General features: G+C 41.8%; 18 protein-coding genes and 1 pseudogene across 21 annotated transcripts; 7 read left to right on the top strand and 12 right to left on the bottom strand.

Moving 5' to 3' along the window:
• Nucleotides 1–8,880: 8,880 nt before the first annotated feature.
• LOC102715453 (ATP-dependent RNA helicase DEAH13) lies at nucleotides 8,881–14,843 on the bottom strand. Of its 2 annotated transcripts, none has more exons than XM_006647796.2 (12): nucleotides 14,775–14,843; nucleotides 14,616–14,688; nucleotides 14,480–14,548; nucleotides 14,347–14,396; nucleotides 14,216–14,276; nucleotides 13,761–14,129; nucleotides 13,402–13,614; nucleotides 13,059–13,289; nucleotides 12,521–12,634; nucleotides 11,237–12,439; nucleotides 9,636–11,136; nucleotides 8,881–9,356 (listed from the first exon to the last, which is right to left on the bottom strand). In XM_006647796.2, the coding sequence occupies exons 2-11, from the start codon at nucleotides 14,679–14,681 to the stop codon at nucleotides 9,694–9,696; spliced, it is 3,819 nt and encodes a 1,272-aa protein (XP_006647859.1). In that variant the 5' UTR covers nucleotides 14,682–14,688; nucleotides 14,775–14,843; the 3' UTR covers nucleotides 8,881–9,356; nucleotides 9,636–9,693. The 2 variants fall into 2 exon arrangements, with proteins under 2 accessions (XP_006647859.1, XP_015689549.1); XM_015834063.1 differs by having other exon boundaries at nucleotides 14,782–14,837.
• Nucleotides 14,844–15,166: 323 nt separating this feature from the next.
• LOC102715090 (nicastrin) lies at nucleotides 15,167–21,039 on the top strand. Of its 3 annotated transcripts, XR_423191.3 has the most exons (17): nucleotides 15,171–15,293; nucleotides 15,801–15,914; nucleotides 16,033–16,150; nucleotides 16,274–16,350; nucleotides 16,426–16,502; nucleotides 16,614–16,691; nucleotides 16,781–16,852; nucleotides 16,955–17,028; nucleotides 17,199–17,331; nucleotides 17,412–17,483; nucleotides 17,754–17,873; nucleotides 18,177–18,248; nucleotides 18,695–18,835; nucleotides 19,021–19,105; nucleotides 19,183–19,621; nucleotides 19,945–20,425; nucleotides 20,512–21,039. XR_423191.3 is itself a non-coding variant. In XM_006647795.3 (16 exons), exons 1-16 carry the CDS (start codon nucleotides 15,215–15,217, stop codon nucleotides 20,207–20,209), a joined length of 2,016 nt encoding a protein of 671 aa, XP_006647858.2. In that variant the 5' UTR covers nucleotides 15,167–15,214; the 3' UTR covers nucleotides 20,210–21,039. The 3 variants fall into 3 exon arrangements, 2 of the variants coding, with proteins under 2 accessions (XP_006647858.2, XP_015689580.2); XM_006647795.3 differs by having other exon boundaries at nucleotides 15,167–15,293; nucleotides 19,945–21,039; XM_015834094.2 differs by having other exon boundaries at nucleotides 15,174–15,293; nucleotides 15,804–15,914; nucleotides 19,945–21,039.
• Nucleotides 21,040–23,173: 2,134 nt separating this feature from the next.
• Nucleotides 23,174–26,768, top strand: LOC102714808 (dihydropyrimidine dehydrogenase (NADP(+)), chloroplastic). Its single transcript, XM_006647794.3, has 7 exons — nucleotides 23,174–23,510; nucleotides 24,259–24,522; nucleotides 24,603–24,773; nucleotides 24,976–25,088; nucleotides 25,168–25,351; nucleotides 25,581–25,690; nucleotides 26,482–26,768. Exons 1-7 carry the CDS (start codon nucleotides 23,256–23,258, stop codon nucleotides 26,636–26,638), a joined length of 1,254 nt encoding a protein of 417 aa, XP_006647857.1. The 5' UTR covers nucleotides 23,174–23,255; the 3' UTR covers nucleotides 26,639–26,768.
• A 1,296-nt stretch (nucleotides 26,769–28,064) lies between these two features.
• LOC102722840 (MACPF domain-containing protein At1g14780) lies at nucleotides 28,065–35,144 on the top strand. Its single transcript, XM_040520788.1, has 9 exons — nucleotides 28,065–28,138; nucleotides 28,253–28,657; nucleotides 30,741–30,982; nucleotides 32,508–32,706; nucleotides 32,970–33,053; nucleotides 33,181–33,364; nucleotides 33,468–33,637; nucleotides 33,734–33,798; nucleotides 34,336–35,144. Exons 2-9 carry the CDS (start codon nucleotides 28,355–28,357, stop codon nucleotides 34,982–34,984), a joined length of 1,896 nt encoding a protein of 631 aa, XP_040376722.1. The 5' UTR covers nucleotides 28,065–28,138; nucleotides 28,253–28,354; the 3' UTR covers nucleotides 34,985–35,144.
• Nucleotides 35,145–35,355: 211 nt separating this feature from the next.
• On the bottom strand, nucleotides 35,356–42,772 carry LOC102714535 (probable RNA-dependent RNA polymerase 1). Its single transcript, XM_006647793.3, has 5 exons — nucleotides 42,750–42,772; nucleotides 41,333–41,880; nucleotides 38,585–40,422; nucleotides 38,029–38,179; nucleotides 35,356–36,248 (listed from the first exon to the last, which is right to left on the bottom strand). Exons 2-5 carry the CDS (start codon nucleotides 41,864–41,866, stop codon nucleotides 35,430–35,432), a joined length of 3,342 nt encoding a protein of 1,113 aa, XP_006647856.1. The 5' UTR covers nucleotides 41,867–41,880; nucleotides 42,750–42,772; the 3' UTR covers nucleotides 35,356–35,429.
• A 4,850-nt stretch (nucleotides 42,773–47,622) lies between these two features.
• Nucleotides 47,623–53,027, bottom strand: LOC102714263 (microtubule-associated protein 70-2). Its single transcript, XM_006647792.3, has 11 exons — nucleotides 52,501–53,027; nucleotides 52,313–52,398; nucleotides 50,801–50,866; nucleotides 50,552–50,722; nucleotides 50,179–50,349; nucleotides 49,926–50,081; nucleotides 49,686–49,832; nucleotides 49,518–49,589; nucleotides 48,903–49,430; nucleotides 48,629–48,816; nucleotides 47,623–48,157 (listed from the first exon to the last, which is right to left on the bottom strand). Exons 1-11 carry the CDS (start codon nucleotides 52,670–52,672, stop codon nucleotides 48,118–48,120), a joined length of 1,797 nt encoding a protein of 598 aa, XP_006647855.2. The 5' UTR covers nucleotides 52,673–53,027; the 3' UTR covers nucleotides 47,623–48,117.
• A 14,216-nt stretch (nucleotides 53,028–67,243) lies between these two features.
• LOC102722559 (E3 ubiquitin protein ligase RIE1-like) lies at nucleotides 67,244–69,698 on the top strand. The gene is made up of 5 exons (XM_006648962.3): nucleotides 67,244–67,764; nucleotides 67,906–68,025; nucleotides 68,460–68,592; nucleotides 68,686–68,844; nucleotides 69,163–69,698. The coding sequence occupies exons 1-5, from the start codon at nucleotides 67,244–67,246 to the stop codon at nucleotides 69,322–69,324; spliced, it is 1,095 nt and encodes a 364-aa protein (XP_006649025.2). The 3' UTR covers nucleotides 69,325–69,698.
• A 2,059-nt stretch (nucleotides 69,699–71,757) lies between these two features.
• On the bottom strand, nucleotides 71,758–74,309 carry LOC102713985 (pentatricopeptide repeat-containing protein At2g13600-like). Its single transcript, XM_006647791.3, has one exon. The coding sequence runs from the start codon at nucleotides 74,294–74,296 to the stop codon at nucleotides 72,359–72,361; it is 1,938 nt and encodes a 645-aa protein (XP_006647854.2). The 5' UTR covers nucleotides 74,297–74,309; the 3' UTR covers nucleotides 71,758–72,358.
• Nucleotides 74,310–74,835: 526 nt separating this feature from the next.
• LOC102722280 (ankyrin repeat-containing protein At2g01680) lies at nucleotides 74,836–77,901 on the bottom strand. Its single transcript, XM_006648961.2, has 3 exons — nucleotides 77,422–77,901; nucleotides 76,568–76,977; nucleotides 74,836–75,949 (listed from the first exon to the last, which is right to left on the bottom strand). Exons 1-3 carry the CDS (start codon nucleotides 77,705–77,707, stop codon nucleotides 75,068–75,070), a joined length of 1,578 nt encoding a protein of 525 aa, XP_006649024.2. The 5' UTR covers nucleotides 77,708–77,901; the 3' UTR covers nucleotides 74,836–75,067.
• An 8,757-nt stretch (nucleotides 77,902–86,658) lies between these two features.
• On the top strand, nucleotides 86,659–90,428 carry LOC102713713 (glutamine synthetase cytosolic isozyme 1-1). Its single transcript, XM_015833848.2, has 11 exons — nucleotides 86,659–86,883; nucleotides 87,620–87,659; nucleotides 87,851–87,954; nucleotides 88,058–88,106; nucleotides 88,589–88,695; nucleotides 88,817–88,904; nucleotides 88,990–89,118; nucleotides 89,207–89,281; nucleotides 89,367–89,458; nucleotides 89,547–89,706; nucleotides 89,866–90,428. The coding sequence occupies exons 1-11, from the start codon at nucleotides 86,810–86,812 to the stop codon at nucleotides 90,016–90,018; spliced, it is 1,071 nt and encodes a 356-aa protein (XP_015689334.1). The 5' UTR covers nucleotides 86,659–86,809; the 3' UTR covers nucleotides 90,019–90,428.
• Nucleotides 90,429–92,336: 1,908 nt separating this feature from the next.
• On the bottom strand, nucleotides 92,337–96,794 carry LOC102721995 (mitochondrial metalloendopeptidase OMA1). The gene is made up of 3 exons (XM_006648960.3): nucleotides 95,767–96,794; nucleotides 95,523–95,674; nucleotides 92,337–92,892 (listed from the first exon to the last, which is right to left on the bottom strand). The coding sequence occupies exons 1-3, from the start codon at nucleotides 96,715–96,717 to the stop codon at nucleotides 92,643–92,645; spliced, it is 1,353 nt and encodes a 450-aa protein (XP_006649023.2). The 5' UTR covers nucleotides 96,718–96,794; the 3' UTR covers nucleotides 92,337–92,642.
• Nucleotides 96,795–101,768: 4,974 nt separating this feature from the next.
• LOC102713443 lies at nucleotides 101,769–102,601 on the bottom strand. The gene has a single exon (XM_006647789.3). The coding sequence runs from the start codon at nucleotides 102,451–102,453 to the stop codon at nucleotides 102,055–102,057; it is 399 nt and encodes a 132-aa protein (XP_006647852.1). The 5' UTR covers nucleotides 102,454–102,601; the 3' UTR covers nucleotides 101,769–102,054.
• A 2,299-nt stretch (nucleotides 102,602–104,900) lies between these two features.
• On the bottom strand, nucleotides 104,901–106,101 carry LOC102721715 (plasmodesmata-located protein 6-like). Its single transcript, XM_040521275.1, has one exon. The coding sequence runs from the start codon at nucleotides 106,070–106,072 to the stop codon at nucleotides 105,239–105,241; it is 834 nt and encodes a 277-aa protein (XP_040377209.1). The 5' UTR covers nucleotides 106,073–106,101; the 3' UTR covers nucleotides 104,901–105,238.
• Nucleotides 106,102–107,797: 1,696 nt separating this feature from the next.
• On the bottom strand, nucleotides 107,798–110,034 carry LOC102721431 (probable peroxygenase 5). Its single transcript, XM_015833931.2, has 6 exons — nucleotides 109,812–110,034; nucleotides 109,556–109,696; nucleotides 109,345–109,430; nucleotides 108,642–108,736; nucleotides 108,361–108,486; nucleotides 107,798–108,249 (listed from the first exon to the last, which is right to left on the bottom strand). Exons 1-6 carry the CDS (start codon nucleotides 109,885–109,887, stop codon nucleotides 108,102–108,104), a joined length of 672 nt encoding a protein of 223 aa, XP_015689417.2. The 5' UTR covers nucleotides 109,888–110,034; the 3' UTR covers nucleotides 107,798–108,101.
• An 804-nt stretch (nucleotides 110,035–110,838) lies between these two features.
• Nucleotides 110,839–112,472, bottom strand: LOC102721145 (annotated as a pseudogene).
• Nucleotides 112,473–116,278: 3,806 nt separating this feature from the next.
• Nucleotides 116,279–117,565, bottom strand: LOC102713164 (nudix hydrolase 21, chloroplastic). The gene is made up of 2 exons (XM_006647788.3): nucleotides 117,044–117,565; nucleotides 116,279–116,906 (listed from the first exon to the last, which is right to left on the bottom strand). Exons 1-2 carry the CDS (start codon nucleotides 117,413–117,415, stop codon nucleotides 116,802–116,804), a joined length of 477 nt encoding a protein of 158 aa, XP_006647851.1. The 5' UTR covers nucleotides 117,416–117,565; the 3' UTR covers nucleotides 116,279–116,801.
• Nucleotides 117,566–129,882: 12,317 nt separating this feature from the next.
• LOC102720861 lies at nucleotides 129,883–130,622 on the top strand. The gene has a single exon (XM_006648958.3). It carries the CDS (start codon nucleotides 129,974–129,976, stop codon nucleotides 130,226–130,228), a length of 255 nt encoding a protein of 84 aa, XP_006649021.2. The 5' UTR covers nucleotides 129,883–129,973; the 3' UTR covers nucleotides 130,229–130,622.
• Nucleotides 130,623–131,246: 624 nt separating this feature from the next.
• On the bottom strand, nucleotides 131,247–133,864 carry LOC102712886 (actin-histidine N-methyltransferase). The gene is made up of 5 exons (XM_040521264.1): nucleotides 133,374–133,864; nucleotides 132,689–132,855; nucleotides 132,334–132,606; nucleotides 131,840–132,103; nucleotides 131,247–131,709 (listed from the first exon to the last, which is right to left on the bottom strand). The coding sequence occupies exons 1-5, from the start codon at nucleotides 133,759–133,761 to the stop codon at nucleotides 131,341–131,343; spliced, it is 1,461 nt and encodes a 486-aa protein (XP_040377198.1). The 5' UTR covers nucleotides 133,762–133,864; the 3' UTR covers nucleotides 131,247–131,340.
• Nucleotides 133,865–136,137: 2,273 nt separating this feature from the next.
• Nucleotides 136,138–137,107, top strand: LOC102720585 (probable calcium-binding protein CML20). The gene has a single exon (XM_040521373.1). It carries the CDS (start codon nucleotides 136,183–136,185, stop codon nucleotides 136,717–136,719), a length of 537 nt encoding a protein of 178 aa, XP_040377307.1. The 5' UTR covers nucleotides 136,138–136,182; the 3' UTR covers nucleotides 136,720–137,107.
• The last annotated feature ends 1,550 nt before the right edge of the window (nucleotides 137,108–138,657 follow it).

Raw genomic sequence — 138,657 nt, 5'->3', positions numbered from 1 at the left:
GAGTGACTAGCCATGTCGTGTAACTAATATATGGACCCACACATTATTTTTATTTTTTAATTTATGCTTTTAATGCTATGTAAGTGCCATCTCAGCGCCACATGGTGCAAAGATAGTGTCAAAACAACCACATAGCCTTCCCTAAGACAAAATCACTCTTAATATTGTCCTAGGACCCGATTAAAGTCAACTTGTTATAACTGGACAATTATGTTCCAAGCGCACGTTGGAACTTGGTGGATGAGGCGTGACCGAACTAGACCATGAAGTATTGGCCTACATGAAGGTTTCTTTGTGCATAATGACTATGGCCCCGAATGTGTCGACCCATTTTTAGCCCAAGTTGGAACTTAGAGGCGCCAAGCTGTCATCTTGTTGGCTCATCTTTAGACTGTGCCTTTACCTAAAATGGTTTTGCTATAAGTCACTACTGTTTTTTATTTAAAATTATGCGAATGTAACTATATTATGATTACAGTATAATTAGTAAATAATTACAATCTAACTAGCTCGTAATTTTATTATAACTAGCACTAAGCTATGGGATTTTTCTTTACTTACATGAGACTTACACATTAATTATATACTAATTACATTTATAACTACATGTTACTAAAATTTTAATTACACTATAATTATATTATAATTAGATTTGTGTAATTTTAATAAAAAATCACTTGGGTGATATATAGGCACTCCCTTTCTAAAAGAAAATCTTTATCTAGTGCCTATTGGCCTATTGTGGATGTATTCAGCCTATGACATATTATCAAATAAAAAATAACTTATGAGTTAAAAATTTTACATGTACATTATTACCGTTTAAAGTTTAGCTTATAAGATGCATTCTTCCCGTGACCGTGAGAGCCAGTATGGCCAGGCCATGTTCACCCTGTTAGAATTTTCTTGCATGGTTCGTCTTACTTAAGTTTGATCAAATTAACAATAAAATATAGTAATGGTAAACACTTATGCTATTACAAAATTAATAAAACTAATATAATGCTGTTGATGTTGCTTAGATTTTTCTGTAAACTGATCAAACTTATAGAAATTTGATTGGAGACAAACTTAAAACATCTTATAATAGGACTATGAGAAAAGGAGTAGTAATGTAGTATAAATCAAATGGTAATGAAGTCACTGGTGTCTGGCAATGTGCTGATACATTTTCTTTTCCATGAGAAATCAACATCGGGCTGGACTAGGCCAGGATTTAGTATATTCTGAACTTGAGAAGTGAGATTTTCAGCCGCTAATATTGCTTTACATTCCTATAAGCTGCGTCAGTGCGGCTACCGCACACGCGCATGTCAACTTCTTTTTTACTCAGTACATAATTAAAAATTTTGATTATAATTAATCAACAAATTGAGTTGAAAGTTTTGAATTCTAGTTGCGAGTTCTAAATGTAGGGTTGAAAAATTCAACATAATTCGAAGTTTGAAGATTTTAGTTGAAATCGAAAGTTTCAAATTATTGATAGAAAGTTTACTGCAATTGTTCAAAATGTGATTTGAAAGTTTTGAAAATTTGATTTGAAAGTTTCAAATGAAAGTTAAGAATTTTAAATTTGGAATCGGAAATTTGAAATTAGGCCTTTTTTAGTTCCCAATTTTTTTCCAAAAACATCACATCAAATCTTTGGACATCTAAATAAAGCATTAAACATAGATAAACCAAAAAACTAATTGCACAGTTACGGAAGAAATCTTAAGACGAATCTTTTGAGCCTAATTAGAAAGTGATTAGTCATAAGTGCTACAGTAACTAACATGTGCTAATGACGGATTAATTAGGCTCAAAAAATTCGTCTAGTGGTTTTCAGCCGGAATCTGAAATTTGTTTTATAATTAGACTACGTTTAATACTTCAAATATGTATTCGAAAACTTATGCGATGTTTTTGCAAAAATTTTTTGCAAACTAATCACCACCTTAGAGTTAAAAATTTTGATTTAGAGTTGAACGTTTATATTTGTAATTGAAAGTTTGGGTTCACGTACGTGGGGCCAAGCTCAGACTCGAAAACTGCATGCCACGGGCGCGCTCTAACTAACGATAGGGGCTATGTCTCAGGTTGAAATTGTTTAAACATGATCACAGATAATGTACTATCTTTTTTTTATAAATAGCACTGTTAACTTTTTTATATATTTTTTATCATTCTTCTTATTAAAAAATATAACTATAATTTTTCTCGCTAAAATGTTCTAATTATTAACGTTATTGTAAACAAAACCTATATTTTTTTAATATATTTTGCATAATTATTTAAGAAACGAATGGTCAAACATACACGTAAACGCTACCTATGTTATTTATTAAAATCTGAATGAAATAACTTTTAAAACCATATATATTGGTGATTTCTTGACGTTTTGGTTGATATGTAATGCTACGAATAAAATTTCTTTTTATTGTCCTAAAATTATGTAGGACAGAAGAGGGATACTTCACTTATACTTATAAATTAAAATTTTGAATTGATTATATGATTTTTTTATCATAACTTATTTTCAGACTTTTAGATCACTAACAACGTGTATATAAAATATTTATTTACAAATTATCCTTTTATTTGTAAATATGCTGTCTCTTTTTTATTAGAAAACCAAAAGAGGGCCTTTTAATGTATTATAGATACGGGTCCACTTGACAGGGCAACACAGTCCGTTCTAACATGAAAGCGACGCGACGCGCGTCACGCGCTCGCCCCGCCCCGCCCCGCCGGCGACTGCCCTGTCGCAGACGCAGGGTCGCCGAGCAAGCGTTGATCCGCTCAAACCTCCGGCGAGGCGAGGCCAGGAAAAGCAAAGCCGGCGACGTTTTCAAACGCGGCGCCAAGCGAAGGGGGAGTGAGGACCGGACGGACGCCCCCGGCCCCGGCCCCGGCCCCGGCCCCGACCCGATGCGATGCACGCGCCGTGGCCACCACCACCACCTGGTTACGTACAGCGAGCCGGTCCACCGATCCCGAGGCGCTCCCAAGGCCACCACCAACCCCGTCGCGCGGTCTACTGCCACCACCACGACCCGGTCGCCTCCTCCGCGCCGTTTAAATACGCAGCTCACTGCCCCGCACGCTTCATCCACCGATCTCTCTGTCTCTCGATTCCAAGCAACACCACCAGGTCCACCACCACCACCAGCAGCAGCAGCTAAGATCGCCTACACAAAAGAAACCACCGGAGTTCTCCAGCGGCGCCCCGTCGATCAAGAATTCAAGACTCGAGGAGGCATCGGCCGCATCCCTGCGACGAATCACTACCGGCGGCAACCGGCGTTCGGCGAGAAGAAGAGAGAGTGACGACAATGTCGGGGTGGTTCGACGGCAAGGCTCGCGGCGCTGCAACGCCGGCGAAGACGGCGGCGGTGTCGCAGTCGCACCCCCGCTACGTGCCCAAGAGGGGCGTCGTGCTGAAGAGCGTGCTGGGCTCGTTCCTCTGCTGCTTCCGCTCCGCCAAGACCCGGCCTTTGCCGCGGTCAGGCTCGCCGGCCTACCGGTGAAACCCAAGCCCGCCGGTGCCGGTGCCGGAGCCTTGGTTTTCCCGCGACATGGAGCTTCACATCACACGAGCATACCGCGAGTACTTGTTCTTGTGATTGTTACCTTGCCTTCTTGGCAGGCCGTGATTTCTCTGTGTTCCTGAAGGCCTTCTCGCATTTTCTGAAACCTGAAGTCAGCTTCAGGTGCTCTGTTCTACTCCTATTAAAATGTGGAGAATGAAAAGATGCAAACGATGAGCTGTGCGTTTCGAATTGAATTATGGTTCAGTTCTGCCTTTCTGAATAGCCGTAGAAGCAGTCAGCTATGTAGAATTGTTTGCGACTTTAATAAAACAGAAAAGGACTAACATAGGAGTATAGGACAAAAACAAATTATGGGGGAAAAGTCAGCAGTCTTGGTCAGCTTTTAGACTTGACTTTTCCATACTTTGTTTAGTTCTTGCTCTGTTGCAAACTTGCAATGGTTGGTTGGTGGTCGGATACTCGGATCTGCAACTGCAGGCAGTGGCTTCAACTAAATTGATTAGTAGTACTACCCTTGTTTTTTTTCCCCTGAAAAGGAATCATTAGTATTTGGTACAATAGCCAAACTGTGTACAGTGTTGCATCATAAAGGAACTTGATTACTTCTGGTCAACATATCTGAACATTGACCAAGGTCCGCATCTACTCGACTTGTCATTAACGTTCCTAAATTTTTTTTCCAAAAACATCACATCGTATTTTTGACATCTAAATAAATCATTAAACATAGATGAACCAAAAAACTAATTGCACAGTTATGTAAGAAATCTTGAGACGAATCTTTTGAGCCTAATTAGTCCATGATTAGCCATAAGTGCTACAGTAACCAACATGTGCTAATGACGGATTAATTAGGCTCAAAAGATTCGTCTCGCGGTTTCTAGGCTAGCCGTAAAATTCGTTTTTTCATTCGTGTCCAAAAACCTCTTCCGACATCCGGTCAAACATTTAACATGACACTTCTTCCAAAATTTTCTCAATCTAAACACCGTCTTAACATCAATTTCATCTTACTGTACACATGAGAAAATTCTCGATTACGAAGAAGAATAGTGCTGTCGTGTTCATTTTTTAGGGTGATTGTATAAAACTTTTATATATATATTCTTATCGATTTAAAAGCCAATGCTGAAAAATATACTTTAGTAAAACCTCAAAATTAACTTTAAATTTAAAATTAAAAAATTAAATTTTTTTATTCGTAAGCATAAGCTAAAAAATAGGGGTGGAGTAGAAGCGAAAATTTTGGCTTTCAAAGTCTAATAGAATCTTGTTTCCTGGGTAAGAGCATCCCTAACAGCTCACCTATCTCATCCTCTATCCTGAAAATAAGGATGAAGACTACAAATTAAGCTCTAACATAACGGCTATCATATCATCTATTTTTAGATGTCATCCATATTTGGAGAGAGAACCTTTATATTTAAATGATCTCTCTCCATCCTCCAAAGAGATATAGAGGATGTCATATAGATGAGCAGGTAGAGTACAAAGAGATATGAAGGACGAAACTGTTTTAGATGATCATCCAAATAAAGATATGAATGACTAAATTTTGATAAGCTGTTGGGATGCTCTAAGCCAGCCTATATATAAGTAAGTAGGGCTGAAGACAATTTCAGCCTCATCCTTTTCCTTTTGCATATGTTTATTAGCCAAAATTTAAAATTTCAATTCTAAGTTGATTTTGGGATTTTTTCCATCGCAATTTATTTTCTAACCAATGCTTTTAGATCTGTATGAACATGTATATAAAAGTTTTATTTTCAAATTACTGCTCATGTGCAAATATGCCACCCCTTTGTTCGTTAGTTTTTCAATCTTCTTCCTTCTATGCTTAGAGTAACTGGAAATGGCCTCCTTGATCAATAAGAAAGCGCGTTCCATTCCTTTTACTCAGACAAGTGATTTTGATGGATATCATCAGAATTTGAAGAATATTCGTCAAACATCCGAATGTAAAGCATGCCATTTCAATCTTATGAACGAGGGAGTGTGACTGTTGTATCACATTTAAAGCTTGTTCTGAGTACTTATGCTGTACTGTAAGAGCTATTACCGTGTATACTCAATTACTCATATGAAAGTTCATCCAAACCGGTGGTATTTGACCACCTAATTAACTTGTCTCTGAACAAATTTATCAAATTCAAATATCTGTTCAATGAGCTTTTCTGGAGTACTCCATCTTACCTCTAGAGAGGCACGAATCATCATCAAATCTCAGCCGTCGATTTCTTTATGATTTATTATCGCAATAGGAAATAGTACCTTTTTGCAAAAAAAATATTTATCAAACAAGGAAAGTAGGTATCGTCCTTCCTAAATCCTAACTTAACATGCAAGCATTGCATGGTTGCATTAACCAACGTTTGAGACCTTTCAAACTTTAAAAATTCAAAAAAAATAATATTACAAACATATGTATAATCCACAAAAATATTTTTGAAATGAATGTAATTCTAAGTCATAGATTATTGCCATGTGAAAGTATTGAGAGCAAATATACTAAAAATGTACAATTTATTTGATTCATTTCCCATAAGAATTTGGAAGTGAAAAAATAGGAACAAAATTCAAACTATTTATAATTTTACTGAATCTTTTATGCGTGAACAAAATTGAAAAAGGAAATTTAAATTATCTTAAAGTTTTCGTTACAAACTGAAAGCAACATGAGAAATAACATATGATTATACTGGCAGTTAAAATTTTGGCTAAAATTTAAATATGTTTAGTATATTTATTCAATGTATCAATTGTGATTTTTTGTACATGCAAGGAAAACATTGATTCTTTCCTTATTTCGTTGTGGTAATTAATAATAACAATAATTATTTGTAGTATATGACGTCCTACCTCTCAAGAGGTGAGAGGAATATAAATCAATGTGTCATGGACTCGTAATGTCTTGGTGTACTGTAAAAAGTCCCTGCTCAGTACATTCTGCAACACTTTCTTACCATCCTTGTCTTCTAGGTTGTGTTAGTTTGTTTGGTCGTTAACCGGTACGTAAAATGTAACAATTTTCTATAGATTTTCTTTTGCAAAAACAAATCATTTAATAGGTTAGGAGAGATAATATAGGCTGTGAAGTGGGGGGGGGGGGGGGGGGGGGGGGGCAAAGAACGGGGCCTCGGTCGATTCAGAACGAAGAAAACCTGCGACTGAGATGAACATGGACAATAACTGATTTTGCCTGCATAAGACAGGATTCGCCAGCTCGAGTTTTGTGAGAGAAATAGAAGTCAAGGTCAGGTTTTCAGACTGACCTAGTGGTTGTCCCGGGTCTGCAATTATTCAGGATTAGTTGGCTCGATCAGAGCCATTCATTTTTTTCTTCGGAGCATTGACCCTGACCCGAAGTCAACCTACCAAATGTTTCCTCACCCTGGTCACTGCCCTCAACTTCAGTATACTATACTGGACATACAATTACTAGTACTAGCACTACATTTCACACACTGAAAAAAATGTTTTGATAACTTAAATCCTAGAGAACACGAGTGGAATAGAATCTTTTTTCCTCCCTTTTTTTATGACCTCCTGAGCATCCCATTCCAGAATTCCAGTGATGTTTTTGCCCTCGTCCTTACATTCTTATCTTTTTCACTTTTTCTTACATTTATAAGAAAAAATCTTAATTTTTAATCTTAATTTTATAATTAATTTTAGGAGTTTTTTAATCGTAGTTTATTTTTTATCTGTTGCTTTTAGATCAGTTAAAAACACATATATAAAAAAGTTATATTCAAAAAATATTTTTCGTTTACAAATATGATACAGGACTTTCTCAGATAAAAAGCCAAACATCCTCAGATTCTCAGTGTTATTCTTTCCCTCCTGCCGTCTGCACCATCATTTCCATGCAAAATCTGCTCGGTGGCAGCACTCATTGCCGTTTGCCGATGGCAAAACGAACAGAAAGGCATCACCTGGCAAAAGACCAGCCGCCCTTCTCATGCCAGCTAGAAGCTCGCTACCAATCAAGCTGGTCCTTGCCCGACCGTGTTTGCGGCGAGCTCAGGCACTATATTCCGTTCACCGACTCCCACAACACTGCTCATGCAGATGTGAGATGCCCGGCCCCTCTCTCAATCCACCAAGACGAAGCAAAAAAAGGCGATGGATTTTGATGGTGCGTGCAGCAGCAAGGGCGGCGTCTTTTAACCCGCAAACCGGAGGCCGGGGCGCGCGGGGCCCCGTGCGGGTGCGGCGGCGACACATGGCCGCCGGCCACTCGTCGTTCCTTGCAAACGGAAGCCACCCCACGAAAAGTTCAGATAATCAGACGCTTCCACCTCCACGTACTGGGCTTCTCATCAGCTCGCTTACGCTCTGACGCGCCGTCGCTGTCTCGCGCCACTTCCGCTCCAGTTCCCGCCCTCTTCCCCATCCTTTCCTTGGCTCTCCCCTATGTGGAGTGGGAGGGAGTGGCTAGTATAAAAGGCAGTTCGAGGTTGGCATGTCCGTTTGTACGCTATACCAAATCTGATATCAGCTCAGCCTCACCTGTACCTATGGGAGGCGGCGGCGGCGCGTGGGCTGGCGGCGGCGGGATGCAGGAGCCGCCTCGGCCGGGAGTCCACCCTCGCTACATCCCGAAGAGGGGCTCGGTGCTGAAGGGGATCGTTCGCCGCATGCTTGGACTCTTCGTCTTCTTCCTCCCGCAGGGCGGAGGCGGAGGCGGAGCAGCGGTGAACGACGGCGGCGGCGGCGGGGGGCGCGTGCGCCCGGTGGGTGATGGCGCCAAGCAGGGGAAGTAGGTGGGGATTCGCGCACGATGTCGATCGTTGGATCGGGTTATTGCGGTTCTTCTTTTTATCTGGACCGTCCGTTAGATAATACCACGGTGATTTAAATAAAACGGTTACTCCACTACGGAGTAAGTATGCTTTCCCTCGTATGATTGCAGGGATTCATGTTACAGTCTTTACAGATTTGCCGCATGTGCACGATCTTTTTTTTTTGGATCAACATGTGTACGATATTCCAGTTGTTTTTTTGTTTTTGCATTTTTCACTGTTTGTTCTTGCAGATGAATTTTACAGGCGTCTATGAACAGACAATCGTTTCTAGTTCATCAACTCAAGTTATAATATCATTCTCCGTCTGTTTTGTATTACATGATGTTTTAACCTATTTTAAGTGGAACTTGTTTAACGTTAACCAAGTTTTGAAAAATGAATATTACAATGTTTTCAACATAAATTAAATATTCTATAAAAACATAGTAATGTTGTATTTAATGAAACAAATTTGCTATCATAGATGTTGCTGTATTTTTTTCTATAAATTCGGTCAATTTAACTTTAGAAAAAAACAAAATGTCATATAATATAAATAAAACGGAGTGAATTTCATTAACATCCTCACAGTAGCTTACAAAAATACAAGTAGAACAGTTGCACTGTGGTTACTAGCATCCATATCTGCAACTGCATGCTCCTCAAAAAAATAATTTTTTGTTGAAAATTGCTACGCGTACAACTCAACTGCATGCTCCTCAGAGGAACATTTTTTTGTTCATATGGTGAGGATATGAACAATTACACTGTAAAAGGAGGATTGCATAAGAGATAAACTACCCAGCCAACGAATGGCACAATATCCTTCCATTGCCCTATCTATCAAAGATTGCATGCTATCTCCGTTTCTTTGTTTCCGTGACTAAAATATTAGTGGTCAGTTCCATGGCTGCAATAGCCAATGGCATGCCCGCACTGCACATCAACAGGCGGAACTTGGCAAGCCATTATCTATTTCTCAGGCTTCCAGGATTTGGGCACTGCAGTTCTCAGCTTATAATTGGCCCTGTGGATGCTGCAGTGGAGAAAACAAGATCAGAACATTTTTCAGCACAGGCCACACGTGACTAAGAAAAATAATACTGGCAGCTCCCAAGAATACTACAACATGGCGATGAAACGAATGAATTTCCAGTTTACATCAACATCTGCACGAGCCAACCTTTGATATAACTATACTGTGTCACACCAAATTATACACTATGAGCTATTTTAACCTTACTGAATATCCCTTTATATGCCTATATCAATACAGAAGTTCCGCAATGTCAGCTGAGTCATTTGCAAAAGTTACCTGTCAAAGATGTCTCCACCAGTAAGAAGTTTCTGTCAAGCAATAGCGCTGTAATCTGCTAGAATTGATTAGCTTTAACTTTCTTGTACCTCTTTGGAAAAAGTTCATCGCCCTCAAGAACAACTTCTTGATGCATTTGTTCCCATATTGCTCCAAACTGGCCATGAAATTTATCCTGAAACCACGCTTTGATCTCAGGATAAAGAAAATCTGGATTAACTTTCCACTTATCTCTTAGTGCTGTCCGGCTATCTATTAACTTTGAACCTATCTTCATCCTGTTAAGAAGATCCCCAACTCTTCTTTGGCTAACAGGTCCCAGGAGAACAGATGGTGACAGTGCCAGGAACTTCTGAATGACCTTAAGACATGGCAAGACATCTCCTTTAAGCAAAGCACATGCAAATACCTGCAATCGACTGGTGTCATCTTTTATAGGTAGACTATGCAACGGAAGCTGCCAATTATGTCGAGAAAAGATGGGGCTAACGTAACAGTAGACTTGATCCTTTTGAGGATCGTAATAAGGTTTTGGATCTTCCAATGGTGCAGAGAAGGTACAAAGAGAACTAGCATATTTCAAAATCCATCCTGGCTTGACACCGGTTACACCATGCATGTATGATCTCTTTGTATGAACTAGTTCCGAGTAAACTACAAATTCTGGTGCGATTTGGGCAACATAAGATGATCGGTGTAGATATACTGTATCATTGAGAGCACAAGACTGATAATGAACAGCCCGAACCTTTCTATCATCTTTAGATGATCCAGAAAAGGCACGAATCCTCTTTGCAACCCTATCAGCCCACCCAGCACATATTCCTTGTCCTAGAAGCTCCTCTTCATTCAATTGCATTGGTTTTTTATCAGACTCATACCTCCAGGCCTCTTCTACATCTTCAAAACCCCCAAGTTTCCAAGAAAATTCTTCACAAGATTTGCTATGGTGAAATATTAATCGAAGAAGTTGCTTCCTCAATTTTGACATTTCTTCCATTGTTTTGAGATGAAGTGAGTTGACTCTGCAAAATTCCACTGGGCTTTCTGACAATTCAAACAACTGCAAGGCACGGGAAATGGTTAAAGCATCACTGCTAGGATTGGAAAATTTTGCATGGGCCTCTCTAACCATTGCTTTGAGCTTCTTCTGTCTCTTCCTTTCCTGTTGATCCTTATCTTCGGATTCAGGGTTATCTTTTGATTCACCACTAAATTCATTCTGCATGAGAAAAGGATTTGTAAAACTCAAAGCAGATGCAGCAGCTGCTGCATATCCCAATATGAAATTAGATCTGGAAAAGCCTTGCTGACTTTTCAAAATTTTAATTATGGTCAGAAGAAGGCGAGAATGTCGTGGGCTCATGGGGTATTGTGCCATAGCCCTCCCCATTGGTGTAAGTGTGCCCTTGCTATCAAGCGCTTCCAATACTTCCAAGCAACGCTCAGCTTCAACCAAACTTTCCTTGTCAGGAGGTGTAGGGAAAGGAAAGTTTGCCACCTGTAATTATCATGAATTACATAAAAACGGAGAAAAGAAAGATCAATAATTCAAAAGAACATATAGTCTGATAATGATGAGTAATCTACAAACACATTACCTTATTAATATCCATAAACTTGAGCATAAGCACAACACCATCGACTGGAATTTTCTTAATCTCAGGCTCAGAGAACTCAGGAAATAATTCATCTTTACCATATGCTGCAGCCGAGTAGAGACGATAACAGTGCCCAGGCCCTGTTCTTCCAGCTCTCCCAGAACGCTGGGATGCAGATGCCTTGCTTATCCACTGGATTTCATAAGTTGCCATCCCAGTAGCATGGTTGTAGTTCTTAACTTTTTGTTTCCCAGTATCAACTACATATTTTATGCCAGGAATTGTTAAAGAGGTTTCTGCAACATTTGTTGCAACAACAACTAATCTTTCACCGTCAGGAATATCCTGAAACACTCGAAGCTGCTGTGAAGCTGGTAACATTGCATAAAGTGGTAACACACGAAGTTTACCAAGTGAAACAGGCCTAGGTTCTGTGCATTTACTAAAAGGAGCATGAATTGACTCTTCTAAAATTGCAGAATCACTTGGTATATCGATGCTTTCTGGTTCTCCTGACACTCTTGATATAGCCTTAAATGATGCCTTCAATACAGATGAACCCTCAGCACCTTTCAAAAATGCTAATACTGGCCCATCCTCTTCTGTGGTCTCATAAGAAACAGAATCATCATCCTCACTGTCGGTATCCATCTCAGGTTCCATTTCAATATCAGAAGAATCTACACTTGGCCCAGCATTACTCTCATCTTCATCGTATGAGCAAAACATGTCATCTTGGTGATCAGACTCATCTATATCAATATCATATGCTTCACTGATCTCCCTCTCGTCTACTTCTGGGCTCAAACCATTCCCATCTCCCTCAACATTTTCAGTCTTCTTGTCAGTTTGCTGCTTGGATGCTCTTTGCAATTTCTTACACAAGTAATCGACTTCTCGTTGCCCAGTAACAAACACAAGAATTCCACCTGGTGGAAGTCTCTTGTGGATGGACATAACCTTTTTATAAGCTTGCCCTAAATAATCGTCATGTGTACTCTTTGAGAAGTGAACTGTTACTGGGAATTGCCGTACAGGTACCTTTATAGCTGGTGGGATCACATCAAACAATCTTCTGTTTGAAATAAAGTCCTTCAATTGCAAGGTAGCACTCATTAGCACCACTTTCAACTGACTAATCTTTTCTTCTGGATCAATGCTCAAACCACAATGTATTTTTTCCTGTTGCTCTATGTACAAAGACTGCCAATGTGCATAAATGTTAAGAATGGTTAATTTCTTTTCTTTCATTCAAATGAAAACAATGAAAAGTCAAGTTTCAACCTTGCGGATCTTTATAATTCTGGATAGCATCCCAATAAGTATATCTGTGTTCAAGCTCCTTTCATGCGCCTCATCCAAGATGATTACAGAATAGCGCTTCAGCAGAAAGTCACTCTGCATAGGATTAGTAAACCATGTGTTTAGCAGGACTGATTTGTGTCTAAAACAACTTCAAATTAAAAGGACAATAAATACAGATATTTCAGGACGATCAATCAAGTATGCAATTATGAAAGACAATTGATTGAGTGCTTATAGAAAAATATGGATGGAGATTAATCAAGTGATCAAACTGAAGCTGATAGGAAATTAAACCTTATTAGGGCAGTTATTCTGTACAGGGAACAAGGGAGACTTGCGGCATCGGTAATTATGAACTTGAATGTTTTCCCTTAGGTGCCTTTTCTAATCATGTTTAACTGTTTATCATTTTTTTTCACAAGTTATCATGGTAACTAATAAATCGAGTGAAGAAAAAAATGTCTCTTGAATAAATAGATAAGATAGAAGTAGCCGAGACAAGTAATCAGATAACAACCTGGACCTCTCGAAGCAAAATGCCGTCCGTCATAAACTTGATCGAGCATTTACTTCCTACCATTTTATCATGCCTAACCTGAAAACCGACCTCCTTTCCTAGCTTAAGACCTAGCTCATAGGACACCCTCCTAGCTGTGGCAAGTACAGCTACACGTCGTGGTTGAGTGATACCAATTATTCCTTTTCTGTCAGCCCGATTACTTGTGCCAAAGCCAGCTTCATACAAGAACTGCAGATAGCAAGAAGCATAATGATCAATGAATACAACTATACAAGCAGATGGTAACTGAAGCACTCAGTTTGAAATGTTTAAGAAGCATCACGTTTGTGTACGCACGTACCTGTGGAACTTGAGTAGTTTTACCACAGCCTGTTTCTCCACATAAAATTACCACAGAATTTTCATAGATAGCTTCCATCATTTCCTGCTCCATCATTATTATTGGGAGATCCCTCCTTGTTTTCTCAACGTCATGTGGCCTTGACACAGGTACAACAATTGGAGGATTGAAGCACTCTTGTACAATACACTCTTCATGTCCTGGCTCTTTATCCTAACAAAAACATGATTACAATAACTCTGAAATGAGTCAACAATAGCTTCTGACTGCAATACCGCTTAAGGAAAATATTCTATAAAAATCATCTGGAAATTGATGAGCAGGTGAAAATAAACATAGTACAGTTGTAGACGAATCACCTGCACATCTATCTCTTTACCAGAATAACTTGGAATAGATGATTGAATTATCTGATTTGCCAACATGTTCGGAACATCATCAGCAACTTCAGTTTTTGGTTCTTGATTGCTCAGTCCAACATCCGTAATCAGTTTGCATTTCACAGGATTCGTTGCATCACTATTTATGTCATTTTTACACTGCCTGAGAGTATCCTCACTTTTTGCTGAATCAACAAACTTCTGCGGGGAAATTTCCTCTGAGGACTCACTGTTTTCAGGAACTATTTTATCGCCGTCTTTCTTGAATAGAGAGAGTTCTTCAGGGACATCGAAACCAGCCTTGGAGAACTGCACGGCACGCCTACGTCTTTCTTTCAAAGTCTCAGCCTGCAGGAGAATAGAAGTCTATGAAAGCCTTATCTTGTACATTGAGGAAAGAAAAAATCTGAGAATTATGGATATATCTACTATACTTGTCCAATACTCCCCGAAGCATGCAGCAGAGAATATGCATCATCTGAAATCTTGTGCTTCCTGTCGTGCAGGAACACCATCAGAATATATATCAGCCGGGACAGAATAAGTGGCGACTAAAATAACATACCGTAAAATCTCAATGCTTTTAGCTTGCAGCAGCTTCTTTTGCTTTTCCTCCTGGAAAATAATGACACCCGCATTGGTATAAACAACACTAGGTCCAATGATCAACAAAAGGAATGCCAGGGAAGGAGGCGCACCTCCAATTTCTGCAACTTTTTTAGCTTAGTCTTACTCATTTTCGGGTCTTCCTTGATTTTCTTACCATCCTGGCAATTCAGGTCAAATAAGCCATACATCACACCCTACCAGTAGGCGCAAATAAAACAGCAGTACCTTGGCTTTCCCTTGAGCCTTGTTCTTCCTCTTGCACGGCAAAATCAACGCATTGCTGTCCTCCATGCTCGAACTACACAGGAATCAAAGCAGAAAACCTCACAACAGATGCAGACAAGGGACATCCGAACCCGGGAGACCGGGAAATTCACCACTCACCATGTACCTGTACTCGCCGACGTCGAGTTGCCGAGGAATCAACCCGGCGATGCTGGAGCTCGTGGAGAGGTCAGACACTTCCCCTCCCTCCCCCCCTCCTCGAGGGCCGACTCGCCGGAGCCAACCGGCGTGCCGGAGGAGAGAGAAGCCGGGGTGCGCCGCCGCCGCCGCCGAGCCAGCCGCAATCAACTGGGTGATGGAAGCGATGCAAGAGCGGCAATGGACGGCGGCGATGAACCGAATCAAAGAGTTGCGGAGTTGGAGTCAGTTGGGGATCCCGTTTGGGCCGGGCTTATTTGTGACGGATCGTGGGCCGAATAGGAAGGCCCACAAAAGCCCACGACGTTTTCGTCATTTCCCCACTCGTTCGTTCTTCTCCCGACTACCGGAACAGGCGACGACTACTGCCTCCTCCACTCGTCCAGATCGCCGCCGCCGCCATGGGGGGCGGTTCCGTGGCGTCCCTCATCTTGGCCATCGCCTGCGTCTTCCAAGCCTTCTTCCCTCCCGTAGCCTCCGGTGAGTTGGTCCTCGATCGACCATCGCGCAATCTATCGCATCGTTTTCTCTGGTGGAGGGGGAAAAAAAAACCACGGAATCGAGATGGTTTCATGCTTCGTTGGATGCTTTCTTTTATGCGATGAGTTTCTAGGGTGAACTTTGTAGGGGCTAGGTCTCAGCGTGGCGTTGTGGTGAATTATGTAGTGGACTGCTAAACCTAGTTAGCTCTAAAGCTCTGGGAGAAACACCTCCTTTGCTGTGCTGATGGTGATAGGCCTCTAGTTGTGCTCGTGGAGTTTGCTAGTATCTCATTCTAGGAAGTTGTGCGGTTGCTAGAAAGGTATTGTGATGTCTTGTGTAAGTGCGTGCGAGTTCAGTTAGAATTATGGGATCATGATGCTATTAACTGTCTTGCAAAACGGGGGCACAGTTTTGCAAAACAAAGTGAAGATATCCCAATTTATGACTGCTGTATAACAGTGATGTACAATGACTGAAGGACCCTCTTGCTTTTCTGTTTTTAAGGAGATGCTGCAACATTGGAGTCAGTTCCAGATCTTGTGAAGGCAATGTACATAAACGTTGAAAGCTTCCCTTGTGTGAGGCTGTTGAATCACTCTGGTCAAATCGGTTGTTCTAGTGAGTCTCTGGTTTACTCTTATTTTGTATGCTTAAATTAAGATGGCTGTCATTTTTAGCCAATTCTGCCTTGTTGAGAGTAGATGGTTACTGGGGTCTATCATTATTATGTAATCAGATCCTGGGCATGACAAGATTATTGCACCGATTGTGAGATTGAGAAACAGAAATGATCAGTTGGTTCAGCCATCGGCGGTTCTTCTTCCCTTAGATCAGATGACAGATTTCTTTCTGAGGTATAATTGCTCAGATAGTCAAAATCTCAACATTGATGTTACATGTGGATGTCTTTCAAAGCTCTGTTACCCTTGAGGTGCTAAGAGATGAGAATGTTTGCTACATTGTTCATTCTTGTGCAGGGTATCCAATGATCCAGAACTTTATCATAAGATAGCTGGCGTACTAGTTGAGGCAAATGGCGCGGATAGCGTGCTAGGTCTGTTGATTTTGTTTTGTATCTATTCTATTGCCTCTTGAACCCAAGAATAATGTATTGTTTCTGCCTTTGTAGAGTTTTCACCAGATAGAAAATTTCCACAACAAGCTTTTGCACCGTACTCAAATCTCAGCCACCATTGGAATCCCGCGGTAAGTTATGGTGTTGATTCAAGTGGTACCACCCTATCGAGAGACAAACATGTTCAGGTGATCACATGCATGCATTGAATATGACTGTTACCCTGACATTTTCTTTTTTAGGGATCAGGTATTATGTGGAACAAATATGATTTTCCTGTGTTTCTTCTCTCAGAGGAGAGCACACAGACTCTGCAAAAGGTAATCTGTATTTCTAATAGTTTGCAATTCTTCTTACGAACTCCAGCTACACAATTCAATGGCTCTAAAAAGAGATTAATCAATAACAGCTTGCTGACAAGAATGAGAAGACTCCCAATGGATATCTAGCAAATGTTGCAGAATTCGACCTTGTTATGCAGGTTTTGTTTTTTATCTCTGTGTTTTTTGCACATCTTTATCTGTAATGGAATTATGTCTTTGATCAAATGGATTATGTTTCTCGTAATTGACATGAACTTTAGACAACAAAAGCTGGAACACATGATTCAGAGTCTTGCCTAAGAGAGCAGTCATGTTTGCCTTTAGGAGGACAGAGGTGACCACTTCTTTTCTTGTGTAGGCATTTTGCTCTTCTGTTTTGGAAAGTTATGGATATATTTAAGTTCCAGGATGTGTTGTGGTAGTTACTGCCTTGCCAACCGAGTGTTATTGTCTTGTGTTAACTAGTTTTTGTTTCAACTTTTGATTCTCATGTTTGAAGGGCAGTGTATGGACATCGTTGCCACCAATCAGCAATTCATCTAAAAAGCATCAGAAACCAATAATAATGGTAACTGCATCCCAAGACTCTGGATCATTCTTTCGGGACCGTAGTCTTGGTGCTGATTCTCCCATATCTGTAAGTTCCTACTAATTTGTGAGTATGCTAATTGCATCTTACATTTTTGTATTATAAAATAATTATGGAGTAATGCACAGGGATTGATTGCCTTGCTCACTGCTGTTGATGCTCTCTCTCACCTTCATGATATGAGTAATCTTAAGAAACAGGTATCTTATTACTAACAGAGATTCTTCTGTGAGTTGTGCGCATGTTACTGCATTGTGTTATTTTACATCTGTTAGAGCAGTGTTGCAGGTTTCTCTTGCTACTTTGTGTTTCTTTTGTACAACGTGATACTCATTTGGAACTTGCAGCCCTTGACATATCAATCAATGTCCTTCAATATGGATATTCATATCTGGTTTAGCTTAGATTTGTAGCGATTGATTCCTAAATTGACATGTTCTTATTCTCACATCATACCACATGCAATGCAGCTTGTTTTTGCTGTTTTCAATGGTGAAGCCTGGGGTTATCTTGGTAGCCGGAAATTCTTACAGGAATTAGATCAAGGAGCTGATTCTGTTAATGGCATTAGCAGCTTATTGATTGACCAGGTGAGTGCTTGATAAGATGACTCTGGCAATTGCAGCACCAAGTTATTTGCGAATGCTTTCAAGCATATAGAAGTTATCCTTGGATATGCCTTGCTTCAGGGTATTGTACTTCTGCAATTTTTTAGGCCGTGAACTTAAAGAATTTAAACCTGTGAAATTTCCCATATAGCCCTGAGTCTTCAAGTGATACATACTACACAGTTCCATAACGTAATTATATGATTATTTAGGCAAGTATCTGTTTTGCATAATTCCATAACTTCATTATATGATATTTTAGCAAGTGCTTTGGACATGATTCAGGTATTGGAGATTGGTTCCGTTGGCAAGGCTGTAAGTCAGGGATATCCACTATTTTATGCTCATGCTGCAGGGGTAAGTACTCTTTTATCTGTGGTTATTTCCAAAGCTTGTTCTTGGCGACTGCAATTGTGCATTATTCGAAATGATTTTTGTCGGTTCCTGTTAGTGTGATAATGGTAGGTACCCCAGTCGCTATAGACTTTTTAGTTATTGAAGATTGGTAAACAGATTGTTAATTTAGGTAGGGAAGACGTGGCCTGGGGACATCCATATGTACAGTCTAGGTTTTAGTGTTGCATTTAGAATATTCTTTTTTTTGGCCAAATATCTCAGCGAACTATTATGTATCATGACTTAATACGACAATAATTTCTTGTGAAGAGATGTATAATATTTGTTTTTTTTAATTCTTGAGTAAAGCATATTGGGAATCCAAAAAATTGCTGTACATTGGAAAGTAAAACACAACACTGTATACATTTTCCTGTAATAGTCATATTTACCTTCTGCTTTTACAGAATTCGCCAATTTCAAAGAAAATGATAGATGTGCTCCAAAGTGCCAGTGAATCACTTGGTTCTGATAATGTTCAAGTAAAACCAGCAGCTTCATCAAATCCTGGTGTCCCACCATCTTCATTAATGTCGTTCATAGGAAAGGTAAAAAAACACTTGTTTTTAATCAAATATCTATAAACATAACCATTTGCTTGATAGTACTGTGCTCAATATGCAATGCATTATTAAGTAATTTCATCCTTTTTGCATTATAAGCATTGACATTTCCAAAAGTATTTCTCTTTGAAGTCTGAGTGCAATGTCCTGTTCACCCATCAATAATGCAGAATGCATCAACGTCTGGACTTGTCTTGGAGGATTTTGATTCCCAATTTTCCAATAGATTTTATCACAGCACTTTGGATGGCCCTGGTAAGTTCACCATGCAGATATCTGATTATTTATTTTGTAAAAAATCTGAATTAAACCCATAATCCATTCTTTTGCAGCAAACATCAATTCTTCATCAATAGCAGCTGCTGCTGCTTTGATTGCGAGATCATTATACATTCTTGCTAGCGCAGACTTGCCCATTGATCTCATCACACTGAACTCTATTAGAGTGAATGTTTCAATGGTCGAAGAATTGATTGAATGTCTACTGAAATGTGATCCTGGTCTTTCTTGCGGAATTGTGAAGAGCTTCATTTCTCCAAGCAACTCATGTCCAAGTCATTATGTTGGTGTTTTTCAGGATTTGCCTGCTGGCACACAGTTTCCTTCATATGCAGATGATATCTCTCGGTTTATATGGAACTTCTTGGCAGACAGAACTTCTAGTTTGGCAAGTAACAGTAGCTCTTGTACTGGACAGTGCCGTGATGAAGGTGAAATATGTGTAGGGGCAGAAGTGGAGGGTGGAGGCAGATGCGTTGTATCTACAACTAGGTATCTTCTTTTCTTTGACTCACACTCCCCTTTTAGAACAGGGAAATCAAATCCCTACTGTGTGTTACTTATTTGGGTTTAAAAATGTTTACTAAATAGTATATAAGCGTATGCTGGAGCATCCACAGATAGTTTTTGTATAGAAAGAAATAAATTTCCTGACACCAAATGTATTTTTGACTCCACTCTTTTTGTGTTGATTAACTAACTTGTACTGGATTTTGTTATCATGCTTATATTTTTGTGGTGATAAGCTGCTCTTGTACTCTTTATTTCTATTTGGAGATTTACTGATTGCTTTCATAACTTTCTTGACTACGTAGGTATGTTCCTGCTTATTCAACACGGCTGAAGTTTGAAGACAATATATGGCACGTTCTCCCCGTAAACTCTTCTGACCCTCTTAGTGCTGCTGACCCTGTGTGGACTGAAAGCTTCTGGAATACAATTGGCCTCAGGGTATATGCGGTGCAAACTACAGCTTACGACTGGCTTGTCCTTCTGATCGGGATCATTATCACTGGAGCATCCTACCTTGCGGTGATCGTTGGCAGATCATACATTTCAAAGATCATAAAGCGGGACTGAACATTATCCATTTCTTCCACTATTTCTGAGACCTGGGGCCATCAGAACCCACCACCAAAGCCAACTCTGCAAGTTGCTCTGGGAATTTTGAGAGTTGGAACAGAACTAATTGTCTAACCCCATGAATCTTAGCTGCGATGTGTAGAGGATTCGTAAAACTTCAGAAGTCATGTGGAGCCTTCCAGCTAAAAAGAGGCGTGATCCTACATGATAATAGTACATGACACCGACCTACAGGCTGTTGTGATTTGTACTGATGTTCCTGGATCTGCTTCGCTGATTTGCTTCTCATTGGTACGTAGGTAGATGGATGGATGCTGCTGGGAGGAATGGAGGATGTATGCTGCCGACAAGTGCTGCTTATACACGTCTCTCCATTACAGATTTCCTACTGTGTTGGGACCAGTAGAGTATTGTTGGTTTACGAAACCTTATCTCGGAAGGATAAATCAAGTCAAGAGCTATCCCTATACTACACCGACGCTCAAATTCACCATGTGCAACAACATGCTGTTTGTTCATACACTCCAATTAGATCCTCTATTTTATATGCGTTCGCCTAGAGATTGGTGGTTTCCTTTTTTTTTCTGCGCATGCGCTCGAGTTTAGTGTAATTAGTACATTAATTTGTAAATCGCTTGTTTTGGTGAACAAAATTATTTAGTGCGTGCAGACGAAAGCCAAAAGAACTACTAATTTCACTAAATTAAACGTTGGTATGGATCTCAAGATAATGTCATACCTATGTACACTCGAACAAATATAGATCAAGTTATTTTATGTACTATACACACTCGAACAAATATAGATCAAGTTATTTTATGTACTATATAGAGTATGAAATAAATATAAAATAAATGCAAGGTACAGACGAAGGTGATTTGCACATATGACCTTTCACATCATAATATATGCATGTGATATTCTAATCAACTCTAGCTTATCATGATTAACGCAATATGTTGTTTTGGAGCATGATTTTGCCACAATATATAGGGGTTGATTGTTATGGCGTTTCACAGGAAAAAATTCAAACAGTATATTTGCAAATAGAAAATAATTTATGAATAAAAATTTTATATATATATTCTTATCGATCAAAAACCAAGGTTAGAAAATAAACTTTGATAAAAAAAAATTCTAAAATCAACTTTAAATTTAATGTTAAAAATATAAATTTTACTTTATAAACATAGTTTTAGACCTTTACTTGTAATAAATAAGTTTGTGCATCATAACGAGTGCCTGAGTGGTATGAGTGACGTACTCCGTTAAACTGTACCCACTAAAGTTTGTACTGCTTACTCTTTGCCCTTTTTAGATCCTACATGATCTCACCCTAGGTATTAGTGACTGAATGGTTAAATCATCAGGTTAATACTAGTAGTAGTAAGTTCTTTGGACAAATCAAGGTGTCCCAGCCTCCGAGAGGGATGAACCAACGTCAACTTACGAATAAAAAAGAAAAGAAGGGACGGATCGGCGATTCCGCCATGTGCGACAGGTCGGGACAACGGAACCATCGGCGATCGGGCGTGACGTGTTCGCCGCAAAAACTAATAACTCTAAAATCATGGTGCTGATCCCGGCGTGACGTATTTGGCAGCTAAAAGAATTCCGCGATCAGGATTAGGAGTACCAAACGACAATTAGCTACCGTGGAGAATCTCTGTGCACTGTTTGCAAGTGTTAACGTCGTTTCTCCTTAGCACGCCAAGCTTTCCGGTTCCTGCTAAAATTTGACAACCTTCCTGGACAACAGGTACCAGCGATTACCCCCAGGTACACGGCACTGTATAAAACTACTCTCTAGTATGTTTATTTTCTGAAATTAAATTTGTCACAAAACAATAATTGTTCCATCGATCGTCCCATATTTAAATCTCTATCATTTTTTCAGAACCTGTCTCTCATTTCTGACCTCCTTATTTAATGAATGATATCTAAGTAATTTCTTCTCATAACTAATTTATCTCTGCTGGGATAGAAATACACTGCATTTGAATGGAGGGATGTCCCACCGCGAGACTGCTCGTCTTTGGCACATCCCTTCTTCAAATACTTTTTTCTTATAAACAATTTATTTTATCTATAATCCAATTATATTATTATATTTGTTATAGTTAAATCTTTACACATATGATCTATCTATTACCCTTGAAATTCTCACGTGAATCGGAGAAACAAATAAACAGACGGATCATATGGATCCAGATGACAGTTGAATAGATTGATTAACACAGTTATATATAAAATACAATTATATCTATAAAAAAATATAAGTTAATAGTTGTATATATACTTCAAAAGTAATAAAATCTAAACGTTATATTGAAATCCAAACTTTATAGAAGTCAAGAGTTATATATAAAATCCAAATATATTTCTACATATCCTACATACGGTGGCATTTATATGGAAATATTTTTTTGTTATATATTAAAATTAACTTGCACGACAATGCTTTAGTTCTCACACAAATATACTACTCATATGCTTTAATTTTGGGACGAAGGAGTTATAGTTTATTTTGATAAGCTTATTTTGAAACGGAGTAAGTAGATGTTTCAATCATTGAATTTGATGTTCACGTCATGCTCCAATGCATATTAACGATAGTCTGAAACAACTTGCGTGTTTGTTTGCATGATTGTTCTCGATAATGTAGGGTGACAGCTAGGATAATTGACTTCTGACAGCCAACTTTCTTACGATGCTTGCTTTCAGATTTAGATGCCTTATAGTAAAAATTTATGATTTTATTTTAAGAAATCTAATCCAATTAGATATAACATTTGGAACTCTTTTTTTTTAAATGGAGTTGACACTTTTGTTCTGAAGTTAGACGGAGTGTTGGAACGCTACCATCCAATCGATAATCACATTTTACGAACAGATAATCTCGTGACTAATTCAATAACTCAAAATGACCGCTATAAAAGGCGGCGTGCCTTTCATCCTCATCCGTGATACCACCGAAGATTCTTATCGATTGAAAAAGAAAAAAAAAATCGGAGAAAAGGATAGAGAGGGAAAGCAACCAGCAATGGAGTCGCTGACTCTCCGGGCATCGCCGTCGACGGCCGCGCCGCTGTGTGGCGTCCCCGGACGGCGGCACGCGGCGGTGTCCGTCCGCGCCTCCGCCGGCTCCTCCGGCGCCGGCGAGCCGGACCTGTCCGTGCGCGTGAACGGGCTGAAGATGCCCAACCCGTTCGTGATCGGGTCGGGGCCCCCCGGGACCAACTACACCGTCATGAAGCGCGCCTTCGACGAGGGATGGGGCGGTGTCATCGCCAAAACCGTAATCCTTTCGACCCTCGCAAGCAATCATCCTGGATGGATGGATGGTTCATGAATCTGTAGCTGTCGTATTTCTGCTCTGAATTTCCGTCGACATAGCGCAAGGATCTCTGTGCTGTAGCTCGTAGATTTAGAGTGATGAGGATAGAGTTCGTTTTGCTTATCAACGCGGGCGCCTTTTGGCCGTATGATTCCGATCTGGGTTGGGTGTGGAGTGGGGGCCAATTCAAGCTAGTACTTGAAAATGGTAGCGCCTAAGATGATGTCGGGAAAGGTGGCGGTGTGTGTTTGCTATTCTGGTAGAGACAAAAAAATCGAATCATGAAGCCGTGGATATCTGCTGATTACGTTAGATTTGCTGGTGGATCGTGCCTAGACGAGAATTGTGATAGATTAATGGGTGCCGAGATGAGAATTCGGATAGGATTTTTTTTTCGCATGTTCTAGGAGAATTCGACCTAGTATGTACTTGCGTTCATTCGGAGTGACTACTGACAGACGCTTGTTTGAACATGAGATGGCCTAATTTTTGTGAGCTGAGCATTGCGTCCTCAGTTTTAAACATGAGAAATGGGCTTTAATTTCGCTTTTCCCAGTCTGCATTAGCCATTTGCAATCATCACTTTTGCCTTTTCACATACGCATTGCTTGTTCCACTCTGCATAGTGCCTTTGCAGTCATCACTTTCAACTATTGCTTCCAACAGTTGAATCATCAAGTATGTCACTAATTGTTGGTATGAATGGTAGGTATCCTTGGATGCTGGAAAAGTTATCAACGTAACGCCTCGCTATGCCCGGCTTAGGGCAGATCCTAATGGATCTACTAAGAGTCCTATCATTGGATGGGAGAATATTGAACTTATCAGTGATCGGCCTCTGGAAACCATGCTGAATGAATTCAAGCAACTGAAGAAAGAGTATCCTGACAGGATACTCATTGGCTCAATAATGGAGGAGTACAACAAATCTGCATGGCATGAGCTCATTGAACGTGTTGAAGAGAGCGGAGTGGTAACCTTCCCTATGTGTATTTTGGTGCATTCTTGGTCAAAATTATCATGTTGGAGTGTTAAATGATCTGTTTTTATCAGGATGCTCTTGAGATTAATTTCTCATGCCCACATGGCATGCCAGAGCGAAAAATGGGTGCTGCCGTGGGGCAAGACTGTGCCTTGTTAGAGGAGGTCTGTGGCTGGATAAATGAGAAGGCTACAGTGCCTGTTTGGGCAAAGATGACTCCTAACATTACAGACATTACGCAGGTTAGTTAAACATATACATCTTCGCAGCACCTAGTGATGTCCTAAATTAGTTTTTACCCACCTAGTTTTCACATTGTTTTGGACATCTCTCAAAGCCCTAGCATCACCATCCATGGGACTCTTATTTTAATGTTTAAACATTAGAATGCCAAGAACTAGTTCCCCTTACGGTTCAGCATTTTCATTTCTTACCATTGTGCAGCCTGCAAGAATTTCTCTCAAGTCAGGATGTGAAGGAGTTTCTGCTATTAACACAATCATGAGTGTGATGGGAATTAACCTCAAAACTTTGCGACCAGAACCTTGTGTGGAGGGGTTAGATTCAATTCCCCGATTTTTTTCGAGCATGTTTATTTACTGTTCCCAATTTGAAAAACCCCATTTGGTTACACAGTTATTCCACACATGGAGGCTATTCTGCGCGAGCCGTGCACCCTATAGCACTTGCAAAAGTCATGAAGATAGCAAAGATGATGAAAGAAGAATTTGCTGATGGACAGTCACTCTCTGCTATTGGAGGTGTTGAGACTGGCAATGATGCTGCTGAGTTTATTCTACTTGGTGCAGATACAGTACAGGTGAGCTTTAACATAACACAAACCAGCATGTTTCTAATCTGGCAGCGTATGTGGCTCTACCCTTAACCATGTAGTAGTGAGATCATAATGTGTTCTGCTTTCATTGAGTTGATGCTGAATTATATTCTGGATTTTTTTTTCAGGAAACATTCTTGCAATTAGTTGGTTAGTTCCATGCTTATCTTGAAAAGCATAAAACCGAGACTTGACTAATGGGTATTTATTGCAGGTTTGCACAGGTGTGATGATGCATGGTTATGGCCTTGTAAAGAAGCTTTGTGCAGAGTTGCAGGATTTTATGAGACAGCATAACTTTTCATCCATTGAAGATTTCCGGGGGTATGTTGTCACCACTTCCCTTATTCTGACTCCTGTTGATTTGGTGTTGCAAAGCATCGGAGAAACAGGATCGACACAGATGCTCCCTATCTATCGTAATCTTTTGGTCGGCTGTGTTGCCTGACCCAGCCAAAAAAAGAAGCATTGGAGAAATTACCTTAATTTTGAGTACTGTCCTACGTTATTCTGTCTACTAATCACCGTATTGGTACTAAGCATAACAAATGAGCTTAACAAGAACAAAGAATCATTAACATGAAACTTCCCGTCTAAAAAAGACACGCTCAGGAGGGTTGCATGTCTTCGTGCAATTTTATTTTCCACATGTTACCAAGTAGAAGGAATGATTATCAAAGAGAAACACTCCCTTGTTAAAAACATATATTATGGAGTGGGGTGAAGCCGGTTAGGTAATAATTGAAGGCAGACTTACAAGTTGTTAGCCGTGGTCATTATTATTGGCTTGAACCTTTATGACATGTATAGGCAACCCCTCCAATGGACCCTGCCTTGCACGCCAGACCCTACTCTATGTGAATGGTGTAGATTAAAGTCTTGTGTGCCTTGTGATGATTAATTCTTTGTCACTTTGACCTTGTTTTACTCATTCTCATGGAAGCTTCTCAGGTATTGTTAGTTCAGTACTTTACCCACTTGTGTAAAACACTAGGGCCACCTCTTTTCAAGTTGTCGAAAAGCATACTGTTGTTCTCTATTGAACCAAATGTGTTTTTTTTTTCTTTTGGTCACAAATTACCACTAACCTTGCTCTTCTCGTCATGTCATTCCAGGGCCTCTCTTCCGTATTTCACCACGCACACCGATTTGGTACATCGGCAACAAGAGGCCATCAAGCAGAGGAAGGCCATTAGGAAGGGCCTGGAATCAGACAAGGACTGGACCGGTGATGGATTCGTCAAGGAAACAGAAAGCATGGTGTCCAACTGATTCTACTCTGAACTCACACCACCCCTTCCATCATACTTCCAACTTGTGATTAAACAGGGACCATTTCAACCCAAAACAGCAGAAACTTTTGCATCATCTTATTCAAATAAAAGCATACAAATTACTTCCATTATGCTGGCCTGTGTTTGTCCATTGGCGTACCAAGCATGCAATCCTAATCTCTGCACTGAGTCATAGACGTTGGGTCCTGAATCTAGACCGGGTCAGGTGTTCAGAGGTCGTTTTCAGCACTCGATGGTTTGTAGCAAACATGTCGTGATCACATAATGTGCCATGTGAACATAATTCAGGATCACTGAGCTTTGGGATTTCTGGACTTGAACTTGTAAAGCCTCGAGACTTCAAGTTCCTGCTGGAGCGTGTGCATAAGCAAAGCGAGGGAATGATGGCATCAGCATCTAGTCAGATTCAGCCGTACATGTCTTTATCCTATCCCTCCACACCTACCGTTTTGTCTCTGAGATGCATGCTACGATTATCCGGGGTACACACTGACCAGACATCCTGGGATGGAAAGGAACTTAAGCTTACCATTATAACTGCATTTTGGTCTGTCTGACAGAGTGACAGGGGAAGTTCAGAAGCCAAATGAACCTGAATCCAGTATAAGTTATCCACTATTCAATTATTCCAGAACATGATTTCTTTTTATTACATCAAAGACGCATGCGCACACCCCACACCTAGATGTGGTAATGGGTTCAGCTGTTTTTTCATACAAAAATTTAATGGTACGGATTTAAAATGCAGTGAGCTAAAAATTTATAGACTTTTTATTTAAAAACTTTTAAGGATAAAGTAGGGTTGTGAAAGGGCCGAGAGACTTGGTTCATTACCACACCACTACGCACACTACTCACACATAGACACAATTTCTCTGACGTAAAGACAAGATAGACGTTGTCGCTGACATATTGGTTCCAACCATCTATGGGCCCATGTATTAGCCCCGGTCCGTTCAACTTTTACGTTAGAGGATCTCGTTCCCTTACACATGCAAACATCTACGAAAACTTCCTCCTAAAACACGCTTAAAAAGACAAACACAATGATCGCCAACCTTATAATCAGATTCATACCGAAATTGCACATCTCTAACGTTGATTACAACCGGACAGGCTATCATTTTCGCACATGACATCTATAACCCACCGAGTTCACACATTAGGGCAACATGATTCTGGGATCCCCCAAATTACCTCACAGGGACCCAAAGTAAAACAAAGAAAGACTTCTGTTTTCTGGAAAAGCCCAGAGCAAAAAACAACAATGTACAAGTCAACCACTGAAACTTAGTTTCGCTTCCCACTGCCACCGCCACTCCGTTGAGTCCGTTCCCATATGCCCCTTTCTCCCTGCATATATACTCCACAACTACTCGCCGGTGAAGTCGCCATTCAAACATCAAGAACCAGCCTTCTTGTCTCAACTTAAAAAATATATATAGAGAATTATTCTCGCTTGAATTCTGATTGATAGGTACTCTTCTCATCTTAGTTTCACACCAGGAAACAAATAAAAAATCCTTGACAATATCCTTATTATATCTATCTAGCCTCTGCCTAACACCAACATGCTCCATTGCTCCTTCAGTTTCTTGGACATGCAGCTGCAATGGCGGCATGTCAGGTCGTAGTCAACTAGCTAGCGAGGCAGCACAGGCAGCAAAACCACCAAGAAAGCCATGGCTTGGCCATGGTAGGGGAAGGGACAGAGGCAGCTGAGGTGGGAGGAGGATATCGATCGTCCATGGCCGCCGCGGAGGCGGCGGCCGAGAAGGCGGTTAGGTGCCTCGGCCGTGGCTTCGACATGGCTGGCGACCTGAGGCTCAAGTACTGCAAGGGCGACGCCGGCGCAGGCTGCCTGGTCGACAGGAGCGGCGAGACGGCGCCGCTCACCGTGCCGGGGGTCGGCGTGATCGGCGACGTGCCGGCGGACGTCAGGTGCGACAAGGGCGACCGCGTCCGGTTCAAGTCCGACGTGCTCGATTTCAACAAGGTCAGCAAGTTTGCGCCACCATTCACCAATATGCATCTGTGAATATGATCGTACTATGATTTCTATTTGATCTTTCTTTCTCAGCAAATTTGCTTGAAGTTTTTTAAATTTTTTGGATAATTTGAAGTTTTTAAATATGAGACAGAAAATGGGCAAAGCCAAGGAGAAAACTTACTTGCAACTGTTAAGAACTGTGATATTCTAGTTATTTGTGTTTTTTCTTTTTTTGAACAAAAGGGCATTAAATGAGGATGATATGCTGGTTATTGTCTGAACCTGACGGTTTGTTTTTCGTCTGCTATTTGTAAGTATTTCGAAAGATTTCTTATATTTTCGTAGTCATTTTGGAATGGGGGAAATACCGGTTAGATTTTGTTATCTACAGCTCAATCCCAGAATCCCATTTTTTTTCTTTTACGACGAAGAAATTGTGTGGAATTGGGAGCTCGTCCTTCTGTTTCAGAATTCAGATGTCACAATAGTTCACCAAGAGAAATACCGGTTAGATTTTGTTATTACAGCTCAATCCCTGAATCTCATTATTTTCTTTTACGATGGAGAAATTGTGCGGAATTGGGAGCTCGTTGTTCTGTTGCAGAATTCAGATGTCACAATAGTTCACCAAGATGGAAATGCAGCGAATTAACAGAGAGTAATTATGGTTGGTTATTGGATGCTAAGTGCATTCCTAAGTTATGGATATAGTTTCCATAAACTCCCTTACAATGCAACATCGTTATTCCATACTTAATTTAATGCTACTTTATCTCACATGATATCTTGGATGTTGTGTAAAAACCATGTCTCATGCTAGATATGGTTTTATTTTTTTCTCATTTATTCACTTGTCACATATTTTTTACCTTAGATAACAACTTATTTAATACTATAAATACCGTCCTAGTCATTGGGTCGTTGGGAATGCCGTAATAAATACCGTCCTAGTCATTGGGTCGTTGGGAATGCAGTAATAGAGTTTTCACGCATTAATATTTTTAGAAGTTGACATAACCTTTGCGGTTCTACGTGTTTCTCACGAACTGCACTAATAATCAATACGTCAATCATATCTCCAACATTTTTGCGACAGAAAATAAACAGTTGGCCTATTTTGGTGCCGCGTCAGTGTCAAATATTCAGTATCCCATTTTTTTAGACACAAATATTCAGTATCTCGATGAAAGCCGATAATATATTTTCAAGAAACCTTACAGAAAATCTGAAAAGATTCAATACACTTGGGTCATTAGCGTAGTGGTCCTGCTCTAAGTTTAAGTCAAATTTGCGCCATCATATAAAGCAAGTCAAACTTGCATGTAAAATAATCTCGTCCTTGTAAAAAACAGGACAGTGGCACATTGAACTATGACAAACTGACAGTGCCTTGTCTGACTTTCACCAAAGAGATCCGTCCAACGCACATCAGTAACTTAATCCTGCCAAAATTTCACCCTTAATGAACGGTCATTTCAACCATGATGAAGTAAATTTACTCATAAGAAAAAAAAGATTAACCAAATTTGACTCATCAAATGGCATCTTCAAATGTAAAACCTATTATTTATTCTTATCTTATCCACATTAGCAACACTTGTGGCTGTGTTCTGATAACTGGCACGGAAAACATAGTAACAGATTTATACCTGATTAATCAATTATTAATTATTAAAAATATATAAAATAGATTAATATAATTTTTTAAAATAATTTTTCTATAGAAAATTTTTCTAAAAAATACCCCATTTAGCAGTTCGGAAAGCATACGCGTGAAAAACGAGAGTGGTAAGTTAGCTTACCACTATCGCCAAACGCGGCCTAACTTATTTTATAACCGTATGTACGAAGGTATACTCGTGTATTCTTTGTTAAGCAATAAAGTATTTTTTTGTTACTCTTTATTTCTTTTAATCTATCATATGCAACAAAATTTTCTTAAATAAATGTTAAGAGTGGATTTTAAGTCGTTGCCATGCATATTTTTTCTTCGTTTCTCTTTTCTTCCTGTTATCATATTTATTAATGTGATAATAAAGATAATCGGCTAAAAATCATTACTGTATATGGCCTAAAATAATTGACGCAGATGTCGGAGCTGTTCAACCAGAGGAGCTCGGTGGAAGGGAAGATCCCGTCGGGGCAGTTCAACGCGTCCTTCGACCTGGACAGCGGGTCGTGGGCCCACGACGCGCCGCGCACCAAGTGCCTCGCCATGGACGGCTACTTCATCTCCCTCTTCGACCTCCGCCTCGACCGCCGCCGCCTCGCCCTCGCCGCCCACGTCCTCGCCGACGTGCCGCCCGCCTGGGACCCCTCCGCCATCGCAAGGTTCGTGCTGCAACCCATTCTGCAGGTGGCTGGAGCTGCATGCATTGCGTGCGTGAAAGCTACCTGCACATAGAACATTGCTGCATTTCTGAGTGGCCTTGACTTACTGACTGACTCAGTGACTCTAGTGCTAGATTTGGTCCCGCTGCGAGTGCTGCAACCGCACGCTCGTGCTAGGATCGTGATTTTTTGATAGGCAACAACGCAACATCCCTAGAGATGTCAGGCCCCACCCAGAGACAGGGTGAAAAAACAATGGGCAGCTTAAATACCACTCCATCCGATATTTTGATTTTATCTATATTTATCTATGAATCAATGAATATATTTTATACATGTGTCTAAATTTACTTTTACCCATATAAATCTTAAGAGGATTAGAACATCTTATATGTTGTGTACTTGTGTTCTACACGGCTTCTAGCTAAAGCCTTTTACTGACACGTAAAACACGAAACATTATTATAAGTATTACCTGCTGTAAACTTAAAAATGAATTATTTGTTTTTAAGTAACGAAATACGTCATTTAGTTAGTAGTTTCAAAACAATCGCTCACGGGAAAAAAAATTGTCACAGCGCAGTCCATAAGCTCTTTAGAATGCAGCTCTAAAATGAAATAGAGGTAATACCATGTTACACTTACCTGCTAGTTAAACCCGAAAGCTTAGGCTGAAGAGGAAAGAGGGGCAACGTAAGAGAGATCCCAATCTTGACTCACGACGGCGGCTGCCCAGAGTCACGCACGACGGCGGTTGTCGCGCTACATACAGCGATGCAATAACCCCCATGAGATGACCTGCTCCATCGCAAAATGGAGTACAATTGTACAGATATGCTATGTCATTTGGCATGGCTGCGCCATGTGGTGATGTGGGTGGAGACTGGAAATGCTGGATGCTAGTGGAACAGCGACGTAGACTTGACTTTCTGTCCCTTGGATCCAGAAGGATTTGCAACTACGGAAACTGCAAATTGCAGCCGTGCAGGTACAGAAGAAAATCACTTTGGATTTGCTGGACTTGGACCGTTTCCAGGTCTCGAGCGATCGAGTCTGTGCCTGAAGGAAAGCAGCTCGATTAGATGTCCAAGTTTGCTGCAAAAAACTGGGTACTAAAACTACGTACTACTGACTAAATCTTGAAGACAATGCGTTACCCAGAGAAACGAGTAGTTCAGTCGTGTCCAAATCAGGGTACCTCTTATTCAGATGAATAGATATGATCCAATGATACATTGACATATATACACACGCATACATAGTATTTCTTTATTTTTCGTGTTATCTTATTTCCGTCTTCGTTGAACCAATTACAGATGGTATGAACTCTGAACATGTCGTCATTTGACTAGCAGCACACATTATTTGTATTGTCAGGCAGAGCCGTAGCTTTCAGAGAGTACTGAACTGACTGAAATGCCGACATCATGTATAGTCATGTACTACCAATCGATTCGTTAGAACGCTGCTGACTTGTGCATGCAACCCAAGATTAACCTGACCCTGATTGGATGATGGTTCACAGATTCATCGAAAAGTATGGGACTCATGTGATCGTAGGGCTGAGCATGGGCGGCCAGGACGTCGTGTACGTGAAGCAGGATAAGGCGTCGCCTCTGTCGCCGTCGGAGATCAAGGAGCATCTGGACAGGCTCGGCGACCAGCTCTTCACGGGCACCTGCGCCATCCCCCCTCTGCGCAGCAAGTCCAAAGACAAGTTCAAGGTTAAACATTGTAGTACTACATTGTTAACTAATCACTATATGAAATTCAGCTCCTATTCTCATTAGAAATGAAAAAAAAATAGGTCTTTTTTACCATCCTTAGATAAGTAACTCGAGTTATCATATTTTTTAGTGTAAAAATAAGTACGATGTATATTAAGGTACCAGAATTTTACATTAAAATTTTTGATACTTCAAAATACTTATCAAATATGTAAAAAAACCCCAAAAAATATGCTGAAATTCAGGGTGTGTGGTGGCAGATACCGGAGGCTTTCAATGTGTTCGATGCACAAATAGCTCAGCAGAGGCTTCACGGGATCACCACTCTTGTGTCAAGCAAAGAGGTAACGAAATGGCTAAGAGCTCTGCCATTCTCGACTCCTGAATCTTTCGAGTCAAATAAACTTCCCTTTGCTTGTGACACAAATCTCTACTAGATAATATAGATTTTTCTTCAACTTGTGCATGCAGGGTGTGACAGTGATATACTCCAAGAGAGGAGGGAACACGACGGTGAGCAGCCACTCCGAGTGGCTCCTGACCGTGCCGGCGATGCCCGACGTGATCAACGTCAAGCTCGTGCCAATCACCTCCCTCATCAGGGGCATGGCTGGCACTGGGTTCCTCTCTCACGCCATCAATCTCTACCTCAGATGTAAGAGCCTAGCTAATGATCTTTTTTTTAACAAGCATTTGGACTGACTAGTTACTGTTGATTAGTTCAGAGTAACAGTAAGCAAGTGATTGGATTGTTACAGATAAGCCTCCTGTGGCTGACCTGAGGTACTTCCTGGATTTCCAGCATCACTGCATGTGGGTCCCGGTGCTCGGCGAGCTGCCTCTGGGCCCTTGCTCCAACCGGCAAGGCTCCAGCCCAGCGTTGCATTTCAGCCTGCTGGGCTCCAAGCTCTATGTCAGCTCGAGTGAGGTCAGAGCCAGAAATCGCCTCTCACTGAGCCATCAAACTTCCAATAGTTCCATTATGTGCTTCATGGCGTGTGATCGTTCGAACAAAAAATTGCAGGTAGTTGTCCCGAAACTGCCGGTTACTGGCATGAGGCTGCACCTGGAGGGCAAGAAAAACAACAGGTAAGGTTCATAGGTTTTCTTATTAATATGTGCGCATACTCAACCTTGTATTTGTCATTTTGTCATAATACGTAGTTGTATGTGTTATTTACGTATAATATCCTCTGCAATACTACACATTAAAATTTGGGTTTTCATGTCAGCGGCTTCTACTACAGCTGTAGTACTACAGAGGAGAGGTATGTGATTATGGTGGTCATCGTTTGGTTGACGGAGTGAAAAACAAAAATGACATATTTATAAAGAAAAAATATTTTTAAATAAAATTTTTATATATATTCTTAGCAATCTAAAAGTAAATATTGAAAAATAAACTATGGTGAAAAAAAACTAAAATCAATTTTAAATTTAGCATTAAAAATAATTTTTTGACTTATAAACGTAAGAAAAATACTAGGCTGTATGTCCCCATTTTGATGCGTCACTCAAACACTTCCCTGATCAGTGAACTGATCACTCTACGTTTATGTGTGCGCACTGCTTGTTTGCATCGGACGGGTTTATGACTCGGGTGGATTTCATCGTGGTGTACGTCAGGCTAGGCATCCACCTGCAGCACCTGTCGACGACACCGACGTTCGTCGCCGTCAGGGGCGACAAGCCGCCGGTGTGGCGTGGCACGGAGACGGTGACCGACGACCGCTACTACGAGCCGGTTCAGTGGCGGATGCTGGCGCGCGTCTGCACCGCGCCGGTGAAGTACGACCCGCGGTGGTGCGGCCACCGCCGGTCCGCCTGCATCGTCGCCGGCGCGCAGCTCCACGTCAGGGCCCGCGACGCCGGCAACGTGCTGCACCTCCGGCTGCTCTACGCCGAGCTCCCCGGGCACGCCGTCGTGCAGTCCAAGTGGGCGCGCGGCGCGGCGGCGCCGACGCCGCTGTCGGGGAAGTCATCGAGCTTCCTGCCCATGTCCTTCTCGGGGTCAACCTCAGGTGGCGCCGGCGAGGGAGGCCCGGAGCAGGGCGGCCTGCCGGTGGGTGTCAACATCAACTCCGGCGTGTTCGCCGGCGGGCCACCGGTGCCCGTCGGCGCGCAGAAGCTGCTCAAGTTCGTGGACACCTCGCAGGTGACCATGGGGCCGCAGGACAGCCCCGGGTACTGGCTCGCCACCGGGGCAAGGCTGGACGTCGACAAGGGGAGGATCATGCTGCATGTCAAGTTCTCGCTGCTTGCATCGGCTTCTTGACAAGGTTGTCAAGCTGCTCGTCTCGTGATCCAGAGTTTTGTACAGTTTTCATCAGCTGCTAAATGACAGAAATGCTAATCACTGAAAGAACAATTTTTTTCTCATTTCTTTTGGATTTTGGTTTTTGGTTTGGACCCTGGAGCTGTTGCAACGATATGTATTATTTTAAGTGCAAGAAAAGGATTCATCGACATTAGGTCACAAATTTGGACACTCATGGCAACTTGCATTAATAAACGAAAGGTGGGAAACAATACCAAATTTCATTACAGTGAACCTAAGGCAACAAGTGAACGATTGCAACCAAGTGCTTGTGGAAACATATACATCACAAGCCAGCTAGCAGTTCCCTTCCCCCGCCTTCAGTAAGCATTCAAGCACCAGAATCGACATGCCCAATGCAAAAGCTCACATATATGTACAAGATCAAACCTGCTGGTGAGACTCAAACAATTCTCAAGTTGTAGGGAGTGAGCAACTCAGGCTGCATCTTCCTGACGAACTTCCTCCTTTGCTTAATGCGCAAAAGCTTCTCATACATACACCATGGAAAGCTGATGAGATGTGGCCGCTCATATCCTTCGTTGTAGCAACCCCAGTATTCTGGGTGATACGTAACATGGTACCAAGCGGATGCCTTGGCTTCCGAGGCATCATAATCATATCCATTATCATCTGAGCTCATCTCACTGAACCATGACCTTGCTTCTTTACGCAAAGATCTCACCGCCAATCTGACAGCATCAGCGTCACTATTCTTTGTAAAATTCTTTGCCATCTTAAGAATGCATCCACTTATTATTTCAGCCTCACTTTTTATTCCATAGTGGTCCATAAGATTACACAACTTGAAGTCGTATTCTTCCTTCAACGCCATTGCTTCGGTGATATAATCTTCATACCCATCGACAATCAAATCAGTGTCATAAGACCGCCTTGCCACATCAATTGTGAAGTGCTTTATATGAGGGGTGTGCTTCTTTATTTCCCTGTAGAGCTTCCCAATTACCCCCTTTGATTCATATGTGGCTTTGTCAAGCTTCTCCATGAAATCAGGATACTCCTTCACATGTAGTTCAGGACGAATCTGAGCTGGCACTCCAGTTTTGGGGAAATCAACAGCGATAGAGAAGAGCTTGGCCAGCTCGATGCATGGCGAACTCTCAGCCTTAAGATCTTCCTTATCCGCAAATACTACATGTGCATTGGCAATTATTCCTAGACTCTCATTGACTATGTAATTTGTGAAGTATTCTTCTACTTCCTGCACGGAGCAATAGGTAGGGTATCAGATTTGCTAAAAAGAACGTGTAATATTTATTAAATATATTCTCTTTAATTACATGTAATATCCATGTAAATTTATTGCTAGAAAAAAGTGACAGGTATATAAAGAAACATGAAGCGGGTTATATTTTAATTCCAACAGGCAACATAATATAATCAATTTGAGCAGCAACTGTTTGACCAAATACAAGACTGTCCGTAAGCTTGAATAAGGCTCCATCCGGCAAAGCATGAAAGGAGAAAAACTTTCCTCGTTTTCCATGAACACACTTTGCAAACTGTTAAACGGTGTTCTATTTTGCAAAAATTTCCTATGTAAAACTTGCCTTAAAAGGCATATTAATCCATTTTTAAATGTGTAACAGCTAATGCTTAATTTATCATTCACTGATGAGATACCTCGTTTTGTGCCATCTTCTCTTTCACTCATTCTCAAACTCACCCCAAGGCTAAATGGGTACCAAGAATAACAACCTAATAACTTTGTCCCAAAATGTAAACATTTGTAGGGCTGCGTTCGGGAGTTAGGTATAAATTAACTTATGCCCTGGCACGGAAAACATAGTAATAGATCAGTACATGATTAATTAATTATTAATTATTAAAAAAATATGAAATAGATTAATATGATTTTTAAAACAACTTTCCTATAGAAAATTTTTGCGAAGAATACACCGTTTAGCAGTTCAGGAAGCGTGCGCGCGAAAAACGAGGAAGATAAGTTAACTAAGCAGGTGCTGTCGAACGCGGCCTAGGTTGTTTAGCAGAGATTAAGGTTGAGAATAAGAACCTATGGTATCCCTTAATGAATGGATAGGGGTGTGAGGGTAGGTGAGGATAAAATAAGAAAATTTTGAATGAGAAGTGTTTGATCGAACAAGTAGTACAATAAATTATTATTAGTGCCAGATGTGCTTAGATTCGAATTTCATAAATGGTTATATTTTGGTACAAGATTTAGATCTCATAAGTGCTTACATTTTGTCAAGAGAGCACTGTTCAAAAACAAAAAGAAACGGCTGAAGTGAAATCTACCAACCTTGTCACTATTAGAGTATTATCTCTTGTGTAGATATTGTATAGCCTACTGTACTTACCATATATATTCCATCTATACTTTTGTAGATATTGTATAGCTTACTATATCTACAAAATAGATATACTCTAATAGTCACCCCTGCACCTCAGCCATCCTTCGTGCTCTCTCAGCCACAATACCAAGTACTAACTTATCTCAGCTACAATATTCTAAAAAGAGGCAGCATAGTATCCTACCAATATTCAAGCATGTACTCCCGTCTCAAAATAGTTCAACTTATGCCATTATTTGGAGAAATTAAGGTTGAGGCAAGGAATGATTGTCATTGGTTGAGATAAGAAAATATATGAAGAAATTAGATGGGGGAAGGGTGTGATTGGCTGAGATATGGAGGTAGGTGGAGAAGTAGTATTTTGAGATGGAGTATTACAGAAAATAGGGAAGTGCATATGTAATATTATCATAAAGAAAACAGCTAGATAAAGGGTTTTGAATTGAAACCATATTAGGCTGTGCACTAGGATTACTTTGTTACCACCTGCAAATAAATATATTAGAATGTTGCAGGGGTCTTTAGATAAGACTAAATAATACTCTTCAGAGGAAGCAAGTAGCGAATCATAATCGGAAGAACAGCATAATGCTAGCACAACCAAAAAATGAATAATTGCCAGCATGAGTGGAAGAAAGAAGAATTCTGGTAAAAGACCGAGCTTACCTCAATAGTGACATCATGGTCTAATGTTTCTGTTGGCGCTGGAGTATAGTCCATAGGTGCCACCATGCGAGGTGGGATGAGAGTTGAATCCCAAGAAACAAAATATATGTCCCCATCAAGATCACTCCCTGAACACTCATTTGGATGAGGCCTGCATGAACAATCAGGTTTAAAATAAATAGATAAGAACAAACAAACAAACAAAAAAGAACATGCATGGCATGGGTATTTAACAAGAAAAAAGGGTCAAGTATTGCATAGGCAAGAAACTATAAGTGGGTAAGTTTCACTAACAAGCTACATGTATAAAATTGGAGAGTTCAGTTTCCTCCAATGGACATGCTGTTTCATTCAAAGGTTTTCCTCTGTTCCTGGCTTCCTGCCATACCAAAACCAGATGGAATTGTTTCCATAATTGGGTTTTGATGAAGAAAGCATACTACTTCCTCCGTCCCAAAATAATTTCACTTTTATGTTCAAATTGAACTAGAAAGATGAAATTATTTTTGGGATAGTTTGAACTAGAAAATGTAGAATTATGTTATCAAGTACTTGCCTTGGCCCTTGCTGTGGAAAGACGACGCAGTTAACCATGTGGTGCAGAACTGGAAGATCAACAGCCTGGAGAATCCGTATATCACCCGGGTGGAGGCAAGGATTTTTGGCAATGACAACTTTTCCTGTCACAATGAACTTGTCATTGTCATTTGCACTAGAAGTAGCTTGAATAAACACCTGCTCATACTTCAGTGTACGTGTTTCGTCCAAGCATCCCATCATTGCTCGTCCTTTTGGGATGAATATCCGTGACTTGGTTTTCAGTTCTAGTAACTTGGATGCTCTAAAAGTTTGTAACAGCATGGAAAGATATGGTTCATCATCAGGCTTGTAGCCACACAACAACATCTCTTTAACTGCATTTGTTATTTCTCCCATGGGCATAAGTTCAATTGCTTCGATTGCAGCTTGAGGTTCAGTAACCATTCTGTTCAACTGATTCACTGCTTCTTTTTGCTTCAGTTCAAAGACACTATCTCTAACGCCAAGTGTTGAAAGAAGAGTAATTAGCTGCCGATTAAGGAAGCCTGGCTGGTATTTGCTGTATGCAAGGACATCTACTGTGGTATTATCTGACTGAAACTTTAACATGCTTTTTCTCAAGGAAAGCTTCCAGCATGATGTAGGGTCAACAGCAACAACACCTTTGTAGCCACCATACCTTATTTGAAAAGCAGAAGGAGCAAAGCGTTTCAGGTTGCACTTCATGGCCACTTCAATAGCAAAAGCAGATGATATCTTTCCAATCCCATCAGAGAACACATGCTTTGTACCATTTGTTATATCTGAGATTTCTTCCACCTCATGCTTGTATACCTTTAAGGTTTCGGTTGAGGAACTAAAAGACTGACCAAGTCTTGCGGCATATTTTGCTACATTTCTGATGTTCCGGAAATCCCCCATCCACTTTCTAATGCCACTAGCAGTTAACCCTTGACGAGAAGCAAACATCCATGCAGAGTTATCCCGAAGCTGGCTTGAAGAAAAAGCAAGAAACTCAAAGTTCTTGTCACCAATAGTGATGCCATTTGAAAGGACTGATAAAACTCGGTTATGCAGAGCAGTTTTCTTTGCATCAGGTCCTAAAGAACGGGGGGATAAATCAGTTGCACGGAGTTTCCCGCAGTCCTCGTCAACGAATGAAATGCGAAGGAAATTCTCTATGTCAGCAGAAAAATTCCGTACTACACGATTGGAGACATTAATCTCAGGTCCATAAAAATACACTTTAGCAGGTGTAACTTGCACCCTGTAGACATAGACCAATCCATCATCCAGAAGTATGCTTGGTGATGCTTGCACGTAGCGTGATCTCCGCAGTTTGGAGTATTGTTCAGACAGCCAACTTGTTGGATTCAAGCAGGTCTTTTTCAAATATGACATCATTTCAAGTGCACGTTTTATATGGTCAATAGGAAAAAAAGCTGGGTTGACCATACGAAAGAAGCTGCCGTCAACTGTTGGTCCGCTAAGTGACCCATTCTGAACCAAATGGTTGATCTTGAAGAGTATCTCGTATGGGACATAACCAGGAGATTTCACAATCGGTACAAAGCGAGTATCATTAGAATATGGATGCCCCCCTCTCTGACACTCGAAGTCATGATTGTACTCTTTGTAGTAAAAAAAGTACTCACGAAAGTTTGGGAGATCACGACAGCATGGTACCTCCAGACATAAAATATAAGACTGCCCAATGCAAGAAGATGCAGTAAAATCTGTTGTCCTTGTCCATTGGTCATCTGTAGAATCCCTAAAATAGTTGAACGATGGATCTTCGAACATAACACCGGAACGGCGTGGTGTCGGTTCATAAATCTTAGGCGCAGCTTCAACCTGGAGCATGAAAGCATTTATGAAGTTAAGTTCTTAAGGTTATTATACACTTTAAATCACCAAAACTTAATTAAATATCAACAATTAGTATTTAAATTGGTGACTGAGGTAGATCAACATTTTGAAGTGGAACTATAAAGGAAAAAAAAATAGAAATCATATATAAAAGCATTCAGTGCTTCAACCAGATCATCTTTTCACTCAAGATAAGTAAAACTCTAGTAGCATATCTTTATAGAAGTTTATTGCCACATTTTGTGAAACATAAGGGACAAATGAACCGAAGGGCGCTCATAAATTCATCAGCATGAAGAATTAAAGATTTGCAAAGATTGGAAATGCAATTTAATTGGACAGTAATCTATGGTTCAACAGTATAGTGTTTTTTAACCAAGCTAAAGTGTATGTTGTGAGCCAGCAAAGCAGGTAGAAGAACAAGAATACCAGCAAAAAGAAATTTAATTGGTTCGTTAGAACCATCACAAATTCACAATAAGCTCCTTAACACATTAGAATTGTCCATCCATATATCAGATAAGAAATAACACATGCATTGTATTGATTTAACTTTCACCTTCCGAAAACAGCAAAATGACCATTGAACAAAAGTCAGCACCATGAATTGTATTAGTGATTAAACTGTTTTTAGTCAAGCCTTGACAGCAGAATACAGATGCATGGGTGAACCACTTGAATATTTACTAAAGAAACCGTCTCAGCAGCAAGAATTAATCAATGTGAACACATGGTCATATTAAAATCGTGCAATTTACTGAAAAGAAATTTGCAAGATAAACTCCACAAATTACAGAAAATCATGTTCAACTTATGCTAGCTTGTACACTGCATTTTTATCCATCTCAATGAAATTGGCACCCTTTTGTTCCAGTTCATTCCCAAAAAAACATACCTGAATCAAAAGAAACTTTGTTTGCGACCTAGGTGGACGGTGAAGCTCGATCTCCCATATGCTCTCATAGGAAAGTTCAAGTTTGAATTCGGTTGATCCGCTGGGTAGCTGTAGGTGAAAGTAGATCTTTTTCAGATTGAAACCAAACTCTACAGAAACTTTTGTTCGACTCCATAGAGCAGATAAAACTCTTTCCCTAAGCAAGCAACCAATATGCAGTGTTGCATCCTCTAGTTTGAACATTGAAACTCTCGGTCTTGGAACAATGTCACGGTCTGAAGGATGGACCTTCAGATAATAACGCCCACTGCGGAGTATGTTTCTCTGAGCCGCAATTTTTACAAGTGAACCATGTTCCTCGCTCTGAAACTGAACTATAGCAAATGCTCTTGAGGTAGCAGTGATGTTCTTTGGATGCCTGAGCTTTAATGCATACACATTCCCAGAGCCAACAATTCGCTCCAACAGATCCTTGACATACTCGGCAGTGTCATGCAGAGAAAATCCTGATACCTGTAAAGTCTTGCCAACCATGGCGCATATCACAACTGCAACCATCGATATAAACAAGTATATCATTAAGAGTTTCGCGCAGCTCTTGAGATTTATGGCACAATGGTAAGTTGTCTACAGAAAGAACTTGAATCTTTAGTCTTATACTATAATAGCAATTTTCTCGTTTCCACCAGATTCTTAAAGTAGTGAAGTAGACAAGGTACTGTAACGAATCAAAGAATACAAGCAAAACAATGAGCATGCAAACCATCGTCATGTTTCCATTGGAAGTATTCTGAGACACCGGGCATGTCAATATCTTCCACCCATTTCGATACTCTGGTTTATGCATGATTAGAGCATGTTCTTGATTCCCCAAAATTAAAGCATTCCATTTTTTTCCTTCAAAAGCCAAATTATCATGCAATGCAGTGACAGAAACATGGAGAAAAAGATCTTCGCCAAACACAAGCAACAAACCGGCACTCAAGTAAAGGATCGATGGACCAAGGATAACCTTTTTTGTTTAGACGAAAACAATTTCCACTAAAAAACACCATGAACGTACATTTACAAACTTCCTCATCTTCTCCACCCAGCTGCCCTTCTCCACATTTGCCAATTCCAACCCCCATACCCCCAAAAAACTGTAGAAGAGCAGGAGACCTAATCCATAGAATCGATTTCAAATTTCTCAAGTTCCACTAAAAACCCTCAAAACCCTTCATATTCCCCCCAGTTCCCCACTGACGAACACCGCCAAAAATACACAGTGCGAAAAAAAAAAACGACGCATTAACACTACATGGCGCACCATTTTCACCCGATCGAAACACGAGTGCACCAACACCAAACAAAGCCGAGAAAGTCACAGCATCTAGAGCAGCTAGCAAGTGCAGCAAACGATCGCAGACGCACGCACCGACACCGAGCAGTGGCAGAGATTGGACTCGGCGGCCGTGCGGCCGGGAGAGTGGCCAGCCGGAGGCGGGCCGGCGTTGGCTGGATCGCGCCCTTTCCTCCTTCCTTCCGCCGCTGCCGCTGCCGCGCCGACGATTGCTCTATGGTTTCGTCGCCGAGCCCCCCGCAACCCGCAATATATGCGAACGCGGCGACGGTGCGAGTCGAGAGATTTGAGGAGCCGCCGGCCGATGTGCACGTAGCATTTAAAGCGAAGATGAATATATACTGGAACAGGAAGGGGCAGCCGGGCAGGGCCTCACCGGAGGTGTCACGCACCGCTGATATTATCTGAGATTCGTGCAGAACATCTGTTATCCGAAATTCTTGCGGTGATCTGCATTGTTTTAGGGTAGATTATCCTTTTTCCCGCATGTTTTCTAAACGGTTAGTAGTATAATTTTAAAATGTTGATATGCATTTATGATCGTCTTATATTTCTCAAGTAACACGTTGAGCTTTTCGCTTCCTCGCAAGCTAAAATTTACATTATTAACATTAAATTTTGAGTTGATTTTGGTGTTTTCTCGTCATAGTTTATTTTTTGACTTTAGCTTTTATTAATAAGAACATGCATATAAAAGTTTTATTTACAAATATTTTTCGTTTGTAAATATGTCGTTCATTCACCTCCAAAATTTTAACTTTTTAACTAGTTAATTTTATTATTTATATTATAAAATATCTATGAAAAAGCTAGATAATCTTTCGTCTTCATTTACCAAAACAAGACAGCCAAGGTGTTGCTTTGGATAGTGTGAATAGTATGGTATGAAAATAATGTGCCGGGGATACGTGATGCAATCGTAGTATTGGAACGGAGGGGGTAACTAAGAAATATCCTGCGCGTTGGAATGGAAATTTGGAAATACTTCTGATGCATAAAAAAACAATGTTTCAAACGCTCTAATAGTTAATGTAGAATTTTGATCTATCTATTCATTTGATATAAGGTAATGCTAACATTTCTTTTTATTTGATATAAGGTAATGCTAACATTTCCGGACCCCGTTCAGCGAACCGGCTTTTTTACCACCATTTCCAAAGAAAAATGAGTGCACCGTACCGCGCCACTCCGCCGATGCTCTCAGCAAGCCAAAAGGACCGAATGAACAGTGGCTGATCGAGCACGCTTACTCCGTACCGTACGCTCAGCGAATGGTAGATCGACAGCGGAAAAATGGTAGATCGACAGCGGAAAAGGAGAAATGGGTAAAGACGAAAAGAAGGTGCTCCTGTTATTTCTATTAGAGGAAAACAAAATAAGAATAGAGATAACGCCCGTAGCCCCATGTAAGCGAAGTGACGCGGTAGAACTAGCCCAGGGCTGTAGCATCATCGCTTTGCAGATCCCTGCCCTCCACTCGCCACCACAGAGAAAAAGAGAGAGAGACGGAGGAGGAGGAGACCCTTTGGGAGTGATGGTTGGCTTTTTCAAGCCAAATGATATATTTATGAATAAAAGTTATATATATATATATTATAGTGATTTAAAAGTTAAGTTTAGAAAATAAAATTTGATAAAAAGAAACCTTTAAACTAACTTAAAAATTTTATTATAGACATACTTAGAACAAGTTCATTAAGGGGGTGTTTAGTTGGGAAATAAACATTACTTTTATCCCATCAGACGTGTGATCGGATGTCCAAAGGCGTTTTTAGCGATAAATGAAAAATGAATTTTATGGCTCGTCTGGTAACTGCGAGACGAATCTTTTGAGCCTAATTAATATGTTATTAGCGCATGTGGGGTTACTGTAGCACTTTATGACTAACCATGGACTAATTATGCTCAAAAGATTCGTCTCGCGATTTTCTCACATACCTATGCAATTAGTTTTTCCTTTCATCTATGATTAATGCTCTATTTATGTGTCCAAAGATTCGATGTGATGTTTTTAGGAAAAAATTTTTGCCAACTAAACATGGCCTAATATAGTCAACTACTAACTTCAATTCATCTACAGTCAATCTAATAGTTAATGTATATAATATCTACCTACAAAACATATACTATCATGTCTCACCTGTCATACACACATTATATCTTAGAGTCCATGCTATAGCTCACTACTCTTCTCTCTCCTCTCTTATCTGCTTAAAATATGTTTATAGTTGCCTTATAGTCTGCTATTGTACATGCTCTTAAGCAGAAGTTAAAGGACGGACCCGGCCATGTTTAGTTCCTAGAAATTTTTGGGAGGAAGATCACATCAATGCGTACTGTCACACATTTGAAGTATTAAACGTAGTCTAATTACAAAACAAATTTTAGATTCCGCCTGGAAACCACTAGACGATTCTTTTGAGTCTAATTAATCTGTCATTAGCACATGTTGGTTACTGTAGCACTTATGACTAATCATGTACTAATTAGGTTCAAAAGATTCGTCTCGCGATTTCTCCATAACTATATAATTAGTTTTAGTATTCATGTATATTTGTTTAAAGATTTAATGTGGTGTTTTTAGGAAAAAGTTTTTATAAACTAAGTCCGAAAAGATGGGGGTGTTGAGTCTGGTCTCTCACTTAGTCATTGACTTGACTCTCACTGAGAGGAGAGTAGGAGTCTCCAAGGCGAAGCAACCGCGGCCTATTGGCTTCCGGTAGTGTTGCGAAATGTGGAGCCAAAGGGAGAAAAGGACGTGAAACCGTCGTGGGTCGCCCGAGAGAAAATTGGCCACCGAAAAAGAGAAACGCAAGTGGAGAACCTTCCTGCTCCCTGCCTCATGCCCACGCAGGCTGGCAGCAGTATATTGCAATTTGCAACCTAGTAATACCAATTACAACACAGCGAAATAGACATAGTTTAACGGATAAGATTCCTTAATGATGAAAGGGTTGAAAATATAAACAGATATAGATTTATGTTATTCCATAAATAAATCATGACATTTAACAACAAAAACATCAGAACCATTTGATATGATTTAGACATATAAATTAAAGTAATACATATGAATAGGCCAAATATAAGAAACATCATGAAACGTGACCATGATTCATATTTGGGTTCTGAACTAGAGCGTTCGCAGCAGCAATAGCACAAACCCGGCACGACATTACACGTTAACAACGTCGCGCTACAACCAAAGAAGGAAGATGCGCCATGGTGGAAGAAAAGAAAGCAGTCTCGCGTAACGTTGCTTAAAAAACTTATTTGTCATTTCCCGGTGTAGGATGTCGAAGGCGACGGTTCTGGAGACATGTTCTCCCAATCTGCTGGTGCACGTCAGCGAGCGAGACAAAGTAGACGACATGCAACAACGTAGTACATAGGAGGTAGAAAACCCTAGATTTTTTTAGGTATGTTGCATGGAGGTTCGATTCATATTGAGACCAGGATGCCTAAATTATCTCAATAGCTCATAACCGAAGGATAAATCATGCATAACTTATCCGGATTCTACGCGATCATATGCATAAGAGTCCCAAAACAAACACCAGATAGATCAGATAATATTTACAACGTAATAAATTTAAAAAGAAAGATGCATCTACACAAGTACATAACATATACACACATGCCGTGTGCGCGTGCGACCCAAGCTAGGCAAGGGTGCGAGTGAGAGCATATGGTTCTCTAATTCTCTCTCTTAGAAAGATGTCTTAAAAAAGACTAGGATACCACTCTCGCTTAGAAAGATGTCTTTATCTAATAAAATAAGCAATATATGACTAAACTTCACATGCATACCCTCTATGAGGTGGACTATTGAGATTTTCTTAGAATTATTTCTCTAATGGGCTAAGGCCCATAACCTAACTCCAACAGATTTATATCCAGCCGATTATAAATATTAGATTTGACTCCGAAGATGTTATTTATGGCTAATTATTTTATAGTATACACATAAAATTTGCCCAACGACACACCACCACGATGATTTTGTTGATCCAAAGATATATATGCCCAATCTTCAAAGGTGTCCATACAGGTAGGTGGTATCTTTTGGTTGATTGGAAAACAAAACATTATATTTACAAACGAAAGATAATTTGAACTTTTATATATATATTCTTAGTGATTTATAAACGAAGACCAAAACATGCACTATGATTAAAAAGCCTAAAAATTAAGTCTAAAAAATTAAGGTTTAAATTTAAATTTTAGCTTATATAAGCATAGAGAGAAGTGTAAAGATGAGACCGTTAGGATGTGTATATACTCCGTATGTGTTTATAAAGTTAGTTGTGCATTGTTTATAAAGGTGATTGTGCACGTGTTACAAGCACACGTGTTTTGAATATGTTTTGCAAAAAAAAAAAAACAAAGGCACGAGTGGGGTATAAGCATGCACCCCTATTTTTTCCGCTTTTGTTTATAAGACAATTTAAATTTCAACCTTATATTTGAAGTTGATTAGTGTTTTTTTTATAAGACTACGTATAAAAAGTTTTATTTACAAATTATTTTTTAAAACATTGTCCATTGATGTAAAAAAACACAAGGGATTGTCAAACAGAATGGAGAGATAATCGTACATACATCGAAATTCTTAGAATATATGTCCAAATTATTACCGGACATTACTGGATTAGGACGGAGTAACATAGGGAAAAAAATTGATATGAATCAGAGTCCTAAACAAATTTCAGAACATGGACTGCCGGCCCAGATAACCATCAATTCTGAACATGGACTTCAGCCGTTCGGCTATAGAGGTGATAAGTTAACTTATCCAGTAAATATAGTAATATATTAGTACATGATTAATTAATTATTAATTATTAAAAAAATATAAAATAAATTAATATGTTTTTTAAAACAACTTTTTATAGAAAATTTTTGCAAAAAAAACACCGTTTAGCAGATTGGTGTTTGCATTGCCAGCCTATTGCAATCTATATAAGATCTCATCGCGCAAGAAACCCTCCATTCTGTTTCAGCTTGAGGTTGAAACAAGATATCAAATGGTGGTACATCAGTTAAACACAAGAAATCAATTACAACCCAACCAAGGGCAAATGGAGCACGCAGGTGTGGCCCTAATATATTACGATAATATATTCACAACCCTGACAATCAAAAGCAAACACACTATCAAAATTACAGAAGGGAAGAAGACACAGCAAGGTCCTCCTGCCTATACAACCCACAACGTGCACTGCCTTGTCAAAATGGGAGCGTGCCGCAAGGTTAAACCTTACCGAAGGATGTTACCTTCACTACATTACAGCAAGTCTTGTCAGATGCAAGCCTACTCTTTCCCCAATCGCAGGGTCATCTGTGCTATCTCAATCACAAAATTAATAGGAACACAGGAACAAATACAAAGGGAAACCGAAACTATCAAAGAAATTCATACTGGCCGGTGTTAAGAGCTATGTTATTGAAGGTTCCGAGTCAACCCACCCCGTGGTGCATTTCTGCGGCAAAAGAAGACAATTCAAGCTGAATTAGGCAGGTACTAATAAATAAAGGTTCTAAACTTCTAATATCAAGAAGATCGTACAGAACCATGATTGTTTGATGCCCAAAAGAGAGAAATCCCAATTTTATCGATATGCCATCTAACACCTACACCCACAGTAATTACTATTACTACTCTTAAATTCAAACCAAGGAAGAAGTTACTGTGCTTGAGAAAAGCAACTCCCAATCAACCTAACGAGATTTTAGTTGACAAACAGAGGGAGAATCAGCAGTGATAAAGTGATTAGGCAGGACTCCGACATATCTTAAGGGCAAAACAAGTATGAATCTCTAGAATTGAAGTGGTTACAACATGGCATACTTAAGTTTAGAAAACCTTCAAATATCAAAGGTATATGCATTTGAATATGCCTACGGAGTACATCTGAAATATCAGCTTCTCATATAAGGCATCCTTAACGTACCTTCCAGGAAGCGCCTGAGAAGTGGTTCCAGGTCCTTTCAAAATTCCAGGCCGCTTAGCTTTGTTTTCTTGCTCTTTGTCAAGACGCATAGCAGCAACTTCCTTCTCCATAGCAGCGACCTCTCGCCTCATCTTTTTAGCCTCCACTTCCATGGCCTTGGTTAATGTATCTACCTTTTTTGCTAACATCTGTAAAGAAGAGGTTGTTAGCAAAGGCATAATCCACAGCACTAATCCCATAAAATCCATGATAAGCAGGAATTCCAGTGCCATACCTCAATTGCATCATCCTTGTCCTTTAGACTTTGGTCTTTCTCGTGGCATGACTTTCTCAATGAAATGACCTCCTTTTGCAGCATGTCATATAATACACCAGATACTGTGTCAGTTGCATTACTATTTGTGGTCTCATTGCTTTTTTCTTCCGTACTAGCCTTCCAATCATGGGTTGTCCCACAGTCTGTAACAGCATCCGTGGATCTGTTGAGTAGATGAGGTCCATTCCGAAGGACTTTTCCACGGTCTAATGACCTCGTACCACCGTCAAATGACCTTGAAGTTCCTTTCGCATGCTTGATGACCAAGCTGCTGCTAGTAGAAAGAGAGGATCTTGAATTAAAAGATGGAGATCTCCTTGCCAACATCCCGTTTGGGGAGATTTTTGACATATTATCTGCTCCACCTAGCGAAAGCCGACGAGATAGTCCGTTACTGATACTCTTTCCCTCTGTAAGACGATTAGAACCACTAGGTGGTCCCCTCAATCCATCTTCTAGAACTTTTAGGCGCAGCTGGTACTTTTCCTGAGTACAACAGTTTATTGAAACAGTGCACAATTGAGTAACTCAGTTCCATGAAGTTTAGCTTAAAATGAATATCAGCTTTCTCACCTTTAGTTGAGCTTCAGATCGAGCTGTTCGCTCTGCAATTGCAAGTTTATCACGAAGTTGCTGCATCTCACCCTGCAGAAACATTGGTCATGGCATACAACTTGAATATGACCAGATGTGACTTTGTATGGAAAACCACAGATGAAAAAAGAAACATGTCATCTTTACCTGCAGAAACCTCCGCTCTTCAAGCCACTGTTTGACAGGCATTACTTTGTCATTAGCATCTTTCCACTCATTTGCAACGACAACAGCAACCCTGTTTGCTGTAACTTTTGCCCGAGCAAGCTCACGGTCAAGAATTTTTCTTTCCTCCTAAGTGTTTCATGATAAGAGAGTAGCATGGGTCAACCTTTTGTGTTCAGAATAGTAAAGATTTGCAGTAATGTAACAGTAATAGAATGTTACATTCATTTCTTGAACTTTCCGCTGGTAATCTCTGACTGCATTAGCAGCTGCACCACCAGCAAGAACAGCCTCTTCCAGCTCTCTTACAGTCTGACTAAGCTTTTCTACTTCAGCAACTTTTTGGCGGTGCAGCCTATCCAAGATCTTATTTTCTTCCTGCGATCCAGGAAAGGTAATCAATTCAGCGGTTTTATTGGAGTGACGTAATGATTATGTCTATTGACAATATTGTATAAATACTACATCCACGGACCTGGCAGATCTCAATTTGCTTCATTAACTCTTGGTTCTTGTTTTGCATGTCATCAACCATAGCAGCTTTTGCTAATGCAATTTCAACAGTCCTTTCTGCTTCCAGCAGTGCTGCCTCCTTTTGTTTTGTTAGACGGTCTAAAGCTCTGTTGTCATCCTGGAGCTTTGCAATCTGAAGGGGAAAAAAACAAAATTATTCTTTAGACAATTATCATGAATGTGCATATAGTTAAATGGAGTAGTTGGATAAGGACTATGGAAGAAAGAAGCAGAACCTAAAGTGTGAGAAAATATGATAATATCAACACCAAACATCAAACAAAATGAACAATACAACATGGCAATGATTGATCATGAGAGTAACAAAGTATTACCTCTTGACGAGCAATCTTTAGTTCGGCTTCAAGTGGAGCAAGAATGGCTTCAATAGGTGGCATATCATCATCTTTTTGGGCTGCATGCACTCTTCTCAGAGTTGCTTCTGCTGCAAACTGAGCAGCCATAGCAGCCTTTTTCTCATCATTTGTTTTCTTGAGTTCAAGATTCTGCAAAATGTTCTCTATCAGGGAGCAATCACAAAGAGGGGAGCAGAAACAACTTTAAAAAAGTACAAGGATAGATACTTTGCTTTCAAGGAGAGACTCTGTTAGCTTAAGTTTCTCATCCAGCTTCTCATATTCCGCTGTGAGCTGTTGCCAGAAGATTAAAAAATCAATAATCACATCAAGAGGAGAATACATGCAGCAGAAATAGATCATTATTCCATTGTATAATTGAAGGGCTACCACATACCCAGCTTTCATTCTGAAAACAGACACTCTAGCACAAAAGCATGAGCAAATTTGGTGTACCCTGGTATGTCTGCCAATTCATCTATATAAACATACATGACTTATGCAATAAACCAATATGTTTTTAACAAAGTCTACTAATTGGTCAAATGCAGGAAGAACCTTTGGACACATTAAGTTCGTGCCAACAGAACAAAAAACAAATATTGGACACTCACCCTCTCACTGTTAGTTTGGTTTTCCCATTATCAAACATGATTTATGGGCAAGATATATTCCGCTATCGGAAAACATATGAAAAGCGAGACACAAAAGGGCAAGTGGATGTTTAAAGAAAACAATAGCAGTAGCGAAACCAAGATGAATGTCAGAAGACAAGATCTTTCATATTACAGAAGCACATAAAAGAAGTTGAACAAAATCAGATTTAGCTTGTTCTCAGAAAAATCTGTACTTACAAGTTCTCAGATGCCAGATCAAGAGAAATGTGGGCACCATTACTTGTGTATATAATTCTTGATTGAACTAAGTTCAATTGCTTGTGAACCAAATAATTTACACGAAAAAGAAATAAGGTGTCCATCCTACTCCAGAAATCATCCAAAACCATTGAAATTAGCATTAGCAATAATAGATGCAGAATGTGGGGAATGAAAATGTTTCTTGCAAAATAGAGAGAGGGTGGGGGGAGCCAGAATCAATGAAGATAAATCGTTTAGCTCAAGCTAAAAGTCTCCAACATGTGAAGTACCTACTACATAGGACATGGACTACGTGGGTACGTATTCGTATACACTAAGACTATGAACAAACAGCCATAGTATGTCATAGAAAATTATGAAACTAAGCAGAAGCTTTTTTAAGAACAAAATAAGAAATAACACGCTACTACATAAATAGGGACTTCTTGAGAGCAAAACTTACATATGAGAGCAAAATATAGCGGCCTTTCTAAACAAAACACACTTGAAGGTTGAAACAAAAGGTAAATTTACGGTAAATAAATCAAAACCCCAATGATATTACCACATGGATTGAGCTATAAAGCTATCTGAGACCCCATCAACATAATCAAATATTATCTACAGGAAAAACACAAGATATCAGATCTTGCTCCTAACATTCCCGCCAAAACCACCTCGGTATCTAAACCTGGCAGAGTAAACTCCCCCCTAATGCATCAAATTTGTTTCTCTTTTTTTTTTGGATAGGACATAAATTTTGTCTCTGAAGTCTGAACTTCTCGTACACCGACACCACTCCAACCTCCGGAACGAATTAACTGAAGAAATAAAACAAAGAACAAAAACTTCTACGCAAATCCGAACACGTTAGGCTGTTTACCTCCTCGACGGCCTTCTCCCGCGCCCTCTCTGACAACCTTAGCGCCTTTATCTCCGCGTGCGCATCTCCCAACTCCCTATCCTTATCTAAACCAAACCAAAAATAAAAATACCAAAGCATTAGCACGCGAGATCCCCAGAAGAAAAATTAGACAGATAAACTGAAGCTACCATCCAGAATCAACTCACCCCTCACTTCGTTCTCCAGGCGGTTGAGCTCGACCTTGACGGGATCCGACCCGTGCATCAGCGTGAGGAGCTCATCGGCGTCCATGCCCGGAGGCTGCACCACGCCGCCGCGCCGCCGCGCCGAGCCCTTGAGCGCCGAACTCCCCTCCTCGCCGCCGCCGCCGTCGGCCATCTCAGATCTGAGCCCCGGCGCCGCAACCCACCATCCAAATCACCCCCCACCCGACGCTCCCTCCCTCTCTCTCTCTCTCTCTCTCTCTCTCTCTCTCTCTCTCTCTCACCGCCGCGTCCGCCGCACCGGTGCGCCTTCGCGGGGGGACTCACCGCAATGTCGGGTCGGTCGGGGGGGAAACCCTAGCCTCGCCCTGCCGCCGCCGCCCCGAGCTCGAGCTGGCTCCCCTCCCCTCCTCTCGGGTGGTGGTGGTGGGGTGTGATGTGGGGATGTGGGGCGCCTCGCTTCGCCGCCGCGAGAAGCAGTGCTGTTGTCTTGCTCGGAACAGTGCGTTTAAAAACGGGAGGGGAGAGAGAGAGATGGGGAAGGGAGGGAGGGGGGCACGCTTCGCGAATATTTAAAGGCGTCGCGCCTCGGGGTGATTAGCCTAAATGGTAATTACGGGGAGCTAATCATGGTGATTATACGTGTTCAGTTAATTTCGGGCTCTGCCTGTCTAATTATTCTGAATTTGACGGTGGATGTTGATTTGGACGTTTGGGCTATGGCCTACAGTATGAGCGAGCATCAGACTGTCATTGTTGTGTCGGTTCAACTTGTATTCACTGGAAAATTTTTGTTTTGTCGATTATTCAAAGTATTTTGAAACATTTTGAGTGTCTTTTTGGAGTATTTGGTTGCTAGTATATCGCTCTCATTTGGATCAGAGGGCATTTCTTCATGATATTTCTTTTTCATCGGATACTAATTAATGCCAGCGTTATTACTACGGCCTACATGGATACTGTTTCGTGGTCGTCTCCAGATAGTCGGATCATCGATTGATGACGATGGTCGTTGAATATATGGATGTTTACGCTGCATGCAGTGAGAGTAAGGTGCCGCCGAGAGTCATTCGCTTTATTACCGAAATAAATAAAACGATATATTTATAATTAAAAAATTTATGAATAAAACTTATATATATATACACTTAACCATCTACCATTTAAGACCAAAAGAAAATATGGTGAAAAAATCAAAATTAACTCTAAATGTAAAGTTGAAAATTTAAATTTTAGCTTAGCATAAGTTATTCTTTAGCTTTTTAGCATGATTTTTAAACTGCTAATAATGTATTGTGTGAAAAAACTTTATACATAGTAGCTGTCTTTTCAAAATCGAATAAATCCAATTTCAACTGTTAGTAATTAATGCTCCATCAACCATGTAACAATCATTTTTATTGATTTACGTGCCACTAATTAACCAAAACCAGCGAACGTGCCCATAGTAGAATTCGAAGAAAAAAAAGGGTCAAGTATTTAAGGGCATATTTGGATTGATGTGTTTCACTATAGAACTTAAACTTTCTCTATTGAAACCGTAAAAAAATCACGTGTTCTGAATGACCCTAACCGTTTTTGTATATACTCCGCTCCTTTTTCCAGAAGAGGATGAAAGAAAGGTTTCGTTTTCATTAGCAGCAAAATTCTTTTGACATTCAATTATATGCTTTGCAGGTAGGGAACATGCATTTTGTTTCTAGTACGTAGTCTTCCTTTCAAGCGTAGATTTGCCTGTGCAATCGGACAAAACACAAGTGTTACCATCACGGGCACTGTTGATGATATAGCAGCAGTAGAAAATTAAGCTTGGGTCGGTTTAGATTAGATTAGTGTGCAGCGGAAGCAAAAAAAAAAATCGCCGTGTGCACTGTAGCGTACGCTTTTGCATATGCGCTGTTGCTGTCAGTTTAGCCACGTCGTACTCGTACATATGGGTGAGGTTGTCTTCTCCACAAGGCACGTCTGCGTGCATGTCATGTGCTGCGATGAGATGAGAGGAGAATTATTTAGGTCAAACTCAGTGGTGCCGCGTTAACGATTTGTCCACTTCATTGCAGCAGACTCATGGGACTTTTAATTTTTGCTCCCCGTCGGAAGAAGATGGCCGTCCCCAATAAATAAAACCATCGTCGCTACAACGATTCAACGAAACCTTTGAGTGGATGAACTGATTGGAGGATGCACCACGATGTGTTGGTACCCTATTGGACCACATATATTAGGTGGCAACGACAATACTTTTTATCGCTTGTTTTTTAAAAAGTTTATAAGCTATTGTCAGGATTTAAATTTTGAAAGTTTATTTTAAATTAATTTATGAGGTTTTATCATGATTTATTTTATGACATTTGCTTTTAAGTAGTTAAGAACATGCAGAGAGGTTTATTCACATCATTTTTAGTCGTGGATAAGTAGCAGAGCCTATAATCGGCTGCAAGCAAAACGATGGGAACACTGCAGCTTAAGCCAGGATCAGCAGTTGCACCAAAGGCTCTCCTCAAATGTTCTAGGTAGCACCACCACCCGCATGCAAGGTACTAAATAGCGAATAGTGGACTAGCAGCAGATTGGGGTCTACGTAGCAGATCACAGATAGTGGACGCAACAGCGGGCGCTAAGTTTCAATAACGGTATTTAATAAGCATATATATATATTTGATTATGTGTAGATGACTAATGACTTTCTAACACATTCACAAAGCAATTGACAAACAAATTGGTGATAAATCCCAGTACGCTTATAACTGAAGAACATAAATAGACGTTTATGTGCACTTAAAAGTTAATGTCTTATTCCACCAAGAGCCACGGTACCTATCGCTCGCCGCCTGACGTCCAGTTGGCCAGCCGGTGTTGATCCATGCATGACGTGATTAGATGAGAATACGAGAAGACATGAGTGAAGCGATGGGCTGGTATTATGGTTACATATATATTTTCCACAACGATTGCGCTCTGCTAGGTCATTTTGCAGACGCTATTGCGGCCCGCTAAGTCATGTTACGATGCTATTACAGCCTACTAACTGCAATTGTGGCCGCTAAGTTCCAGACAGCTACATCTAACCTATTACCTTATAGTGACAGTGGAAATGGATCAATACCGTGACTGTGTCACTATAGCGCCGCTATCACCGCTATTTAGTATCTTGCACGTATGTACATGGTACTATCGTCCAAGAAGTAAACATTGATAATACAAAAATCATGGGAAAAACACTAGAAAACATGATCATTAACTGAACCGGGAACATATGATCCCTCCATTTCGTAATAATTGATAATTTTGACAATTAGTCGCTCTTATTTGACAAAGCAAAGTAAACGAAAAAGAATTGAAATCTACATATAGGACATACCACACTTTAATAACACGATGTCATTTCTGTTGTTCGTATATATTCAGAAAGACATACGGTCAACATTCAAGGTGAGATTAGTGTCTAGCGTTAATTATTAAGAAACCGAGTGGTGATACATACATATACCACAAGAAAAAAATAAATGTTACTACTCCTCGAGTTTTCAAATATATGTCATTGGTGGTTTTTAATATGACCATTGATCATTTATCTCATTATAATTCTAGGGAAAATATGTGAACATGCAAGACTCAACGATGTAACAAGTCCTAACAAATTACTATAGTTTAACAGTATAAAATATTTAAATATGAATAGTTAAACGGTATATCAAAAAATCAGTAAGATAGTATTTCAGGAGAAGAAAAGTCCAGTTTGACAGTATGAAGTAAGTTGCAAAAAAACGAGTCGACCACCGTGATCATCATAGGATGCTCAGCTTCGTCCACACTCCATAGCCCAAAGCTAGCAGTACAGCGCATTGGCACGCATGGGAGCGTGACCGATAGAGCGCACACACTTCGAAGCCCATGACGAGCTCAAACCCAGCGATCTGCACTGCCCGAGACGAGAAAAAAAGGCCGCGAGCGCCCACGTGGGGGGGAAAGCGGCGCCTCGGCCGGATCCACCGGCGACGACGAGCACACGAAAAAGCCGGAATATGGTTAACTGCCGCTCCTGCCGTCCTGGCGTTGCGTTACTCCAGCAGCGACGCACGCACACACACACCATGCTGCGACAAACGAACACGGATTGTCTTCGCGCTCTCCCTGTGTTGGCGCCCTGGTTACTCGAGAATTCTCTAGTGCAAAGTTGGTGCCCAAAAACTCACATGCTCCTAGCCCTACGTGACGCCATTAGGCCTTGCAGGGAGGAGAGACAAGGGGATCCGGACGCTGGCAGTTTGGCACTGCACCACGCGCCGTTCCTATTCGCGCTCGACCGCGACACGGGTGGAGATTGGAGAGTCGTATGGTGGATCGGACGGACGCGGATCGATCCGGCCGTCTCTCGCCTGTCTGTAAAACCGACGCCCCCCGGCGAGCGCGCGCGCGCACCCGTGACCGCGCCACCGAGCCCGAGTAACCTAAATCCTTTATAATTTATGTTAGTATTATTACAGTCAATAACATCCGTGTCACGCTCCTCTGTCTGATTACAGGGTGTTCTGGAATGATATATTATGTGAAGTCACAGACATTGACATATAAATACTAAAAAATAAATACATGTTTCTATAATAACACTATGGTAGTGGTAATCTCCGGTGGTGTTACTGTTACCCCGGCCGCGCATGTGCAACCCTGCTGCACTAGCTAGTACGCGGCCGCGCTGTATCGAACTGGCTCATCTCGCCGTCTCGCGTGATGCGATCTTGACTTCCTTACCCATCATCAGCACGTACGCCCGGTTTTTGTTTTGTTTTTGCCCCCGTTCGACCTACTGACCACTGACGATACGCTGTTCCTTCGCTGGCGCGCGCATGCGTGTGTGTATATATGCGCGCTACGACGTGTCTTCAGCCCTGCAAACGAATTAGCTAGCAAGGCCGCCGGCGGAACCGTGAGCCGACCACGATGTGTGCGTCGCGGTTGCTGTAAGCTAGCTAAGGACCACGCAGTGACACCCACGGGGTTGCACCGTTGCACGTCGCTTCTACTGATGGGCGCGCACTTGGCTAGCGTTTGATGCACCCGATTGTAGAAACCGGGAACGGGGCAACAAGTGGGTATGTTTTCTAGCTTCGTACGTGGACCGCAAAGGTTTCTGGTTAGTTGTCGATCGGGCACAGATCAACACGTCTTTATCCTGCATCGATGAACTGCTTTTTGGATGTGAATATGTGTTGAGCTAATCTTCCACTAATTTGCTTCTTTGGGTAACACTGACAGGTTTCAGTTGTCCCTACAAAAGGGATTCATCTTTGTTTTTGTGATAAGGAGGATGCCTATATACATGTCTTTTCCAGTCTTCTCCTATCCCATATGCTTATATTTATAAGCTAACATTTGAATTTTAATTGATTTTATGATTTTTTTTATTATAATTTATATTTTTAGTTTTTTTAAATAGTTAAAAACATATATATATATTATTTATAATTATTTTTTATTTGTAAATAAACCACTTCACACTACGAGATAAAGAAAAGTCTTCTTGTTGCTTCAAGTTACAACTTTCAACTGGAGGGCCCAAAAACAGAATATAACTGCTCAATGCAGTGGCCCCTGTAACGATCAGTGATATGGTTGGTACTGCCGCTTGGAGAGGATCCGAGGTGGTAAAAGCTGGCGTCACATCATAAGAAGAGTACCGTCTAATCATCTCGTAGCTTTGCCAGGTCGGTCCCTAAACTCCTCAAGCGAGACGCTGTTTTAAAAGTGCTGGTAGATCCTTTCAGGTCCACGTGTTATCATCAAGTTATCCTGTGAGATGGATGCTTGATGCTAGTGTAGAGTTTGTTGCTCATAATCATGTTTTAGTTAGTACTAGGTGATGGTGATCGTACAAATAAAAAGAAGAAATACTAGTACTAACCTACGAAGAAGTACTATGGTAGTGTAAAAATTTTTAGGAGAAGTGTCACATCAAATGTTTGATCGGATGTCGGAAGGAGTTTTCGAACACGAATGAAAAAACGAATTTCACGGCTAGCCTGAAAACTGCGAGACGAATCTTTTGAGCCTAATTAATCCGTCATTAGCACATGTTGGTTACTGTAGCACTTATGGCTAATCATGGGCTAATTAGGCTCAAAAGATTCGTCTCAAGATTTTTTTTCATAGCTATGTAATTAGTTTTTTGGTTCATCTATGTTTAATGTTTTATTTAGGTGTCCAAAAATTCGATGTGATGTTTTTGAAGAAAAATTTTGAGAACTAAGCAAGGCCTCGGTGTGCTTCTCAAACAATAAATCGTTCCGTATACTACAATCCTCTGATACGGTATACATAATCGGTGGAGTAATGAGATCAGTTAGTTGGTAAACAGCCTTTTTCCTGTTGCCTTATAAAAAACATTTTTTCTTTGCATTAGATTTGCACATATTGCATTATTGCTTGCTTAGATCTGCATTGGCCCATGAAGGTGATGCAACAAATCCACTCGGAGAAGTCCAAGACGCAGAGGACAGATGGCACCATAATATAGTCATTAGCGACAGCACAAACCCACATAAACTTCCTAATCCTAAAATTGGGATACCGGGGGACCCAAGCAGGGGATAATTTAAACAAAAAAGATGCAAGGTGAGCTCTAATATTATGGAGCCGATGATGGAGACACCGCACATGATATGCTTGTGCTTGAAGGGCCAGCAGCGACGCTGGCTCGATGCCCATACTGCATTACTGTTACATAGCTCATTACCAAACAACATGAAGTGTTTTTTTCTGAAGCTTTGCTTGTCTGCATACTGATACATGCGTGCCTCTTCTTCGCTGGGGAAAAGTTACCGAGGAGAATGACCACTTCGCCATCAAAAGGCACCGGCTAGGAGCCAGCCAGCTCCATATGATGGGTGGAGGAAAGAAAGCGCCACTTTTATTCATGCCACTAGCGGTTAAAAAATCATGTGAACTTGTGTTTGCACCCGGTCCCTACTCTCATCTGAGAACGAAATCATGAAATTCAGCCAGTACTACAGTAGACAGTTAAAACACATACACACGATCCATAATTATCCAGATGCTTGAACGTTTGCCATAACAACGGGGTAATTATTTGGATTTTTATGTGAAAAAGCCAAATAACATATTTGCAAACGAAAAATAATTTATGTATAAAACTTTTTTATATATTCTGGGTGATCTAAAAGTTAAACACGGCAAAATACTTTTAAACACGGTAAAATAAACTACGATGAGATCCAAAAATCAACTGTAAATTGAAATTGAAGGTTAAAAATTTAAATTTTAACTTGTAAGTATAATAGTAAAAGCGAAAAATGTGATGTAAGTATGTTTTATATCAAAAATAGAAAGTGGCCAAGGAAAGAAAATGCTGGAATTGCTAAAAAAGTTTCTTTTCAATTGAATGATGTGGGTACGGATATACGCTCATTCTCAAAAGATTTTATTTGTAGTTTTCCTTGTTTGTTTCACAATGACTTTATTTTTTATAACTATTATATTATAGTTTGATAAAGTCGGTAACAAATATATTTAGATTTGAAAAGTACGAAATCAATATAATAGAGTTTGCAAAGGCAAAATACATTCTAAATTTTGTAACTTTGTATAGGTTTATGTCTCGTTGGATAAAAATGAAGAATTCTTTTTTACGTAGCAAGTCTTTCAGTGTAGGTTCAGAAACAGTGGCCATCAAGGCAACCAGGCCGGAGAGAGATAATCCACAGTCAGCGAGCATGGTTAGAGCAAGTTCAATACTAGAGCCAACTACTGACTTTAATTTATCTATAGTCAATCTAATAGCTAATTCATACAACATATACCTACAAAACATTAATACATGGTCTCATATATCATATACATACTGTGTTTTAGAGCATGAGCTACAACTGACAGATCACTTCTCTTCTTTCTCACTCTTTATCTCTTTAAAATATGTTTATAGTTCAGTTTATAGGCTGTTATCGTACCTGCTCTTGCCGGGAAGATCACCACAAAAGTTTGTTGGTACGCGCGGCCTGTCAGCGCTGCAGCTCGGGCCCCTCTGCAACGCAAATGTCGGCGGTCAAGAGTCAAAGCCGCCTCACGCTGCAGCCGCTGCAAGCCCTGCGACCGTCCACATGTACAGTCTACCTGACAATCCTTTAACTTTGCACCCAGCTCATCAGCCTCTGACACGCCAGCGTGCATGCACTTCTTAATTGCCTGTTAATGTACACAGTCTACCTGTAGCAATGGCTCGCTTGCTTGCTCACTACCCGGTTTACGATTCCAAGCTTGCTGCAAGCCTGAAAGGGCCTCTCCTGCCGGTTGCAGCTCTATCTCTTTTCTGTTTTGCTCATCAGCTACGTGTCAAAATTTAAATTTAAATAGATTTTAAGATTATTTATCATAGTTTTTAATATCAGTTTTTAGATCGTTATATATATATATATAATGTAAATATGTCGTTTCATAAAACAACCAAACAGAAATGAGAGCACCCATGCAGCTATATTAGCTTGAGGGCAAGTTCGAAGGTGGGTGTTGCATTAGCCTATTAGCCCACACAGAAAATAATAAACATAATTAGTATATGATTAATTAAGTATTACTTATTAAAAATTTAAAAAATAAATTTATTTAGTCTTCTAAAACAATTTTAATATAAAATTTTTTACACAAAATATATTTATATTATAGTTTAAAAAACGTGCTAACGGAATTTGAGGATTACTCTAGCCGAATAGGCCGAAGAGAACGCACCCTGAAGCCAACCTTTCTGTGGAAAAGGGATGCGCGGCAGGCAGTGTGTGCGGCAGTTGTGCACACTCCCATGGATGCAGCCCCATGCGCAGCAGTTGCCATGAACCACATTTAGGCTTGCTAATGGATTGAATGGAAATGGATTAAATGAGTTGGATTTTAATTTGGATTGTCTTTGTTTGGGTGCAAATGGATTTTTATTTCAAATGGACTGGATTGGGTTGGGTTATAGAGATAGATGGATTGATATGAACTGGGTTTGGTTAGGTGATTTTAGGTTTTAAATGCATTTAACCCGTGGAAGACAAATGGATTCTTTAATTGGGTAGCTAATGGATAAGAGAATAGACATATGTGGGATTCACATGTAGAAATTGATCAAAATTTGCATAAAGTTGGTCTTACACATAATAAATCATCCCACCAAATTTCAGTCAAATTTGATAAATTTTTATAGTGTGAACGTGAGTTTTAAAATTTTAGGTCCGAGTTTATACATACCAAATGGCGCATACATTCTACTAAAAATGGGTTCGACCCATTTTAACTAAATGGTTTGGTGCGAGTTGAACTAAAATTAAAGTTGGATTGAATTCTAATGAAAATCAATTAGAATGAATTAGTTTGGTAGACTGTAAAGAGATGGATTGAGATAAATTTGGATTGGATCCAAATCCATTGGCAGGTCTAACCACACTACAGCAGCTGAGCAGCACAGCTAGGGCTTGCTTGCAGCGGCACGCCGTCGCCCGTCACCAGGAATCCTATGCTGCCTGTACGAGTAACCAGCAGTGCGAGCTTGGTGGCTATGGAGATAGCCACTTGTCAGACGGCGGTGTCGAGTTGGTGAGGCACCAGAAAAGGCACGGGCCGGAGCGGAGCAGTCAAGGCTGGATCCGTCGACACGCACAGTTCTTGGCTTGAAGCCACCGCTCTCCATGGATCGATCGATCGCTTCCCATCTCCATGAGGCAAGTCGCCATCGCAAGTGCACCGCTCCGCTGCACGGCTGCACCATGGCAGACCGGCCGGCGGATCGATCGCGCGTGGAGAAGGGCGTCACCACCAAGCCAAAGGCGCCGCCGGCGCCACGCCCTTCGCCGTTGTACGCGCGCACGCGCGCTCGATCGCTTTAGCCGACGGGATGGCGAGCCCGCATCGCGGGGGGGCCATTCACCGCGACGCGACGCGATACGCGCGGGTGCATGCATGCGCCGTCGAGCCGCGCTCGCTGCCCTTTTTTTTTTCTTTTCTTCTCTCTTGCTTTAAACTACTGTGGTCATGACTAGACGGAGACATGCATGCACGGTGGTGCAGCCGTGCAGGTGAAGGCCGTACGTACTGGCAGACGTATCTTTCGCGTGGCGTGGCCATGTGGCTCGATCGATATTGCCGAGCCGTCGACGTGTTGCTTTCGGGTCAGTTGTCCCGTCGAGTTGGGGGACGTCGTCTTGCACTTAAAGATGGTTAGGACGGCCTAATCTGACCAATGTTGGTGTACGATCGATGTCCTTGGACAAATTAGCCTATGAGATGTACTTTGCATCAATAACTCATCTACAACCTCTCCGCCTCGAAGCCATCAAATATAAGAAATTTTTGGTTATTCAAATATATAGTTAAATTAAAATCTCTTTTATTATGAGATAGAGGTAGTAGCTTACGCGTGTTTACCTTTCTTTGTCTCCATTTACAAATCTTCAAGGTAGCAGCTATTCATCAGTTCTAAGTGGTACTTTTTAGTGCATAAACCAGATGATCTAATGCAATCTTCACCATATAATACTACTCACCCTAAAAACATGATCACCCAATTTGTTAATCTTGACGTCAAATTTGGTTTACTAATCGGAATTGGAAGACGAAGCTATTGTTACCATAGTTGTGTTCGTCGGTACGGTGGTGGCAATCCCCACGCGTAAAATCGGTCTGATGATGAAGGTTTCGTTCTTTTTAGCGGTTGGGAGTAACTATTTAGCTGTACGCAAAATGAGAACCATAATAAATTAAGTATTAATTATTTTGAATTTAAAAATGGATAAATAACTTATATATTGAAAATTTTCGTACTACGACCGTCGACCGTGTTACATAGCTGGTTAAATAACCAGCACGTAAAACATACCTATATATTAATATAATTAATTATTAGTTATGAAAGCTTGAACTTAGATTAATCTGATATGTTAAAGCAACTTTTGTTTTTTTTATATTCACCATTTAGCACTTTGGAAAACATGCTCATAGAAAAAGAAAAGGTTACAAATATGATATTGCCGAATGCGACTAAATGTATTGGTTAATAGTTTGAATTGCCAGGGGAGATCGACCAAGGGATGCAAACAACATCCTTGTAAATAAAAAATAATTTATAAATAAAAAAAATTTATATACGTATTCTTAGTGACCTAAAAGTCAATGCTAGAAAATAAATTTCGGTGAAAAACCAAAAATTAACTCTAAATTTAAGGTTAAAAAATTTAAATTTTGCTTATAAGCATAAGGCAAAAGATAAGACTGAACATGGTAACACTTACTGCCTTCATATTGTAAGACTTTCTAACCTTACCTAAATTCATCAATTGATAAATGTATATAATTTATACATATATCTATATTCATTACCATCCATATGAATCTAGATAATGTTAGAAAGTCTTACACTGCACTGTGAAATGGAGGGAATATTACTTATTACCTCCCAAGTTTCAACTTTCCATAAATTATACATATACTAATGAATCCAATGATAAGGAAGCTGACGACCGAAGTCCCGGTGAAACAGCGGCCACAACTATAACAGTTGTAAGGTAGCAAAATTTCTTGTCGGGTAATGAATATATATATACATACATATATATATAACATATATATTGTTTTATAGATAAATATAGAATACCATTTTATATAATCTAAAACAGAAGGAGTGCTCCGTGGTAAAGGATATTAATTGGGCCGCCTATGTGCAACGGTTGAGCTGTGCAGTCAGAAGTTCCAGACTTTCAGTCCATGTGAGCTTGGGCCGCTTCCTTGGTCGCATCATATCTGTCTTCTAGCCCAGCCATGAGAGTGCAAAGCTAAGTTGGGATGATTCTAGCCAGAACGTACAGAAAAGGATGAGATGACATCGGTCTAGTTTAGTATCAATTCGTGGATCACGCAGGGCGAAAATTGGTTACAAGAAGACACAGACAGGCTGCAATGTTTTATGCATGATGATGTTTCCGGTGTACGTAAACAACAGGTTCGATAATCTGTTCATTAATTCAAGGAACCTTCACGCTGTGTACGTGGCATCACTTAACCGGTAAATTAAGAATAGCTATACGCGTGTTCAATACCTCTAGCTACCATAACACGAACAAGGACGTGCAGCCGGCGCCGGGCGGTGCTGGTACGAGGACCGGACCAATCAGTGGAGTTGGGCGGGATAATTTTTTTAGTTATCTTAAAACTACACGTTGCTAAAAAATGAGAGCAGACGGGCCTACTAGCTAGCAGTATCTCATTGGCAATGGGGCAAAGCTAGAGCGAAATAGAGGAGATGCTATGGGTATCTAAATTTAGATCGGAGAAATGAATATATGGTGAAAATTTATAAACTTTAGTTAAAAAAATTTTCAAAGGCATTCAAGTAGCTTTGCCACTGTTGGCAATTAGACCAAGAAAATTGGTATGTGTATGACTCAACCATCTAACTTAAGTATGATTCAATTATCCAACGGCTACGGTGTCACTTATTTGATCTTTTTGTCTAATCAATAGTTGTATTATTTCGGTTGTACGTAGATATTACAGTTGAGTCGTACGTATAACGAGACTGTTATACTAAACATTCCTGTTGATCGATTACCTGTCTGCACGTTCCAAAGCCATAAAACTACCCAAATTAAATTAAAATCTGTTAACAGTCCACGGATTGATCGCCTCGATCACGTTCGGTCGTTCACGTACGCCTCGCGGTTCCAGCTAATTAACCAACCTTCCTTTCGGTTCCCGTGGGCCGTACGTGGCCAATCTCCACGCAAGGATAGCTAGTACTACTAGCAACTAGTAATAATCTTATCTTTGACCGACTCCCAACTGAAATTTTTAATCCGAACATACAGCTAGCGTAAGCATTCGCCGTGCTGGTTAACTTTCGGACTTCGAGCGTAACATGCATGCGCTTTTATTTGCTGTACTTTGGTCTAGTCAGGAACATTTATCATCTCATATAAGTTTTAACCAAACTTTTAAAATTCTAGTAACCATTTTTTATTATAATAAACTAATGGAATCAAATAAGTTTACGATAATACCTTTCGAGAAAAATATATGTATATCATTTTTTTTATTTAAATCAAGTTTTTAATAAACACTTGGTCGTTAGAATTTCTAAAGTTTGACTAAGTGATATGCTAACATATAAATACCTAATCATTTTAGAGGAGAAATAAAGGATTAATAATTATATTCATGTGAAAGCCATTCGATTTGAATGAAGTCCATGAAAAATGAAGAAACTTTTCCATTTTCTGTATGTCGTAGAGAGAAAATATATAAATATTTTCATAAACTCTAACTTTTCTGAAAAAAATCATATAGATTAATATAGTCATACATTTTTATTTATATAATTTTCTTATTTACATGGGTAAAAATTTATCAGAAGTAAATAGGCACTAAATATTTTTGACCGAAGACGAAGCTGTATCGACGATGTGTTGCCTGGCCATGGCACCCACGACTCACCCGCGGGAACCATGCATAGCTCGGAAGAGAGAGCAGGGTTGACCACCAACTCGGCCCGGCATAAATATTGCAGCAGCCACACACTGACAGAGTGACAGCCAGCCTCTGCACCATATCCCTCCTCGACTCGACTTGAGTATTTGGCTCGCCTCGTCTCCTCCCATTCCCACCCCACTCTCCACCGGTGGTGTGCCAGGCGCTCTACTACTTGCATCTCCATGGATCCACCCGGGAAGGCCGCGGCGACGGTGATGCGGTCGCCGGTGAAGGGGACGACGCTGCTGGACGTGTACGAGGTGGAGTGGATCACGCGGGAGCTGGAGAGGCTGCTCGTGAGCGGGAGCGGGTGCGGCGGCGGTGGCGGCGGAGGGGGACGACGAGCGGGTGATGGGCGCCGTCGCTTGAGTGGGACGAAGCAGGTGGTGGGCTCCTACACGAAGCCGGCGGCGGGCGACAGGAAGGGAGGCGTCCTGACCGAGCTGCTGGGAAGGCACGCCGTCTCGATATGCGGCGACACCGCCGCCGCCGTGGCCAGCGGCCGCGCGCGGCGAGGGCCAGGAAGCCTCCGGGAGGTGGAGAAGGTCTAGAATCTCGAAGCCTTCAGGTGTGAATTGCCCCCGTACGTTTGATGGATGCATGTAGGTCTATAGCTCTCCGATTTGGCTGTCGCTCTTCTCAATGGTTAGTACTGTACTGGATTTGTCAATGCCACGGTTCATTCCGGTATTCATGTACTGATGTACATTTCTTTCGCGTTTCTGTTAGGAAGTAGGAACCCCTTTTCTCGTGATATTCTCCGTTAACCCATGTAGATATGGATGTGAAAAATACTGTCGTGCTGGTTTAATACAGATTTGTAAACGCTTTTTTCCTAATGAAGCGCAGTTGAAGCAAGGGCATTTCTTAATTCTGATAGCTTATACGCGCAATATATCATGTGTGCAAATTGTTTGGTCACTTGCACACGCCATCGATACCCAATTTGTACTGTATGTAGAAATTCGCATTGCTCGCTTCAAAGCCCACGAAAAAGAATAGTTTACGCAGCCCATTTTTTGTGTTAGTGGCTCGTTTGGGAAAAAGCCCAAATCGGCCCGGCCCCGAATGAATGGAAGCACATCGAAGAGCGCAGAGAGACCTGTGTCTCACCTGTCTGTGTGTGCTGGGGTCGACGAAGCACCGGAGCGAGAGACAACAGAAGGACGCGCACGGAAGCGAGGAGAGGAGAGAGCCCCCCCCCCCCCCCCCCAAGGCCCCAACCCCATCTCCCGAAATGGAGGCGGCCGCCGCCTCGTCGCCGTCGCCGGAGCAACCGCTGCTCCGGCCGTCGGTCGCCCGCGCCGGCTCGGGGTCCGGGAGCCCGTCGCCTCCGCGGCCCCCCGCGGCGAGGCCGAGCCGGCTCGCGGCGCTCATCGGCCGCGCGGCGGGGCGGCGCGGCCCGTCGATGCTGGTGCGGGAGACGGCGGCGATGCAGCTGGAGAGGAGGCGCGCTGACTGGGCGCACTCCCGCCCCGTCGTCGCGCTCGACATCGCGTGGAACATCGCCTTCGCCGCCGCCGCCGCGGCCGTGCTCGTGGCCTCCACGGAGGAGAGCCCCGTCACGCCGCTCCGCCTGTGGCTGGTGGGGTACGCCCTCCAGTGCCTCGTGCACGTCGGCCTTGTTTGCTCCGACTCCCGCCGCCGCCCAGCCCACGCTCGTAGCTCTGATGTCGAGTCCGCCGACGGTGACGCCGCGGGCGCTGACAGCTCTGACAGCGACGACGAGGAGGACGAGGGTAGGGAACAGAGGAGCAGGTAAAGCGGAAGGATAAACCCCCCAAATTCCGGTTTCGCAGTGTGGTGGAACTGGGATTAGGGTTCATGCTGTGAATTTGCTGGGTGTGTTGACTCACTAACTAACTCAAATACGTTTTATGATTTGGGCTACGCATGCAGCTTTGCGAAGCGTTGTGAGTCGGTGAACACGATGGTGTCTTTCCTGTGGTGGATAATTGGGTTCTACTGGGTGGTGTCTGGTGGGGATGTGCTCGAGCATGATGCTCCAAGGCTGTATTGGTATTGTTGCCCTAAACCTGTACTCGTCACTGACTACATTACAACAGTAAATGCAAATGATTACATGTTAGTTAGTCTTCATACTGGTAACCATGGTCACTGTAATAAAATATGTGAAACAGATCTACTTGAACTTCTGAATTAACCTTAGCATTAACAAGTCCAGCGCTAACCAATAAATGCCATGATTGGACTGTCCAAATTACAATGAGTCCTGTGTTCTTGGGAGGTGGGGACAATCCATTTGGTAAGGTGTCATGCTAGTTTACACAAGCAGTTATAAATTATTAGTTGTGAATTGTGTATCTATTCTCTAGGTAATGACATAAGCCTGCTAAATTTACTATCCAGATGTTGCATGCAACTGATTTATTTGTCTCCGCTGCTGTCTATTATGTCTAAAATAGGTACCTGGTTTGGACTATTTTGTGCAGGCTAAGTGTTGTTTTTCTAGCGTTTGATGTCTTCTTCGCTGTGTTTTGTGTTGCTATGGCCTGTTTCATTGGGATCGCATTGTGCTGCTGCTTGCCTTGCGTCATTGCAATTCTGTATGTGCTGGCTGGCCAGGTAAATAAGAGGAATTCTGCATTGTAATTTGCTTTTTCTCTACCATGGTACCACCTAAATGGTTGCTTAGTTACTTTTCTTCAAAATATGTAGGAGGGTGCATCAGATGCAGATATTGGCTTTCTTCCGAGATATAAATATTCTGATCCCAGTGAGGATGGACAAAAAGGAACTGACGAGGGAGTTATGATCCCTGTCCTGAATAATAATGGAACATCAACCAGTGAACGTATTCTCCTTCGTGAGGATGCTGTAAGAATTTCTCTTTTTACCCTACCTTTTCTCACTGGAGTTCTAGTTTTCACTTGAAATTGCTTATTAGAGTATTCCATGGTTGATCATAGTACTCATGGCACCTCCACAGCACAGATAATTTCCTTAGAATTTAGTGCTTTTAACCTAGAAATACTACTGGTTACTTGAATTGCTTTGCAGATAACTCAGAATTTTGACATGCCAGTGCAAAAAAATGGGAGAACCTATTCTTGCAAATCGTATATATTCCATTTTTAGATAATGAGTCGTATATTCCATGCTATGCTAAGCTTCTTTGGCTCTTTGTTCTGTCAGGAATGCTGTATCTGCCTCTCATCATATGAGGATGGAGCAGAGCTATCTGCCCTCCCTTGCAACCATCACTTCCATTGGACATGTATTACCAAATGGCTACGCATGCATGCAACCTGTCCACTTTGCAAGTACAACATTCTTAAAGGCAGTGAAAGTGCATGATTTACTTACACTTACACAATTTCCATACCCGAAGGCTCTATGATTGGAGATCCTACTTGACCACTTGTAGAGCAAGAAGCAAGCGAAAGCTTTGTGTTTCTGATCTTTGTAAGCTGATGATAAGTGTTTTCCTTTTCTTCTAAGTGAAAATTGGTCGTGTGCCTTCCTGGTTAGGATCTGGTGACAGCCTGTACATGAATGAACTCACCGTACCTTTCTAATATCGATTGTACAGATCTTTTCGAGTTGTGCTGTTTTGTGTACAGAGGGGTTCTGAAATTGATAAAAAATCCGGGTAACATGGTGTAATGAACTCTTATCAGATTTTACAAGATTATCTGGTTGAAGCTAGTGGATTTTAAGAGTGAAGTGCACCAGCGGTCCCTAAACTTGTGTGTATGTGTTATCTAGGTCCCCGAACTCTCAAAATGTATTTTTAGGTCCCCGAACTTGTCCGGGGGTGTCATATAGATCTAAACGGGCTCCGTCTCACTCTATCCGCTGACGTGCATGTCATGTTAACGCCTACGTGTTGGTGGGGCCACGTGGGTCCCATATGTCAGTATCTCTCTCCTTCTTATTCTTTTTTCTCTTTTATCGTAGGCGTCACCGTAACATGGCACGTCAACGGATGGAGAGTATCGGAGCTCGGTTGGGTCTATATGACACCTCCGGATAAGTTCAAGAACCTAAAAATGCATTTTAAGAGTTCAGGGACCTAGATGACACATACACATAAGTTTAGGGACCGTTGGTGCACTTCACTTGGATCTTAATTTGGGGAGCAGCAATACTTGATGGATTTTTTTTACTAAAGCTAGCTCATTTTTTTTAACAGATTTTAGAGCTTAACAATGTGTGTTTTTAGTATTCATCGTCGAATTCTTTAGAGAAATATTATTCTTTTTATGAAAAATCACAAAAATACGTGCCGTTCTAGCGAAATCGTAAAAATAACATCCTGTCAAACTTTAGGTAAACGATATGGTGCTGTCGAACGGAAAAACTGCGACGGGTGCCCAGTCGAACTCCAGAGTTCGACTGGGCCTGCCATCTGGATCGGCGATGCTATCGAACGGCAGTAGGACGATTAGCTAGCCCCTGTCGAACTCCATGAGGCCGGCTGGGCATTAGGACTAATCGTGTGGAAGGGATAAGGCCGACTGGGCATTAGGACTAATCGTGTGGAAGGGACGTTGTTTCCTAAATAAATCAAAAGCTAATTACCGGAATAAAGCATGACTGCATGCATGTATATCTTGTGCGGTTGTGCCTACCAACCGGAATAAACTCCATTCAAAATATTTTTGCTGATGACAGTCCTACCCGGCTAGTTTTCTAAATTTTTGAAACGCAAAATTAAATTCATGAAAAAATAAATAAAATTAAAAATCAAAAAAATCGTGAAAAACACGTAAAACCAAAAAAATATACAAACATTGAAACTAAATAAATCAAATATACCAACAAATGATTTATTTAGTTTCAATGTTTATATATTTTTTTGTTTTACGTGTTTTTCACGATTTTTTGATTTTTAATTTTATTTATATTTTTACAAATTTAATTTTATGTTTCAAAAATTTAGAAAACTAGCCTCCTTCCGTCCTCGCAGACGGTGGAATGCCAGCCGGGTAGGACTTTCATCAGCAAAAATATTTTGAATGGAGTTTATTCCGGTTGGTAGGCACAACCGCACAAGATATACATGCACGCAGTCATGCTTTATTCCGGTAATTAGCTTTTGATTTATTTAGGAAACAACGTCCCTTCCACACAATTAGTCCTAATGCCCAGTCGGCCTCCTGGAGTTCGACGGGGGCTAGCCAATCATCCTACTGCCGTTCGATAGCATTGCCGATCCAGATGGTCGGCCAAGTCGAACATTGGGAGTTCGACTAGGCACCATGTCACACTTCTCCTATTCGACAGCACCATATCACCCACCCAAAATTCGACAGGATACTATTTTTTGATTTCGCTAGGACGACCTATATTTTTGTGATTTTCCATAAAAAGAATAATCTTTCTCCAAAAAATTCTTCATTGTCATGGAAATAAACCATAAATCTTGGCTGCAATTGATTTGCTTTTGCTTTTTGGAAGAAAAAGTGAAACAGCTTATTTCCAATTGAAGAATAATTTATGAAAAACTTTTATATATAGGTCTATAGTGATTTAAAAGCAGATGTTGTAAAATAGATTATGGTGAAAAAACACAAATTAACTTTTAAAATTTAATTTTTGATTTATAAGAATGTGTAGCCGCGAAATGATGGGAGCCCCTTGTCACAGTGACCCTTTCGTGACAATTGGGTATGCAATGTGAGGTTAACCACAATTGCCATCATCAAATATTCAAATAATTGGTGCAAAATTCAATTTCAAATAAGCAAACCATTAAGCATTTTCGATGAGTAAACTGCCGTTCAACCACATATAAATGTAACCCCTGTAAACGAGAGAGAACAAAACAGCGTTTGGCATTAGATCATTCAGTAACTAAAACCCTCTACCTCAGTCTGCACTCTCCAGCATGAACTTGTCTACTTTCCACTATGATCAGATGACACTGATGAAATCTGGTGGCTACAAGTGGATCTTTGAAACCCCTGTCTAGAGTCAACCACGTACAAACAGTCATGTAAGCTGAAAAACAACACAGTTCACAATCGCCCTCTTTTGGGGGGCGTGCATTAGCACATAAAAGTGCATGAATAATGAACCTTATATACAACTATCAACCAGCTGTTCATTAGCACATACAAGTGCATAAGCATAAGCAGACCAGTCTGAAGGCATAATCTGAGAGATTATATACTCTATTTGACAACTACTCTTGTCTACTATCACCCTCTTTTTTGGGCGGGGCACCTTCCTTTTCCACGAACAATCATAAAGTTAGTGGTGAAAAACTACTTAACCTTAGTATACATGAAGTACAATAGCTGCATCTAAGATGTGTATCCACAACGAAGACAAAGGTATTCCCAATCATTGTAACTCCAGTGTAAAATAAGAAAATTTCTTTTCTTCAGATCAAGTAGCCATCTCCATAGACCTTTGAAAATGCATCAAGCACATAAGAATTCCTTTCTTTGATCATGGCACAAACATTTTCAGCGTCCTGCTGACGCCCGCATTTGATATACATATGAACAAGTATAGTTTGTATTACCACGTTCATTTCAGAACCTATCTTGATGAGATGAGCATGTATCTGCCTTCCATAATGCAAAAGTCCTTGGTATCGGCAAAGGCTTAAAAGCCCTGCCAAAGTGTATTTGTCAGGCCTAATGCATGCCAGTTCCATTTGGCGGTAAATATTTATTGTTGCAACTGGCTGTCCATCCCCTGCATAACCAGAAAGGAGGGCATTCCAGGATATAAGGTTCCTCTCGTTCATCTGAAGAAATAGTAACCGAGCAACCTCAATGCAACCACACTTTGCATACATATCAATAAGCTCAGTTTCCAAAACTACATTCATCTTCTCTATAGTCTTAATGGCATGTGCATGAATTTGCCTTCCATACTCTTTATACCTCTGACTGCCGCAGAGCTTAAGAAGGTTAGCAAAGGTATGCTGGTTATATTTTAGATTTGCACATCCCATTTTCCGGAAAATCTCAAGTGCTAAATCAACCTGCCCATCATCAACATACCCAGATAAGAGTGCATCCCATGATACATAATTCCTCTCATCCATCCTGTCAAATACCAAGCGTGCAGATTCCGTGTTGCTGCATTTTCCATACATGTCAACAAGAGCACTACCCTGGATGACATCAGTATCCAACAGTCTTCTAACCAAATAACCATGGAATGCACGGCTACTATCTATGTCGGCCAAACAGGCACAAGCTGTGACTCCACTACCAAGGGTGAAGCGATCGATAATGAAACCGGACTCTTGCATCTGCACAATCATGTCAAGTGCCTCTTCACATAGACCAAGACGGGCATAACTTGAGATTATTGAGTTCCAGCTCACCTGATCCCTGCCAATCATCGTCTCAAAAACCATCCTGCAACTGTCAACGTCACCACACTTCCCATACATGTCAATGACGCAGTTCCAAGCAGTGACATTCCTTTCAAATCCAAGGACAACTGCTAGCGCATGCAGCTGCTTCCCATGTACCAGGCGTCCCAATGCACTGCACGCCTGAATCGTCATTACAAGAACAGAATCGTTTGGAAGCACCCCAGCATGCTGCATTGCAGAGAAAGCATCCAATGCTTCTTCCCACCGAGAAGAGCGGACATAGCCGCCAATGAGCACACTCCAAGAAACTATATTGGTGTCTGCTATCTCATCGAACACCTTCCTTGCATCATCCATCAACCCAAAATCCGTATACGCGTCAACCAATGCAGTGCCCACGATGACATGCTGGCACAAGGCCCGCTTGATGACCAGGGCGTGCACGGCTCGGAGCATCCTGATGTCCCGCAGGCCGGCGCAAGCCGCGAGCACGCTCGGGAGAACGAACCTGCTTACGGGCGCGCCGCTCCTCCGCATCCGGTGGAAGAGGTCGACGACCTCCGCGTGCCTACCGGCATGCGCCAGCCCCACGATCGCCGCGCTCGCGCTCTTCCCGCCGCCGTCCCGAGGCGCTTCCCCAGGCCGACCACGCTGGCCCCCGCCCTCGCCCTCGCCGCACGTCCGAGGCATTTCGTAGAACAGGTCACCAGCCGGGGAAACCGTCGCGACGGTCCTCTCGGGCATTCTGCCGAACAGGGCAGGCGGGTTCGCCGGGCCAGCGTTTTGCGCGGCTGTTGGAGCGCGTGGCACGGCGAGTTCCCTCTGCAGGGTCGCCGCGGAGGCAGCGACTCGCCTGAGGCGGCGGCGGAGGCCCCATTGGTGGTGGGTGGGTCGGGGAGTAGAGCTCGGGGGAGGGGGAGGGGGAGGGGGAGGGAGAGGGAGCGGCTGTGGATAAGGGTGCTGCAGGAGGCGGCAAGAATCCATCCGTTTGCTGTCCCGCTCGAAGCCCTCTCAAAACGAGCTCTCCCTTCGCCGAGTACTATACAGAAACGAAAAATTGTCCTCTTCTGAATTCAGAAACGAAAACTTGTCCTCTTCTGAATTCAGAAACGAAAAATTGTCCTCTGTTACAATTTGCAAATTACACCTACCGATTTATAAAAGAAAAGTTATTGAGGCTGTTCGGAATCACGGTGTCTTTGCAACAAATTCATGGGAAATGTATAGTTCAGTTCACGTGGGCTATAAGGGAGAAAAATGATACACTTACTCTGTCTGATAATAAATATTTGACATTTATAACAAGATTTGATCAAACTTTGCCTTGCCACTATTTTAATATCACAAATTTATTCCGGTTGAAGTTTTTAAAAAGTTTGATCAAAATCAAAATCTTGTACTACTGAATATCAAATAATTATGACCGAATAAGAGTACTAGAAAACAGCATTTCCCCCATAAATTAAGACGGATAAGTTGTCACTTTAAGCATATGTGATGCTTAATATGGATGGAATTGTAACCATAGCATCGAACTGCATAGGTGCTCTTCATTCTCAAGTGCTAGTACTAGCATACATTAGCAGGTACCAAGTATCCCAGGACACAAACCATCAAGATGGCGCAGAAAAAGGTCTGCTTGTAGCACCTCTCCAGAGACCTAAAACAGCTGAGCAACTATATACAGGGATGATTGTTTCAGCCAATTACACGTTCTGAAGTGTCACATGCAGCTAATGCAAGATCTTTTACAAGCTACAGAGCATAAATTCTCTTCTCATGATCAGAGAATGCTTCCAGGTCTGACAAGCCCTCATGGATAGACCAGGAGAAGGACTTGCTGCCACTTCCTCTCTTGATGCGCCGCTGTCTATCTTCACCAAACTTGAATCGAGGGCGCAGCAATAGATAGGCCAGGAAGAGGAGAGTCCCAATCATGATTGGCCCTCCGATTGCTGATATGGTGAAAGCCATCCAAGCATTCTGGGGGCCAACTACAACATAGGCCAATGAGATAAAAGCCGCGCATGTACTGAGGCATGCCGACCACATTAGCTTATTTACAATCTTGATAACCCGCTTCTGAGCACCAGTTTCCCAGGCAACCAAGGTGATCTGCACTACCACCACCGCAAGGGAAATGAAAAGGGCGGTGGCATTCAGAAGACAGAAAACTCGGAAACCAGTGAGGTTGGCTATATGGGCCTCACCAACATCTCCTCCACTATCCCTATCAACGTAGTACTGGCCTGGCAAATTGAATATGGCAACAAATGCGATGGAGGCAATTAGGGTTGCTACCATAGTAACTGAATTGATGGTGTTCTGAACAGCTTCTCTGTGTAGTTTCCGGAGCTCTTTGGCTATTCCTGTCACTCTTTTATTGGTCTTGGCATTCTCATTGAGCTGTGCTTGAACATTGTGCTTGATGTCACTCACGGTTCTCCTAAGCTCTGATGTTTCATCAATTTTCCCCACATTCCGTGCATTCTTTGCGCCAGCTTCTGTCAGCCACTCTATTATTTCCATTTTAGACTCACCATAAGGAACTTTCTCAGCCAAATCCATAGCTGTTTCATTCTGATTATTGATAGCGTTGACTTCAAGTGTTTCGTAGCTGAGGAGAAGTTGTACCATCTGGAAAATAAATGGAACAAATATATAAAATGTTGGTACATCATTGAGACAAGGAAAATTTCCATGAGTTCACAAGAAAAAACAAGTACATTTCAGATGCAACCTAAGCTTCAGATCAACAACTCCAAAAGGCCACTGTACCTTTGCTGTCTTAATAGATGCATAGTAACGTGCTATCCTCAAACATACTATTAAACACTCTATTATTACCCATTGCTCATCTTCTATCCTAATATCATCCTAAAGGTACAAAAGTTTGAATACAAATGTCTATGAACAATAATTTAGTGTGCAAACTAGCTGGACCAGTATGAAGACAAATATTCATGATAATATGGAACTTCTAGAATTTCGATGATGGTGCCATCACTGAATGAGCTGCAACTAGAGAGGGTGCATCTTAATAAGTTTGGCATGTTCCAGTCATGAAGCATCAGTGGCCAAGCTATTGGAAAGGAGGATGCATAAATAAACCAAATAGTTCATTGAAAATTGAAACTGCCTGACAGAAATGACACTGCTATACGTTCTCCAGGCATAGTATACTTAAACTCATAACATCAAATGAACATAGAAGATAGCAATACATGATTTTAGGCTTTTAGCAAAGAATTATACCTGAGGCCTCCATTTTCGTGTAGCTATGTGCAAAGCTGTGTTTGCCTTCTTGTCGCGTACGTTGAGTATGGAAACATCAGCCATCAGTAACTCCTCCACTACATCCGTGTTTTTACCTTTTACAGCCATGTGAAGTGCAGTCTGCCCCTTCTTATCTCTGATTGGAACAATTCCTGGATCCCTCTCTATAAGTGCTTTCACAATACGATGGTAACCAATTCTTGCAGCAGTGTGTAGTGATGTCTTGCCATTTTTCCGCACAATCCTTATGCAGCTATCATCAGTGTCCAATATGGCGTTAACTATCTCCAAGTGATCTTTTACTGCTGCAGAGTAAAGCGGACTAGTATTGGAGGAGTCACACACTGAACATAACTCAGGCCACCGTCCCAAGAACTCCTTCACAACCCCTGTTATATATGAGAGCATTTGTTCAACATCTGTTTACAAAATAGATGAACATAACAAACTGTGTTTCATATGAATTGTGGCTATGCACATATCGATCTCTGTATGAACACCAATAACCACTATATCTAAACTTCCTCAACCAAAAATTTTGATAGCTCCTCAGTCTTAACTCTTAAGCTTATTCATATACACAGGCAATCAATCGGACTGATGTTCGATTTATCAAATAACTAAACTATATCGATCAAATTAACAAGAAAGGATCCCGATTTCCCAGTGCAATACACCACGCACTGCCACGCTAAGCTATAAATTACCATTTATCATCCTACTGAGCTCAAAGCATTTGGTAATCGGCTAATCGCAGGGAAGCTTCTGCCTTTCACACAGTCGCAAGAAGGATCGCATCAGATGGGAGGGCAGGGCAGGAAGAGAGAGCTCACCGGTGTGGCCTTGCTTGGCGGCGACGTGGAAGGCGTCGAGGTCGAGGCGGGAGCGGACGGTGGCGGCCTCGAGGTCGTAGAGCGGGATGAGGAGGCGGACGACCTCCTCGGAGCCGGCCTCGGCCGCGACGTAGAGCGCCGTCTCCCCCGCGTCCGTCTGCGCGGCGGCGAGCGCCGGGGTGGACCCCGAGGCCTCGGCGTCGGCCAGGAGGCGGCCGACGGCGGCGGCGTCGGCGGATCGGACGGCGGCGAAGAGCGCCTGGTGGGAGAGCGGCGGGAGATCCATCACCGCCGCCCGGCCGGCGGCGTGCTGCTGCTGCTGCTGCGCGCTCGCCGTTGCTGTCCTCCCTGTCGTGTTACTCCTGTCACTACACTGATCGATATCGATCGATCGCGTGTTCGCGTGGACTCGGTTAAAGCTAGCTTCTGCTGCTGCTGCCACCGTTGCTCTCGAGCTTTTTTTCCCCCTTTCTCTCGAGCTTTTTTCTTGCCGTGGGATAAGTGGGCGAGAGAAAGCGAAAGAAGAGGCAGGGGCCAAAGCACCAACCAGCCAGCACGATACCACGAGCCCTTTGGACGGCCGCGCTACGCGCATCGCCGTGCGCCGTAGCGGCGTCAGCCACTTTGGTGGTCAATTACAAATAAAAAATAATCGATGAATAAAATTATATATAACGATCTTTTTAATTAAAGAATAAGTATTGATTAAAAATTATAAAATCAACTCTAAATTAAAATTTTAATTTATAAACGTAAACAGAAAAAAAAGATTAGGTTTTCGAGTTTTGGTCGGCTTCCTGTCTCATTCAAGTGATTATTTCTTCATCCACTTGGAAATAAAACTTATATATGCGTGCTAGTTTTTGGTTATGTGCTTATGTACATGTTAGAGGTGTTAAGTATAGTTATATTATTTTTAGGTAATCGACTAAGATAAATAAAACATATAGTATTTTCTCTATTGCTTAAAAGTAAAAGAAAGTTTGTATTCCCTCTCCCCCTTTAGCACGCTCCCACCTCAAGAAAACCGGAAAAAACAACTTCTTACCACACATAATCGTTATGTTGTTTTCATGAGAAAAAAAATAAAACAACTTTTATTTCGTACCAATCTATCTTATGAACCGATTCTGAATAGACCCATAAAACATAATTACTACTTTATTATAACTTTAATATAATGTTTCGTCGTAAAGCATAGATAACTCTCGAGGAAAAAAAAGCATGATTGTCCATTCACAGAGAGAGAGAATAAAGTAGTAAAGTGGGAAGTTGAATTTGTATTTCACAGTAGCCATAAGTTGTCTGGTACAGTCGTCTTGGTCACATTCGGAGGAGTCAACTCGGGGGTGTTTAGTTAGAAAAATAAAAAAATTTTAGTGTTACATCAGACGTTTGACCGAATATCAGAAAGGGTTTTCGGACACGAATAAAAAAAACGAATTTCACGGCACCGCAAAACAAATCTTTTAAACCTAATTAATCCGTCGATAGTGCATGTGCATTAGTGTATCACTTACAGCTAATCATGAACTAATTATACTCAAAAGATTCGTCTCGCGATTTTTCACATAACTGTGCAATTAATTTTTCGTTTTATCTATGTTTAATGCTCTATTTAGTTATCAAAAATTCGATGTGATGTGTTTGGGGGGAATTTTTGGCAACTAAATAGGGCTTCAGTTCTTAGAAAAGAAAAAAAAAAAGAGAAGTCAACTCCAGTCTCGAGCTGCAATTAAAGTGCAGTTGGGCCTTGACGGCCCATGGTCCGACCACGCAAGCTGAGTGTCCCTAACAACAGGCCACCAAGCTCCAGCGGTCCAGCCTGATGGCCACGCATAAGCGACAGCCCATCTCACCCCACTTCCCAGCCCAGCAAACCCCTTGCGGTGAAAAAAATTGATAACGTAGAGTAACATAGGATATATCTCCTTACAAACTTATACATTTAAATTTTAATTTTGTAATTTATAATAAAAATAAATTAAACTAATACTAGTATACACCCAATCTTTGTAGTAGTCAAATATGCATTAGTATGTTTATACAGTGATATAACTCATATGAATCTGTCATATTAAATTTTTTTATATTTCTTAATAACTATATTTACATAATATAAGAAATGGATGGATATTCAGCTGAGTGTTAAAATAGAGTTTTGCTACCATCCTAGCCAAAACTCTCCGCCGTGGACGGGGTCGGGGCCAAAATCACCTCCACGGGGATCATTTGGGGACGGGGCGAGCCAAAACTTCATCGATAGGAGTCATCATGCGAGCCCAAAATTATGAAAACACATACAAAATCTTATGTGCATTGATAATTTTGTGGTAACTCGTTCGGATAATAGCCATGTTTTCTAATTTTTGATGTTGTATTCGCTATTATTTATAATTTCAGTATTATGATTATATTTTGATGTATATTGTATATTATGATGCGTTGATCGAAGAGAGTATTAAGTTTATTTCGAAAACAAAAGGTCATCATTTGGGACCGAGGATCTAGCGGGTACGGGGACAGGGGACGTATTCCCTTGGGTTTGTGTTTGAGGCTAGGACCAGGGCCGGGATTAATTTCAGAGACGAGGCCAAAGCCGTTCTAAGTCATCCCCGGTCCCGCCCCGGCCCGCCCTGCCTATTCGCCGTGGGAAAAACGCTCGCGATACACCCCGCGATTGGGGATCCGAGAGCTGTTTCAACCTGCGCGGCCGGCGCCGTGTCACGCTAGCAGGTTGTTGGACTTTCCGCGGCAGCCGATTCAAACGGGGGATAGTTACGCGCAAACCGTTCGTGGCCGGGCCGGGCCGGGCCTGACCGGACGGATCAATCAGTGATCATCAATCAATCCCCCGCAAGTTGGTTGGGTTGGGTTGGGTTGGGTGGAGGAGGTGAGGGAGATAATCAGGATAAGCCCTCCGTAACCTCTTGTTTAGCCGAGTGATCGGCCGTGGCCATGTCATTGTCATCTATAATCTATCTAATAATCTCAGATCAATCATCTATCTAAGACCACTCACTTTGTTCCTGCTTCCTACTTGAACTTTAACCACTCGTAGTTAAGTCCTGCGATTCTTGGAGCGCTGAAAGTCTTCAGCCTCCCAAGTGGCAGCCGGAAATGCAAACGGAGGGTAGAATACGAGAGTCAAGCGACAACGATCTGCTCTGCAAACGTATGTATTACCGATGTTATACATAAGTGGAACCAAGCCGTGATTCACACGAACTGTAACCTTCAAGCCTGGCAGTTTCCCTCTAGAATATGAAGACATAAGTACATAACATGGCACTACAATCGTCACTGCAAAGTACCGACGACCTGATCGAAGACTTGATGAAAAGGAAAACACATCTACAAGGTCAGTCGTTAGAAGACAAACAAGACTTGTGTGAAGCAAAGGTACAAGCGGCATTAAGGGGTCGTTTTTTCGTTTGTTAAACTAAGAAAACAAACATCAATTTTTTTTCAAAAAATAATTTGAAAACAAAACTTTCAAATATACGTTCTTAGCGATTAAAAATTAAAGTTAAAAAATAAACTTATTATGAAAAAAAATCTTAAAATTAACTTTAAATATAAATTTTTGGCTTATATAACTATAAGCAAAAAACGAAAAGATGGAGTTATAAAATATTACCAAACTGCTATTAGGATTCTACTAGGACCGTGTACAGTCGTGAGTCCTCCGATCAAGCAGTCCAACGCCGTAGCTTTCGACGGCGAGGACGACGACGACGCGTACTCGCTGCGCCAAGACGGCGATGGTGACCAAGGAGTCGCCGCTGATAGGTCCGCTGGTTCGCTGAAAGGGACCGGAATCTACACCCACGTATGTTGCGTTACTCTTCGGATCTTTGATCTTTCTTACTGCCAAGAAACACCAGGAGAACAAATTTTAAAAATGGAATGCGAGAGGAGCGTCTCACTGCACACTGGTCGAGCAAGTTGACATTGGATGGCACCTACGAGCAACTTGCTTGTTGGTATTAAAGACTGGATGTTGATTTATTCAGGTCAACCGATATAGCATAAGGTTTACCCGGTTAATTATCTAGTGTTTTAGAGTACCAGCTAATCCAGAACATGGTACGCAGGACGCAGAATAAGATGTGGCGACAACGCTGACGAAAAAACAGCTGGAAGTTCAATGTCTAGAAGCAAAGCAAATTCCATAGCTGACTCCAAAGGATGAATAATACTAGAGAACACAGCAATCCCCTTGATGATAATATTGACAGGGATTATGATAATTCAGGAAATTGTAGCTGGCTTGCACCCCATTTCTTCGCTTACGCTTATAAATCAAAATTTTAATTTTTTATTTAAATTTGTAGTTTATTTTAGGATTTTTCACTGAAGTTTATTTTCTAGCATTGACTTTTATATCGCCAAAAATACGTACACAAAATTTTTATCCACAATTTATTTTTTATTTACAAATGTATTATTTGGTTTTTTTCTAAAACACCTAAACAATCACTCTCTACGAGCCCATCGCCTGTTGAGCTCTGCCAAATTGCATTGTTTCCTCTCCATTTTCCAGATGTTTCTGCTGGTACTGACCAACTGTTGTTTATATATGCATATACTAGCAGGGTTCACCGAACTCGCGGAGAAGCCACCGTGGTTTTCTCGGTGCAAAACCAAAAAAAATCCACAATAATCATGTTTTGTCAGACGACAGTTATAGAGGTATCCGCGGTAAGGTAAAGCTACTGGTACATTCTAGCGGTGCAGTGCCTTTCAATTCTTCACCGATGATTCAGGAATAGGTTAGTGCATGAAGTTCAAATCTTTTTAGGTTTTCTTTTATAAAGTCATATGTCATAAATATTTTGTGGTCTAAACCATTCAGTGATCCAGTACGTGCATGGATAAAACAAAAGGGTTGGCATGTGACTAGTATGATAATATAATTCAGAATTTCAGATGCGTTCCCTTTGTCATAGCGTGTAGGCCACTACTGATAAACCACGTCCACATATGCAACCCGTCGTTGTCCTGAAAATTGCAAATACCCAACATGTAGACTACAGAATTATTGGTACCCACAGTTTTTTCTTAACTGAAATTCTGAAGTATCCTTCGCTTATCTGAAACTTTTTTTTTCCTGAACTTCTACTGAAGTGGTGCAAATGATTGGGCTAACAGATCAACAACGCTGTATTTTTATTTCTGAAAACAACAAAGTTGAAGATTATCAGAAACAGTTTCTTTATCCAAAACTGATATGGATAGCCAGAATACACATACGGCAGAAACTACTGTACATTTATTTTGTCGAATGGGCACTGTCAGTACATAGCTGGGGTTGCTCCTCTGCAAGACTGCAACACCTAATCGAAGAGAATGTACATTTTTTTTAATGCTGAAATCGTCAACAGCTACTACGCAAGCAACAAACCTTTTTGCCTTGTTCCGGGCACGAAGCTAGGGCTGTATTGGCCAGCAGGTTCAACACCATGAATTGTGATGTTAAACAAAGGGAGAAAAAATGCCTTAACCTGATCGATCGTGACAAGAAATGCTCAGACCAGATCTTTCTGCGTATATTTTGCGAGTAGTGAGCGAGTGACGCTGCACACAAGGAGGACGAAGGATTCAGGAATGCAAGTCGTCACGACCTAATTAATTGAAACTTAATCCAACGCAAGTTGGAACCGCAAGCTCGTCTAGTCAGGCCGCATTGCTGTGGTATTGGAGCATGATCAGAATGCAGCAATTGGGGAATTAAAGAGGTGATTCTGGTGCGACTAACCTAGGAAAAATGACTGGAAGAACGCAACATGCAGGCATCTTTCTGGATGGGATCACAGAATCGAATGCCATGTGCCCCAGGAATATTGCTGCTCCCTTTTCTCCTCCTCCTACCAAGCAACATCCTGCATGATGCGGATTTAGAACGAGCAAGTAGGGTAATGTCTCAATATCTTTGCTTTTGAACAATATCTCTGCTTTGAAAATTCTCCTTTCAAACTTCGAGTTTTCAGTAATCGGCTAATCGCCAAAACTTTTTTCCTTAAATTTCAAACCCGTTTGTCTGAAAGAAGGGACAACAATTTTCGTATGAATTACGCAAAACCGAGGGGACACGATTAGAAGATCGTAGTGCTCATTTTCAACGATGGCAGCGCGCATGCGGCCCAAGTCGTTGAGCAGATTTTATGCGCGTGGCTACCAAATGGACCACGGAGACACGACCGGTAGCATTTATGTATGGGTTTATCACTTATTAGAGTATGTACAATAGCGGGCTATAAGAGCATCCTCGACAACTCATCTAAATTTGATCCACTGTATCTTAGTTTGGATGGTCATCTAAAACAGTCGCATGCTCTATATATTTGTGTGCTCTAGCAGATCATCCATATTAGGACATCTATATTCTAGTCTATTATATTTTGTTGATACATGTAACTACCGCATATTTGTTTTATGTTTTATAGTGGTCAAAGTGGGACAATTGAGTTTTAGATGATGGAGAGAGAATATCTATATCTCTCATAATATAGAGAACATCTAAAAATAGAGGATGAAATAGATGATCTGTTGGAGCATTATTTTTATCCTCCATACTCTATTTTTAAAATAGATGATGGGATAAAAGAGCTGTTCGGGATGCTCTAAGTCAGTATAAGCATATTTTAAAGAGATAAGAGGGGAGAGAAGATACATGAGCTACTAATTTGTAGTCGGCTGCACATGGACTACCAGATACAATGTGTGTATGACATGTTAGATCATTTACTAATGTTTACTAATGTTTTGTAGATAACTATTGTATGAATAGACTATTAGATTGACTATGGATGAATTGGAGCTAGTAATTGACTATACTATCGAACTTGCTCTTAGAGTATCCTAACAGCTCATCTAAATTTAATCATTTATTTTTTTACTTGGATGATTATTTAAAACAGTTTATCATCTCTTTGTACTCCAATAAATTATTTATATATAACATCCTACTGTCTTTTCAGAGGATATAGAAAGAACATTTAGGAATATCAGAATCAACAACCTAACAAACAGACTCTAAATATGACCTTCCTCCCTCTCTTATAGTATAGATGACATCTAAATTTAAAAGATTCGATAAATATTTTGCCGGAGCTTAACTTATAGTCTCCGACCTATATTTTACGATTAGATAGTTGATCGGCTGATGATGCTCTTATCTCTCCGATTAGATGAATACGCGCTAAAAATGCCAAGTTTGTAACCAAAATTTCCAGATACGCTCCAAGCCTCCAACTATACATACAAAAGAGAATCAGCAATTAATTCCTTTCGAGAAAAGAAAAGATTCAGCAATTAATGGGCCCCAAGATTCAGATATCAAACGTGCAAAGGTGAGATTCACCGCACCCGTGCAGAAGGAAAGCTGTGGCCGCTGTACGACCGCGCGTTGGCGTGTGCTGGGGTGGCCGCCGTTCCGTCGATCCGTGCCGTCTTTTTGTTCCGTGCCTCACGTGCGCTTTTCATCTCGTGATTTCTACAGTGTCTCTTGACATGATAATTTGCCCTCTCCTCCGTTCAGAAACCAGAACAATGAATGGTTAAAAAACAAATTATTATAAAAAGTTAAAAATAAATTTGTTTGTTTTACACACGGTAGATGTATATGCACAAAACATACATCAAAGAATGGCTGCGTGTAGAGACGGTAATTAGCCCAACCATTTTGCCTATAAAATTTAAGAACTGGGTTTAACACAGGTTGAAAATAAAATTATGTATTATTTTGAGCTAAATTTTTTTAAGAATTAAATAGTGTTGTGAAAGAACCCACTAATCTTGGTACATTCGCACCCCTAACTGCGTGTGTGCCACCAACACCCCTAAAGAGGGAGTCTATATTCAAAGTTGATTATAGTTTTGAATTTTTCGGGTATATTTTAAGCTCCTAAATAGTAATTATAAAAAAATATATATTTTATAAGTTATAAAGAGAAAATATAGAAAATTTTTTATCTACTTAAATTTATGAAAACGTTTATATAAATTAACATGAAAATACATTTATATTCCTTCATTTTTACCTTATGAAATTCCTCCAGAACCAAATAGACCTTAAGTTTATATCCGTAGTCATTAAAATTTCGAACTGTGACTCTACTTTCAAGTCACCTGCGCTAATATTTGGTAGTAGAACTCTCCCAAAATATTCTTTCAAGGCAATTATAAAATATTATGAACCTCAAAACTGAGCAATTTTAATATTATAGCCGTTGCTGGCTACAAATGGTCTATAGCCAATTTAATAGCCAACACATACCAATAGTCATATACGGAGTACTATCCAATTAATACACATATGTCTTAGAGTCCGTGGTACAGTTGACTGTGAATCCATAGCCTGCTACTCTTTTCTTTTTTTTATCATCTTAAACTATACTTATAGGTGGCTTACAGTATCTACTCTTAATCACATCCGTGTTACTCTCGTTTTCCCATGTGTCAGAAGACCGGGGCCCAAGAGGCCAAGATGATACTACGAATCTACTACAAGTGTACAACCCCATTGGCACGACAGGAGCAGGCAGCGGGGGCTTTTTGGTAGGATGATTGAATCCAACTTATTTTTAAAATCCAATTCTTTTCGGTTTTGGACCTCTCCAAAGCATCGAAAAAGTTAACCATGTTTTTCTTTTACCTCTGTGCTTGGAACTCATAATAAATCAGCCACTACTGCTGATAAAGCTGCCGCTCAGAATAAATTATCTTTCCGCAAGAAACCTCCAATCCTTCCTTAACACCAACCCCGCGCGCTGACACGTGGGCCCCCAAGCTCCTGGCCCCACACGTCAGTTACTACTTACCCGGAATCAGGTGGGAGATCACGTAACAGCACACGCACCTACCGCGCTGATCTAATTAACCGAATATATTATCCGCGGAACTCGAAAAGCGGGCTGTTTTGTTTGCTAGGGGCTCAACCATGCCGTTGTACGTATATACGCAGGATTCAATTTTTAAATAAAAATAGTTGTACTTGTACCTTATTTTTTTGTTTTTCTTATACTTATAGACAAATTTTTAATCTTAAAATTAAAATTAAAATTTTTTTATCACAGTTTATTTTTTAGGTTTAGCTTTTAAATAACTATAAACATATATATATAAAAATTTTAAAAATTATTTTTCGTGGTAAATATACGGTTTGCCTTTCTTTTTTTCAACCAAAGTCCCAAGAGATAACCTATAATCTCGAGTGCTGCGTATTTGTACCGTGCGTGCCAACTTGTTTCTTTCTTCCCCTGTAGGTAGTCGTCGCCATTATATAGCCGCCTTCCCCGATCTCCAAGCCTCGGCGCCACCACCCACCACCACCACCACCACCCTCGTTCCAGCTGTGCCGGCCTTGCTTCCTCAATCCTCCGCCATGGCCTCGCTCACCGATCTCGTCAACCTCAACCTCTCCGACACCACGGAGAAGATCATCGCCGAGTACATATGGTACGCCGCCGTGTTTTCTGTTTGTTCCATCCACGCGGTTTTTTTTTATGATATATTGTTACTGCTATCTTCTTCTTCGGATCTCTTCTGGGTTTTGGTCGTTTTTTCATGGCGATGAACGGGGGTTTCTTCGCGAGGGATCTTTCGGGGTGTTTCGGGAGCGGTGCTCGTCATGGTTTGTCACAGATTCGTAGTAGATTTCGTTTCTTTTTCGGTCGCTTTTCACTCCATGACTGAAGCGGCGGCGGCGGTGGCGCTCTTCGTCTCGTCCTTGTCTTCCTCTCGTTTGCTTCATCCAGCTCTGTCAGCCAGTAAAAAAATCTCTCTTTTTGTTTCTTTTCCGGTGAATTATTGATTAACCCCGGATTCTTGATATGCTTCAAGAGAGATGGAGATTACCAGTACGAGCAGTACTCTTTCGTTTGTCCTTTTTGTGGAGGATGATCTCTGAAGTGGCAGGCTCTGTCTGCCACCTGGTCCTCCCTGCGAACATGTCGCTTCCTCTCTGTGTCACCATTTGGCCACGGCGAGATGCTCTGTAGTCCATACTCTGTACCGTCTCGTATTCGGTTGGTCCGTTGGTGCATGAGTTAATCTCCCCTAATCACGCTTACTTTCGGTCAAAGATGCAAACTTTCGTCCTTAACCACCCTCAGATCACAAGATTACTGCGCTTTGTGCTCAGTAATCCATGTTGATAAGTGATCTTAAATGATTTTCATTGTTTTTAATGCAGGATCGGTGGATCTGGCATGGATCTCAGGAGTAAGGCTAGGGTAAGATAAGATTCCCAGCACAAGGACCCCGTGATCCTGTTTCTTACTACCACCATGTCTTATCACTTTTTCTGCCAAGTTATCCACTGAGCACTGAGCTGTTCTTGCGCTTATATCATCCGGGGCTTCTCCTAAACAGAACTGGTTATTTATTATCAAGTATATTATAATTGCTCGGTTGGTGGTTGCAGACTATTTCCGGCCCGGTTACTGATCCCAGCAAGCTGCCGAAGTGGAACTATGATGGCTCCAGCACCGGTCAGGCCCCCGGCGAGGACAGTGAGGTCATCCTTTAGTAAGTATCTTGTCGTGGCAATCCAAAGTGTGATAGTCGGTTATTTTTATGTTTTACTTGGATCCAAGCAGTAATTTTTTTTCCACCATGTGCCATCTTGCAGCCCACAAGCTATCTTCAAGGACCCATTCAGGAGGGGAAACAACATCCTTGTAAGTGGCAGCAGCTTTTCAGTTTGTCATGGATGTGATTTATATTCGGTAGTAGTACCATCTCTGTTCATCCAGACATCGAGATCGATCGGCACATGTCTATAAAAATTGTCTGCTGTTTCTTCGGTTCATACTACATTAAGGGATGTAGATTTTACTAATAAAGGGGGGAAATGGCTTTAATTTCTTCAGGTGTAGATATGTAGATTTACTACTGAAGGGTCAGGTGTAGATTTACTACTGAAGGGAAAAAAATGACTTTAATTTCTTCAGGTGTAGATTTTATGATGTTTTTATGACTGTTTCTGATGTCATGGAATTGGATTGATCTTGGTTAAGCGTTTTTTTATTGTATTTATGATGACTAGCACGATCATCTGTTGCACCTAACCTGACTAGTTGAGGAATCCAATGGTTTGTTTCGTCACATTTCTCCAATAATTGACACCCTATTGTTCTAAAGAAATTATCGTAATCCACAGGTCATGTGCGATTGCTACACCCCAGCTGGAGAGCCGATCCCCACCAACAAGAGGTACAATGCTGCCAAGATCTTCAGCAACCCTGATGTTGCTGCTGAGGAGCCCTGGTATGCCTACTAATCTTTTCACCAAATGATTATCACAACGTAACAACAATCTTTGCAATACTCCTTGCTATAATAATTGCTTTGTTGATTGATCCTATAATTTTTCTCTTGCAAATGATAGGTACGGTATTGAGCAGGAGTACACCCTCCTCCAGAAGGACATCAACTGGCCCCTTGGTTGGCCTGTTGGTGGGTTCCCTGGTCCTCAGGTACACCTAAGCATCATATTTGCTTTCGCTTAATTTACCAATTTTCAAGTGTGGCCTAACTAATCTCACTTTCTGTGTATTGTAGGGCCCTTACTACTGTGGTATTGGCGCTGACAAGTCTTTTGGGCGTGATATTGTTGACTCCCACTACAAGGCTTGCCTCTATGCCGGCATTAACATCAGTGGAATCAATGGAGAGGTCATGCCAGGACAGGTGAGCACTACCTGCAAACCTTTTGATATTTTCTCGTGTTGAAATTAGTGCATTTTCTAACAGTGCCGGCATTGTGATTGGTTTCCAGTGGGAGTTCCAAGTTGGCCCGTCTGTCGGCATTTCTTCCGGTGATCAGTTGTGGGTTGCTCGCTACATTCTTGAGGTATGGATGATACTGTTCTATCAAGATGATACTTTGGTAAGATTGGTCTGATCATTGATCAAATTCCTCCATGTTCATTCTTCAGAGGATCACTGAGATCGCCGGAGTTGTCGTCACATTTGACCCCAAGCCCATCCCTGGTGACTGGAACGGCGCTGGTGCTCACTGCAACTACAGGTGAGAATTTGATCTAGAACAGATTAATATGATCGTGTTAACTGCGATATGCTACTCTGCTGATCAATAACATGGCTGCTGCTTTCAGCACCAAGTCGATGAGGAACGACGGTGGCTACGAGATCATCAAGTCCGCCATTGAGAAGCTCAAGTTGAGGCACAAGGAGCACATCGCCGCCTACGGTGAGGGCAACGAGCGCCGTCTCACCGGCAGGCACGAGACCGCCGACATCAACACCTTCAGCTGGGTACGTGCCTCGCCTTCTTCTTCTACCTCCTCTCATAGGGTTTTTTTACCGTATTTGAAAAAGATAATAAGATTTTTTAAGAATGTTAAAAAAGCTCTGCTCTGAAACACCTGAATTCATGTCCCGTTTCAAGCTCTGATCTTGAAAATAAATCCGCAGGGAGTTGCCAACCGTGGCGCCTCCGTCCGCGTCGGCCGTGAGACGGAGCAGAACGGCAAGGGCTACTTCGAGGATCGCCGGCCGGCATCCAACATGGACCCCTACGTCGTCACCTCCATGATCGCCGAGACCACCATCATCTGGAAGCCCTGAAGCCGACTTCTGCCGCCACAGCATCAGCATCATCCTCGTGTCCTCTCCAGCTCGCCGTGTGTCACTCCTGTTGATTTATCGGTCACTGGAGGATTTGGCGAATTGCATTCGTGCTGGGAGAAGTACAGGAAAAAAAAAGGAAAAAAAGATAAAAAAGAAAATCTGCTCATTCCATTTCGTTTGGGTGCACGCTATGCTCTACTGCATTTAGATTAGCTTTTCTTTCGTCTTTGGGTGACGGCGAGAGGTGACTCGTCGTCACCACTTTGCCTGTCTGGGTGCTCTTGTGAACTCCAATAATGGCCGTACCTCCGGTACTTGTCTGCACTACATGTGATTTATCATTGTTATTAGTGATCACCTTTATATAAATGCTTGCTGGCCTTCCAATGGCCGTGGCTCTTTCTAAACTTCGTTGCTAATGGGAGACAATATTTTGGTCAGATGGATGAGAATTTTAAACAGAGCCGCTACTTTTCCTGAATGGCTGCAAAGCTGTTAGGACTTTTTTTCAGGGTGGAAGGAATATGACTACAAGTGATCGTAATAATGGCTAAAATTTCCAACAAACGAGATAGAGTCACGGTGCAGCTTCCTCAGAATGCTTTGTCCTTTTCTGCGAAGGGAATCAATCGGGGATTGCGATGAGCAGTTGAGCACGATTCTGCATCTCTGTTTGGCCACCTATGACCTATCACTCCGAGAAATGCTGTCCCACAATCAGAAGCTACAGAGTACGGACTAGATTACTCCCATTTCAGATCATTCGTCAGTCTTAGGGCCTGTTTAGTTCAAAATTTTTTTTTCCTAAACACATCACATCAAATTTTTAGATATCTAAATAAAGTATTAAATATATATGAATACTAAAACTAATTACACAGTTATGGAGAAAATCGTTAGACGAATCTTTTGAACCTAATTATGACGTAATTAGCCATAAGTGCTACAGTAACCAACATGCGCTAATGATGAATTAATTAGACTCAAAAGATTCGTCTCGCGGTTTTCAGGCGGAATCTAAAATTCGTTTTATAATTAGACTATATTTAATACTTCTAATATATAACCGTACATGTTGATGTGACATCTCTCCTAAAATCCCAAAAATAAAAGATCTCCTGTCAATCGTTTGTACTGATAAAGAGTACTGATGCAGCCATACAATATTCATGAATCTGAAATCCGTCATTAGTATTAATATATGCAATACAGGCACATCATTTTCAGTATATGCAATACGGGCATATCATTTTCAGTATTTTTCAATCATCCAACTACTCTTGGAGATGCCATTATTATGGCCTTCTTTTGTTGACGTTGATCACACAATGTTGACCTGCAATCAGGCACTCAACAGCATCTTCACCAACTCCTGGAGCTCTGTTATGCAGGACACTGATGCAATCATCACTTCATCAGTTCACATGAAATTTCTTAAGCTTAACAGGTCAACCTGTAGTTTCTTGGTCTCACACAGACACACAGTTAAGTTAGCCCGTCACTTTAGCTTATCAGGTACTAACACGCATCCCGGCATTTCCTTGATTCCAAGGTCGAAACTGGATCATCAAGTCAAAATACACGGCATTTGGATGTGACCCAAGCAGCAAGCTGAAGGACACTAGCCTTTAATCGCCTAAAGGGCTGATTAATCCAAGTCCAACCCTGCAGCATCAAGATCGCCATGGATCTGCAAGAAAGCACAGATCAGCAAGCGACACTTCGTGCTGCGAAAAGCTAAATGGCGCCTTGGTATTAGTACTAGTATCTTGTAGTTCCAGCTTAGCTCCCAGGTTATGACAAAACTACTCTGGTTTCGAGGGCGGCGGCGTTGTAAACAACAGCACCAATTTGCAAGCTTCATGGGCGACATCAACGGAAGAGACAGAAATGGGAGATAGGATAACAAGATAGAGAAGCATTGGATTGATCAAGACGACACCAAATGCCGATCAATCCATCACAATATTCGGTTGCTGCTGATGAAAGCAGAACATGCTGGCGTGTCTGATATATAGCGATATCCGCGAGAAAGATGAGCGGTGGATGGATGCATACCACTCGTTATGTCAGATCCGGTGCTAATATACATGAAATTATTGATTGGTCACGCAGTATCACACATGGAATTATTGATTAGTTACAGAGTATTACATGTGAAAAATTGTTGCCTGGTTATCATTAACGGTTTGTACCGCACAAACACATTAAGATTCCAGTCTGAAGTCTAACCAGCCATGATGCAATCATCCATATCTGGTGGACTAGGTTGGGGTTGATAACAAGAGCTGCTCTACTTATGACCAACATCGATGAACCAAAAAGGACAATAGGTATTTTTGCCTGTCAATCAACAATTATTGACACAAAAAAATGCAGCAGTAGTATTTACTCTTTCCTACTCACCGATGACGCAGCTGACTTCCTGCCTCCGTAACGAAGGTACATATTTACCCTCAGAATTCAGAACTAGCGACATCAAGCTACTCAGATCCAGGAAGAAACAATCAAAACAAAAAATTACAGGCTGACACTGTGCAACTGATATGAGCGTATTCTTTTGTTAGGGACTACATGAATTCGTAATCAGCACAAGAGTTTGAAATTTGAGGTCGTAAAACCTACAGGAAACCTTCAGTGCCTTGGCCGGAACTAACTTCTCTGTATAATTCCAGTGCTTCATCCATGACTTTGGCTTGCCTCAGGAGCTGTGCTCTTTTCTTACTCGAAGGATGAGTGGAGAGGTAATTGCTTAATGCTGAATCTCCTGCGATCTTTCCTAGTTTCTCGTAAACTGAGGGAGCGATGCGTGGATCGTATCCAGCAGCACCAAGAAGAAGCAGCCCAATATGGTCTGCCTCTATCTCCATCCTGCATGGGTAACAACATCAAAGGAGCTTTAGACAAGCAATAACAACATTGATAATTGCCTGGCGCACAAGTTAATTCAAGCAAGATCATTATTGAGGGGTTGAGTTTCATCATCATCATGTCATGCAAATAGATTTGACCATCTGTCAACGATATGATCCAGCAACCTCAAGTCCTTTGGTAACACAGTTATGACAAAAAATAGTTTTAAAACAGAAAATGAATATATATCCAGATGACTTGCTTGGCAGGATCTGGTAACAGCAGTGCTTGGCTGACTAGGGTATTGACACAAAGCAATTTACCTTATACACCTGCATGATCAAAATTGAGAGTAGATTTCCTACAGTCCCAATACAGAGAAATAATAGAGCTCAAAGTTACATCATCCATAAAAATGTTCTCATATATAGGATGAACACCCAAGGAACACCAATAAGTAAGTTCAACGGTGATTAAAAAAAATGGGGAGAGGGTAAAAACAGTGTATTACCAACGCTCAACAACTTAAGTTACACTCACTACTTTTTTATGGTTCAGGCTGTTATTTTCCAAGAAAAAAATTAAAGATTATGGCACATGCGGCGCTTTCAATTTTCAAACGTAGTATACAAGATAATAGAAGTTATCTACAGTCCTAAACAGCTTATTGCAAAGAAAAAGGTTCTATGCAGCCAAAGGTAACAGCACTTTAAAAAAAAAAAAAACTGCACAGGACAATCATGCTTTCAAATTTTACTCTCACAAATCATTCCCTGGTATACTACAATCTTTTAACATATATTAAGCCACCTCAATGAACATTATAATTGGCTTCTGCTTCAACCTGGAGTACAATGTACTTGACATAGTGATCGACCTTACCCTAAGTCAATAGGGCAAATATGCCTTTATTATTAAAACCATTATGAGTGTATAGCTCACCATCTCAATGACCGTTAAATTCAAGGTGCTGTAAATGGTAATTCCTTTCTAATGGAGTTGTAATAGATGCACAACAAGTACATCTAGTAAATTATGGTACATTGGAGTAAATGTCATACCAATCCATGCTATATGCTATTTGAATCTTACAAGTCTAACTCTAAAAGAAAGAAACATTGAAAGATCTGTGTGAACCTTATCCAAATGCAACCTGCTGATCTAGCGCCGGACATTCACGGCCTGGTCACCAAACGCACCTGTAACAAGCAAACAGTGCAAAAGGCGCTGGCGAATCGACAATGGATCAAGGGCTTCTGAGGTTCATTGGGCGCCAGTCTGATGGTTCAATACCTTGCATTGTGGACTAAAATACAATCGGTTTCCCTAGTGGAGTCAAATGATCAGATAATTTGGAACTGGGAATCATCAGGAGAGTACTCAACCAAGCCTGCATACAAAGACTTGTTCATCGGCCGTCATGCCTTCCCCAGTCAGCAAATTTGGAAGAATTTTGCTCCACCGAAGTTTTGCTACTTCACCTGGCTAGTTAGTTGCCCATTGTTGCTGCTGGTCAGGCGATCGTCTAAGCAAGCGTAATATCCCCATCCACAGAAATACATCTTCTATGAACAACACGAAGAAATGATTGATCACATCCTGCTAGGCTGTCCTGAGACCAGCAGGCCATTGGCCAAGCAAACTGCTTCCCATTGGCGGCGCAAAATTTTGTCTCCTGGTGGTGCAATAGCTGAAGATCGATTCAGCTGGCGCAAAGAAGAGGTTTTGACACCATTGTCATTTTGGTAGCTTGGACTATTTGGAAGGAGAGAAACAGGAGAGTTTTCAATGGTCGGAGCAGAACAATGACTCAAGTGGCTGAGGGTGATGTGGCGGAGGCGGCGCTCTGACGCATGGAAGGCGTCCGAATTTGAGGAGAACTGGCTCACCTGCAGGTCGCATCCTACTAGGAGATATCGACTAACGCTGTTCTGTTTTTTACTTTTTTGGTTGGTTCGGTAGTTTCCTTTTCCTTCTCCCTTTGTACATAACTTGCTGGCTGTTGTCAAGCTCTCTCTCCAGCCTTAATACAAAAGATATGCTGTTGCATATTCCAAAAAAAAGAAAGAAAGATATAACCTGCCATTCCAAAAGGCTGTGTGGAAACTGAACAATCTTATGTCTCAGTGAAGTCTTGCTTGGGACAAATACTGAATAGTAAACACCTTTCTAGTTCAACTTCAAATGGAACGAGTTATTTTAGTTTAATAAGATTTCTATTAGTTCCACGTTCCACGGCAATAATGTTCTATAAAAGAAAACTTTGGCATGTAAACCCTGGATTGCAGGAATATACTTCTTCAAACTTATCTGCGAAACCAAGAAGCAGTTGATCCTAGTCTATCTAGCTGAATCGACACTGATGGAAGTACAGTATCAGTGACAGTGATGGAACTTCAAACCCATTTGAGGTCATGGAGCCAGATATAAGTATTATCCTTTAACTAGATGAGTGTTAATTGTCCAGAAATCCGAGTTTAATATGGCCTAGAGAGTTGGAGGAGCTTGACCCCCCCCCCCCCCCAAAAAAAAAAAAAAAACCTATAAGCTTATACCAGCATTTCTTATCTCATTCCCATGAAATATGCAATTTATCACATGCAGACTGTAAATCACCACGAAAGACATCAAAAGGAAGACGTGAATACCTCCGTGAGAATGGAAGCCTTAGGAGTAAAGTCGACATTGCATTAATCAGGTCTGGCATGTAAATGAACTGCAGGATGACAATCTGCAAGACCCAAAACCACATGTTCTTTGTTATCATCTCAGCTGAGTGCCTTGCAATAGCATGCCCAACCTACAACAAAGGGTAATACTGTCAGTTTCAAATCTCCAATCCACTGCAACTACCGAAAATCACACATGAACCCAGAAATCTGATAAGTCCACCTCGTGCGCAAGCACAGTAGCAATCTCAGCATCGGTCTTGAAATGGTCGAGCAGTCCAGTAAAGACAACAATCTTGCCACCGGGCAAGCACATTGCATTGACAAGGTCATCTCTGACAACGATCACCTCCCAATTCAGACCATCAAGATGCCTCGTCTCTGGCTCCGCTCCCCGTTCCTTCCCACGGTTCCGACTCTCGGTGACCCATCTGTCATCCAGAATCTCCTCATCTCGTTGGGCCGCGGCAGAGGCGCTCGCGTTCTTGCCACGGGACCGGCTGAGCATCATTTCTTCTGTGTCCGCCTCGTGGTTCTTGATGACGATGTCGGTGGAGATGTCGCCGTAAGAGGCGTCATCGGCGGCGAAGGCGTTGCGGTGCCTTCCAGCGAGGCCGCGGTGGACGGCGCGGACAATCTCCGAGGCGATAAGGCGAACGCGGATGCTCTCGGGGTGGAGCGGGGGAAGGATCTTGGGGGCGAGCTGCTTCTTGAGATCGTTGAACTGCGACTCCCCGAGCTGGCGCTCGAGCGGGGGCGAGACGAGGATGAAGTGGGTGCGGTTGGTGTAGGGCACGCTCTCGAGGTTGCCGAAGTAGACGGCCACCGCGGCGCCGCCCGAGATGACCACCACCGCGGTGAGCTTCCGCTGGTCGTGGTACCACCGGGACCCGCGGCGGCGGTTGAAGTGGACAGCCTTGTGCCGCTGCGGGGAGGTGTAGAAGCACCGAGAGGTCGGCGCCTGCGGCGGCGGCGGGGCGCAGACGGCGGACTTCGGTCGGAGGAACCCTCGCCCGAAGTCGGTGACCTCCGCGCGCCGCGGGGAGGCGAAGTAGTACCGAGTGGGCTGCAACGGCGGCGGCGGCCGTGGAGGCACCCGCGGGCACCCGGCGCCGGCGGGCCTGTGGCGGAGGAGCCTGGAGAGGACGGAGCGCGAGTTCTTCAAGTAGTTCATGTTCTTCTTCTATTTTCTCCCCGTATTTTTGGGGAATTTTCGGGACCGGCGTTTGATCGCTACGGGGAGTGTGGGTGTGGGTGTGAGGTTTCAAGAAGGGTGCCAGGTGGCATAAGGCGGCGGCGAGTGGTGTCGTGTCGCTGGGCCGAGAGAAGGTTCTAGGTGCAGCGCCGCTCTTCCTCGCAAGTTGCTCGGTTGGGCTCGAGCGAGCGACGGGCCGGAATCTTGGCCCATAATGCATGCTCCGGCCCAGTTTTGGATGGTTGTCTCGTCTGGCCGTCTGGGAAGAAATGCGTCGGAAGAAAAGGCAAACTTCTCGACGTGTATATGCTTATCTCGCGAATTTTTTGCGTTTTGAATTTTATTTATTAAATAATTTATTTTGTATTTTAAAAATCACAAAACTAACTTCATGCCGTCCTCTAGTAGAATAAAAATGTGACCCTCTAGTAGAATAAAAATGTGACGTAGCAAACGACCACTCGGACACGAGAGATGGCCCGAAAAAAGCTCACGACAAGTGCTAAATGTAAAATGACAAAGCGTGGAAATGGCAGGATTTTGTGATTGAACATATGTAATTACTTGACAAAAATAGAAAGTAATATGCATCTACGAGGATTTCATCTCTAGTCTCCTAGATAGAAGAGGTGGACAGTGCCCGCTAAGCCAAGTTAGTAACTGTGATCGAATAATTTCATACATTATATATAGATATTTCAAACCACAATTGAATCGAAACCACCGTGCCGTCATTTTCAGCTGTCCCTCACGTCCGAGTGACCGTTTACCACGTCACCTTTCCACCTTCCTAGAGGACGACGGGAGGTTAGCTTTATTATTATTAAAAATATAAAATTAATTTATAAATTATTTAATAAATAAAATTCAAAAAATTCCTTTATCTCGCTGATCATGCATTCCTTCTGGCAAGACTCCAGCTTGACCCAGCATGAAACATATAAAAACTCTGTAAATATGCAACTAGAAATTCAAATCTGATACTAGGAACCATCTGTTTGCTCCCACGACCTGATCATGGCTCTCACACGGAGGCAAATAGAAAAATCGAGCAAATCATAGATCGACAGCGCGTACAGAACATAGGGAGGCTATGTTTTCTCTCGATTACCAGTTATTTTCGATTAAGGCATGGTGCATTTTTTTTGTTATTGCTTAGTACGTCCTCGGTCGTTTAAACTACCAACGCGATATGAAAGAAAAAGGCATGGTGCACTTCTTTTATTGCTGTGTATTGCTGTGTAGTAAGTGGCGGCAGGGGCAGAACTAGTAGTTGTCTAAACCCATTGCTCAAATGATAGAGTGTAAATTGTTTGAATCAATTTTAGCTAAAACTTAATATATTTCTAATGAAATTTTTAGCCAGACGTGGGGCTTAAGCCTAAGCTGCCTCACGCCTGGCTCCACCCCTGAGTGGCGGAGCACGGATGGGAAATATACAACCTCATCTTTTCACTTCTATTTATATCTATAAATCAAAATTTTAACTTTAAATTCAAAGTTTTTTACATTTATAATAGAAGCTAAGGCTGAAAATAAATATCAGTGAAAATTTCTAAAATTAACTTTAATTTAAGGTTTAAAAGATTGAATTTTAGCTTATAATCATAAGGAAAAGCGATAAATATAATCATAAGGAGAAGCAATAAGATGACGACAAGAGGAGGACGCTAGCCTCGAACTGTGAAACGTTCCCATTGTAGATATGGAACTTGCGGGTGAAAAAACATTTTTGCGTAACATCTTTTAAAATTTTTGCGATATGTTATACCTAAGCAGAAAGAGAACACAAGAGCCTCTCCAATAAAAATTACCAAACTGTACAATCACATGCGCAAATACCAGAAGAGTGCAATACAGGGTGCAAGTTTTACTGGGCTACTAAATCTGAAGTGTTCAAAGCTTTGCCCTGATATGTGCAGGGATTATTAGAGATAAATGAAACATCAGTTCACCGAGTGCTAGACATACCAATAGGCGGAGAAGATGTGTCTTATGAGCTTGACTGCCACGCAACGACATTTTTGTTGGGAGATCTAGTTGAAGATGACATCTCTATTAATCTATCTACTCTTGGAACCATCCTAAAGAAAATAGATTTATCCAACGACAAGTATGTTAGACTTAGGATTATAAATACAATCTCTGTTGTACTAGCTCCAACAACTGCAACTCGCGTCCGTCTTAGTTGTTATCCATCAGTCATTTACGTTGCAAAGATAAAAAAAAATATTAACTGCACAAAGTTTGTTATATTTTTCTAGAGAAAAGTATTTTTACCCGGCCTCTATATCCACTTGGATATATGCTATCATTAGCCCTGAATCATTAGCCCTGAATATATGTAGCCATTTTTTTTATTTCAAAAACTCTGAGAACTTAGCCCTGAATATATGCAGCCATTTTTTTATTTCAAAAACTCTGGGAATTTAGCCCGAGTAGAGAATCTAGCCCCTCAAATACCTAATCTAAAATTCATGCTCCTATGAAGATTTACCCAGAACCTTGGGTGTTACTCTGGTCACTATAACCACTAGGCTACATGCTCTTTCACAAAGTTTGTTATATTCATAATGCAAAAGGCTGCATATCCCAACAAGAAGTCAATTTCTGCCAACTACTGCCTTGATGGTGAGTATTTTTTCTATGTTTTCGATAATTTGAATGTCTTCACATGTAACACATGTAGAAAGTAACTGTTAGATATTCACGATGTACTTTATGTGTACGTAGAATATAACTCCCAATCTATGCGACGTAAATTCTGTTTTTATAGGAATAACTTTTCATGAAGTAATTTAAAACTTCATGAAAAGTTACTTTCTACTTTCTATATAAAAGAGAGCTTGTATCACATAAATTAGGAGTTATATCTCGCGTAAACTTGAATAACATCGTGAATATATAAAAAGTTACTAACTGTGAACACATTCATACTATTAAAAAGCGCGTAAAAAACTCACCATCAGGTATAGAACAGAAGACAGTAGTTGACTGAAATTAACTTGTTGTAAGAGATTCAATATTTTGCAATATGGATATAACGAATTTTGCCCAATTGAGATTCTTTATCCTCGAGACACTCATGACCGATGGGTCACAACTGAGGCTGACACGAGTTGCACTTGTGGGAGAGCTAGTATAGCAGACATTGCAGATATAATCCAAAGTCAAACACTTGTCTTTGGATAAATCCATCTCTTTTGAGGGTTGTTCCAATAGAAGAGAAACTAGAAGAGTTATCATCTCCAACTGCTAGATCTCCCAACTCAACACAACTTTCGTTGCGTGAGAGTCAAGCTCATAAGGCATATCTTTCTCATCCATTGGTATACCTAGCACTTTGTGAACTGATGCTATATTATCTCTAATAATCCCCGCCCAGGAAAAAAAAACCAACTAGGCAGTCACTGGGTTGAAGTGCTTCATGATCCACATGCACATATCAGGGCGAAGTTTTGAACACATGATATTCAGTAGCCCAGTAAAACATGCAGCCTCTATTGCATACTTCTGTTATTTTCTCATGTGATTGTACAGTTTGTTGATTTCATTGGAATTGGAGTGGTTCTTTTGTTCTCTTTCTGCATAAGTATGAGATACCGCAGAAGTTTTAAAATATATTGTTATGCTAAAAGATAAATGCACATCATAAACACACAATCATAAGAAAACAAACACAAAGATGCGTGAGAACACGTGCACATGAAACATAGATTTGGAGAAGAACAAAAGAGTAAAAAAAATTAGTCATTTTAGGATAGCACCAAGAATCTATATTGAAAATAATGCCCTCGTCAGCAACAAAAATAATGAGTGAAAAAGTTATCTAACCTAACAAAATGAAAGTTTCTAGCGAGCGAAAAGGTGAGGGTACTGCCGCACATAGATAAAAGGAGATCAATAGAAGAAGAATCATGTATGTGCTTCATAAGGTACTGTCGTGTACTTCGAAGCTCCAACACAGAACAGTAGCATATTCCAACTCCATGGTTACATCAGAACTGCTAGCTTCACCAGACTACCGGGCATGAGAAGAGTTGTTACCCAACACTGGTTTCAAGTTACCGATTAGGTAATGGCAAAACTCAGATTCAAGCGTCAAAAGCATTCACGAAATTACCAGGCAAGCTAATATCTCAAAACCTGGCAAACAACTGCCCTACTAATCCTGAATTTGTAGTAACCAAATGATATACGGAAGCATAGAGTATATCGATTCTAAACAAGTTTCATTTGCCGCTAGATGTGTGGATCATCGTAGCTGAGCATAAAATCCAATTTTCTGTTTCCGCTCCAAACAAAAATATATTTCAAGAAACCGATGAGGAAATACATAATATAGAATGATACCAACCATTCAATGAACATGCTAGGATATATATATATATATATATATATATATATATATATATATATATATATATATATATATATATATATAAATGTCGGCATAACAATGCTTCCATAAAACAGGAGCACGAAACATGATCAAAATTAGAACTGAGTTGAAGTTAAGGGGTTCAACTTGTTGCACTTCAACTAATTACTTCATGTGATCGACAATTCCTATTGTGATGCAAAGTAAAATAGCTAATCCCCAAAATGAAGTTGAAGAAGAGCTAACTGTAAACACTTGCTCCATAAAACAGCGAATGATTATCAATGACGCAGTCCTACTGCTACTGTCCCAACATCACAGCAAGTAGCAGATGGATTTTACCAGTTTTAACTCGATCAATTTCTTGTACTGTCTAATATCGCAAAGTCAGGTGATCGATTTCAAGAAGTACATATCCCTAACTTACAGGGAACCAAAAATGGAGCTTCCATCATCGAAAATATACAGAGCTGTACATTACCATTGTTTGCACCAAACGAGTTCAATTTTTCCAGCATAGAACAAGTTAACAGTGTATTGGACTCTAATTTCAATTCTCGAACACTCAACCATCGCAGGTCACTAAACCACATGAGTTTCACCATGACCCACATCAACGAACTCAACCGGACCCCAAAAATCCACAGCATTCGTGATAAAGCATTCCTGCTATCATTAACCTAAATTCGCACATTGCAACAGCATTTCTTTTTGGAGAATTTGATGTATCATGACCTTTGTAACACAAAAGAGCTTAATTTACTCGTACTAGATCTGAAGCAAATAATAGAAAGCTCAAATCCGGATCACGATCTCAAGTATCCATAGTAAAAAACAGTCACATGCATGCATCTAAGAGGAGAAACGAGTAGGGAGAAAGAGCGAAGCCACCGGTACGATCAGTCGACCGCGCCGAATCAGGTAACAGGACCAGATCAGTCGTCGCGCTTCTTGAGCTTGTCGACGCGCTGCTGGAGCTGGTCGAGCCTGACGACGAGGGAGGTGACGGAGAAGAGGATCCAGTAGAGGAGCAGCGCGGCGGCGATGAGGAGCGCGTTGCGCTGCGACTTCATGATGGACTTCTGGTGGCGGAGGTGCTCCGAGGGGGTGCAGTGGTGCTCGTCGTCGCAGGTGGGCCGCGTCTCGTACTTCCAGTAGATGTCCATCAGCAGGAAGAGGCAGAAGGGCACCACCGACATCATCGGCTTCAGCGCGCTCCGCACCACGGAGATCATCCCGCGCCGGAGCCCGTCCAGCCCCGGCAGCGTCAGCAGCAGCAGCATGATCGCCTCCGCCCCCGCCGCGTACCCGAGCACCACCCACTCCAGCGCCATCGCCCCCGCCGAATCGGATCTCTCGACTCTCCGCTACACCGATTCCTCGCGGGGAGCGGCGGATTCGAGCTCGGGGAGGAGGAAGGCAAAGGATTTTGGGGGGATTGGGGATCGCTGAGTCGAGGAGAGGGAGGGAGGGAGGGTTTCGCCTTTAGCGAGGGGAGCGGAGAAGAGGGCGGTGGATCGTGGGCTTCTCGGGTGGAATGGGTCCACAGGACGCGAGGCTTGGAGACACGAGAGGGCGAGAGGTTCCCCCGTGTGGCTCTCGTAGACGCGGTGCAGGGAGGTGCACTGGATTTAACTGGGCGACACGTTCGAGGAGCCCGATGGCTGAGTCATGGCTGTACGGGAAGCGGCCGATGGGAACGCGGAATCTCGTGAAGGGCCGGCACGCGGACGGCTCCGATGACTGAGGGATTGAACGGACGGCGGAGATCGAGCTGGTCACCGAGATTCGTAGACGACGGCACGAAGGAAAGAAAGAGCGTTTGGGAGATTTTTGCTTCGCTGGTAAGGCTCGAACATTGACACGACGGCAGCAAAGAAGTTTCGTTTTTGTTGGATCGTTCTAGAAGAGTTGGCCGGAAACGGTTGCGCGGCAGCTTGGATTTGTGACACGACTACTGAAAAATACACTGAAAAGTATTAAATTCTAGTTAAAATTGTACTCTATCATATAATCCTGTGTAAAGAAATTTCTGGCTCCGCCATGTATAAGACCAGAAACCTCAGGTTGTCAGCTCGATGGAAGTGCAGTTGGACCAGCCATTACGGGCTTACTAGGAAAAAAGCTGAAATTATAGGCCCAGCAAGCTGGGCCAGGCCGTGCGCCCGTATGCACTGAATCGGCGAAGCCCAGGCTGAAAGCAGCTAACCTACCCAATTGAAAGAGTAAAGCTTAACTGGAGATGGATTTTTCATCTGTCAGCTGTATTCGTGTATACTATTTAAATAGTTGTCTATGATTTTTTTAAAGATCAATAATATATATTAATATGTGGTATATCACTTCACGAATATGCAATTACAAATTCGATTTCAATAAATTTTAACGAAAAATAAATTAAACTGAAACTAGTACGCACACGTTCACAAATAAATTTGTTTTTTTTATTATAACTGGTAGAGGTTGAAATTTAAAGTGTATGTTTATGTAGTGATACATCTCGTATTAATATATCTTATATTTTTTAACAAAATGCTAACTATCGGGATAACAGGTGAAAAATTAGTGGACGGAAATACTTAGCAGCTAAAGTGTATTGCTCGTAGACAAGTTTTCTCTGCTAACGATGCAGGGGTAGTAAGCTGGCCGGCAGCAGATCTAGCTGTATTCCTTTTTTTCTAGCTTGTTTTTTTCTAGCTTGTTGCATACCAAAAGAGAAGGCATGTATGGTAGAAGCAACCAAGCAACGAGCCAACGAGGACATGAAAAGGAAAGGCGGCGTTCCAGGAAAAAGCAACCGGGCATGAATGAGTATGATCCAATCATAGCATGCATGCAAGCTTGAATTGACAATGTGCTGTGAAACTTAAACAGAGACGGCATTCATTCAACGAAACCGCACTGATTAATTAAGTTAATCCAAAGTGGCTAACAGTCCTAGTAACTAGTGAAAGGGCTCACAGCTACCTCCCAAAGCTTACAAAAAGCAACCACACTGCACTGCCCGTGGTGTGATGGATACCGGCGATATCCCTCCGTTTCAAAGCTAATCACACGAAAAGCTGAATCATTTGAACCCCCTTTGAGATATTCTACTAAAACTTCGTAGTGGCAATAATAAAGTGAGTCCACACCAAAAGCTTCCTAGCAAGAAAAGCTGAGAACAAAGATAAAGGCAAGGGCAAGCTAAGTTAAAGCTCTTTTGGTCTTCTGCCAGTGGCGTACCTTTGAGCCCTGCATTATCACTCCATACTTCAGACAACCAGACCAGGTATTCAGGGCCGCTGTTAAGACGGTGTGCTTAAGGGTATTTCATCTGTTATAAATTATAAGACTATGATTTTGTCTAAATTTATTGAAGTGCTGATGAATTTAGACACGTATATATTTATGGAACAGAGAGAGTACTAATTATGTATGTTTGAATTGCTGACCGTACAGACGATCAGTCGATCGTAGTCTATAGACAACCTAACGTTTGCTTTCTGCTATGGCCAATGAAATTTCAACAAGACTCTTGCATTTACAAGTTGAGTTTTGATTTAATTTATGGTCTTCTAGCAAAGCAAACTTTCCTTCGTTCCTAAATGATTTCAGGAGGTCGAGGCGAAGATGAGAAATGTGGGTGACACTGACACGATGAGAGATTATTGAGTGAGTGAGATGTTGCATGTGAATTATGACTTATTATATGATAACTGGGACCTTTAATCTGTGAAGAGCTCCATCAAGAGGCTGAACGCAATGCACGGTCAAATTACTGCAAAGGATGATCAACATGATTGTTCAGTGCTCTCCGAAGGCTAAGTGTCGGCTTGCAGGATAGCACTGCCCACGGTAAAATAATCACAAGTCACAAGTAACATCGTAGACAGCGCTAGCTACGCATAATCGCATAATTTAAGGATCAAATTTACAGTTACAAACTGACAAATCCCAGGCAAGTTACAAAACCAAACGATTAACTGTTCAAGCACAAGGGCCAACCTGTGCTGCTGCACTCACACATGCTGATGAGCTGATCAGTGATTACGATCACAAGCACACAGGTATTACGTAGTACGTACTCTACTCTCAAGATTCATACTTATCATACGTACTGCGACTGTGACTCAGTGACTAGATCAGTACAAGTGTGAAATAGGCTAGGGAAGTGAAGAAGCCACCGGCGGCGGCGAGAGCGAGCCGGTCGCCGTGCACGCGAGGCCCAAATCCGTACCCGTTCCGGGAAGCGCCGCTGCTGAAGCCGCCGCCGCCGTTCCCCCAGAAGCGAGCGTAGCACTTGCCGAGGTACACCTCGCCGGCCGTGGCGTAGCCGCACCCGGCCTTGAGCTGCGCGGCGGCGGCAGAGACGCAGTCGGAGCAGGCCTTGGCGCCGAGGTCCCCCACGCACTGCGACATGGCCTGCACGCCACCGGATCCGCCGGCGCGGTAGCCTCCCCCGGCAGGCGCCGCCGCGGCCACGAGCGCGCCGAGCGCCGAGTCCCGCATGGCCGCGCCCCCGGCGTCCCCGGGCGAGCCGCCGCACTTCTTGAACAGTACGGCCGTGTCCTGCTTCCCGAGGAACGTGTCGTTGCCGTAGCGCACGAAGCAGGCCCGCAGCTGCACGGCGCCGCCGGTGGCCCAGGCGCAGAGCGAGGAGAGCCTGGAGATGGCGGAGCGGACGCAGCCGGTGCAGACCGAGGCGGGGAGGTCGGAGCGGCACTGGTAGAGGCCGGCCACCGAGCTCGACGTCGGGGAGGTGAAGTTTGCGTAGGGGGCGTAGGGCGCGCTGTTGGCGACCGAGGTGAGCACGGAGTCGACGTCCGACGCGTACGGCGTGCCGGAGGCGTAGCGCCCCTGCGAGCAGCCGGCGTACACGAACCCCGAGTAGTCGTCGTCGGCGCCGCGCGCGCGCGCCAGGAGAAGGAGCGAGAGGAGGACCGTCGCCGCCACGCTCGTAGCCGTAGCCATGCGGCTTCGTCTTCTCGCCCTTGCAATGCCGTCCGTGAAGCCTCGGGGAGCGGAGGCCGGAAGAGTTTGTAGAGCAGCGTCGGCGTGCGGGAATTGGAAGCCTGGACGGATCGCGTGCGATGGCCCATGATATCACGCTGGATTCCTCCGTGTGATGGGCCACACTTCCGGTGGTTGGGCTTCGCATGGAAGCGCAAAAGTAAGTGGTGTCGTCTTAGATGGGCCTGACGGATTCTTGTCCATGTGTATTCCGTTTGTCGTCTCATGCACTTTGGGCCCCCATACGTAAGCTTCGAATAGTTTCATCGTGGTAACTCCAGAAATCAACGGCCTGTACTGATTCCTGGAGTCACAGAAACGGGATTGTTTCTTATTCCCTTCATCTGCACTAGTAGGAATTTACATAATATATACAGCAAACATGATTTTGTCAAAAATATTGTAACTTACTCTATTCGTTTTATATTACAAGACTTTCTAGATTTACCTATATTTATTCATGTATCAATGTATATGTTTTATATGTGTGTCTAGATTTATTAGTATACATATGAATCTAAGTAAGTCTAGAAGTTTTTATAATGTGGAACAGAGAATACAGATTAATATGCTTAAGTTAGAAAGCACCGATTTCTAACTTCATGAACCCTAAAAGTAGAAACTCACCTGCCTCGCTTATTAATAAACAACTATTTCGCATAGAAGCTCCCCCTGCTAACATGACTGACAGTTTGTTGATTGATAGAGGGGTGGTTGAATGGTATATTTATAAATAGAAAATAATTTATAATAAAACATTTATATAGTGATCTAAAAACTAAGCCTGGGAAATAAACTTTAATAAAAAACCCACAAATTAACTTTAAATCTAAGGTTAAAAATTTAAATTTTGGCTTATAAACACACAAACAGAAACAAAAGGATGGGTGCTAATGTTTGCCTTGATGTGTTTATTGCCACTTACGTACTTCCTCTTTTGTCTTTCTAAGTTGTACAATACATATTAGACTTTTGATATTGATCAAACATTTGATTTTTTGTTCTTCTATCAAACACACGCGCAATGTACGGAAGGCTTGGAGGAAGGAGGCGTGTATGAGATTTTTGACTTGCATGCATGCCTTTAGCTTACCATCTAACGACAACAGCCGGATTTAATTGATAAAATTGAAATTTTCAAACGTTTGATCAATAGACGGATGTACATGTTAAGGTTTAAGAAGAAAATACTATAATACTCCTCATTAAATATTACTACCTCTGTTTTATATTGTAAGACTTTTTAGCCTTGTCTAAATTCATCAATTGATGAATGCATATAATTTATATATATATCTAGATTTATTAGCATCCATATGAATTTAGTTAAGGATAAAAAGTCTGTGAAACGTAGGGAGTATATGTTTAGGATTAATTGAGTAGTTGGAGGTATAATTGAGAGAAATTTTAATGAGTTATTTTACGATAATAACGGTTTTGGAACATATTTTAAATTTTAGAAAGATAAGACAAATTTTGCCAGCACACCTGCAATACGATCCGTGAACAGTACCGGACGATCACGGTGTGCGAGTAGAGAAAGCAACGGAAGCTCGTCGACCTGTCATCAAGGACACACGAAAATAATACTGCTAACTGAGGCATGCCTGATCGAAAGGACTCAGATTTTCAGAGTTCAGATAATGAGACAAGCATGACGGCATCACGGGAAACTACGAGCCAAGAGACGCCCAAATGTGTGAATATGCCATTGCTTGCACAATTGCACTGCCAGCCATTTGCAGGTATAATCATCCATACCCCAAAGAAACCAACAAAACGAACAGCACTAAAATGATCCATCCCCATCTGCAGATTCTGTCCACACTTGTTCATACAGCTAACATCTGTAACTTGCAAGACAACAACTTTTGTGTTCAGACTTCAGACATCATCTCAATCGTTCTCATAACACAGTGACACATGATTTGGGATGCTTTAATCAGGAGAATCAATGGAGATGATGCCCTCGTCAGCTGTCACCACCAATTCATGCCTGGTTTTCCTCGTATCTCTTGGCCACCAGCTTGGCAAACAGGCTTCCGTCGTAGACGCCTCTCACGGCGTCCTTGTGCAGAAGCCCGTCCTTGTCCTTGCCGAGTCTGTACAGCATCTTCCACTCTGCTGTTGCTCCAACCCTGCATTTCGAGCAAGCACAGCAGCAGAGTCAGCTTGTAAGATCACACGAGAGTTCAAACATCTTCGAGTTAATCAAATTTATGGAAATAAAACAACTGGAAAATTAGTACCATCCGGAGTAGTCATTGGGCTTTCGGTTGGCTTGGAGCATCTCGTCTATCTCATCCGATGTCAAAGCGTCAGGCACGGTCTTGGCGTGCTTGGTGAATATCTCTTCAAACTTTTCAGGAACGAACCTGCAATATTGAAATATTAGCAGTCATATTGAACTGGATACACTCAACTGAAAATAGTCTATGAAACGAGTCAAATGATGTTTGGATAAGACGGGTAAAATAGATGAACCAAAGAGAAAGCAGAGAGCAGTCTGCGGATCCGAAGCTTGATTTACCTTCCTTCAGAGTCATAAGTGCCTGAATCGCTTCCATGAATCCCCTTGTGGATGTTTTCTATGTAGATAGATAAGCGTGGTGACGTTGCATCACCCTGCATGAATTATACATGATCCAATGGTTAATTTACTACTACCTTTTTCTTTTTGCATGTCATATAGAGGGTGATGGTTTATTTGCAAACAAAAAATAATTGATCAAAATATTTTTTTATGTATGTATTTTTAGTAATGTAGAAGCTAAGGTCGTAAAATAAACTTCAATAAAAAATCTTAAAATTAACTTTAAATTTAAGGTTAAAAATTTAAATTTTATCTTATAAACATAAGTAGAAGTGAAAAGATACAAAATTGGACACTTAGAAGATATATTGACGCTCTCTATCTTAGCGTTCATAGAAAAGTAAAAAAGAAAGGTAGCGGTTTCCCTAATCAACACGCCTACATCACAATTCACACCCGTAGTGTTCATAGAAAACTGTCCAGAGTTCAGGTCTGATTAGGACCGTAGCAGCAAAGTACAAGGAAGTATTAGATTTTCAACATCTGAAGTTGACAACCTAATACAACTATGTAATAAGCAAGACTTCTTTGCAAGTAACAGGCTAAGCGGGCACCTCAAAATTCAGCAATAATAAATACATGACGACTTTCAGATAAGCATTTTATTAGCCAGAAAATTTAGAGAAAGAGAGAGTCGTACAGGTCTGGTCTTGGAGGAAAGGGCGCCATTGATGAAGGCCGCGCTCAAGCTGGAGAGGCCAGCTCCGAGTCCGAGCGCCCGTAGCCCTGCGACGCATGTGACGAGGGCAAAATGAGGCGAAAAATTGGAAGGACAAACACAGCACGAACAAACCAAATCCTGTTCTATTCACGGGCGAAACGAGATCGATGTAGGGAGAGGGTGGGCTGACCGTCGTATGTCTCGGAGAGGGAGACGATGCCGTCGTTGTCCCGGTCGAAGAAAGCCGCGTGCTTCTGCAGCGCCGTCATGCCGGCGGCGCCTGAAGCCTCGCCGTACGCCGCCGCCGCCGCCGCCGCCGCCTGCTGGCTCCCTTTCAGGATTCAGGAACGAGCGAGCGAGCGAGCAATCAAACAGGGGTGGCATGGCATGGCAACAAGAAAATCGCCAGTGCTCAGAACCAAACAAGAAGGAAACAGCAGCCTTACCGAAGAACACGGGGAAGAACAGGAGAGCGGCCACAGCCACCCCTGGGCACAGCCGCCGCCGCCGTCCAGTGTCCATGTCGCGCGCGTCGCCGGCGGTGCCTTCTCGGCGTTCCGTTCTCTGGAGCGTTGACTGCTGCCGCTCTCTCCCTCTGTTCCTGCACTGCACTCCTCTGCGCCGTGTGGCCTCCGTGTCTAGCTGTCTGCCTTATATATAGACAAATAGGAGCAACACGATAGGCTCTTCGCTCGCCAGTTACCACAGATCCAGAAGATTAGAAGAAGATGATTCCCACACTCCTAAACAACGTTGGATGCGTGCCGTGTCCTCTCGACACCGTGCTTCCTCTAATGAACTAACTAAATCAGTTGATGAGAATGACTCTAATTATGTATCTGTTCATAGATTTCTCATCAGATTAGAGATCAATTAATGGAGTGGCTTGCCAGATATCCAGATGGCAGAATTTTGTCTGCATGTGGGATTGCAAATGAAATGGTTGGCAAAAGGCTACTGCTTGCGTGTGAAAACTGAAGAAATGAAGAATTTTCGACTGTGGATTGTTTTGACTGGCCGCTTGAGGAGGGGGTAACAATTGCTGCTTGAGCTCCGTGACAGGGGGAAACAACAGCACGCTTAATACAAAAGCCAGGAAAGGCCATCACCGTCGATGCTGAGACGTTGTTCTTATTATGTGCCGCTGATTTTCCAGCGTTTGGTGAACGGCTTTTATACGTTCCTGTCCCTACGCAAATGCATATCATTCCGAGCTTATCCAAATATGAGTCGGATTTCAGGGCGCCCTGCTCTGTTTTCTTCCCCCTCACATTTTCGTTTTTCATTTTTGTTTATATTTATAAACTAAAATTTAGAGTTGATTTTTAATTTCTTTTTCATATTTTATTTTTTTAATCTTTTTTTAGAGCACTGAGAGCATGTATATAAAAGGTTTATTTATATTTTTATGTAAATATGTTATTTGGTTTTTCTCTGAAAAGGGGAAACAATGACCACTTCTTGTTTCTCAGAACACTATCGCAGGCTTGCTCTTTCATTTTCAGGCACCAACCATTTTCAGCTTAGTACATTTTTAGTTCGCAGAGACAGATAACCAGTATCACATCATGCTATGTTTGCAGAGGGACCCATCTTCTCCGACGCCAGTTTACCGAGGAGGCTTCCATCGTAGATAGCTCTGATGTTGTCCCTGCGAATGAAGCCGTCACTGTCCTTGGCGAGCTTGTACGCCTCCTCCACTCCGTCCATGCACCAATCCTGTATTTTTCTCGATCGAGTCCAAGAACCACAGATGAATATAGTGAGACCATTTTTCAGCATATGATTTCTGGAAGCTACCAGATTAGCAAAAAGATCACCATCCTTTGTAGTCTTTGGGCTCTCTGTTTGCACGAACCATCTCGCCCAGCTCGTCAAATGTCAAGCCGTCGGGTACAGTTTTTGCATGCTTGGTGAATATCTCGTCGAACTTTTCATCAACAAACCTGCAAAGTTGAATATACTAGCACTTATAATCCATCTGAATTATTTGTTAGTTTCATAACCAAAAAAATATGCGTGGCATCGACTCGTTTATAATCTATATTGTTCCTAGATGGATGAGGAGATAAGCAAGGTTACCTTCCTTCAGAATCGTATACCCTTGTATCACTTCCATGGACCCCTTTATGAATGTTCTCTACATAGATAGAAAACAGTGACGTTGTTGCATTTTCCTGCAAGCATTTGGAAAAGTTCAGCCTGTCGAATTTGCCGCATACAACAACTCTAGATGCTGTCATCGTAACATATAGGAGAGAGATATATCATACAGGTCTGGTCTTGGGGCCGAGGGCACCATTGATGCAGGCAGCACTGAGTTTGGAGGTGACAAATCCAAATCCGAGGGCACGGAACCCTAGCACCAAATGAAGTTCAAGATGCAGCCTAAATCAATTCCCTTAAAATCGATATAACTTAGGACAATATATTGGCGGTATATATTCCTGTATAAAGAACGTTTTTTCCTCTATGTGTTTGTGCAATCCATCATCAATTACATAGAAATTGTTGTAATATATAGGTATATTATTAATAGCTGAGAAAATGAGGTCGTAATGTACTGGTATAATTAGTACGGAGTAGCTGAGAAAACGAGGGAAGGACAGGCATGGCCACCTTCGTACGTCTCGGAAAAGGAGATGATGCCGTCATGGTCGCTGTCGAAGAACGCCACGTGTTTCTGCCTGGCTCCCTTCATCAACCGGAGATGATATGATTTGGGAACGAAGCGAATAATTAATTAAGGAAGCAAACAACACAATTAATGCGCGAGTGCCCTAGAGGATTATTACAGGGCCCTACAGAAGCACGCGGCGGACAGAAGAAGGATAGGCACGCCCGCCGCCGCCGCCGCCGCCATCGCCGTCACCGGAGACGACAGATGTCGTCGAGCCTCCCTTGCCGTTTCGGGCGGCGGTTCCATCCACCTCGCCCCCGTCCTTTCTCCCTCCCTGACGGCTGATCCGTCCACTTCCCTGCCCCTCTCCCTCTGGCGCTGCGTGCGTCTCCCCGTTTGCACGATCGGCTAGAATTTTACGTGCTTTGGTCGATTCGCTTGCGGGGCCAAAGTCACGCAAATACCAAATACCCAATATACATTTGGCCAGTACTATCTCTCTCGTCTCCAACAGCCGATCCATCTATCTGGAGTATCTCTATCTATCTTGAAATAAATGTTTCTGTGCAGTTCATGTAAAATATATTCCTATTGTCAAAATATATTGTTATTCAAAATAGCTCAATAAAAATAGAAACTAGGCCATTTATCAACTATAATTCTACACCTATCAATTGCTCCATCCGTTAAACAACCTTATTTATAGAGTTTTTTTACTATCCTTAAAAAAGTATTTTAAGATACCATACTTTTTAGTGTAAAAAATATCGTATCTTGAGGTATAAAAAAATTTATACTAAAATTTTTGATACCTTGAGATACTTATGATAAAAAAACCCTTATTTCTAATATTCATCATTTATTTTAAAAAAGTCTGCTTCTATCATCCTACCTATCTCCAATTCCGAAAATCGAAAAGCTTTATTCATTCAATACCCATTAGTCCATTACTTATCCACCTACCAATAATAGTTTCTCATTTATGACGGGGTATTTTCCTTTTCTTTTCCTCCATACCAATTCAAACTCTAGCTTGTAGAAGTGAAGTTTTTGCGGATACAAAGGGCAAGAGTCAGGAGTGGCCTTGAGATGAAATAGTATTCTACCTATGATGATGATGTTACTTTGAGGATACTCTCTTCATGATGCAAACTGGTTTTGGTGCGACCCATTAATATTCTGCATTTTAGCATTATTTATATTAGACCTTGTTTTAATGTAATTTATGTTTAGATCTAAAGATTAAAAAAAAGCATAATTCTGTAAGTCCTTGGCAACAGCAAAATCCATCATGTGACCTTTCCCATTCTGCTCATCTCTTTTCCTCCAAAATTTCGAGGCTCAGCGAAGCTATCATGGCACTCTCTCTGTCACTTCAAGCCCATCTCTCGTCCACATCAGCTTGTGTATTATTATGGAGCAATATGAATGTTTAAAATTTGAATCCTAAAAATTTGAATCCTAAGAATGAATTTATTTCGGAACAGAAAGAGTATAGCTTCTCGTTTAGTGGGCCCAATCCAATGACTACGGAGTAATTCACAGGCAAGCCCAAATAAAGCAAATTTCCTTCGCGTTAGGCCCATTAAAAATAGATGTGGTCCAGAGCCGCTTCGCCATCTAATCCAAAGAGCTCACGGCCCAACTCGACGCGAGCTCGGTCTCGGTTCAGCGCCCATGGGGCTCGTGCCAGGGATGGCAATAGGTAAATACCCATCGAATATTGTACTCCATACGCATACCCACTATTAAAATTTAGACCTACCAAAATCCCCATACCCATCACGGGTATAAAAAAATTCCCCATACCTATACCCGCCTGGGTAAGCCTCACCCACGAGTCACCTATTTACCCGTCAAATTTGACATGACAATAAAAATAACACAAAATGTTTTGATCCAATTGTAGCAATGACAAGACATCCGTGGGTCACACAATACCATAAATCCCATCAAATAGTACTTAAGTAGTAGTAAACAATACATAAATCCACGTAATTTCATATATGGGTTAAGGCTTAAATACCTAGGGTTTCATATTGGGCTAACCTAATTTCATATATAGGCCAGAATGTTCATTTGGGCTTCCGGGTATTTATTACCCGCGGATAAACGGGTATGAGTATAATAAGAACGTTCTCGTACCCGCGTACCTGTTGGGTGAAGGTATTTACCTATTTAATTACCCATGGGTAATACATTTAGCCCATACCCATACCTTAATGGAGTAAATATCCATCGGATATCGGGTCGCGGGTCCCATTGTCATCTCTAGCTCGTGCTCGGTGCTCGCGCCTGCCCCACCGGCTCACCGCACCAACCGCGCCGCCGTCGCGTCCGCCCGCCAACCCTCCCGTCGTTCGTGCACCGCGACCCCGCGACTTGATCGTGTCAAGTTGCCACTTGGGGGCTGTGGTCCGGTCGAGCTGCCTCAGCTTGAACGAGCCCGTCCGTTCTGTCCGCCGGACCGGCGACGATTCTGCGCTGTCTCTACTGCTCGATACCTCTATATATATATATTTTAAATAAAGTTGATTTTGTTATTTTTCATCAAAATTTATTTTATAAACTACATTCATAACTAATTTTTCGTTTATAAATATATTATCTTTTCGATCAAACGATCACTCACATTACGTCGAACGTTCGAGGCGAACTTGACACACGCAGCTCACGAACACTCGAAGAGTAAAAACCGGGCGGTAGTGAGAGTTACCCTGGGATTAACATCCTCCACATTAATTAAAAGAAGAAGAAGAAAAATCCTACCCTAAAAGACTTTTAGCTGCGTTGACATGTCACAGCCTATCTCACACTTACTAAAAAAACGAATTCTTCGATTCCCGTGTCCAACGTTTGACCATTCGTTTTGTTTGAAATTTTTTTAGAAAATTAGAAAAAAATTAGTCAGACGTAAAATACTATTTATAATTTATCATCTAATAAAAACAAAAATATCAATCGCAAAAAATATTTGAATAAGACGAAGAGTCAAAAATTAAAGATAAAAAATAAAAAATTGGTTTATTTTGGGACGGATGGAGTACGCCTCTACGCCGTAAAAAATATATAAAAAAAGCGGATTCCACCGCGAGGAAAAAGCACACCCGAATCACCGCCACCAAAATTCCCACCGATGGTTACAAGCCCGAAACGACAGGTTTAAGCCGATCGCGATTTAGTTAACTTTCACGCCCGGCGGGTGCAAACAAAACAGAGGGCGCCAAGTTGTTTTTTAGCATCTAGTAGTATTATTTGGCGCGCGTAAGCGAGCCGGACTTGTCACTAGTTTATCTCGCAGCACCTAACGCATTGACAGCGAGTGCATACGTGGACCAGAGCAACACGAGGTGCTCAGATTGATTAATCATCTCGTCTCATCTCTCTCTAAATACTGTATTTTTTTTGGGGCCCCGTCACCCGTGCCGACTAGCCCCAATAATTTTACGGCCCCAAACAAATCTAATTGCCCGCTCTAAGTCAAGTCAGTCTACGCATTAATCCGAGCCGATTGGGGTCGCCGTCGAGCGGCAGTGCGCGGAGGCAAGGCACCGGTTTGTTTGTTTAGAGGCTATCTTTTAGTTTTATAATAAAAAAGACTAAATGACATATTTACAAATAAAAGATAATTTATAAATAAAAGATATATATTTGTTCTTAGCGATTAAAAATAAGTAGTAAAAATTAAATTAACTTTAAATTTAAGCTTTTAATTATTTTATTTTATTTTTTAAGTATAATAAAAGCGAAGAGAAGAACGTGACGGCGAAAATACAGGGGTGCACATGCCCCCACCCGTTCTTATCTGCAGGCCACGCTTTTGAAAAATCGGGGAGCCTACAGGCAAAGTGACAGTTGGGGCCCAGCTGCAGTCGCCGTCGTCGAGGGAAATTTCGGTTTTTGGCAGGGCCCGGTTACGCCAGATGAGATCCTCCCCGTGGTAATTACTGCTACTTCTCCAGGACAACTCTCTTTCTCCTCTCGAAAGGCAGTTTAATTAAATTAATGAAAATGATGCGTTTAAAGTTGTGTACTATAAACTAGGGTGAGAGTGAGAGTTCGGTTCTCTACGTGTCGTGATCTTGCACACTTCTTTGAGTTGTTTCAATCATGTACTTCGAGAGGGATACTTCTTCTGCGAAGCGAATGAATCTCACCGAATTTCCAGCCAAGGATAAACAGCAAGATTATCGCGGTACACACACACACGGGGATAAGGGAGACCGTGTTCACATGTTGCTGTCTCTGAGGCCTGAACTAACGATAGAGCAGCTTTACGAGTAGATTGAGCAATTGATCGATTTTGTTTCGTTGAACACTTCAATTACCATTCATTAATTGTGCCAACACGAAATGGTACTGGTAATTACTGCGGTCCATTTTTTTACACTTTCTGTTGCTTCAAAGAAAGAATCTCTAATTGCTTTCGCATTGTGGGTTTTAATTGGTTTTGTCCAGCTCGATCCGATCTTTTTACAAAGATGCCGAATCTTCCAGCTTTCTAAAATTCTCGCGCCGTTATTTGCCGCGACGTTCGACGACGACGACCCTGCAGCTCAAGGGAAGAGTCGTCGCGTGCTCCGATCCAAGTGGGGGGCATGCTGCGTGCATCGTCGTCTCGCTCTCCGGTAAGGGCGGCCAAAAATAAACGTGCTCGACCGATCGATCCGGTCGGAGCCCGGGGGCGGCCTGCCGCTTCACCGGGAGAGCGGAACACGACGCCGACGACGCGTGCGCGCCGCCGCTCGCTCGTGCTCGTAGCCCTTTCACCTCGCGCGCGCGGGAAGTGGCGTGCTTCCGTTGGTTGTTGGTTTGATTACAGCGCAGACTGCAGCATCATGGCGTGCCGGGAGACGAGCTGCTCGAGCGCCTCCCGCATCCAACCGTGCTGGCACCCGTCCATCACCTGCTGCACCGTGGCCTGCACAAGACAAAACCGCACCCGCATTTAGAAGCCGTGTTCTTGGCTGGATTCGCCTCGCCGTAGGTAGAATGGCGGCAATCTCTGTGCTACGGTTTGGTTTTGTGTGTTATTTGAGAGATGATCATGTAACTCACCCAGGTGCGCTTGCGGGAGGCCATCTCGGGCCACTGGTGGAGCTCGTCGGTGACGCGGAGAGGGAACATGAAGCCCTCGTAGGTCTTGTCGTAGCGGCGGCTCTTGTAGTACCAGCAGCCGAGCGACGGCTCGGTCTCGCCGCGGACGCCGGCCTCCTCGAGGGCCTCGCGGCGGGCGGCCTCGTCCATCGACTCGTCGAGCTCCCACCCGCCCTTGGGGAACATCATGCCGTGCCCCTTCTGCGAGGTGATCACCAGCACCTCCATCTCGCCGCCGCGCACCCGGTACGGGATGCACCCCACCACGATGCGGCCCCCGCTGCTCGTGTACCGCTGCAGCTCGCGCCCCTGCCTCGCCACGAGTACGGCCATGGATGGAATCTTGGGTTCTGGCTCGCCCTGGCTGGCTATTGAGTTCGCACCGACGAAGAAGAGAGCTCGGAGAGGAAAAAAGGAGTAGGGTTGTCGCTAGGGTAGGGATTGGTGATGCGTGAGCTGGTGCATTGCGGCCATGGAGCTGGAGCTCGCGGGTATTAATAGCGGGAAGCGCGTCAGGTCGATGGAATGCTGTCGCCGTCGCGGCCGAGTGAGCAACGGGTAACATGGGTGTGGAGTATGGACGAGCTCAACTGTGTAAAGGTTGGTGGAGGAGCGTGGACGCAGCGTACTGATCTTCTGTGGCTCAACTTCCGCATGAGGACCCAGATTCCGCTTGGCCTCATCATGAGGGCAGGTCCTAGAGTTTCATTTCACCAAGACAACGAGTTGTTTTTTTTTAAATAATATATATATAGCAGGTTATAATATCTACTGTTGAAAGACAAATAACAAAAGAGATGACATAACTTTCCTGTGCAACTAAGTAAGAAGGAAGAATGTGTACAATTCTTCTAGGACTAATTGGTTTGCTAATATTTCCTTGACCACTTTAGTGTACGTCTTATTAAAACAAAAAAGAATGATGGTTTCTTTATCGGCAACTCTAGGTAATAATCTTGTCTTTTTATTGATCAATATACTTCCTTTTCTTTGCATTAATGGAAATTTTGTGGTGTATTTAGCACACGTCCAAGAGAATATCCGGTTTTTTTCCAAACTAATATAGCTCTAGGAATCAATCGTATATAATCCCTTAAAATTTGGGTACACCAAATTAAGGTCCATCCTTTCCCTTTTGAAAAGATATTATCTAGTGCCTTTACCTTAGCTATTTGTAATCATATGTCATCAGCTATTTGTTACATAATTGATTAAGACCCTCCTATTATCCTTTTTCCTTTTAATAAAGGGGAGTACCGTCCATTAGAAACTTCCACAAGAAATTTGCACCCATGTTGCATCAGCTGTAGTACAAAGAGTAAAGTATCAGTTACTTGCAAGGAATGTATTTTTACCATGATTTTCAACATTGGAGGCTACAAAAATAATTTGTGCATGCGTTCTTGCTTCCACATGTACTGGACAATGTGAAGGATAGTAGTAACAAGATATCACTGAAAGATTCTCAGGGTTAAATTCCTCCCACCACCATCTTTTGGCTTTGGGTTATGTACTTATGTTTAGAACCCAAAATTTAAATTTTAAATTTAAATTTGAAGTTGATTTGTGTTTTTATCAAAACTTTATTTTTTAGTTTTGACTTTTAGATCGCTATGAACACATATATAAAAGTTTTATTTATAAGTAACAACAAAATAACCAGGTTTAAATAAAAGACACCAGTAAAGTGCTCTCGTTAATATTATTTCAGGTTCTTTTTAACACCATTTTGGATCTGCGTGGATGGTTTATCTTATTTAAATTTTTTATGAAAATATACAAAATTATCAATTATATTTAAAATTCACTTAGTAATAAATCAATTTATAATAACTATATATTTAAAAATATAGTAAAATCAAATATAAATAAAAATCAGCTAGTTGGAGTAACATCTCAATCGTTAAAATCAACCGGTAAACAAACGGATCTCACCGAAACAGCCCACGCCTTACGTTAGAGTACCATCCCAGTCGTTAAAATCGACCGTCCACGCCTTACGTTGGAGTACCATCCCAGTCGTTAAAATCGACCGGTAAACAAACGGATCTCACCGAAACGGCCCACGCCTTCCCTACTTGTATCCATGGACCGCGTCCACGCAAGTAGGCTTGCGAAACGGTGCCCCCGCTGCCATAGAGATGGATAGGAAGCGGACAAAGCGCGTACGTGCAAGCTGAGTGGCCGCGCCCGCGCTTCGCAGCTGCTTCTCTCGTTTTCGCCCGAGCCTATGGCCTAGCTCCCTCCTGTGCTGCCTCTCCGGCCGGCCAGTCACCTGCGCGTCCGTAGAGTATACATCCATCGCTATAAGTTTAAGCCCGAATATTACGTCGATGGCCAAGTCCATCTTCTCTCCATCAATTTAATTCCCGCGCTTAATTAATTTCCCCAGCTGCTAAGCCCCTTGTTTATTATAGGATTAACAAAAAAACAAACAACATATTTTAAAAAATAGTTTGTGGATATACTTATTATATGTGTGTTTTTAATGATGTAAAAATAAAAGCTAAAAATAGTCTATAATAAATATTAAAATTAACTTAAAATTTAATATTTAAAAGTTTAAGCGATAATTATAAGCAGATGTGAAGAGATAAAGACACTTATCTATCGTATCCATCGGTGTCGTCACTGACGTCGCTACGCTGTCTCCCTCCTCTAGTTGAGTTAAATTAATTGATTTGTTTATACACGCGCGTCGACGAAAGTAAACCAATCTGAGCGATTTGTGATCATATACTTGCGCTATCTGCGAGTTGCGTAACAAGGCTGGTTTGCGGCGACGTTTCACACGCGCTCTGCGTCGTGCCCGACTCTAGCTCCTCCTCGTCCTTCTCTTTTTCTTTATTTCCTTTTTTGAAATCAGTGGCCTAAGAGCAAAGAGCAGCATTTGTATCTTCCTGTGATGAAAGGTGACGACGACTGTTCCCATTCTAAACTACTACGTTGTTGAACATTTTATCATACCTCTGATGATTTGTTTTATTTAGAAACATATGTAACAATTGTTTATTCTAGTGTGGTTGGATTTATTACTAAATATATTTTAAGTATAACTTACATTTTTACATATTTACATGAAATTTTGAATAAGACGAATGATCAAACATATGATAAAAATCAACGACGTTATCTATTCTATATTACTTTAAAAGAATGCAATGGTGGTGGCAGTGAATCTGTCACACCACCACCTATCTTAATTTCTTTACCAACTCCTCTATGTCCTCTAGTCTTAAAAAATAGTCATTTTACATATTATTAATATCTTATTTTATTTCTAGAATACAAGTTTATCACTCTCAAAAAAACTATGAAACATTTGGCGTATCGTTGCAAAGCACGAGTACTTTGCTAGTATAATACGTAGCGAGTACCTAATAAGATTATTCACTCTAGCAATATCCATTAGCATACCGCTGTTAAATGGTACATTTCATATGAAAATTTTATATGCATAGTTTCTTTTAAGAATCAAATAAATGCATTTCAAATTTTTAATATTAATTTCTCAATTAATCCTATGATAATTATATTTCTTGTTCTGGTGTGAGGCTAATCAGCTAATTTTAACATCTGAAAAGAACGTGCCCGACGTGTTTTTAATACGGTTCGTTGTTGTTTACGATCTGGAGGGACGTATGCACATACGCGTAAGTACGTAGCAATGGCGCAAGAACTACATGCCGAGTTGGCGACCGATCGACGATCACGCTGATTTTGCCACGTGGGAAACGACGTACACATATATATAGTAAATCACCACGTTTCCAAGAGAATGTGAGCATTTTTGTACGCATTCGTGCGTTTTCACTGGAGCAGACATACTCCAGGCGCGATGGTCTAACTCTGCTGCTTCGATCGATCTTTTGTTATTAGTGACTAATGATTAAGGGCTCCAATCCTTTGGTTTACCTTATGTCTATAAGACAAAATTTAAAATTTATATTTATATTTAAATTTGATTTTAAAGTTTTTATCGTAGTTTCTTTTTAACCTTAACTTTTAGTTACCAAAACATGTATATAAAAATTTTATTCATAATTTTTTTTATAAATATATTGTTTGATTTTTTTTCCCTCAAACAACCAACGATGACCTATAAACCGTCATCCACGATCCCGTCGGTCCAGCCATTGTCGCCGACGCCAAGTTAAGAAAGCAGCAACGACGACACGAGTGGGGCCCACGGGTTTGGTTTCCCGGCTATGTTGCTACCAGGTTTTTTAAAGGTGAAGATCAAATATTTGATTTTTTATTTTTCTATCAAACACGTGTGTAATGTATAAAGATGCCGTGTATGATTTTTTTACTTAATAGTAATGACGAGAATTGATCGATGAAATTAAAATTTCCAATATTTGACCATTGGGTGGACCCAAGAATTATTGGGTTTGTAGCTAGGCATCATCTACTTGCTCTGGTTGGTGGACTGTACGTGAGTCGCCAGGACTACCAACCAGCCTACGGTTAGCTGGTTCTTCCAACCGATATGATCGTCACCATCCCGCGGAGTGGTGATTCGCTCGGAAGTTTCACCAATCATGCTGCCCATACTGCGCAAGATGGACGTACTGTGTACTTGTCGCGCCGAAAATGTTACTAGTATATGCAACTGGATATAAGGGCATGGACGTATAGATGCATCGAATCAGCTCAGTCGCCTCCCGGTTTTGTTTACGATACCGGAATATCAAATCTGCTTACAGATGACGCCATGACAGGATTACTAGCGAAATTTGATGGGAATTTTCTTACCTATTTGCTAAATTTGACGTACCCTGTTAGTCTGTTTGGTTAGTTTGCTTTCATGCTAGTGGAATTTTGCAGTTCAATGAGTTTTTTTTTTAAAAAAAAACTCAGCAAGGCTAGCTTGCCCCTTGAACACTACATATTTTTTTTTTGCGGTTCCAAATGATTAGCCTATTGGATAAGGTTAGAATGTGTACAACTTAGGATCCAACCTAAGTTTGTTTTCACTGTGCATAGGCTATAAATGTCTTCTATTATCTCTGATTCTCCGTTTCATAATATAAGATGTTTGATTTTTTTTAATTGCAACGTTTGACCATTCGGCTTATTCAAAAATTTAGTACAAATATAAAATATGATAAGTCGTACTTAAAGTTCTTTTGATAATAAAGTAAGTCGTAAGCAAAATAAATGATATTTTCATAATTTTTTGAATAAGACAAATGATCCAACATTACAAACAAAAAAGTCAAACATCTTATTGTGAAACAGATAGAGTATTTATCAGCGACTTGTCACACTGATCGTATTTTTATTTTATTTTAGATAAGCTGAAAAATTATACATCGTTGAACCATAGAAGACAATGCAACATTTCATCTTACAGTGACTTTAATCGGTCATGCTCGGTAATAAAAGTGAGGACAGATCCTCTCGATCTATTGGTAAGCACATGTAGGGGCAAGAGGGCGAGAGCCATGAGAATGTGCAAACAACAGTACTATGAATGAATTTCAAACCAAGATAATCTACGAGGAGGTATTTGATCGAATCATTTTACAGGGAAATTTCAAACTTACAACGATAATTGGTGTGGTGGGTGCGTGCTAAAAATAGCACCTAAAACGAGAAAAGTCATTAGCACATGATTAATTGAGTATTAATTATTAAAAACTTAAAAAAATAGATTTATTTGATTTTTTAAACAACTTTTATATAAATATTTTTTTAAAAAATATCGTTTAGTAGTTTGGAAAAAAAACAAAAAAAAATAGCATTGGTCGGCACTTGCGAACCCACGTACTTTTCGATGAACTGGCCAGTTTAATTTCCCCTGTAGCATGACAGGTAGCACGTACCGACGTACGTATGCTGTTTGGGACCAATCGGGTCACACCGTCTCGGGCTCACGCCCATGTCCAGCCGCTGCAACCCAACGGCGCGACCGAAACCGACCGAGCTGCCTTGACGGCCCAGGCCGCGCACTCACCAACCGAAACAAATCGCGACCCCGTCCCGCCCGCCGCCGAGAGCGGATCGAACGCCGCTCTCTCTCCACCGAACGGATCGGAGCTCGACAGGCCATGGCCCCGCCGCCGTCCCCCCGCGGCCCCGCGCGTCCGTCCAGCTAAACTTTGTCTGCCGCCGACACCCTGCCCTCGTGCACGGTCTCCACCAACATGGGCACCGCCCCGCATTGATGGCTCGGCGTGGCCCTGCCGCCGTTGCGGTTGCCGCGCGTATCTCTGTTCTGTTTTTGGCGTCGATCGCCTCGCTGCTGCTCCGGCGGTCCGGCCCGGCCCGGCCCCTGTTTGGTCGAATAATAACACCTCGAGAACGAACGTCCCGATCGGGAGGAGCGAGCCATCGGTCGAGTGATCGAGTTTTCGTCGTCGGTTTGCGACTCGCGATCGATGCGATGCGAGCACTAGCTAGTGATGGTGATGGAGGTGGTGGGCCGTCGTGTCGCTGATCTCGGGTGGTTGGGACGTCGACGCCGGCCGTGTGTACGCAGGCAATTAACCATGCCTGCATGTGTGTACGTTTATCTTGCTGGGATAATGTTATTATGGTTCAGATCGACCATACCTGTTGTTAGCTAGTATGGGTGCAGCCGTGCAGCTGATGCAACGGCATTTTGATATGGCACAACCCAACCTGTCGTCATTTCGTGCCCAGCGTTCATATGGATCCCGGTCGATCAAGTGCATGCATGCCTCAAAAGTCTTCCATGGAGTTGCTTAGCAATTCATGTCCATCATAACGTGCATGTAACGAGCTGCGTGCTGACACGAGACGCATCGCTAGATCCAAATGTTCCTTTTCATCGTTTCCAGGTCATTTTTCTCGTCCTCCTTTTGGTCCTCACCGTTTCCGGTGGAAGTTTCGTCGTGATCAAGAACAATCTCTGCACAGTTTGGTGAAGCCTGGTCTCGCTTCCATGCTGAATCTTCGTTACCGATCAATCCAATTGATCACTGGAATTGTATTGCTCCAGCAGTTAGTTGCTCACCGATGCTGGTAGGTGCTTAACTTTTCCTGCGTTGAAGTGTGTTGCGACTACGAAATGACTACGTGACGGATAAAAATGTGGCCTGATGGTTTTGCCAATTAAAACCAACTCTTCTGTGAAACCGAAAGCTTTCGTCTCGCGCGAGAGGATGTGTCATTTTTAGGGAGAAAATATGAGAAACTAACGCAGCCTCTGTCCTGTTAGAATCTCAGCAACCCGTCGTTCAGTTAGATGCCACCAAAAACGCCCTTCTTCCAAACTAGTTTATGCAGATAACCATCCATTATTTGTACGAAATTATAGTCTTCAATAATGCATCAACCGTCAGCCCGTATTAGTGAGATTCGGTCAGACCATCGACTATTTCTTTTTCTAATCGATGATAGATGCCCTCGAATATTTCTGCTGCTCTGCATGTTCCATGCATAGTATGCACAACTACGAACTTAGTTAATTGCTACTCCATCTACTTTAAAATATAAACATTTATAGATTATTTAGTAAATGTTAAGTTTGTGTCAAAATATACATCTTAGTTATTTCAATGACCAATCTTAATTTTTGAACGGTTTATTTATTTTTAAGCTTGTGATTGGTTAGGGAATCATTGATATAATAAAAATCAATTATTGGTATAAAATTTAAATCTAAAAAAAATCATATATTTTAAAATGGAGTGTTTACATCAAATTCGACCTGCGTGGCGTGTCTAAACTGGGCAGTGACTACCTGCTAACCAGTATTTTATTTAGCAGGTTGATTTGAAGTGCACGTGAGTTACGAAATCCTCTTGTAATTTCACACAAAATCACTAAAATGAAGCGGAGAGGTTCTGCGTACAGTCAATGCAAGTTGCTCGCTTTCTTGTGATCAAACCTGCAGTAGCTATCTCTACTATCTAAGCCGAGATTTTCCTAGAAACTGCAGTATATATTAGCCTAGCTAACAACTACTCTAATGGAGAATCAAGGAGTAGAGTGTACACTAATTAATCAGAAGTCGATGGAGTTGTTCGGTGACTAAACGGAATCAATCGATAAACAATCAACGAGAGGACGTGATATACTATTCGATCGATCAGCCGATGGAGCAATATATTTTTGGCAAATTTGGTTGCTGATTGCATCGATCCGCGGTCGACGAGGACATGTGCAATTAGTATAAGATCCGGGGAGTAACATGGACTGCCCCGATCGACTGATCGATTGGCCGGTTCGTCAAACGATTATTGCTTGGAAGTCCCAGATAGTCAGCTTCCGATCTGATATCTTAACTGAGCATGTGCATTACTGGGGAGGTGAGGGTTGATTATTCCCTTTTTGAAGACTTTAGAGTCCGGTAGAATGTGTATCATATAGTTAAGGGGAGTACCCTGGAACAATATAGTTAAGGGGAGTAAGTACGTATCACATGTGATGGATCATGCTTGATGATATATATATATATATATATATATATATATATATATATATATATATATATATATATATATATATAGACACTAACTTAATCATGTATCATTTTGAATCGCCTGAACTGACATTTAGCACTTTGAATATTCCAGCATTGCTAAATCTAAACCGCTACTTTTCAAAAAAATAAATAAATAAATCTAAACCGCTGGTTCACATTAAGTACTACCTCTGTTTTTTAATGTATAACGTTGTTGACTTTTTTACATAGCATTTGTCCATTCTTCTAGTGCAAATATAAAAAAATTGTAAATTATGTTTAAAATATCTTTCATTAAAAAAAGACAGATATGTGGTTATACCTTATTTCTAAAATTGAATGGTATCATATATTTAAACAGTCCCGCTATACGTACGACCCAATTATACTACCTGCGTACGACTGAAACAATGAAATCATTAATTAGACAAAGAGGATCAAGCAAGTGGCACGGTAGCCGCTGGTTGGTTAAGTCGTACGTAAGTCGGATGGTTAAGTCGTGCGCATATCAATTTCCATATTTAAAACCAAGATGAGTTAGTTACTACTACTCCCTCCGTCCCACAAAAAACTAACTTTTCGGTTTTTTTTCGAGCATTTGACCATTCGTCTTATTTGAAAAATTTTCAAGTATTTTTTAAAAAATTAGTCATAATAAAGTACTATTTATGTTTTATCATCTAATAAAAATAAAATAATTAATTATATTTTTTAATAAGATGAAGAGTTAAACATTGTATAAAGTTGATTTGTTTTGGGACGGAGGGAGTACTCTACTAGTCTGCTGGTAGCCTGGTAGGAGGTACTTCATGATTACTGGTTACAGGTTACAGGTTAGAGCGTATCGGTTGGAGAATATTTCCAGGGATGACAATGTGACCTGTTCTTTGAAGCAATTTGTTTGAATGGGTGTGACATTATCATCATGCACATTGGAAAGTTCGTGAGGCTCTATAGATGTTCTTCATTCAAAACCTGTGTTGCTCCAAGTCATAATAGTCCAGTTATGAGAGACAAAGCTTAAGACCACAAGAAGCTTAGCCTCTTTTGATCTTTTCCATTCCGTCTAGATCAAGGGCATACTGGGTGGACTATAGCGGTGGAAAAAAATTCTCAAAACATGTTTCTCAGATCGGCTCATGTTGATTGAGCTTGTAGTCATAATGCTTCAAATCGAGCTGCTCGTTTAGATTGTTAGTAAAAATATCATTATATTGGTTAGTTGTTTAGCCCTTTAATTTCTCCTGTACTATTTGTGTTTTAGGGAGTTTTTTATTGGCTATTATTTATTATATATTAACACATATAATAGATTAATAATTTTAAAATCACGAAAGTGAGATAAATCTTATTAACATGCCAGATCCCGGTTGTTCCAAGCTAATCTTATTATACCATGCAGTATATAGCATTTGCACCATCGGATCAAAAGGATTGTGGCACAGATCTGATATGTAACACACCATTTCGCCCTTTGGGACCTCGGTCTCGGACAACGTTTCAATGCATGCACTCTTAAGTCGGTGTTTGAGATAACTAATATGTTAAGATCCGAAGATTATTTAATTTTTTATAGCTAAAAAACTTGTTTCATAAAAGTCAGACGAGAAACTTTTATCGAAATTTTGTGTATGAAACACATCAGAAGTTTAAAAAGTATGGTCACAAAAATCAGAAATTCGTGATTGGTTTTGAACGCAGCTTAAAGAGCTGGAAAAAAAAACAAAATGTACTGGAGGAGTCGAGAGAGATCGTTACGGTTTCCTTGTCATCACCAGCGTGCCCGAGGCGAACGGGTGCTCGTGATGTGGACAGGGAGCTGTTCCAGAGCCACGTACTAGACGTACAATAACTTGCGCTCAAAATTACTGTTTTCCTCGGTTTCATTTCATAAGATTTTTAAATTTATTTAAATTCATCCATATATCAATATATGTTGTATATATGTGTCTAGAATTATTACCATATAAACAAATCTAAGTAAAAGTTTTTAAAACAAATCTTATATTATTAGAGGTTGTTTAGATGGGGCTAAACTTTTTAGCCCTATATCACATCGAATGTTTCGATACTAATTTAAAGTATTAAATATGGACTAATAAAAAACTAATTTCATAAATGAGTGGTAATCCGCGAGACAAATTTTTTAAGCCTAATTAATCCATAATTAGATCATGTTTACTGTAGCGCTAAGGCTAATTATAGATTAATTAAGCTCAATAGATTTGTCTCGCGAATTAGTATAAGATTATAGATGAGTTTTATTAATAGTCTACGTTTACTATTTATAATAAATATTCAAACATTCGATGAGACACACGACTAAAAATAAATCTCTTATTCCAAATACCACCTTAAATGGAGAGAATACTGCGAACCAACCAGTAAATGGATGATCTTGCAGGCCGTGGCATGGGTTGCCAACCAAGACTACTCGTCGCCGATCAATTATTGGCGTCGACGACGGCGTACGGGTCAGTTGCTCGAGAAATGTGTTGACCCGAGCGGCCCGCTTCTGTGCGCCACTAGCTAGGCCGGGCTAATCTGAGCAGAGCTGTAGCCAATCGCTGATTTGCTTGGCACTTCCGCTGTGGCCGGCCGAGCGTCGTTGCCGTGGACTTGTGTTTTGGGCTCTGGCTATCCGGTTTCAGAATAGTTGAAATCTGAAAGGTCTGTTCGATCAGACACTGAGAAGGACGGTTTTGCTCTTTCTGTATGTTTTTTCCGGCAAGGATACTCAACGTTTTCTAGAACTGCAATTTTTTTTTTCTATTAGTGCAGAAGCAGTCTTTCTACGTGCTCTGAAAAGGGTGTTTTATAAGGGACGAGTCCAAATTCGGCTGGGAACAGGCGACCTGAAAAGTTCCCAAGCGAGCTCTTCTGCATCAAATCTTCACGAGTGGGGGTATTACGCGCGGCAGTTGAGCTGTTTGATACCTGTTCTTGGTACGAATGGAAAATAGAACATAGAGAGATCCTATATTATATTATGTTGTGTATTGCATTAATGCTTATGGGTATATATATAGCATACATAATAGATAAATATTTAGAGTATAAGACAAATACTGTATTATATCTCTTTGTGATCTATTTTATCTCTGGAGTTTCTATAGGATTACATTGCCTCTACATGTAAATATTTTATCTCTAACGTTTTCCCCAATCGTAACGGTGGTGAAGTGAACGACTGCAACTATATTTAAAATCTTGTGTTTCCACCGTCTTTTCTTATCTATTCCACCATCATCAAGTATATCTTTGATGACGGTCTTCCACCTTGTAACTCTTTTCCCTTACGTGTCATCCCATCGTCTTACTTGGTGACTATGTCCCTTTTGTGTTGTCGTTTATCTCTCTTCTATTCTCTTTCACGGTTATAGTGGAAGCGCTTCTTTGCATTACTGCAAATAATCTAGGCCTTTTCTTTTTTGCGACAACTCCACCGTGCTACCATGCTTTTGTGTACTCCACCTATCCCAAAACATAATTATTTTTAGTATTCAAGTTTTGTATAATAATATGATCATTTTATTGATTCCCATAATTTCAATCAACACAATAATTGCAGAGCCAATCAGATGCTTAAAAAGGTAATATAATCAATTCAAATTCAAAATTTAATCATTAAAATGACTAAAAAAATCTTCTGTTATTTTTTTAGTTTATGCTAAACAATCTTAAATTGATTATATCTGGGAACAAAGTAGTACATGTCACCGGCATGAGCTAGCGAGCGGCAACCGCTGTCCAGTCCGGTCCATGCCTGGCCCATGGGCCGGAGACTCAAAACGGCAATCAGATCGATATCCATCTACTCCAACAAATTCCTGCACGTTTCTCTTGTGCGTTGCCACCTCCCACTTCTGACTTCTCCGTCTCTTTAGGAGTCCCTCTCAGCCCTCAGATCCACATAACAACTAATAATCTCACGCGTTTCTCTCGTGCAACAACAACAACAACAATCGCGACACGATCCCCTCAGCGTAGAAAAAGAATGTGCCACGCACGTACACATCGCTACCAAAATCATGCACAAAAAACCCCGCCAACATCGTATCGTCGCACACGCACGCACACACGCGCACACGTCCAATCCCGTCCTGGAGGATCAAACACCGGCGACTTGACGTGCGTACGCGGTGAATCGGGGCCGCCGCGCGCGACGCGACGCCGACCCATCGATCGGGTAAACAAACAGGCCGGGGGACGGACACGTGTAGCCGCTGGCTCTGCCCGTCTCCGCCTCCGAAATAACGGCGCGGACGGGGAACCGGTCAGTCCCGCGATCCCATCCACACGCAGCGCGCGGCCCGCCCGCTACTTATACGTGCGCCTCGTCCTCCCATGCAACGCACCGTTCGAAACGGTGGGTGGATTCGCTTCGTCGCGTGAATAATAAAAAAAAATCGAGAGCGGGGAGGAGGAGGAGGAGGGGGGGTTTCGCGGTCGGCATGGAGATGGGTAGGGACGTGGAAGGGGCGGGGCAGCAGCAGCAGCAGCGGCGGCTGGCGGTGGTGCACAGCCAGGTGAGGCGGATCAAGCAGGAGGAAGGCGAGAAGGTGAAGGTGGACGAGACGTACCTGCAGCACCACCAGGTGTCGGAGATGCGGCTGGCGCTCCGGGACCTGGAGGCGAGGCAGCGGTCGCGCTCGCCGCTCGGGAGGGCGGCGGCACGCCCGGTGATCTCCATCGGCGGCGACTCGTGAGGAGGCGCCTCACCCGGCCGCACACGTACGCGACTACGCGCGCGTCGGCCGCCGCCGTCGTCTCCTTGAGTTCTTCTCTCGTCATGGCTAGACCCGATTGAACAGCCGAACAGGAGCAGGTGTTTGTTAGGATCATTCTCTGGCTGTCCTGCATACATTGATTGGATTTTTTTTTACGAGGAAAATTTCAGTTCTTAGGATGAATGGAACTTCCATCTTGGTTATGTAAATACTTCAGTTGATGCCTACTAGTTATTTTGGATTATGGGACCTACTAGTTATTTTGGACCGTTCATTTGTGATGATATGTTTCATCTGTCTTTTACAGTGGAAAACGTATAATTTAGAGCATGCAACTGACAGCGAATACTTGCTCATAATTTACGATCAACTCAATTTGATGCTAGATGTTTTACTTCGGCATCTGGACCGGGGCGGATACATTAATTTTTTAGAGCATAAGCAAACCTAATTAATTTGAGTAGTTGCTGCAAAAAAATTTAGACAATGTTTAAGACAATCTATTCCACGATGTTCGGGACGAAATTCTGGAATGGGCATAAGCTGGTTTTTCAAGCGGCAAGGCATGGGATAGTGTTTAGAGCCGTGTTGTAGGTTCTTGTACGGTGTAAAAAAACTGAGACAGTTCGGCCAAGGCCGGCATCGACAGCATACTGTTAATTTAGTCTCAACCGTGTTTCCCCCGTTCATCCACTCCACTTTCACTCTTAATGAAATTTGGTCTAGCCATCTTCGGCCAACCCGGCTAAAAAAACGATCTAAATTTTAAAGCTTAATTTTGAATTTATCGTATTTTATTTTTCAACATTTGCTTTTGAATCACTACAGCCATATATAAAAAAAAATTTACCCATAAAATTTACATCTCGGTTACTAATAAAGCCATTTCGGTTTTCTTCAAAAAAGTGAAATGATGGGCACTTATTCTCCATCCCTATAATAACATCAAAAGTTCACTGCGTGCACTGATCTGGACAACAAACAACAGAGAGGTGGTAACATGATCAAACTTGGGGCTTTACTGTCATCTCCAAAATCAGTACAGTAGGGTAACTGATTGTCTGAAAAAGCAATTTTAAAACGTGAATATCCTACACGGTGGATTTGTCAAGAGATAGCATCTTGATTCTGCGACTAAGATTCTGTATCACATCCAGGAGCAGCAGCTTCTTCTGCAATCTAAACTGCACGGCTAGTTCAGTAGTAAGTGGTGGTTCTCCCTTTAGTATGGCCTCGTCTTCCATTATCTTCGTGTGGAAGTGTTGGAGAGCAAAGGTACAAAGTGCAAGGAGAGTTCGGAGCGCTGAAGCTTCAACAGCTGGGCCTAATGGAGCTTTCTCCTTAAGTGACATCAAAATCTTGAGGTCATGACCACTCACAGCCTCCGGATCAGCTGCAATAATAACCCTTAAAGCAGCCAATAAGCGCCCATCTACTATGTCTGGACCTCCTATGCTGACCTGAAAGGAAATTACAAGGGATGCCCATAGAAAACCAGACAGGTTCATATTGCTGCATCGATACTACATGACATGAATTCAACAGTCGATTGCAAAGAAATAATAGAATCAGTAAGAATGTGCGCAAAACCTTTAGAATAGCACCCTCCCCATACAGGTTTAGCTGCGACAAAATATCCTGTTGCCACTTGGCTGGAGCTGAAAAGTTGGGAGAGGAAACTCCTGCTGCCATGCTAGCAGCATCTAGGAGAGTTCCATCGTAGCTCAGTTCCACTTGGTCATATGGATTCGATGTTATTACAAATCCATAATCAAGAAGGAAGAAATCATTGTGGTAGCAACCATAGTTCAGTGTTACCGCAGCAGTTTGATTAATCTTAGTCTCAGCAACAACCTGTATATAATACAAGGTCAAAATAGTCAGGATTATTTGCCTCTTAAGTGAGACATCATATAAGGCTACACTTATGAATTAGGTCGAATAAATGCATTAACATGCCAATTATGCATAAACAAAGTACATACAGAGGGAGTTTAATTAGCGAAAACTGTCTGAGCAAATACAAAATTTTATGGGTGCATAAATGCTAAGCTCAGAAGTACATAAACAATTTGGACACTTGCCTTAACTGACATATCAGTACTATCCACATTTCCTTCCTGGACAATCCTAGCATTTGGGTTAAAACTATGGTTACACATATCAATGAGAGGCAACAGCATCGGAATTTCACCATGCAAACGGAATGCCCGAGAAGATGCTGCCGACATAGCCCATCCAAGGGATGATGAGTTTACATCTTGTCCACAAAACGGATGATCTTCCAAGGGTACTGTACTAAGCTTATGTTTCGCCTCCTTTTCAAACTCAAGAAGGAAGCGACACCTTTTATTCACCTGAAATACAATAAGTCAACAAAGAAGAGGGGAGATGCAATAAGGATCGAAACCGACAAGCACACAACAATTTTGTAACAACCTGGTGGAGAAGAGGAGCATACTGCAAGTTTTTTATGTCTTCCCCTGGAAAAAAAATTGGTACAGTAAAAGTCTCTGGCAGATTTGCAATATATGGCCACCAAAAAGAATCAGATTTTGCCCTTTCTTGAAGCAGACTCAAGCCCAGTCGCATAGCCCATAGTTCCTCTGTCACATGCTTCCCACAGGATTGAAATTGTAAGTCACTGAAAGGTATTTAGCCATTTTTTTGTAGAATGGACGTCCCTCGTGCAATAAAAGAGGGAAGAATCATAGTGCATATATAAAATCATTTCATCGTGCAGCAATTCTGTCACAAGATAACATTAGCTACACAACAGATTAGGCTGTGCAGCATAAAGTAAAGTAAAACTTGACTCGATCTCATTTAATTTAACACGAGAAACAGCATTCATCACTAGGTACTCAGGCCAACTGCATTTCTCAAAAATGTAAAATCCGGTGGTTACTGAACTAAAACACAATACTAGGAGGATGTATCAATTGATCCGATGTCAGGAGTAGAATCAATACCAATTATGCTCCCGAGTTTTATATAGAAATAGATCTTACGTTCGATGCATTGGCAAGCGGCAACTCTTCAGAGATAAGCGTTACCACACTGTCTCCACAACGATTAGCAGAGGTAACTGAAAATTTGGACCAAAACTAGGAGAGGCCATTACCAGGTACTTGGTCCGCTAGCTGCGTGAGGACTGCGTCCGCAGCGGCGGCGGGACGGCGGAGTCGTAGCGGGAGGCGGCCAGGTAGGGCGATGAGGACGTCGCCCGGGGGAATGTCCCCCTCGGCCGCAGCGGCGGAGACCCCGAGGCCGTGCTCGGGATGGTCGACCACGCGGAGGGCGGGATGTACAAATCCGCCCTCGCGCTGCACCCATCGGAGCAGGTCCGGCGGCTGCGGCGCGATGCGCGGGGCGGCGGAGGCAGCGGCCGCGGAGCAGGAGAGGCTGCGCCGGCTGCGCGCGAGCGAGGAGGAGAGGAGGGTGGCAGTTTTCGTGACCAGCGCCTTCCTGGCCGTCGCTGGCGTCGCCCCCGCGGCGGCGGCGGCGGCCATGGGATGGGGTGCGGCGGCGGTGGCGCGCGAAGAGCACTCACTGAGTGGGGACGGAGATGGCTGGGAGGGGCAACGGGCTCGCCTTCACGGATAGAGTGAGGGTTTGGGCCGCGGGTTTGCCCAGAATGCGGAAGCACCAGCGTGTTCTGCTATAAATCTCGGCCGTCCATCTCGGGATCAAGCGTTCAGGTGCACCGATCAAGCTAAGAGCAACTTCAGTATTATAGCCAACTAATAGCTCCAAATCATCTATGATCAATCTAATAGCCAAATTATATAATAGTTATTTACAAAATATATACTATCTTGTGCTATCTGTCATACACACTGCGTCTTGAAATTAGTCCTGCAGCTGGCTACAAATATGTAGCTCGCTACTACTCGCTCTCCTCTATTATCTTCTTAAAATATGTTTATAGTTGGCTTATAGTTTGCTATTGTATCTGCTCTAATGAAGCGGGGGGTGATATTTTTGAAGATAAAATCATTTTTATCTATCTTCTTTGTCAAAAATAAGATTATTTTGTAGTGTTATTGCATCTAAGTTTACGAGAGTATTGAATAAATACATTAGAAGTCTAAGGATAAGTCCATGTACGTCACATCCAACACCAGGACTCTCTTAGGTGGGAGCGGATAATAGACACTAAGTTTAGATAGGATGTGCCTAGCTTGTTATATCATGCCTACCACATTGAATGCGATAGTTGGAGTAGCTGGGAAATCGCCCTGATTTCTCTCATGGGAAGGCACCTAGCTCGAGGTGATGGCTATCTCGGTCTCTTCAGGCTAGTGGTCACCCGGGACATAATAATTCGGGTTCATCTATTCTAAAGCCGATCATTGCCCTAGGTGATCAACCCCGAGCTACTCAATCAGCACAACCAACCCTGGTTTTGGAGGACACGCGACTGCTCTCCAACGACAGCTATGGGGGCCATGTTCCCCATAATAACTGAGAACAATAGTTTTATTATAGAACACACCACATGTGATGATGGAAACGTCACATTGCTGCCGCACCCTACTTGTGTTTGTGTTGATATAGTCATATGAATTTCAACTTTCAAAAGGGTGGGCGTGATTACACACATTAGATCTTGGTCACCCTTCTCAATGATCATGGTGTGAATATCAATGTACTACATACAAAAGCATATAACAATCCTTTAGGTCCTTCGTCCCACCAACTAGCGCTAGAAGGAATTAGGATCTAGTGGGAGCAGGCTTGATGCCAAGCTCCCTTTTTAGATGGCAATAAGAAACTTAGGTCCTATTAAGTCGAAACGAAAAAGAACGTTGTGTTGGTAAATTGAGAGTAGTTCAGGTAGATAGTATAACTTATCCATCCGGATTCAAGTCTTGTACCAGATGCTTATATTTATATCTACTCATTCCTTCGGTAGCAGATATCGGTGACAAGATCGTTAATATCAATATAAAGTGGTTCAGTCTTTTGGAGATACTTATAAGAGTAGGATATGCATTTATACGTCTATAGGTGATATATTTATACAAATTGTAAGTGCTTGTATTTGTACTGTGTTAAAAGAAATCACTGACGACTTGTTTATTCATAAAATATTCATGTGTTCAAGAGAAAACGATGTATGACCATAATACTGATAGAATCTGCATGGTAACCGTCACAGGGGGCACCATGCGATGAGCTCAGTTGAAGGTCCAGTGATAACACAATACATTGATTCGGGTGCATCAACGAGGCGCAGAGCATGGGACTCGTGTGGACGCGGTGTTGCCGTTGGAGCGTGGGGGCACCGTGACGTTCAGGTAGGTTGTGTGTTGGTGCCGCCGTTGTCGGATGCGTTCGAAGGGGACGGTTACTTAAGCCAATTAGCCACGCGTAAAACAATAAATATAATTAGTATGTAATTAATTAAAACTTATTAAAAAATACTTATTGATAATTTAAAAAATAGTTTTATTTGATCTTTTAAAACAATTTCTATATAGAAAAGTTTTAAAAAAATAAAAATTAATTCAGCCGGACATACTAAAACGAACGCAGCTGTACTCACCGTGCATGATGTTTGTCTGATTGAGGGAGTGAACGAGGGGGTGTAGCTAGAGATGGCCTGACGTGCCGTGTGGCCAGATTTGGCTAACACACACTTATGTTTGGCAATCGAGACCGGTAGTTTGTTGGAGGAGGTTTTTCGTACCATATGTACTGAAATTTGTTATGGAGAGCAATATAGAATAGACCGTTGAAGATGTTACAATTAAGGTGCAACACGGTGCAAATCCGCAAATGTAGCAACTCTCGTGGGTCCCACTGAAGGCCACCTATGGTCAGCGTGTCAAATTAAGAGCACCTTTAAACCCCATCGGCCGAGAGCACTCAAACCCCCAGTTCCCAGACCGATCAATACGGAAACGCGCCGCGCGATCCATCTCGCCATGGGGATCGTCCTCTCCGCCGCCGCCGCCACCTGCGGTGGCCTCCGCCGCTCGCCGCCACCGCCACCACCGCTCTCACCCCCGGATATCCTGGATGCCCATCCGTCGTACTGGAAGCGGGAGGTCCAGCCGGAGCTCGCCGGCGTCTTCCGCCGCTTCGACACCAACGGCGACGGTCTCATCTCGGCTGCGGAGATGAGGGAGTTCTACGGGTGCTCGGTGGACGAGGCCGAGGAGATGGTCGCCGTGGCGGACAGGGACGGGGACGGGTTCATCAGCATCGAGGAGCTCGGCGCGGTGATGGTGGGCGGGGAGCTGGAGGCGCTGCGCGCGGCGTTCGACGAGTACGACGTGGACGGGGACGGTGTGATCACGGCGGAGGAGCTGCGGCGCACGCTGCCTAGGCTCATCGGGGAGGATCTGACGGCCGAGCAGTGCGCACAGATGGTCGCTGCTGTCGACAGCGACGGCGATGGCGTAATCTCCTTCGACGAGTTCAAGGCCATGATGGCTGCGACCAAGGACATGGAGGCATGATCCACCAGACCGGACATCATCTCGTCGGCGTATGTACATGTTTGCTTAGCCGCAATTGTTAATCGGATTCGTTTTAGGAGCTCGCCTAATTGTTCTGATCTATTAGGTGCTCACCCAAAGTTTGTTTGAGTTTCGGGTTGCTTAGATCAAAACTAGTTGGATCTTTCGTTGGTGCAAGCTATAGTTAATCAGTCGATACTGATATACATGGCTCAAAAATATATTGGTGAGATTAAAACAGATGTTACATTCAAAAATATATTGGTGAGATGAAAACAGTTATTACTTATTTTGGTGGGTGAAAACTAGATATGCAAAGCTGCAAACTCGAACAGATCGATCAAGAGCTATGTTTGCTTTTCTGATTATATATATACTTGATCGTGTTCCAAGGACATCTTTGGTGCAGAATAGCATTATATGTTTGACCGCGTTACCAGGGCGGGGTGATTGTTTGTCTTCTTCGTGAAAAAATTACAAACGAATAAACATTTTATATACATAATTTTAGCGATCTAAATACTATGGCTAAAAAATAAACTTTGGTAAAAAACCTCAAATCAACTCCGAATTTAAAGTAGTTTATAAGCATAAGAGCAAGTTCAATAGTATAGCCAACCGCTGGCTCCAATTTATCTATAGTCAATCTAATGGTCAATTTATACAATAGTTGCCTACAAAACATCAATACGTGGTTCCGCATGTCATACACATATATTATTTTAGAGCCCTTGTGCAGCTACAAATTAATTCACATCTCTTCTCTCTCCCCTCCTATCTCTTTAAAATATGCTTATAGCTAGCTTATAGCCTGCTATTGTACCTGAGAAGAGATAAGGTCGGGCATCTCTGGTGCAGAATAAGAGAATAATGCCGGTTAGTTACTGTTTCGAGGAGCCGCATTTATGTTTTCTTGGCCGAAGCATAAGTTAAAGTGAGCAATTAATTTTTGAACGGGATAGACTGATACCTAGATCTGGAACGACATTCCGTTCTATATTCATTCATTTATTATTTATGTAATTTTTTATACAAATTTATGGTTCCACGCACCACAAGGAATGGACGGTAGTGCTTTGTTGATGCTTTGTGCGAACAACAAGCCTATGGCTAAATTTAAATAAAAATAAACATTTATTTATTTTTTATATATTTTAACAGAAAATAATTGTTAAAGATATATTTAGAAGACTATATCATTGTCTAAAATGATAAGAATTATCAAATTAGAGAGAATACTTGTAAAGACATACAATGCAAACCACTCGTTTGAGTAAGATTAGAGTGTTACGTTGGCTGAGGTCTAAAACGTGATTTTTCCACCGTGCATGTGGCTTTAGCAAAGGCTTTAGGTTTTATTTCAGCTCCTTTACTTTCTATTTTAGTCCTAACGTTTTCTTTAATTTATAGTAAGGTCTAAAAATTTATAAAGAACACCCTAAAATTTAAAAAAGAAATTAAAAAAACTCCCCCACACTCATCGCTGACTCTCTTCAGAGTCTCAGACGCGTCTTGCGACAACCTCTCCATCGTGCCACCCTGTACAACTGTCCACTCATGTAGGTTTCCCCGCCCAACCTTTAGTTCTCATCCCTTTAGTTGGGCTGTGCCATCCTCCACCATTGCCCCTTTTGAGCTTTGGGCCAAATCAGCGGTAGCCCTCTTCCACTGTCCCTCTAAGCTCTAGGGTCAAAATTGCCACCATTCTCCATGTATGTCTCTCTGTTCTCCATATTTGGCCAACATGTCCACCCTCCTTCCTTTCCCAGTTTCCGTCGGTGTCCATTGTCTTTCACTTCCTGATCACCACCCTCCCTACTTTGGATATCACCACCGTTAGCACAGTCCTGCTCAAGCTTAACACGATGTCGAAGAAGGGGATCGCATATTCGCATGTAAGGATACAATCTCTCTTAACACGCTACATACGCCCTAGAC

Source organism: Oryza brachyantha, chromosome 2, assembly GCF_000231095.2.
Source record: "Oryza brachyantha chromosome 2, ObraRS2, whole genome shotgun sequence".
Lineage (NCBI taxonomy): Eukaryota > Viridiplantae > Streptophyta > Magnoliopsida > Poales > Poaceae > Oryza > Oryza brachyantha.
The sequence above is the reverse complement of the archived record's forward strand: the minus strand, read 5'-3'. Positions and strand labels throughout refer to the sequence as shown.

Bases quoted from the DNA above. Each gene is read 5' to 3' on its own strand.
- LOC102713713 (XM_015833848.2), top strand. From the start codon at position 86,810: ATGGCCTCGCTCACCGATCTCGTCAACCTCAACCTCTCCGACACCACG. The intron at 88,905-88,989 runs GTACACCTAAGC...TGTGTATTGTAG, and splicing joins GTGGGTTCCCTGGTCCTCAG to GGCCCTTACTACTGTGGTAT. The intron at 89,459-89,546 runs GTGAGAATTTGA...TGCTGCTTTCAG, and splicing joins GGTGCTCACTGCAACTACAG to CACCAAGTCGATGAGGAACG.
- LOC102715090 (XM_006647795.3), top strand. From the start codon at position 15,215: ATGGGGGGCGGTTCCGTGGCGTCCCTCATCTTGGCCATCGCCTGCGTC. The intron at 15,294-15,800 runs GTGAGTTGGTCC...TCTGTTTTTAAG, and splicing joins CTTCCCTCCCGTAGCCTCCG to GAGATGCTGCAACATTGGAG. The intron at 19,106-19,182 runs GTAAGTTCACCA...ATTCTTTTGCAG, and splicing joins CAGCACTTTGGATGGCCCTG to CAAACATCAATTCTTCATCA.
- LOC102721715 (XM_040521275.1), bottom strand. From the start codon at position 106,072: ATGGCTACGGCTACGAGCGTGGCGGCGACGGTCCTCCTCTCGCTCCTT.
- LOC102714535 (XM_006647793.3), bottom strand. From the start codon at position 41,866: ATGGTTGGCAAGACTTTACAGGTATCAGGATTTTCTCTGCATGACACT. The intron at 38,180-38,584 runs GCAAGTACTTGA...TTGTTCATGCAG, and splicing joins TTTCCACAGCAAGGGCCAAG to GCCTCATCCAAATGAGTGTT. The intron at 36,249-38,028 runs GTAAGCTCGGTC...TGCTCCGTGCAG, and splicing joins ACCATGATGTCACTATTGAG to GAAGTAGAAGAATACTTCAC.
- LOC102714263 (XM_006647792.3), bottom strand. From the start codon at position 52,672: ATGGCCGACGGCGGCGGCGGCGAGGAGGGGAGTTCGGCGCTCAAGGGC. The intron at 50,082-50,178 runs GTCCGTGGATGT...CCTGGATCGCAG, and splicing joins AGCAAATTGAGATCTGCCAG to GAAGAAAATAAGATCTTGGA. The intron at 48,817-48,902 runs GTATGGCACTGG...TCTTCTTTACAG, and splicing joins ACAAGGATGATGCAATTGAG to ATGTTAGCAAAAAAGGTAGA.
- LOC102722840 (XM_040520788.1), top strand. From the start codon at position 28,355: ATGGTAGGGGAAGGGACAGAGGCAGCTGAGGTGGGAGGAGGATATCGA. The intron at 30,983-32,507 runs GTTCGTGCTGCA...GATGGTTCACAG, and splicing joins GACCCCTCCGCCATCGCAAG to ATTCATCGAAAAGTATGGGA. The intron at 33,054-33,180 runs GTAACGAAATGG...TTGTGCATGCAG, and splicing joins CTCTTGTGTCAAGCAAAGAG to GGTGTGACAGTGATATACTC.
- LOC102721995 (XM_006648960.3), bottom strand. From the start codon at position 96,717: ATGAACTACTTGAAGAACTCGCGCTCCGTCCTCTCCAGGCTCCTCCGC. The intron at 95,675-95,766 runs GTGGACTTATCA...CCTTTGTTGTAG, and splicing joins CTACTGTGCTTGCGCACGAG to GTTGGGCATGCTATTGCAAG. The intron at 92,893-95,522 runs GTATTCACGTCT...TTACCCATGCAG, and splicing joins AGGCTTCCATTCTCACGGAG to GATGGAGATAGAGGCAGACC.
- LOC102721431 (XM_015833931.2), bottom strand. From the start codon at position 109,887: ATGGACACTGGACGGCGGCGGCGGCTGTGCCCAGGGGTGGCTGTGGCC. The intron at 109,431-109,555 runs GTCAGCCCACCC...CATGCGTCGCAG, and splicing joins CCTCTCCGAGACATACGACG to GGCTACGGGCGCTCGGACTC. The intron at 108,487-108,641 runs GTAAATCAAGCT...TCAATATTGCAG, and splicing joins ACTTATGACTCTGAAGGAAG to GTTCGTTCCTGAAAAGTTTG.
- LOC102713164 (XM_006647788.3), bottom strand. From the start codon at position 117,415: ATGGCCGTACTCGTGGCGAGGCAGGGGCGCGAGCTGCAGCGGTACACG. The intron at 116,907-117,043 runs GTGAGTTACATG...TGTCTTGTGCAG, and splicing joins CCTCCCGCAAGCGCACCTGG to GCCACGGTGCAGCAGGTGAT.
- LOC102715453 (XM_006647796.2), bottom strand. From the start codon at position 14,681: ATGGAGGACAGCAATGCGTTGATTTTGCCGTGCAAGAGGAAGAACAAG. The intron at 14,397-14,479 runs GTGCGCCTCCTT...ATTATTTTCCAG, and splicing joins AAAAGTTGCAGAAATTGGAG to GAGGAAAAGCAAAAGAAGCT. The intron at 11,137-11,236 runs GTAATGTGTTTG...TGATAATTACAG, and splicing joins AGTTTATGGATATTAATAAG to GTGGCAAACTTTCCTTTCCC.
- LOC102712886 (XM_040521264.1), bottom strand. From the start codon at position 133,761: ATGGCCGCCGCCGCCGCCGCGGGGGCGACGCCAGCGACGGCCAGGAAG. The intron at 132,607-132,688 runs GTTGTTACAAAA...ATTGTATTTCAG, and splicing joins ATGCTCCTCTTCTCCACCAG to GTGAATAAAAGGTGTCGCTT. The intron at 132,104-132,333 runs GCAAGTGTCCAA...TATTATATACAG, and splicing joins GTACTGATATGTCAGTTAAG to GTTGTTGCTGAGACTAAGAT.
- LOC102722559 (XM_006648962.3), top strand. From the start codon at position 67,244: ATGGAGGCGGCCGCCGCCTCGTCGCCGTCGCCGGAGCAACCGCTGCTC. The intron at 68,026-68,459 runs GTATTGTTGCCC...TATTTTGTGCAG, and splicing joins GATGCTCCAAGGCTGTATTG to GCTAAGTGTTGTTTTTCTAG. The intron at 68,845-69,162 runs GTAAGAATTTCT...TTGTTCTGTCAG, and splicing joins TTCTCCTTCGTGAGGATGCT to GAATGCTGTATCTGCCTCTC.
- LOC102720585 (XM_040521373.1), top strand. From the start codon at position 136,183: ATGGGGATCGTCCTCTCCGCCGCCGCCGCCACCTGCGGTGGCCTCCGC.
- LOC102720861 (XM_006648958.3), top strand. From the start codon at position 129,974: ATGGAGATGGGTAGGGACGTGGAAGGGGCGGGGCAGCAGCAGCAGCAG.
- LOC102713443 (XM_006647789.3), bottom strand. From the start codon at position 102,453: ATGGCGCTGGAGTGGGTGGTGCTCGGGTACGCGGCGGGGGCGGAGGCG.
- LOC102714808 (XM_006647794.3), top strand. From the start codon at position 23,256: ATGGAGTCGCTGACTCTCCGGGCATCGCCGTCGACGGCCGCGCCGCTG. The intron at 24,774-24,975 runs GTTAGTTAAACA...ACCATTGTGCAG, and splicing joins ACATTACAGACATTACGCAG to CCTGCAAGAATTTCTCTCAA. The intron at 25,089-25,167 runs GTTAGATTCAAT...TTGGTTACACAG, and splicing joins CCAGAACCTTGTGTGGAGGG to TTATTCCACACATGGAGGCT.
- LOC102713985 (XM_006647791.3), bottom strand. From the start codon at position 74,296: ATGGATTCTTGCCGCCTCCTGCAGCACCCTTATCCACAGCCGCTCCCT.
- LOC102722280 (XM_006648961.2), bottom strand. From the start codon at position 77,707: ATGGATCTCCCGCCGCTCTCCCACCAGGCGCTCTTCGCCGCCGTCCGA. The intron at 76,978-77,421 runs GTGAGCTCTCTC...CATATATAACAG, and splicing joins CGCCAAGCAAGGCCACACCG to GGGTTGTGAAGGAGTTCTTG. The intron at 75,950-76,567 runs GTATAATTCTTT...TTTATTTTCCAG, and splicing joins CACGAAAATGGAGGCCTCAG to ATGGTACAACTTCTCCTCAG.